The following is a 144179-nucleotide window of genomic DNA, read 5'->3' as shown; positions in this document are numbered from 1 at the left end:
AAATATATTTTCAAAATAGGTAACCCTAGAATGGTGATGCCGCAGCTCATTTTTCGTAGGTTCGTCCTCTGTTAAAAAATTGTGACATTTGATCCTTTCGCACATCCTGTAGATTTTCTGGTTTCATCTTTTGCTCAGCAAGTCACTTTTTGAAAGATCGAACATTAATTTTCATCAAGAATTGTGTAACCTAAAAAATTCTATTTAAACATTCTCGTACGTAACTTATTGTTTTCCTGTTTAGATGAAACCTCGTCCATTACAATTTAAAATATAAAACAGGAGAGCATACCGTTGGCAATCGATGATGCGTAATACCATTTATGTAGCTTCTTTATCATGGAAGTATTAATGTTATTTATATTGTTGCGTGCGTACGGGTTCGTTTGAATTCAATGCACAAGTCCGATGCACTGTAAAAAAAAAAAAAAAAAAAAAAAAAAAAAAACTGTAAGGTTACTAAGAAATGTCGTGAAACTTGGGATGCCATGGACTATTTGAGTAATCAAAACAGGAATATTCTTAGTAGCTTTACAGAGATTATACCTGTAATGGTTACAGATGTTTGACGTGTAATGTTACAGGAAGATATTCTGTAGGCATAACAAAGCTTTTGTATGTTGATTACCGAAGCACGTGTCTGTAAAGGTTACAGGAAATTATCGTGTAAGTATAGCATGGTTTTCATATGTGATTTACCGATGTATAAATCTGTAAAGATTACAGGAAATAATAGTGTAAGTAGATCGTAATTCTTGTTTACTAAAGGGTGTGTGAGTGATTATGGCAAATCCTCGAGGGCTATCTGCATAAGGTAGTTCGGTCCGAGTTCAAATCCCGCGAATGGGCTGGTTGCACGGGCATTTTCGTAGTTTTTCCCCAAGTGTAACGTGTATACAAGTCAGTTTCCCTTCGAAAGTCCTCCACAAAGGCATTTCTCCAATTAGGCAGATAGCCCTAGTGTGCTTTGCCATACGTAAATAAATTAAACCAAACCATTCTCCTTTTCCCTCAACTGTGTGATCTAATAAATGCTTTTTAATCTCTTCTGACTGACCATTAATTGAAATAAAAGATGAATTAATCAAAGTAATAGATGACAGTTGTACATGCATTTTGCCAGATTTAAAACTTAATTATTAATAAATTACATCCTTCTCATTGAATACAAAATTGCAGAATTAGTCCAAAATTTAATTTTAAAATGATTCAAGTATTCCTTCTACTAAAACATTTATTGTTTACAGGCAGTCAGAGAGTAAGCTGAACAATAGCATTCGGCTCTAGATTCAAATCCTAGTGAATGGGCTGCCTGTGTAAATGTTTGTGTAACATGAAGTTTTCCTTAAAATATTTCTTTCCTTGGACAGATGGCCCTCTCTTGCTTTGTCATATTTCAAGTAATCAATTCAAGCATTTAATGTAGGTGTGACTTCACAACTTCGTTCCAAATTCTAACTGAAAAATTGAACAGAATCCCTTGATACTGTGTCTATAATACAAGCTGAGAAAATATAACTTATTTGGAAATGCCTTGATACTTTAATTATATTTTTCTCTGCTGCTATGCCTAGAAAATTAAGAAAAGTAGACTTAAGAATGTAAAATCTGAAGATAAAGAATTCAAGCATTATTAATTGATATGACAGTAGTAATAAACTAACAATTTCTTAATGAAAAATTGCTAATGCATAATGGTTCCTTAAAATTTTAATTTTCTATCCTACTGTTAATTTACAAACATAATGGAACTAATTTATCACTATACTCAAAATGACTCGGATTTTCTTCCTTGAACTGATGTCAAAAATACAATGATTATTTCAAAATTCCTGTGGATGATTTAATTGTTCTCAAAATTTTCCGTTCATTTATTAAATGCTTCAGTTTAATGTTTTTGTTAGCATTTCAAACCACTTTTTAAATCTTCGAGAAAAATGTTTAAATCTTCATTCAATAAAATTACATTTTTAGATAGATTTTTATGGAATATAAAATTCTGTAAGATAATATTCATTCACACAAGATGCAAGTATTTGCTCATGACTTTACAAGTATTCGATGAAGCCTTTTAGTGTAACATACAGGTTACATAAGGAAGCATTTCATTTTCATGTAATATTCCATCATCATATATTTTATTTAAAAAAATATCGTATTTTGAAAATAGATGAAAATATTGGATATTGCAAGGTATTTCATTCCTAACATAATACAGCTAGCGTGAAGATCTATAATTAACACTCAATATAATTCATAATAATGAATTTCGTTATACATAACTACATATTGCAAGATTAGATTTAGTTGACAAAAACGATTAAAGATAATATAAAAGATGTATTTGGTTCCAGCAATTTAATGCAGAAATGAAAATACTTTTAATACCATATATTAATGGTTCTCAACCGTTTTACCTTTGATAGATCATGCCTGTCCTCCTTATCCAACTTGAAAAATAGATATACACTTATTTTGATTTTATTGTATTTTAACGTTTTTATAAATTAAATAAGAAAAAGGTATCGAAAATGCTGATGTATACAAAAACAGATCTTGTATTTAAAATAAACAGAAAAAAAAAAAAAAAAAGAAAAAAAAGAAAGAAAAGAAAAGAAGAAGAAGAAGACTTATCCAAATGCTACAATGAATTTTCTATTGTAGATCTTGAAAATTGTACACACTGTGAAAAATGAATGCGACAAGCAAAAATTGTTTAATTTTGCACACAATTCTTTTGCATACATATCAGTGAACACTGAGGGGGGGGGGTAATATTTATTCCAATACCCAGAATATAGAAACAAAAATAGGTTTATTTTTATTTGAAATCTATCCAAAAGGAAAATAAAATTAAAAAAAAAATAAGTAAAATTTATAGATTATGCTTGTTATTTTTAATTAATCATAATTGTGAAGGAGCAGTCCTCTTCTTAGGATTCAAAGCATGGCTCCTAAATAAAGAAAAGATCACATTATTTAGAAGTACATAACATATTCTAAATTTGTTATGTGACCTTTTAATTCAGAATCTCTTCATAATAATTACATTTGCAAATGCACTTGCACATATCCAAATGATTTAAATCTTTTTTAAAATTAAATAATCAAATTGCAAAAAAAATCATACTGGTCCTTTCATGAAATCATAAATTGCATGTATCATCTATTTTTGAAGCAAAAGCAGTACAAATTTAAATAATTCATTTTGCAGAAAATAATTTGAGGTTTATTAGATATTTACTATATTTATTTGTAATATAAAATAAATCTGTAAAGTAGTTTTAATAATGATCAGATTTTTTTAAGATTAATTTCTCTAGAAATTGTATTGTATGTAGCATTTCTCAATCTATGGATCATACAGCTTGCCCTCGTGGAAATACCTTATAATGTTACTGCTATAAATATAAAATGAATTACTTTAACAAATGATTTGAGTAGAATAAATTAGAATATTGAGTAGAAAATAGTGCATCCTTACTTGAGTGCCCAACAACACTTCCAACTTCGCTGCTAATGCATTCCACATGGAAACTTCTTATAAGACAGTGGCAAACCCGCTGGAATGATGCTACAACGGGTCGACGTACACATGCAATGCTCCCAAGTGTAAGCATGGATCTGCAGAGAAAAACTGGCAGCATGTCACATTTCCTAACAGGTCATGGACCGTACAAAGCCTATCTGCAAAGGTTTGGTCTATCCAACACAGACATCTGCGGCTGTGGGAAAGTGGGCAGTCCAGACCACTATTACTTTGAATGCCGCTTGACGGCGAAATTCCATCTAAAAAAACCAGCACCCATGTTTCGCGCAGCGTGATGGAATAATATTCAAAATAATATAACAATGTTGCTCTATCGAAACCACATGCAATCTCTACCTACTGCGCTGCAAAAAGACAGTAACCTGGAACAGCTCTCATCACAGTCATTCCCCAAATATCTAAATTACGGTTTCAGCTCCTGTAATATAAGTATTTAATTTTATACATATGCTATATATATTATTTATCTTTTATTTTACATATATGTAATTATTTAACTCTTTTGTTATAAAACTCGTTGTTCCATCGAATCAACTTCTTGACATATACAAATATTTGTACTCATCTGGTGTAATATATTGTTCATAGAGTTATCTAACTTTCGTAATATAAGTGTTCATTCCAGTATATTAAATATGCCAACCTAACACATGAAATACCAATAACTATATATTTCTATAGTGTAAAAATATTTCTTCCACATTGATGGTCATCACTTAAATGTATCACATTTGACTTATTTATACACGAAATGTAGTATTCATTTAATGCACTGCCAAATGCATATATGTGTATACATACAATATAATTTCATTTATATATAGTATTGATTTATGTTATAAGAGTGTTCATATATAATACTGTGCTATTCAAAATATCTTGTAACAAAAGAAAAAAATAATATGTACTGAAGAACAGGCCTTGTATGCCAATGTAACTGATTTCCGCAGAAATGACGTTCAATTCCGAACGGCAAGAACTAGGACGGATGTCATCTTCGAGGTGTCTAGTAGAATAAATTATTTAGATTACGGCACAATAGTTTGGTAATAAATAATGGCAATTAAAAATTGCCTAATTAAAATATGAAAATCCTTGCAAACGTCTCTCACTCTTCAAAAATTATCAGTCCAAAGAGCTTTGTCCCTGAAGGACTAATGTTTTCGTTTTGTGATTTTGCGTTGAATCACTATAAATGTCTGCTTCACTTTTCAAACTGTTGCCACCAAATGTTAGAGTCTTGCATTACATTTGAAGAAATTAAATAATGAAAAATCTGCATAAATGTATGTCTATTTCTCGCACTGTGATGAAACAACGGAACATAGAGCCATCGAATTTTGAATGACGTAATCCTCCTACGAATATGGGCATGTGGAAGACCAAATTTAAAATTTGGAATTTGTTTTATGATCGATTTCATATTTTGTAAAACTTTAACGAATTTTTGAAACTCAACGATTTAAAAGCGAGCAATGGCAACACTCTACGGCGGGGGGAAAAACATTTTTATCTCCAGCGGGCACGGAACTGTGTATCGGAAATTCTAAAGATATGCTCATTTTAAAATTATTTTGCGACATTGCTGTTGAATTTAATTTTGTGGTTAAGTGCAAATAACATAGTATTTAATAAATAAAGGTAACACAAAACGTTAAAAAAAAACGCTCCTTTGGACGTAATTTAAAATCTGAAACCTTTCAGATTTTTTTTGGGGGGGGGGGGGCTTGTTTTGCTACTACTTTTAAAGAAGTACAAAAGTACAGTTGTAGCTGCTAGAAAATGTAGTTAAATGTTCCTGAATTTTATCATGTGGATCCAGCTGGAGCAAAATTTGGCCACCCTGCTATATAATCTTGTAACAGACAGATAGTTCGTATTTTTTTTTTTTTTTTTTTTTTTGCCATTAATCAATCTTATAAAATGTTGATATTTTATATGAAACAATTTCTTCAGCTAGAAGAATATAAGTCAGTATATAAATTAAAAGATAATTTCCAAGTACTTCTGTAGGACTGCGTATTTACTAAACTCTGAGTAAATAGCTACCGAGGAAATGAGCTTTACAAAGCTGAAATTAAGAAAAAAATATTTGCAATCAACAGTGTCAGAAGAACGTCTGAGTTATATTTATGCGAAATAATATTAAACATACTTCAGATATAAAATATCTGATTAAAACTTTTAGCTGCTAAATCTAAAAGAATAAAAGTGTAATGAATAAAAACTAGTCCAAAATGTTTTGCACATTTTTTTAAAAGATAAAAGACAAAATTTCTTAATTTAAAGGATTTACTCTTACATATGCATTGGTATAACCTGTATTTAATGTAATAAATAAAGAAACATTTTAAAAATTAATTACATTTTAATTGTTAAAATACTTTACTTTATTGGGGCGCTAAAACACAACCTTGCACAAGAATGCTTCCTACACACGGGGCGGCCGTGACCGCTAACTTCCCAACATAAACAGAGAAGCCTAGATTGCTCCTGCTTTGGTCTTCTTGATCAGTTGACAAATCATGCTTATTTAAACGCTAATGTCCACTGCAAATGATGTGTTTGGAGGAGGAATGGATATCGTTCTTGTCTTCCACTCTTTCTTGAGAAGCACTTGGCTATGACACAAGTTGTGGCAATCTGAGTAACAATCTCTTGGGCAGCCGATCTTCTGAAGTTGTGCTTCGAGGCAGTCTGACGACTCGCGTGTATACCGACGATATTCTTCAGTCGAATGTACTCCCTTAGCTATTAAATTAGCCATTAGATGGCCGCAGGATCATTTATCAGTTAGATACAACTTGCTAAACCACATATTTTGTGACATTCTGAAATCATAGTACACATTGTCTTCTTAAAACAAACAAATTTAATAATTTAACAAATAAATTTTAAAACAAATAAATTTAAAAAATAATTTAATTATATTTTCTTAAAAAATAACATCAAACAATTTTTTTAAAATTTATTTTCGTTACTTCCGAATCGATTATTTTTTAACATCCTTAAAAAGATAATTTCTAAAATTTTTAGGCGAAGGCATAATATTTGCTCATTTTAAACTTTTTTCCCTTCATTCTGACGAATTTCGGAGAAATCATGCGTGCGAGTAAGAAAATGATAAGAAATCTTAACTTATAGAAAATATAACTACATTCAAATCCTGTAAATGCGTATTATTTTCTCAACAAAGAAATATAAAAATGCACTCATAAATTAAAGCACGCATAATTGTACATTTAAACGATATTGCATACATACCGACAGTAATTTGCGCATGGTTTGCCTCTAGATGTTTCAATAGGAATGAAGTTCATTTTATGTTAATGTTCCAAAAAGTACTCGAGAAAAATAATGTTGGTAAATCATAGGACTAATTTATTGTTTCTGACAGGCTGTGCGAAAGTGTCACTTGTTGTCCATAACTAGTTACATCTGTAGAAAATTTCATGTTCTCAGAGGGAGGGAAGTGCGCAAATGTTATTTGTAGGGAACTGCTACGTGCGGAAGTTTCGCATCACCAGATAATTCTATCTCTGTGAAAGGAAGTTTTCTCTCTCTCTGACATTGAAGACATCCGAAGAAACACGATGACACATTTCAACTTTTCTTACCGCAGGTTTTCTGGAAGGCGGCAACAAAATCATGCCGCTTTAGGCTTTTCCCTTTCAGTTCGTAGGAACTTAACGGTGAAAACATCAGAATTCGTGTCATATCAGCGTTTCTTTCCATTTTACCCCGTTCACCATAGTTGTAAGGTTTATCCAAAGTTCTTAACACTTATTTTTAAGTTAAATCTCCTTTCCTATCCAACCTAATTTCAGCTTACAATTTCTTACCAGAACGTGTTTTTAGGATCGCGTCCAATGCAAATGAGTAGTATTTAAGTCGAAGTTCCATTGATTTCGAGTGAGATCATCAGAGTTTCTGACTAGCCTGCTTGCCTTTTGGCTACGTCTCTCTACGCTGTTACTACGCTCGGCCGTATTAGGGCCTTTGATAGCTTCGCTAGCTAATTCGATATTTAGGGGCCAACTAGTTAGATTTATGATAGTTTCGGCTGCATCTCTTTAGTTAAGCATTAGTTAAGTTCTTATTTTCACACTTTTGAGTTTAAGCCCAAGTGAAGGCTTTGCTGTACGCCCTGAGAAAGGGCCCGACTGTTATTCTTTATTTTGAGCAATAAAGGGTAATTAAACCCTTCTTGAGCTTTACGTTTCTGTTACTGAACTTAAGCGATTATTCGCTTAGCTGTTCACGAGGTTTCTACGCACTTAAGCTGTTAGATAAAAGGGCAGAACCCCATATAGCTAACAGAAAGACATTAGAGAGGGAGCAAGTGGTCAAAGAAAGAGTTGAAAGAAATGACAACCTGTGTTTTACCACAAGTTATTATTTCATAGATTTTTTTTCATGTTTACTGAATTAAGATCGACGTCAGTGACATTAATGTTGTATCTGAACGTGAAGTGTTTAGAGTGGGGCATCCATCGTTTTAAATACTGTATAACTTGCATCTTTTTATTTGTGCTTCATAGTTATGTCCCATCTTTTATCTTCTTCAGTGTGGGCTCCGAAAGGAAAGGCTGAAATAGGAACTCTCTCGCCTATCTCATAATGAGAGAACAACCTCTCTTAGGAAAGCCTAAAGTGGGACGTAATCCAAAGAACTGTCACATCGGGTATTAGAATAATACGCAAAACAAACTTTTATAAGTTTTTCTTTTCGTTATCAGATCTTACTACTGCTTACATTAAAGCAGAAAGATCATATTTCAAACAATACACATCAATGCAAGTTACACAATATTTTTGTTTAAAAAATAGAATCTTGTTACTTAATTACCATGCGATTCACTTAAGCCAATATTTTAATACTGGAAAATGATATTTAAAAATATTAATCAAAATTAATATTGATTAATTTTCTCATCAATTTCAATTAAAAAATTCATTTTTTAATTTTCAAAATCTTTAAGTAATTTTATTGCGTAGCTTTAAGTGGCAAATTTTATTAAAGAACAAGGCGACTACTAATTTTCCTAGCTGTAATTCTGATTCTATAACTAAAAGTACCATTTTATTCCACAGAGAAACCACCTTTTAGATTAATCTCAAATCCACATTTCACACCAACCCAACCAAGAACGACATAAAAAAATTTTCACCGGATCCTACTTAAGATTCTTTAATTGCTCTTTTGCTTAAATGAAAGAAAATGAGACGTGCGCACCACCCGGCGGTCGCTGTGACGCAAACCTCGAGCAGAAGCGGCAGGAGGTGCTCCAGAGGAAATCGAAGAACCCGCGGAGTTAATGGAATAACAGTAAATGCTGCTGTCCGAGTGATGCCAGCTGTAGCACGTGCGGGTGTCTCGACCCCGGGGCAAAAGATTCTCATCCATGCGGGCATACGCACGCGTACGCTGTCATTAAAGTGGAGGGACAGGTGAATAAGGATGTGACGACGACACCTTTGCAACGACGATTTAGAACAAAAGAAATCAAATCATTTTCGCGAAGTGTGGCTATTGCGGTTGCTTACTGATTTGTATTGCAGACCACAGTAGGAGCTTTCTAAATTTGACCGATGTTTAGATAATAAATCATTTATAATAATGTGGTTTTCGAACGAGTTACCGCAAGATTTTGATATTAGAAATATATTTAGCGGGTCCTCAAATTTTTTTCAGTTTGATATTACGTAATGTACGTAATATCAAACTGAAAACCGCTAGTACATTTATCGCCCAAAACAACGCCAATCAAAAATAGTTTCTTTCAGAATGCTGCCATTTGGCAATCCAAAAGTATTTATTAGCTTTGATTTATCTCTGAAATTTAATTATCTGTAATTGCTTAACGAATTAAACAATTTAAAAGATACACTCATATTTTATAGCAATTTATTTTTATTTTATTTTTTTAATTATCTAATTGTGTAAGGAATTATCGCATTTTCCCGAGCAGGCTCTCTGGCGTAAATTATTAGTACGTCCAACCAGCAGCTGGAAGTTCCGTGGCTCGAATGCCAGAGAAAGCAAAATGGATTTATTTCGGTCTCTACCTTGAAAAATTCAAATAAATATCTCTACAGTGGCATCCGAACTAAAATATTGCGGGCGATAATTCGTGACCATCTGGATTTGTTCGGCAGGGTATTGTGCCTTTCCCCAGTCGTCTTTTAAGTGTGAATAATATAAGCAATTACTGCTTTACCTCTTAATATAAGTGGTTAGCACCTCGAGCTAGCAGTTGGAAGATCTGTGGTTCTAATTACGGTGAAGATACGAACCATATCACAAATCTGGGCTGGCAGTTCGAAGATCTGTGGTTCTAATTGCGGTGAGGATTAGAACCATAGATTTCCCAATTGCTAGCTCGTATTTCAGATCTTTCGTGTTGCCTCTCCAAAAAAAACTTAATTTTTCTATAACTAATGTAATTTAAAATATACTTCATTTACAATGTAGCCACTTGTTAACTATAAAGGTTTTAAGAGTTATACTGATAGTAATAAAAAATGCTTCTGATCCCCTACATTACGTATTTCGAACAGAATCTTTTTACAAATGTATGTCTTTTTACAAATGTATTTATAAATGACTGCGGTGAATTGTTTTGTCTGAAAGAAACTAATTATGTACATTTATTTTTTAACTAGCAGCCTTCGTCTGGCTTTTAAATGTACCAGAAATATGGCCAAACGTTACATTAAAAACTGCGTAGAATTTTACTCTGCAGAACAACTTCATAAAAATAGTTATTACATATAACAAAATTACAATGAAATAAGCAATATCCCTTAATGCAAATATTAATTATCTTAATAAATACATTAACCAACTTCCCTTTGCAAAATCTTAAGAACTCAAATGGTATAAAGGAGGTTAAGAACTTTGTTTCCTAAAAAAATCACTCAAAGCGTTTCAATATCTTAAAAACAGTGAAATGAGCAATAAATAACGTAAAAGAATGCAAAAAACAAAAAATTCTGAAAAGCAAAGTATAAATAATGATATTTTATCTTATATTTTCAAGAGAAAAAAATTACAATGAATAAGCTATATCCCTTAATACAAATATTAATTATCCTAATAAAAAATTAACCAACTTTCCGTTGAAGAAAAAAAATCATGCAAAACTTTTCAATATCTTACAGACAGTGAAATAAGCAAAAAATAACATAAAAGCAACTCAAAAAACATAAAATTCCGCGCAGAATTTTAGTCTACAGAACAACTTTATCAAAAAGTCAATAAAAATGTATTATATATACATAAATGACAATGAAATATGTCAATCTCTTAAAAACAGCGACATAAGAAATACGATGAAAAATTGTTGCCAAACCCATATTTCTAAAAGAATGAAACTATTCAAAATGATGCGATTTCATCAAAAATCTACCAACAACAATAAGACAGGAAAATTGTTGCCAAAATCACATTTTTAAAGATGTGAGATGTGAGAAGTGTACTCGGAAGCTTCATTTAAAAAAAATTTTTTTTAAATACAAAATATTATCATTTTTCCAAAATTCTTTTTGTAAAAGCAGTCGCGAGGATGAAATTTAACCTGTCCAAAAATCAAAGAAAAATAAACTGTACATTTTTAAAAATAAACTTTTTTAGAAAAAATCCCGTTGAAAAGGTGTTAAGCTCCCTTTGTTAAATAAATTCGTATTTAATCGGTTTATTGAAACACGAAATTTATTTTAAGTTCGTAAAATAGCTAAGTGCCTACGTTTCCTGACGATGTGAAAATGAAGTGTGTAGAGTAAAATCTCACTTTTCTATAGCCCATTATATCTCAAAATGGCGCGATTTCGTCACAAAACATAAAATAAAAAAAATTCTAACTCGAATTTCGAAAAAATCGCTTCGAGGTGCACTGGCTATTCTCTAGATGCACCTATGTACTAAATTTCGTAGCCGTGGGTCTATTAGCTTACACGCAGCGCGAACGAAAGACACACACACACAGACTCGTTCTTTTATTATATGTAGAGATATCGTTCATTTTACTTTTAACGCCATAAGGTCTTTAGTAGTCATTCCAGATTTTTTGAGACCGTTAAGTTACGCTACGTTAAGATACCGTTCATAATCCACAAGCCTGATAAGTGTTGCCACATCACAGACTGTTAATTTATCTTGCAGTCGCCATGTGAAATATTCATTTTCCAGAATACTGCCTTTCAGAGCGATATAAGATCTTTAGTTCATCTTTCAAAACATAATTCTTTAACAAATTAAAAAGATATCGGAAAAATATGCGTATGGCTTGCTAACTGAAGTCGTTATTTTATTTATGCATTTATTTTTTGATGCCTACTTGATAAAACATAGTTAAGATATAATTAATTAATAATTTTTATGAAATGTAAAGCATTACTGTAATTATTCAAACATGTATCTCACACATTGTATGTTACTTACCTCCGTACAAGATTATTTGGTTGGAATTTTTTTATACAGAAGTGTCAAATTTACGTTTCAGCACATATGTTTCAGGTTAAGAATTCATAATTTTTTTTAACTCTTTACACTATGGTAAAAAGAACAAGGAACCAGTTCAATCCGTCACCGAAACGGAGCAGTGGATTATACCACAGAACACTGATAATCCCACCCGGGTTTTAACCTCGAAGGAAGTATGAATGCATGGGCGACTCGTGGTTTTATAACGCACAACATGACAATAGTTTCCCTTAACTTTGGGACTGTCGATTGCAATAGAAAAAAATCTGATGTGTACACCACATGACTTCCTTGTACGGAGTATTAAATTATACGCATTTCTTCTTGCATTTCATTTAAACTTATTGGATTGAATTAAATCTACTTCGCCGACAGCGCATAAACCACAATAGAATAAATGCATTCTTTAAAATTCACTCTAGTATTTTACCATAGCGACACTCTGGCGCTAGATTCACTTAACAGTATTATATTTCATTCATATTATAACACATAATGCACAATATTAATATCATTTAAAGAATAGAATTATCTAACCGTTGCCACATGTTCTATTCAAATACTATAATAAAGCTAGAACGATGTATAAAAGAAATTAAGCAAGCAAAACAAAACAGAAACAGTTTTTCACAGACGATTGAGTATTTCTAATTCAATTAATTCAGTTCTCACTTCGCGAGAAGGCAAAAATACAAAAAAACTCAAAATATCTATATTAAAAATTACGAAGTAAATCTTAAACACTTATTTCCTCGAAAAAATTCCAGAAAGTATTAAGCATGATTTAATTCGCAATAATAAATGAAGGCGTTATCTTTGTTGTTGCGAAGCTAAGTTTCTCTAGACTGGCAACAAATCCACTAGTCTGCTATTTCAAATGTAAACAATCAATGGCCGACATAAAAAAAAAAAGGCTTAGCGGCGCTTAAACAACTTTAAAATTGGTGATAATTCTAAAAATATTCCATACAGATTTACTAAAGGCATAAAAACTTTAACCGGAAGATAAAAACAACATAATTCAATCATTTTTAAAGCAAAAAATGTACAATTTACAAACATATAAGAGTAAAGAAACTGAGATCACTGAGCCGGGTAACAGAGAGGATATATATATAAATATATTTATATACGTTTGGTGCGGCCGATTGCAACCAAAATACGAGGTGCACATCTACATGTTATAGCAGACCTATATACAAAATTTCAACGTTCTGAGGCTACTCGTTTTTGAGTTATGCGAGATACGTACGTACGCACGTAAGTACATACGTTCGTACAGACGCCACGAAAAATTCTCTTCAGAATTAATTTTAAAGCAGTTTTATAATTTTTTTGGAGGAAACGAATCTTTTATTCTGTCCTTACGTACAGATATCACGCAAAAACATCGTTAAATTGCATTCGATAGCGGTCAAAATGGATATTTTCGTTGAAATATGCTGCCTGAAACTTCTCGCGATTACAATACTTCCTTTTTACTTCGTATAAGGAAGTAAAAAGGAGGTATACAAATGGATGTTATAGCATATAGCAGAGTTTTTTAAACTGTTGGTTGCGACTCCAATTGGGGTCGCGGGACCTACAGCAGGGGGTCGCCAAAAGTTCAGTAATTTTGATATTTCTTTAACTTATTATAATAATTTTATAATTGCCAAATATTTTTACATAATGCATTTGAAAATAGATAAAGATAAGATAATACAGACAAAAGAAAAACAAAAACGTTTCAACACATTTTTTAACAACAGAAATGTTCATTTTACTTCAAAAATTAAAGTGACTGACCTAAAACTGCAGTAGTATATGTGAAGTGAAGTAACTGTACCAGTGAAGAAACTGATAGCTTCAGTCACGCGCGTTTGTCGGATTTGCGCAATGCTTATGGGGTCGCACAAAATTTTCATAAAAATTAGGGGGTCCCCACACCAAAATGTTTAAGAAACTCTGGCATATAGCAAACCCATATACAAAGTTCCTATGTTCTACAGTTAGTTGTTTTTGATTATGCGAGATACATACGTGCATACAGACATAACGAAAACGTCCAGCTTGAATCAATTTTACAATCTGTTTTTTAGAATAAAGAATCCTTTATTCTATACGCATGTCCCACACACACACATACACACACCATAAGAGGGAGGTCGGTCAAAATTCAGGAATGGTCAAAATCGATATTTCTGTTAAAATCTGATCACCGAAATTTTTCGCGATTACAATACTTTCTTTACTTTGCACCAGAAAGTAAAAATTACCGGGCATCGAATCTCAAAAAGAAAATGAAATGATGATTTATAGATTTTTTTTCGGATGGGGGAGGCTACCGTGTCACCTTACTTTCAATTAATGTCCACCAGATTATCGGGTATATGTATAGCTCACAAAACTGCACAGTAAATTTCCAGTTACGCATGTTTCTACTATTTCATAGAGCATATTTGAAAATTGTCTTCTAGATTATAACAAGTTGAAGACCAACAGGAGAGCTGAATACTGGTAGTTTGTCTCGGCTTCAGATCCCGACGAATAGGCTAGAAACTTTTGGGTTTTTTTTTTTTTTTTTTTTTTCCATTGAACATGAGCAGGATTTCCTCAAAAATTCCTCTTCTCAAGCAGATAGCGCTTCGTCATCATCGAAATTACCATAGAACTTTACATAAAAGCAATGGAAATTTTAAGTATTTAGCATTTAATTTTATGATTAGCATGATTAACTAAATAAGATGGGCCGGTTAATTAATCAAAGCAGTTCTCTCTAGGTTAACACGCCTCTGTTTGTTGAGAAGCTTTCCTCGAAGACTTTTAATGGGAATTGAATTCGTATTTACAGTAGATATGTGCAGAACTAGTATACCTATGAAAGCAGCCCGTTTGCGAAACACTGGAACTCGACTCAACACGTGGTCAGTGATTTGACAAGTGATCAGCGATTTTAGTAGACTATTCAAAGAACATGACCAGGAGGAAAGCAGTTTTTACTGCAAAGGTTATCGGGAGGCAAGTAAATTATATATACTTTTCATTGATAACATAGATAAAAAAAAATTACGCTACGCCAGATTGCAGAACATCTGAGAATTGACCATCTTCCAGCTGGTATAGTTGAGAAATACTTTGGTAGAATAACGCGATGCGACTCGAAACGTATGATGATTAGTTTGCAGAGGTGTCTAAAGGGAACAAATATGTAATTTTTCGGTAATTATTTAGTTTTCTGCAATATTCAGATCACGGTTATCATTTTTTGGGACGCATTCATTGTACATTCTTCTTTTTTTTTTACATATTGCACTGTTGCCGTATTTCATGTTATTGTGTTTATTGCACTTACTTTGTTGCAACATAAACGTGGAAATGGCGGGACATTTAACGTATGTGCCTACCCTAAATTCGTCTTTATTTATTCATTTTATAGGCCATACATTTAGGTTTCCAAAAATGCTTTATTTTTGTTTTTACGATAACTAAAAGCAAAGTTATAATATAAAAAATAAGCCGGAAGTGAATTTTTGGATGCCGGAAGTTGGCATTTAAATGGTCCTAAAAATGTAAGCAATAAGTTTAGAAAACTATTTTCTAATTTTAATTAAACAATATAAAAGCAACACATCTTTCCCTGTGTGACGTGACATGTTTCTGATAAAATGCCTACGTGGGAAGACTCAAAACAATAATGAGTGTTTTAATAACCTTTTGAGGACTATTTTACCTAAAGAAACTTTTGTCCAACTGAAAACATTGCTTTTAGGTGCACATATTGCTGTATTATTATTTAATTCAAGATATTTAGAACTTTTACCTATTTTCAGGTATACAGAAATAGAAATTAATCCCATTGTGCTTGAAAGCTTCATGGGAATAGAAAAACAGCGAATTCAGAAATCGAAACGCCAATCTCTACAAGCAACAAAGTTATCCAGAAAATTACTAAAAGAAAGTCAAAATTAGTTAAGAATGAAGTAAAAGAGTGCCTGACATACAAATAAAAGTAAAAGACTGCTAGTTTTAAAGGTCTAAAGTGGCTACAAAATTTTTTGTGCTGTATTAAAATCTTTAAATACATTTTCTGAGAAATTGTCTGTTTCGTTATTTTTGATTGCGATTACGTTAATTTCTCAAAATGCATTTAGAATAATGAAATGAAATTTTGCCAATATGTTTTATTCATCTTTAGCTGTGTTTTGTAGCAAAATCTGACCTCTTTGTATTTATTTATTGATTTTATTAACAGTATTTTGAAGAAAAGAGGATTTTTTTTTTTTTGTTTTAATTTTGAGTTTTTGTACCAAGTTTTGAATATTTCAAAAAATTTTACAAGCTCAGCAAATCGTTTGCTACAGAACACAGGTAAGTATGATATTTATATACTGTGTAAAGATTATTGAAGTATATTCATTGGATCTATTACAGGAGATCTGACGCAAATGAAAATGTTCACTAAAATTTTACTAAATATTGACTATATTTAAAAAATTAATGAAACGTTCTATAAAATCCTATTTAAATTCATAGTTTTATATCCCATCTTACTCAAAAACAAGTGTGTTTAATTAAAATGTTATGTATTTAAAAAAAAGTGCTTCGTATGTAGGCACATACCTTAACACTGCTAAATAGCAAGATAACAGTACATAGTTTCTCACTCTTTATTTTATGGCATTTTTTCAAAATTGATTTTGAATAAAAATTGGATTTTCTCACGCGTGCTGTCGAGACGTAAGTGGTTCGAGTGCCAGCCGTGAGCAGAGTTGATTTCCAAGCTTCCGGCTCTGATAAATTTAATAATCTCTAAAGTGGAATCTGAACTGATATGCGGTGGGTGATGCCTCAGCACCACTTGAACTTGGTACACTGAGTCTCGCACTTCTCCCCAGTCGCCTTTTATGTGAGGGAGATTAAAAGAAATTATGGCATTCTTCTACGGCCTGTTGTGTTGTAAGCGATTAACACGACCAGTCAAGCAGGGGCAAGATCCACGAGTAGAATCTCGGTAAATGCTTAGTTAATTTTTCAAACTTTCTGCTCCGAGAAACATAGTAGTCTTTACAAGCTATAGTCGTAGAATCGTTCAAATGGATTTGAATCAGGTTAAAAGCATCATTTGAGTTACGTTCCTGAATCAGAAAGTTTCGTTATTGCTATAATTCTATTATAGATAGAAAGTAGAAAATCGTGTGGGGGGGAAAGACCTGGAAAAGTAGATATACAAGAAATTTTTTCGTTCTTTAAAGACGCTGGGGGGGGGAGGAAGTGACAAGTTCTTCGATTCTAATCGAACATTTTTTTATCCATTCTCATTGTTTGTGAGAACAGATTGCGAGAACGACTTTTCGCTTCTGCGATCGAAATCACCCAATTTCGCAGACGATTCCAAAATCCGACAACTTTTATCCAAATCGCTCCGTTCCCTCTTCTACTCTCCAGCCGAAAAAGAGGAAAAAAACGGCAAACGATCCGGCAAAACGTACCCTTCCGCCGCTTAAAAGGTAACTGCGAAAAAAAAGAGGCAGTAAATTTGTTTTTACGAGGATCCTCTCACCGTCTAAATGGCGTCCCGGATAAGTCCGGGGACTTCTGTCCGGCTGGATCAGGAGAAGTCGTTAAGCGCCGATGAACGACCCAAACGTCTCGCCCGTTATGCCAGTTCGATAAGGAAGCCTTTTTATGGCGCAGTGTTCGCTACGAGAGCTTCGAGATAAAAATGTCCGTTCGAGCAGGATATTCTTTGAATGGAACATCAATTCGAAATCTGGTCACGGTAATCTTCGTCCCCTTCCTCACGGCATCGTACTTTCAACTGCCCACCAAAGAAGAAAGAAAACGATATTGATGAGGATTACCATTTATATCGATAAAAATAAATTTTAAGCACACAAATCTGTCATGATGAAAAGAATATTTAGTATCAGACATGCTTTTTTTTTTTTAATTACAGTGATATTGAAAATGTTCATAAAATTAACAGTTAGACCAATCATAAATTAGACCCATTTTAATTTAGACCACTTTGTTGGCTAATGATGAGCCACACCTCCGTTCATGCTAACATTTAGATTGATATAATTGTTGTTCATAATTTTATTGTGAACGGTTGTGTTCATAATTCGAGTAAGCGGTATGAAAAGGAGTCGAGCTTGTTTCCTGCTACACAACGAAGGCAGCCGGAAAGGAGGGAGAAATCACCTTATAACTTCTTTTTTCATTTCGGTAATCTGTATGCCTTCATACGTCTTTCTGGTTCGTATATTGATGTATACAAAATTTGAGGATTGCTTCCTTTTTCTTATACCACAGTGTCTTTGGAGGAGCATGAAAAAACGAAGGTAGTACAACAAAAATACCCGAGTCGAGCTTGTTTCCTGCTACACAACGAAGGCAGCCGGAAAGGAGGGAGAAATCACCTTATAACTTCTTTTTTCATTTCGGTAATCTGTATGCCTTCATACGTCTTTCTGGTTCGTATATTGATGTATACAAAATTTGAGGATTGCTTCCTTTTTCTTATACCACAGTGTCTTTGGAGGAGCATGAAAAAACGAAGGTAGTACAACAAAAATACCCGAGTCGAGCTTGTTTCCTGCTACACAACGAAGGCAGCCGGAAAGGAGGGAGAAATCACCTTATAACTTCTTTTTTCATTTCGGTAATCTGTATGCCTTCATACGTCTTTCTGGTTCGTATATTGATGTATACAAAATTTGAGGATTGCTTCCTTTTTCTTATACCACAGTGTCTTTGGAGGAGCATGAAAAAACGAAGGTAGTACAACAAAAATACCCGAATGCACCACGTGGATGAATTTAAAAAAAAGTTCGCAGAAAGAAATACAGCTATTATAACAGAAAGTTTAACAAAACAAAGATAAGAAAGTATGAGTGTACATTGTACAAGTATGACCATTGATCCATTGGATATGTTCAATAAACGGATTAGGTTCGATTTCGTTGATTATGGCAAAACACACTAGGGCTATCTGCCAGAAGGTGGAAGGCCTAAACACCAATGCAACCAGCCTCTTCATCTGGAATCGAACCCAAGTCGGAACTACCAGTATCCAACGATTTTTCGCTGGTGGGCCTTTCAAGTGGAATAAAGACAGTGGAGTAGCCAGATCTTTCGCCATTCCCCTCGGTGCATACTAAAAGATTTATAAAATATCAGAACGATATATATGGAGAAATAAATAAAAGCTCTTTTTATTTTGGAAATGAAACCTTAATTCCCACATTGAAGGATCTTTTGCTTTTTAGTCCAAGGGGGCTTTGTCCCTGAGAAACTATTGTTTTCGTTTTGCAGTTTTACTTCGAATCATTTTGAATGTCCGTTTCACTTTTCAAACTGTTGCTACCAAATCTTATCACCTTGTATTATATTTGAAGCAATTAAATAATGTCGAATCTGCATAAATGTATGTATATTTCTCCCATTGTGATAAAATAACGGTACATAGAGCCATCGAATTTTGAATGACGTAATCCTACGGCGAATATGGGCATGTGGAAGCCCAAATTTGAAATTTGGAATTTGTTTTATTCGATTTCATATTTTGTAAAACTTTAACGAATTTTTGGTCAACAAACTCAAGGATCTCAAAGCGAGTCATGGCAACGTTGTGCAGAAAAATCTTTTTTTTTTTTTTTTTTCAATCTCCAGCGCGTGAGACTGTGTATCGGAAATTTTAAAGATGTGCTCAGTTAAAAATTATTTTGCGATATTGCTCTTGAACTGAATTTTATGGTTTAAGTGCGACGAACATTATATTTAATAAATATTTAATAAATATCATGTTCGTCATATTTAATAAATATCATGTCACAAAATGTTGAAAAAAACGCCCCTTTGGATGTAATTTAAAATCTGAAGCCTTTCAGATTTTTTTTTTCTGTAAGCAAAATCAAACGAAAACACACTAGAATTTTTTTTTTTTATTACTACTGCTGCTGTTCTAGGTTCTGGGCACAGAATCTAGAGCTGCTCTGGGACACTATAGTAAAATTTCTTAGACGCGAGATACTTTGTTATTTTAAAATCTTAACGGCTTGTTCATAGCATGTGGTTGAGGACTGCATATGACTTCACAAAAATCGCGTTGAAAAACTTAACAACATTAATTCTCTTGAACTCATAATAATGTCTCTTAAACTGGCAAAGGAGTGAGTAAAACGTAAGATGCATTTTAAAAATACAATTGCAAGCTCCAATAGTAAAGATAAAATATTGATTATTTGAAAGGTCAACGAGAGAGCACTTTTCAGAGCTTTTGTGAAAACTCTGCAACATTAAAAATTAGTAAATTTCGTGACATCACGTTTCACGTAAAATTTGCGTCTGAAGATTTTTGTAGATCTGGTATAAAAAAAAGAAGACCTGAAAAATAATTTGAGAATGCTCATATATGGTTTTGCAAATAAATAGGCAAATAGACTTGAAAAAAAAAGTTCTAAAATTAGAAAATTAGAAAATATGAAAAAACGTTAGTTAAAAAAATTAGTTCTACTTGTATTTTGGTTACAGTATTAAGAAATAAGGAAAAAAAAAATAACCGTGAGCATTTGTGACATACGAAATGCATTTAGAAACTTGCAAACTAGTAGCAATTTTACTATTTAACTCTGAATCAGATTTCATAGATTAGAAAATAGATTGATAATTCATCAAATATATAGCAAAATACATGCATACTTTACTTTGGTAATAAGTTACGAATGTTTCATTTTGAATAGAATGTAGCTAGAACCTGAAACTAATAATGACCTTAAAGATATGATTAAAAGAACGGTATAGAGTTCTCTGAGTTTGTAATATGCTACTTAAATTGCGCAGACATAAGGTAAACATGAGGTTTTTTTCAAATACTCGCATATGTAATTTAAAAAAAATTGCATCATCATGACATGTAATTTAAAAAACACACTTGTTTATCAAAGCAATACAATAGTTACATGTTTCTTCCGTTAAAGAAGTAATGTTTGAATCAAAGAAAAATATTTTACAAGCCAATCATTCTTAACATTATAATAAAAACATTAAAATTAAAATATATATAAAGAAAAGTATATTCTAAGTTGAGAAACATAAGGGAAAAAATGTTTCATTTCTTACAGTTTTTTTCTAAGACGCAAGATTTTTTCTAAGACGGAAACTGTCGCTTATATTTCTTCTAAGACAAAAATTTTTAACTTGAATTTTTTTAGTGAGAAAACTCATCTTTTATATTATCTGCCAGAAAATCCCTGTTAATTTCGAAATGGGAAGAGGAAAAATTACACTTTACAAATTTGCAAAAAATGTACTTTAACTAATTTTAAACTGAAAACGTTTCACATAACACTTTTTGTAAATAGAAAATATTTCCTTTACATTTTTTCTGATACGAAAGAGTTTCACTTGTACTTTTTTCTGGGTTGTTGAAGGTCCAACTTGTATATTTTTTAAGATAAAAAGTTTTAATAACACTCTTTTCTTAAAAAAGCTTTATTTCAGATTTTTTTTTAATGACTGAAATGTTTCACTTTATAAATTTTTAAGACGGAAAACTTTGCTTTTATTTCATTTACTTGTTTGGTAAGAGATAAATTACGGATAAGTGTATTTCAAATATTTTACTATTTAAAAATTACCCTTGGAATATAAATCTGGTTCATAAATAAATACGAAGTAGCCATTTATATAAACGGTGGCATAAGAGGTTTGTTCTTGTCACCGTTTAGGTAGGTAACTAGTGCAGAGGGAAAAGAATGAAAAAAGATAAAAGGCCCTCAGACCGAAGGCTTCAAAAAGTATTCTTTACATTTATCAATTTTAAATACTCTTTGCATTGATTAAAAATCCCTAAAATCGTTCGAAAAATGGGAAAATATCCTCTGTAGATACAATAAGCTTTATTATATATTAAAATTTCATAAAGGAACAATTTTCCTTTGAGCGATTTAAAAGTGAAATCGTTTGAATTTTACCTGTATGAATCAAATCTTTATCTTGGTAAATAGTTACACAGAATGAATTAGATTTTATGGTCTTTCTGTTTTAACAAAGCAATTTGATTGTTAATAAAAGTAGTTGCAGCATTTTAAGGTATAAATTTCATTGGAAATCGTAGTAAATCGTTTCATCGGAAAAAAGTAGTCATATGCTCATGAGCTATTTTCTGTATTAGTTGGCTGGTACCGCGAATTTGATATATCTTTTTCAAAAGTATCAGTTCGAATATAATAATTATTATTTCTATGGCAGAAAGGGCGCAAATCTTGAACTTCTGAATGCGTTATTTTCATGAAAGGAAACGGTTTGTAAGGTATGGCAAATATATTTTAATTAAATTTAGGAGATATAAAAGCCAAATCTAGGATATCGTGTAATGTTTGAGGCAATGCATTTCAAAGAATTCCTGTTAGCATTATAAATTAACCTTATATTAAATAAAATATTCCTGATCGCATTAAGTTAAATGTTAGTAGTATAAAAATATATTGTAATATTTTTTGTGATCGTTCCAAATAATCATAGGTATTAGTTTGTTAAACTGTATTAGTTTAAGATGGATAAAAATATAATGTATTTTATTATTAGTAGATTGCCCGTTTAATCCGAGGTCAACTTTATAACGATCTGACATTCATATTTATATATATGCCGATAAGAACATTTCAAGAAAATGAGCAACAAAAGGAAAAATAATGTCATAAAATATGTTTTGAAATTATTTCCAAAATTTCGGTGTTTCTATACGCTTTTTATTTTGTAGAAGTTCGAGTCGTCATACAATGAAAAAGATGATATGTAAATTTTTACGGTTTACGATGATATGTAAATTTTTACGGTTAAATTTTTAGCGGCCTGAAACCGGTACAATTTTCATATCTAAATACCCCATTCGAGTATTTTAATTTTTTTTTCAGAACAAATGCAATGAAAATATTTAAGTAACGGTCTAACATTGTGGGTTTTGTGATACTCTGCTTGTCACTGATGTAAGTGGAAAATTATATTTTTCCTGTTATTCGGGTGTAATACGATATTAGTAAGGTAAAATATAATTAGAATACAGAATTTAGAAATTGGGAAAAAAGAAGCAACGTATGTGTTAACAATGTATGAATAAAATAAATATTAGTATACTAAAAATGGAGAATTTTGAGACGAAATAATGAAATACAGCGAAACTTTGTTTCACGAATTTAATCCTTTCCTGAAATTAGTTCGACAACTGAAATGTTCGTAAACTGAAGCAATTTTTCCATAAATCCAATTAAAATCAATATATATATATATATATATATATATATATATATACCAATCTTATATTATAAAAATCGTTGAATATAAAACAAAAAAAAAAAAAAAAAAGGATAAACACAATATCAAACAGATAAAAAAATGAAAGGGATAAATACAATTTTCGCATTTAATTTTACTGAAGCTGTAATAATGTAATTATTAAAGTTTACCATTTTACTGAAGCTGTAGTAATGAAGCAGAAAATGATGAAGATGTATTTGGATGTGGAAATTCTCTTTTTTAAAAAAAACGTCCAAGATGTTAGCATTTTGGATGGCGAAATTCTCTTCCTTTAAAACATCCAATAACTGTCTTCAGAACGCCTTTTCTTTTATCTTCGTCTTTAAACGCCACTCTACTCTACTTGGGCTTCACTGAACTTTTTTTTTTTTTTTTCTTTCCTTTTTTTTTTTTTTTTTTTTTTTGATTTAAAATTTGTCCAACTGGCTTTGTTGCTGCCTACGCTTTAAAATGTTTTTTAAATTTAGCTTTGGCATTGGCAATGAAAATGCTTATGCTGTAACTTGTTACTTCTTCATCAGGATGATATCGGTACGTGAAAACTTTGCATTTCATACAAATTTCGAGGATCAGAGAACTAGGATCATTTATGTTTCCTTTCTTTTTTTCTGAAAGCATTTTTTTCTCAGTCGTCTTTTGTTACTGCTTCTGAAGTTGTTGTAGTTCTTTTTTGTCAAGCTCACTTTTATTAATCTTACAGTAACTTATCTAGGTTTTCTTTGTTTACTTCCTAGCCTATGGTTTCTCCTAGAAACATAGTATCACAGGTAACAAAAATGGTCTAAGATGTCAAAATATTTACCTGCAACCCGTATTTTTTCCAGACCGAATGCATGGTCTTGTAAGTCATTTTCTGAAAAGTTTTATTAAGCAACGGAAAATATTAACATGATGTTTCCAGAAGTCTCGAGTGTTAATTATTTGGTATAGGCTACTTCAAAGTACCTTAGAATATCATGTTGCTAACTTGAATGTTCGTAATTCCGGCTACGGGTATCCTTTCGTTATCCGACGCGTTTCTTGCTTAGATAATTTGTTCGAGAACGGATTTGTTCGTAATGTGAGTTTCTGTTGTAATTCAGAATAAGAAGGGCATTATTAATTATTAGGAATAGCGGGTCAGCTCCGAAAAGAAAGATATTCGCCTTTTTTAAAAAATACTGCCCAAATATTAGTATGAAAAACCACAGAAATTTGGAAAACTAATTTAATTTGAAAAAATACATTATTTTTCTACATAAGAATTTAGAAAGAAGAGGGTAGCACTGGTCCACTTGTAGTGAGCCCTCAGCGGCCCAAGGTTCTCACTTTCCACTTATTAGTATAGAAACAACGCCCGGATAAGCGAGACGCATTTGTTCCATTTCAGAGCAAAACACGTTATATTATACTTACAACACACTAGAACTTAAAGTTATTAAGTATTACAGATTTTAATACTTAAAGCAGTATTTTAAATATTAAAATTCTGATCTATTCCTAATACTAAATAAAAATGAGATCGTTGTTCAAACAGCAGATATATTAGTTCAGGCGTGTTTCCAGTCAAGTATGAAAGTATTTTTGATCAATATAATTTAAAGATAAATAAAGATGTTACATGTTTAGCAATAATTCATTAATATCTGTGAACGCCAAACTATTATTTTCTTCAGTTGCATAGAAATTTATCGTAGCGAATTTCGACTTTTATATATGAACTCCCAAGTTTACCAACTTGGTACCTAACTTTATATGACTTTTTAGAGACATTAGGTATTTTTTGAAAGCAGGAGATGTGAAAAATGAGTCATGCCCTCGCCGGGACTCGAACCACGGACCTCTCGAATACGCGCCGAGCTTTCTGACCAGTACACTACGAAGGCATGCTATGAAGGCGGGAGAAATACCTTATATACTCCCCCTTTTAAAGGGCGGGGACCCAGTCGCCAAATCCTGGAGGTGGAGAATCATCCTCCACCACTTTTTAGTTCGGGAGCCACTGTAGAGACATTAGGTTATTCTTGGAAACAGGAGGTGTGAAAAATGACCAATGCCGTCGCCGGGACTCGAACCACGGACCTCTCGAATACGCGTCGAGGGTGCTGGCCACTACACTACAAAGGCATGCTAAGAAGGCGGGAGAAATATCTTATAAATTCATGTGTGATTATCTATTTTTATATTTTCGTTTTAAGCGGTCATAAAACTTGGAGATCAGGTGAATCATTTTCAGCCCCCTTTCGCGCAGTCGGAGTATACAGCTCAAGACACTCTTCTTCCCCTCTGGTTTTTTTTTTTTTTTTTTTTTGCGTTCATATTAACATCATTCCAAGTACGGTACCAGTAGATAAAAATGAGCAAAAGTCGGTGGTAGCAACAAGATTTAAATCTAAAAAATAAATAAAAAAATATTTCAGTGAATTATCAAAACAAATTTCTTTTCTTGGAAAGAAATTTTCACGAAACGAGTTCGGCAGAAAATGTAACTTCGTAAACAGCAATTACCGAAGGCGAGTAAGGATCAGTGTATTTGCACTCCATTCCATAGTCCATCAAAAAGAGGTACTTTAAAAAACTACGCATTTAAATACAAATATGCATGAAAGGCCAAGAAGGCCAATCAAAGGAAAAAATAAGAGATACGTATCCAAAAAAGCCACAAAGTTCACAAAGAAACGAGTTCAAAAACAAAATCTGTTCATAGCAGCAATGTTTAGCAGTTTGGGAAAAGAATGTTACTCTTTACGAAGAGTGTGCTTTCTTGAACTTTCCGAAAACGAGCTAAATAAAAGAGCTTAACAACCACGTGTTGAGACTCTTCATATGCGTGGAAAGAGCAGAGCTGAATTGTCCACATTTTATCGAGTTTCTGGGATAAAAACCTCTTGTTGGTGGGGGTGGGAAGTAGTAACTATGGCAGTAACGACTGGCTGCAGGAAAGGGGGGGGGGAGTAGAGGTCATCCTCGCAGTTATCGCAGGGCAGCATCTCGGGCACGATCTGGGAAGAGACAATTAGATAGTAGGCAATCCAATTGGGCTCATGCTCAATTAGAAAGCGTGTCCCTGTTTTTTGCGTTCCCACAAAAGCGAGAGCCGGGGAATTGAGAGGTTTGGGTTTCGTCTAGGGTTTTGACGGAGTCGAGAATCAGAACTGAAGTCGCAGGAGAACATTTAAAGAACATTTTTGTTCCTAAATTAAAGTACCGTTGCACTAGGAAATTCTTCTCCGAAAAGAGTACCATCGGATAAGTAAATATGTAATGCATTCAAAATTGATAAAAAAATTTTTCTATAACTCAATTTTATTATCCCGACTTAATTCTTTATGACAGAAGTTGTAGAGATTATTACGCTTTTCGAACCAGGAAACATGGAAAATATAAGGACCCCTCCGGCATTCGAACCGCGGATCTCTCCCGCTGTTAACTGGACGTGCTAATCATTTAAACCATATGAGTATGCACGGGGAAGGGGAATGAGATAATTTCTTACATTCTCTCCTACTTAGACGAATAGCGGGAAGAAACAAGCACAAGATTCAGTCACCTATCCATGTAATAACAACTTATCATTGACCACATTTTAATTCAGATGTCACTGCAGGGATTATTAGGCTTTTCAGTCTAAGAATTATAAAATATTAGTAGTGCCCTCCCCGGAATTGGAACCACGGATTCGAACCCGGATCTCCCAAATGATAGTTGAATGTGCTAACGACTAGCACAGGCTAATGCGATAATGAACATGCACAGGCTAATGCGATAATTCCTTCCAAGGTCTTCACTGGCTTTGTGTCAATGGGCTTCCTTGACCAATCAAACATGTCATAGCTATCATATCCAACAGACGACACCTCTACAAATAATATTGTATTTCATAAAATAAAACGGTATTGCAAATCAATTCTCTAAAGCGACCCCATTCATGGAAGACTAAAATCGCCCAGAACTGGATTATCTTAAAGAGGCTCACTGAGGATTCTGCTCTTCCCGAGGACTTCCTCCGAGGACAAATAGTAAAATTTTGCATTGTTTCTGTCAGTTAGAGATTTTATTAATCATCGCATTTAGAGATTAGCTTATTTTAAAAAATTATAACTATTATCTGCTATGCTCGTAAATAATTAGCTCATACCTTAATGCTTGTTTTCGTGGTGTTAGTGGTTAGCCGTCCATCCACTGGAAGATTCAGCTAGCAAACTGAAGGTGTGTAATTTAAACCTCGGCTATTACATAATTTTTTTTTTACCTGAAAAAACTTAAAAACTTGTTTAGAACTAATAAAAATGAGATAGACGGTAGCTCGTCACCACATATATTTGATCGACTGAGTCTCGTATCTTTTCCAGTCGCTATTTAAATCAAGAAGAATATAAGAAATTATCAAATTTCTTCGTGCACGCTGTCGTGATGTAAATGGTTAGAACATTCAGCTAGCATATGCCAAGGTGTAAAAGGCTAAAAGATTTAGTTACAGAAGTCGTAGTATAAAAAACATAGTATAAAAATTGATAATAATAATTTCATCCCACTGAAGATGTAATCAACATCGCACACTGCATGAGTTTAAGGTTAGGTTTATTGATTAAAGCAAAGCCCAGGAAGTCCATCCCTCTATGCGAATGAATGTCTTCGTGGAGAACTTTTTAAGGGAAACACGTTCGTATTCTTGCGCATCCTTTGAAAACTAGGTAGAAAAGAGGGGGAAAAATTTCAGATTTTTAGCTCTGCATACAAGCACAAAATCTGAGCAAAATCATTCCGAAAAAGTTTCCAAACTAGCAAAAATGACTTCAGAAAACTTAACCATATATTCTATTCTGCTTCACCCAATAGCTGCGATTAACGGATTGTTATAAAACAATCCGTTAATAAAATTTGTAATGTAATTCATAATAAAATAATTAAAATAATTAACAATTTGTGAAATAAGTAATAAAATTATATTCTGTAAATGCATTTTTGACTAGAGATTCTAATAATTCCCCTCCTACTGAGGAATAACTTTTCTCAAATTCTTGACATATTTAGAAATACCAAGGATGATTTCCATACGTTTCTAGAAACGAAATAGCAAGGCAGACGTAATAATTGAACAACTGACTTCATTTAATCAGGAATGTAGTAACATTTAACGCGTCTGATTCAAATATTATTAATTTTGCCGTTTTTAATATTTAAAATGCAAATGCCGTTTTCAATATTTAAAAAAATACTTCTTTGTTTTCAACATTTTGAAGCAACAGTCTTGCAAGCATACTTTATCGTGCAAATTTTTCTAAATAAAGACAGGGGTTTGAAGAATTTTGTGAAAGCTATAAAGAAACTGTTAATTTCCTAGTTTTCTAAATAATCATAATAAATCGAAGCGAGTTGACACAGAAGAAAATGCTTGAAAAAGTGTTGTACACTGATGTAGATAATTAAAAGGGAAGTTTCTTGAATGCAATTACTTTATCAATCCCTCTATCCATTTAATATAAGCATAAATATTATTTTAAAGTATTAAAGTAATGAAACCAAGATCGTTTTATAAACGAGACTTTCAGGATTCGTCTTAAGAGGTTTAACTGAAGACTGATCCATTCCCACACTTTACGCTTTGTGTCCGGGATAAGACTTAATGTTTCTGATGCGGCTAGTTACATCCTGCGCGGGGGAAAAAAAATCTGAAGGCTTTCAGATTTTATATTACGCCCAAAGAGACCTTTTTTCAAAGCTTTTGAGTTACCTTTATTTATTAAATATCACGTTCTTTGCACTTGAATGACATAAAATTCAATTAAACAGCAATATCACAAACTATCGAAACACAGCATATCATTAGAATTTCCGGAAGACAGTCTCTCGCGCTGGAGATAATTCCCTCCCCCCCGTATAGTATTGCCATTGCTTGCTTCGAAATCGTTGAGTTTGTTAATTAAAAATTCGTTAAAATGTTACAAATATGAAATCGATGATAAAACAAATTCCAAATTAGGGCTTCCAGATGCCCACATATGGTGGAGGACTACATTATTCAAAATTGGATAGCTCTAGGTACAGTTGCTTTATCACAATGCGAGAAATATTTATGCAGGTTCTTCATTATTTAATTTCTTTAAATATAACATAGGGCTATAATAATTGGTGGCAAGAATTTGAAAAGTGAAACGGACATTTAAAGTTTTCAAAGTCAAAAATGCCAAAACGAAATTAATAGCCCTTCCGGTCTAAAAATATCTAAAAACACTAGAACTTCCAACAAAATAAATATTTGCTCAATTGCATATCGTTACTCATTTCGAAATTATACAACAGTTTAATTTAAAACGACGAGTATAATATTTAATTTTTGTACAAATTCAGATATTTTGGATATTACACTACCTCCCCACCAAAGGAAACGTTATTAGTCTCGAAACGGCATTTTGCATCGAACCAATAAAAACGTTGTATAACTTTTCTTATTTTTGCCACCAAATATTATCGCCCTATACTATATTTCAAAAAATTAAATAATGAGGAATTTGCGTGAATGTATGTATGTTTCTCGCATTGTGAAAAAACAACGGCACCTAGAGCCATCCAATTTTTAGCAACGTTGTCCTCCACTCGAATATGAATTTTGGAAGCTCGAATTATTAATTTGGAATTTGTTTTATTGTCTATTTCATATTTTGTAAAACTTTAACGAATTTTTGATTAAGACACTCAACGATTTAAAAGAGAGCACAGGCAACACTGCACGAAAAAAAAAAAAAAAAAAAAAATCATCTCCAGCGCGCGAGATTGTCTGTCGGGAATTCTAAAGATATGTTATTTTTAAATAATTTTAGTCCAAAGGGACATGAGCTCAAATGCTCCAGAAACGCGCAAGTGTGTGTAAGCGTAATATAAAATTTGAGCGTAATATGAAATGTGAAAGCTTTCATACTTTTGTTTTTAGTTTCTGGAAATATAATGTCCTAAAGATTAACAGACCTTTTACAGTGCGGCATAATACGTCATCCGCAATGAATATTGCATTAGATTTATTCGGGAAAATTGTGAACCGTATAAATAATGTAAGTTAAATAGGGATAATTCAAATGCTCACATGCTCTACTGCTGCTGTTGTTGTTGTTGTTGCTTATGCCCACTTGTCTGACGTAGGCAGCCCAAGACCACGAAATCGCTCGTGGCAAGGAGCGTTAGAATACGCCTGCCGTTGGCAACAATCTTCGGCACCATTCAGGTGACAGTGCGATTTAGCTCTGTTCAGCCCCCAATTTTGATGGTGAGCACCCCGGCGGGGGGAGACAGGCCCGAGGGTCTCCCACCCATCTCCCTTCCACCAAACCACTCGAGAGGACTTTCGGTTTGCCGCATATTTAGGGTGCCACCATGCCGCATCGACACTATACATTTACAAATACCCATGTTTTCTCCGATATTCAAACTCGGGCCCTTCGGCACTGTAATCGACGACGCTAACCATCATACCGGTGGGACGATATCACCATCCAAATTTCTGTACTCTTAGGAAATTCCTCTAGATTGTCTCTCAACAAAAAGAGAAGGATATATCTATGCATTTTAAAACCAAGAAAATTTTATATACCCCAATCTATGTTATTTCTTGCCTGATTTTTTATCTCATTTCTTTTTCTTTCACATCGTGCTGTTATGCTTCCACAGTATGCCGTATCTACGAGTATTATATTTATAAAACGTATGAGCTGGGCGTATTATTCTTATGGAAGGCAAGTAGAGACTATAAAAATTGAAATACAAGGGTAACTAAATCAACATAATGTCTCAGGCTGATGTCAGATAACCAAAGCGTCCGCCATTAGTAATAGTATTATAAATTTCTTTTACACTAAAATAAACTCTTCACAGTAAAACTCAAAAATTGACAAATTCAAAATGTGCCTAAAAAACGAGTTTTTCTTATTGTAAGTATTCCTTAAAGTAAAAAATAGGAAAAGTCCCTCAGAATTTGTCCGTTGCAGAAAAAATATATTCCCTTTACCTTGAAACAAAGTAACACGTGTTCCTGTGCTCCACTCTTAGTGTTTATTTAACGAAAACACAAAAACTTGAGGCCGACGATATTTCTTTAAAATTTAAAAGCCACGCATTTTTAATTATTCAGGAAGGGGGCATGGAGCATTCATAGTATCCCTGTATCTGTTTTAGACACCTCCTCGAGTGTCCTTAATGCTTACTAAGAACACTTCATGCCTATTTTTGAAGTATCAAACTTGTCTAACCTAAGCTTGTCTACAGCATGAAAGATGAAGATGAAAAGTGGATTGAATCCAAATACGCATAATTTCGATGTAGGTTGTTCATTACATTCTCTTTAAGTTAGATGTATAACGCGCATTTAAAGAATAAGGATTGAGTTTTTTAACAGATTCCAAATAAGCAGCCAAACTAAAATAAGTGATTGAATAATTACAAGTACACGTAATAGCCATGTAGTATGAACTTTTACTGTTTTAGCGAAATCCTTCCAAATTGGGCCTATACATTATGCTACCATGCCATTTATCATTTATTCATGTGGTAAGTGTTCTCATCTCACAAGCGGTAAGATTATAAGGTATTTTCTCCCTCCTTTCAGCTTGCCTTCGTTGTATAACGGTAGCACACTCGGCGCGCATTCGAGAGATCCAGGTTCGAGTCCCGAGAGTCCATTCATGTTTCCTGCTTTACTAAAAAAGCTAATGAGTCTACAGTGGCGCCCGAGCTAAAAGGTAGTGGATGATGATTCTTCACCACCAGGATTTGGTGATTGGGCCGTCTAATCCCCAGTCACCCTTTAAAAGGGGGAGTATATAAGATATTTCCTCCTTCATTTCTGCAAGCTTTCGTGGTGTAACGGTAACGGTAAGAACCACCACCACTTGTAGCCATGTAACTAAAAGTAACAGTCAGTTTCAAATTTAAAACTTGATCTAGCAGTCAAAGACTCCATAATTTAATTTAAATCTAAGTTCGCTCAGAAATTCAGCTGGAGTAACAATTTAAATGATAATAGCTATAACACAAAGCTGAATAATTACAATCTTATCAGAGGCGGCGAAACTAAGTAAAGTGGCCTTGATAAGTAGAAACAAGATCTATCTTACAATCCAAAAATCGTAGCTTAAATATTCTCTAATTCACTTGCATTTATATTGAGGAAGGGTAAAGGAGAATTTATAGTAAAGGCTGAAATTATAAATAACCGATTAATTCAAAATAATAGTAACCGTATATTATATACCTAATTGATTATATTACGAATTTCTTATATATGTAAATAATTTTAGTGAAATTATTGTATTTGGTATTATATGGCTGTATTTGGCATTAAGATTGGCGATATCTTACGAATTTAACGAGATAATCATTTATCTGAATGTTAAATAGACTTGCCCCATAATCTCATTTTTCCGGCAGAGCTTCACTCTCTTCAGACTTTTCATGTTACATTAGACAAAAGATACTACAATTTACCTTATAATTTCACTCAAATTATTTACATATGTACAAAATCCGTAGCAGTATGCATGTGTCAGGCCCCGCAGTCTTCGGCATATTGTTTTTGAGTCAGCCGCTTGGAATTTCTGAAAGGTTAGATACTTACCTACCACCAGCTGAGTTCCTGTATCGCCTGTTATATGACTATCAGCATTTGTACTCAATTGGTGGAGCATTCTATTATCGCTAAGCCTAGCCAAAAATCTCTACAGAATATTAAAATTTAATTAAAAATTAAATAAATGTGTAGCTGAATTTATAATGTTACTTTTGAAGAAAGGTATTTGTGATTTATGGTTATTAAGAGACTCTGTCAAGACTTTGACTGTGCTGAACGATTTTTTTTTTTTTTTTTTTAGATTGCTTTTAAATTTTCGTTGTTCATTGCCAGGTAGTTTATGACAGTTTTAAGTTTGTTTCGTAGTAACTTATTCTTTTGGAGTTGTTTCAGCCATACTTGGGCATTTTCAGCTATATACGGCTGGAAAAGTAGTTCTTTGGTGATTTCAAACTCGAACATATAGTGATCGATGGTACCTGTTGAGCCGCATATATGCATGGAGAATAGCCGGTAGTCTGGTGTTCCTCTTCCACCCTAGTATAATTTCGGCAGCTTTATGAGCAGGGTCTTCTAGACAAGGAGTTGGCGTTTCCAGGCGAGGATCCCTTCTGATGATGGATGGTAATATCCTCTGATGCTGAAGCAGTTTGTTGTTTTTGAGGTCTAAGGAAAAATCGTATTTTCTTAAAAAGTCCGATCAGAGTATGCAGAGATCTGTGATATCTGCCACGGATACCGTGTGATAGTAGACGGCACTTCTAAACGTGATAAACGCTTAACTTTCCATCTATGGCGATTTTATCACCAGACGCAGTCTGGAGGGTAACAAAGAATGGCGTCCACATGACTTTTATTTAAACTATTGAGCTAAATATCTCCGAATGATAGTACCGTTAGCTCCTGTGTCAATGATTATATTACAAGGAACTCCATCGATATGCCTATGGATGGATAGTCCATTACTGTTGCCACTCACTTCAGAAATCTTAAGAGCTTTAAAAGAGTGTTTTTCATTCTCTGGCAACCTCCGTTCCTCGATATGGTCATTCATTTGTTTCCTTCGTCGTTGCTGGGAAATAATCTTAATTTCTGTGCTCTGGGGTGTTCTGCAGTTCCTTCGCACGTGACCTTCAGCTCCGCAGTTCCAGTATTTTGGTTTCTTATCACTCCTTTTTCGTCCCATGGCATTTAATTGTCTGTTTAAATCGTTTGCCTTATTTTCCGTGCTCTGGGGTGTTCTGCAGCTCCTTCGTATGTGGCCTCCAACACCGCAGTTCCAGCACTTCAGAATTGGTTTCTTTTCACCCCTGTTCCGTCTCAAGGCACTGACTGGTCTTTTCAAATCGTCTGTTTTATTTTCCGTGCCCTGGGGTGTGCTGCAATTCCGTCGTAGGTGGCCTTCAGTACTCCGTTCCCAACACTTTAGAGCCAGTTTGTTCCCACTCCTGCTCCGTATCAAAGCATCGACTTGTCTAGTTAAATCATCTAATCGAGCCATCAATTGATCCACTGGCTCGTGGACTTACACAGCTCGGACTGGATGGCGATCATTACGAGTTGCTTGCTGGGCTGCCTCGAATTCACGGCGTACAACAGAGCGCTTTTTATGTCCTTGACATCCGCTAATTTTTCCGGGGTAGCCTTCTCTTCAAATAAGTCTCGTGCTGCATTCAAATAAGTCTCTTGCTGCGTGGAATATAAAACAATTTTAATCACAAATTCTTCTAAAAATATCTAAATAAATACAAAAACCGTAACAATAATTTAAGATATAAAAATTATGATTGTATTCTAATGTAAAATAAATTATTATTAAGTTGCATAGATAAAAGTTTAGAAATTCTTCGGTTTACAACGCTTTGGTATAAAACACTTCATCAAAATGTAAATCGTAAAGTTAATGTGATATTTCGCATTGCCTTTATAGATCATTCCCTCATAATTAGGAGTGTACGGTGATATTCCGGCTCACGAACAGTCATCAAGATATTCATCCGTAAGTCGAGTTCTGTAACGTTGATTTTGTGATATTCATTGTTGAAAACAATGATGTTTGACATTTTAAAAATTTTAACAAATAAGCGGAGCAAAATGACAAATTGGCCGGGACACAGGGACCATACATTTTAACTAGGACAATCCCGATCAAACTGGGACTCCTGGTAAGCGCATTTAAAATTATAAACAAATAATTTTTTAACAAGTAGGCTTATATTTCTCTAATTAGTGACTAATTATAAAAAATTAGGTAACATTTTATTGAAAACTTAAATACTTATCGTGATCGCACAGCATCGGGTACACATAAAACCGTTGGCTGGTGCAATGGTGCCCTTGGGTATAAGGTCGAAGACCCTTGCAGTAATATATCGTTACATATCTGTATTATAAAATGTTACCAACTCTTTGTGTAAGTATTCTTTGTTTTTCTAATTGCTCTCCAGCAGCACTTGAATACAGAAAACGCTTTCTGAAAATAGCAAAAAGCAATGACAGGCCTTGACACACACACAGAGAACGCCAGCCAACCCTTTCTTGATGCTGCACCCTACAACACGTTTCTTCCGTCTTCGGATCGACACGGTACGCAACATTCCGAGAGTGCATCAACACGACTCCGCTTCTGCTTTCTCACGTAAACGTCACCCGTGACGGAACTTTCGCGCGGCTAAGTACACCCTTTCCCCGTGACACCCTTTGTTGCGCGAGAGGGTCGTATGCTGCTCCGTGAGCTCAGACGGACGGACTAATTGAGGAGAAATCATTCGTGACGTCATAAGTACACCCCGCGGAAATTAATAAGGGGATCGCTGGCAACTTATCGTGACGAGACTTATCGCATACCTGGATCATGTCTGTCCATCTTCTTACATCGGACTCTTTCATCCCGTGTTAACAGGATGAACGAACGAAGGCAACAAAGTTGTAAAGCGCTTGCGTGCACTGGGAAGGAATTGGAATAGAAGTTGTACGCGTTTTTGTAATCGAGATGTCTTCAATAATGGGCAGTATGGTGTTGGCTTTCTCGGTTTCTTAATGATGCAAGTTTCTTTTTTTAGCCCCGAAGGGCTAGTAGTCTCGAAACGCGATTTTGTGTTGTTTCACTTTTCGTTCACTGTTGCCTTTCAGCGAAATGTAAAATTTTTATCTTTCAAATTTAATTTACTAAAATGTTACTGATGAACAGACTAAGCTATCTAAAAGCAAGAGAGGCAAATATTAATGATATTTATTTATTTATTTATTTTTACTTTTCAGTTTGGTCAATTTAGGTGAAAATTCATTTAATTCATTATTTTAATTATCTAATTAAAAACATGAATATTTTTAGCCCAAAGGGAGTTAGCCCAGAAGGGCTATTAATTTCGTTTTCGCATTTTGCGTTGAAAACTTTAAATGCCCGTTTCATTTTTCAAGCTGTTGCCACCAAATATTATCGCTGTGTGTTAAATTTAAATAAATTAAATAATGAAGAATCTGCATAAATGTATGTATGTTTCTCGCATTGTGATAAAACAACGGTACCTAGAGCCATCCAGTTTTGAAAAACGTAATCCTCCACCGAATAGGGGCATCTGGAAGCTCTAATTTGGAATTTGTTTTATTATTGATTCCAGATTTTGTAGCACTTCGAAACGAGTTTTTGATTAAATAACTAAGCGATTTCCAAGTGAGCAATGGGAACACTGTACAAAAAAAAAAAAAAAAAAAAAAAAAAAATTCTCCAGCACGCGAAACTGGTTATCGGAGATAGATTCTAAAGATATGCTTATTTAAAAAATATTTTGTGATATTGCTGTTGAATTGAATTTTATGGTTTAAATGCGAAGAATGTGATATTTAATAAGTACAGGTAACACATAACACGTTAAAAAACGCCCCTTTGATGCGTAATATAAAATCTGAAAGATGTCAGATTTTTTTTTTTATTTTTCTACTTCTTTTTATAGAATAACGTTATATATTTATTCACTTTAATGTGTTGTTTCACTTTTCGTTCAAGTCTTTTGTCATTCGGAAAAATGAAAGACGTTATTTTTACATATTTAATCTATCTGTTATTAATTCATAAAGTAACCTATTTCAAATCAATAGAAGCAGTTCTTAAAAATATTTTTTTTCCTTTTTGGTCTGATTCATTTAAATAAAAATGCGTTTGATTTCATGATATATCTAACTAAAAAAATTAAATATTTTATAGAGTTACACTGCATATTTTTCATTTTTCAAATATGCAGAAGATATATAACATATTAATTTAATATCCTATTAAATGTTTCGCTATTTCACCTCCTATGTCCATTGATAATCTCTATTGATAAACGATAAGAAACTTTAAAAGACCTCTTCTGGGCGATCGTTGAAATCTGAAATTCGACTCAGAATTTTTTTATTTATTTTCTTTTTCTCTTTCTTTTAATAATCTTTTTGGAATTTACCTGTTTCTTTGGAATTTACCTGGTCTATTTATCTTAATGTTGCTTGCACACGCTCAAAGAATCGACTTATATAAAACTTGATTTATTGTTATTATTTTTTCGAACTTTCAAATGCTTTAGGAATAATTTTATTATTATTAATATTGTATATATTGCACTACATATTAGTTTTTTATTAGTCGGACTGACATGGCTCCAAATAAATAAAAAGAATGATACATTTTTTGCGTTTATAAAGAGATTTTAAATTTGCTTACAGAAGATGAAAGGAAATATTTAATAAAGAGGATCTCTTTCTTCCAGAGTCACGTGATAATTCATAACTATGTGCAAATATAATAACAGTAGTAGTAGTAATGCATAAAAAAGCGAATGTTGGAACAAATTGTTATGACGCTGCAGAAGTGTTAATGTTGGAGAGGGGAAGAGAGTGAAAGAGGGAGGGAATGAAAAATCACATATTTCCTCTCCTTTTAAATACACTCGTCAATTCACTCCCCGTTATGGATTAAGCTTAACCATTTGTCTTATCAAAAATTTCAAAATTTCTGAAAAGGATAGTGGATTGATGACATCAAAAATGCAGCTAGTGAAATTATATATATGCCTCTCCTTGATGAAACTTTATATATGTTCAGTGATTATGTTTATCTTCATTTTCACGTTGCGTCGATCATCAGATTTTAAACTGAGGGGAAATTTTTAGATTTTCATTTTTAGTTTATTGGTATTCACTTCAACATTTACATATTTGAAGTTTCCCTTCATTTTATGCTAATATTACCTATTAATTTTTATTCTTACATAAACCCATTACTACTACTATATTATTCTTATGTTTACACACTTTTACAGCCAGTCAGTTGGCCCTGCGGGAGGGAAACTCACATTATTAAATACTTGCTTTAATTCACAAATCAGCTTTAGTGGTTAACATCTACGTCATCGTTAAATATTTAAATGTGCACATATAAATGCGCATATATTTAATGTACATATATTTAAACGTACATGTATAATTATACACACACACACACACACACACATATATATATTTCCAGAAAGGAGATTTTATTCAGAGATTCTTAGAGAATCTCCGTGATAGAAAACAGTAAAAGGCATCATTACTGACACACAGCCAGTTCATAATTTATTTGCATAAATTAAAAATTTAAAATATTGCTAGTTTTTTACATGGTCAGTAGATTACGATTCTAAAGTAATAAAACTGCACGACATTTTAGTAACTTAATTTTAACATTTAAAATCTTATCAATTACCTTTGTGAAAATTCTTTCAGGATACTATATGTAATTAAAGGAGAACGTAAAGTGTGGTACACTCTAAATCAAGGGTAGTCAACCTTTTTATACATACCGCCTACTTTGTAGGCAGTAAAATTTCTATACCGCCCACTCGTTCACAGTAACTTAATATAGCGTAACTTCAAGTGGAGACTTTGTAAAAATATATAGTTAAATTTATGCATTTATTTATACTATAATTTACAATATTAAACTTTCGACAGATAGAAAATTCATTTACAAACAACAAAACCGTATAAATATACTGAAATATCTGAATACTGCGCGAAGGGGAATAGTGAAGTACAGGACTCAACTTTAAGGAGTGTAAATATATCAACCCATCCATGCATGTTTCGATCTTCCTTGATCATTATCAGAGAGAAACCTCCACCGTGAAAGCTTAAATCGCCAACTACGGGGCGGTGAGGACCAAACTGACAACCTCTGCTCGAAATAAATCACAGAAGAATATCATGAAATGTCCCCAAAGGGGAGAAAAAACTCTCAAAACGGCCAAAAATAATGCCCGAATTCCAAACTTTGGAAATAAATTCAGTCAGTATTTTGTTGTACAGGAATCAAACTTCATTTTTATAATGAGCGTAAACTCATAATAATATAATTGTAGAGTCCAGGGAACTGTGTAAAAAGTTAGAATTATTACAACATTTATTTTTTAATTTTAAAATATTAATATTTGCCTCAACTAAAACATTTCTGTGAGTGGAAGCATATGTTTACTATCAGCGGCTGAAAGCCGCTTTATAGATACGGTATAACTGATAATTAATAAATTTCAAATAATATGCAGTAAAGAAATTTAAAAATGTTAAAACCAAAACTTTTCAAACAAGCAAAAAAAATTTAATTACTTCTTGGGAGTTTTAGTTAAATCTTTTCACTAAAGTTTCATAATTTCACTTACGTTTTAAATTCTTTGGATTATATGCTATTTGTTTAAAGGTAAAATTTTGGTTTGAATTTTTCATCGAAGTATTTTTTTATTACACTTCGTTCTCAATTCTTTAACTAGAATTCTCTTTACTTAAACTACAAGATTCTAATTATAATTTACACTGTTTTTTTTTCTTGCTTTGGGAAGGGGCTAGAATTTTCGGGTGAACTATTATGATTAAAATGCATTGAAATGGTTCGTCGGCTAATTCTGGATACAGAATAGCAAGGATTTTTGTGGAAGAGAGATTTAAGTTGATCACAGAGCTAATCACAGAACCAAGTTTCATCATTTAAATTTTAAGGTTCTTGATCTTGCTTTTTGAGAATATTTTTTTAAATTTTAGTTAATAAATCAAGAAATTTACTTCTGCTTAGTGACCTTTTACTAGTATGAATTCATATTAAAAGCTGTCCAGACGTCTTTTCAGGAAGCTTCCTCGAATGTAATTAATAGCTTTGAACGCTATGTCTTACGTCTATGATTTCCTTCGTATTTAATCTTTCGCTGGTTAATACTTACTGTTGAATTATGCAGTGGTAGTTCAAAAAATTGGGAATTTATGATCATTTTGGCACAGAGTTATAAATACGTTTATGCGGCTTATCGTTACTCCTTCTTCTTCTATTGCTACTGAAACTAATTTAAGTGATAGTTTCAAATTATTAAGCAAGTATTTAAAATAACCGAATATATCTGCAGCCCCAAAACTTTCTTTCAAAGAAATCACACCTAGCAAATTTTCTTTAGATATATAATAACCATATGAAAAAAAAAACCTTATGAACAACCAAGCAACTGTGCTGAGTCACGTATGTGTGTCAATTCATCATATTCAAGGGGAAAATAATGATATATGTTAATATCGGTATATAACTGGTCTATTATAGTATTTTCACTCGTTTTCTTAATTCATAATATGTCTAGATAAACGTAAATCTTTAACTGCAGTAGTAATTTCAATCATTTTCGTAAAATCACTAAAAAATAAACTGACATTTCTAAGAACGTTTCTTCATAAATTCCTGTCAAAAATGGTTTACATTTTTTTGCCAAAATATGGTTTATTTTGAATGATGTAATAGTCACCTCCACGTGATTTCAAAATGGGCTTTTCAAAAACGTTTTGTTGCGCTCTTAAACGAGAATTAAGATCCATAATTTGTTTTTTTTCTCAAGACCCTATTTTATCGATAATCTAAATTGCTTTTGAGTGTTCATTTCCTGTCGGCTGTGATCAACCAAAATGCTCTTCACGATCGACTTGTTGGCCACTCCTTCTTTATAGTATACTTGAACCCTAGAAAAGTATCGTATTTACATTTCACATCACTGCATTTGGATTAAAATTAGCCTAGGGCATTAGTCCATTGATCAAGACACAGGATGTGAGGCTACCTGTTATGCGGAGAGATGCCTAAGATTTCCAAAGCTAATCTAAAATAGGAAAAGTGGAAATTGTTTATTTCTTCAATTTTTTAAATATTTAAAGAAAACATTTTATCAGCCTGTCAAGCAACTAAAAACATACGCATGAAAACAACGAAGTAGCTGATCATTAAAATTTTTATTCATGTTTGTACAATTTTTTTATTGGCTCCTATCATGATCACAGAAAAATGCAATGCATTTATTCTACTTTCATTGATTCATTGATATTTTTTACCTTGAATGGACAGCACTTCTTACCTTACCTTCTTTATCGTGGCTAAGAAATCTCTGTTAGTAATAACGTTACCTATTTGGGACGCAACCTTGATTCACGTCTGAATTGGAATGAGTATATTTCTTATACGTATAAAGGAAAAAACTGAAAGGAGACTTCTAATTTTGAAACGGCTGGCAGGCTGCCGATGGGGATGTAACAGAGAAACTTTAATAAATGCATATAAAATGTACATTCAGCCATTATTTTATTACTGTAATAAAGTTTTGGTAATTGCTTCTATCATTCGAGTCGACGTTTTGGAAAGATTGCAAAACCAATCTCTTCGTCTATTAACATGTGCAGTTAAATCTCCTCCCCCCCATAGTGGCAACGTAAGCTTAACCAATATTTTTTCTGTCATGCATGTCATTCGTAAAAGTGCTGTAGTTTTGTTTCAAAAGCTTTTTAGGCTCCCACATAATAAATATTGGAGAATTACAATTTTAACAATGAAAAAAATTTAAAACCTCAAGTGGGTTTCAATCAAATTGGTTATCAATTAGCAAAAGACCTAGAACTTGTTCGAGAAATGAATATAATGACTTTGCCCATGTGCTGTCTTGAATACGGTGACTTGAATATGACTTAATTGAATGTAACTTGAATATGACTCAGTAACTTGAAAATACTTGGTTGACTTGGGTATATCTTGAACTTGACGAGAAAATTGATAAGAATGAGATGCTCACTGCCCAGATCAGAGCCACTGCTTATGAAACTATTGAGCGAGGATATCTCAGTGATCTCTGGACCCATGTTTACACCAATGGATCCATGATTGAGCGAGGTACTGAAGCTGATGCAGGAATCTGTTGCAACCATTTCGCATTCTATAAGGCAGTGGGAAGAGATACTACCAATTTTGATGATGAAGTTGAGGCTATATTTATTGCTTTGAATCAATTAAGTGATCCGAAGAGTAATTTTTCTTAGGCTGTTATTTTGTCCGATAGCAAAGCCACTTTGCAGACTATCTCCAATAATAAATTTTGCACTTCCGAACGAATTTACGAATGTAGGGAGATTCTCAACACTTTGGCTGACTCAGCTGTCTTGCAGTGGATTCCTGCTCATTGTGGCATCGAGGGAAATGAAAGAGCCGATTTCCTGGCAAAGAAAGGAACGACTATTCTACAAACCACTAATAACCATATGACTTTTAATTCTGCAAAACTCCTAAATTAGACTTTAAGAAGAGGTTTGCTTCCTACGTATTAAATGAAGCTAAGGGAAAGGCCTGGGAGTGTCTCACCAGTTCAAAGCCAGTTATTCTAGATTTTCCTCGTCCTGTAGCGGTGCTGTTATTTCGTCTTTTGACTTGGCATGATTATCTGAATGCCCATCTTTTTAAAATTCGAATTAAGGACTCTTCAGTCTTTGTAACTCTGGACTCTTTGTAACTCTGGACAGCCACATATAAGGAGCATATTGACGAATGCACAGCACTGTTATCTTTTAATTCTATTGTTCTTAAGTATTGGGAAGTAAGATCAAGACTAATGGCTTAGTGGCCAAATGTCTGGCATTTGTATAAATAAATAAATAAATAAACTTTCATTCATGAATATGACAATTGCTTCCTAGCAACTTAATAAATGGAGAACTTTGCATTTTGTAAAATTAATGATATGAAACTTAATCTAATACATCAGAGGGCAATTTACTTTTCAATAAATAATAGTAAGGCTTCAAAGTGTAAAGTGATAAAGCTACATCTTTACAGCTAAATAAAATTCAAGCTTAATTTAAAGGAACTACGATTTTTGAATTTTTTATTTCTGAGTTACTTTCTGAACGTGATTAGTCAGAAATAGGTAAATACCAAAGTAATTAAAAAAGCTATGATCTTTTAAAGAAAATTATCGTTGTTTAAAATGGCGTATATAGCAGAAAATTCGCATTTCCTACTTCCTATGGCGCTGGAAAAGAATGAGATAAACCTTCGCTATTTAAACGAGAGCAAATGTGTAACCATTGCTTCTGCGCCTTTACACATTCATGGCTTTAGTTCTTTACTCAACTGTTCGGCGTTCTCTGTGTCTTTCTTATATACACTCTTTTGCAAAAAAGTCGAAGCACCAAAAAGGGCATTTGCGATCGTGACGAAATTTGGTATGTAAAAACATTTTGATCGAACATGCAAATGATCAAAGTTTCAAGGCAAATGAACAGGAATTGCGATCATAGCGGGCATTTCTAGTGCGCAATTCGCAAAATATAAAATCAGCAACAGAGAAAATTTTTCTTTTTTTGTTGCTGCCATTGTAATTCCGCAGCGAAGCAACTAAAGATGCCATTACGACGATATCGAACACCTTACAGACAACTAAACGACTTCGAACGTGGTCGCACTGTAGGGTTGCGTGAAGTTGGGTGGTCATACCGAGCAATAGGCCGCCATTTGCAGCGTACAGACATTGCTGTGCAAAGATGTTGGCAGCAATGGTTGCTACAAGGAAATTACCGACGAAATGAAGGCTCTGGAAGACCAAGGAGCACCAATGCGAAGCAAGATAGGATGATTGTTCGCCAGGCCCGAACCGCCCCAATGGTATCATTGTAGACTATTCAATGCACTACAGTCACGTCTATACCTCCCGTGGTACGTCCACCATCTCACGGCGCTTGTCTGAGGCGGAGTTACGCTTACAGAGGCCTTTAAGACGTTTGCCTTTGACCCCACAACATCGGCGGAGTCGTCTGGAGTAGTGCTGCAGCCGATCATCATGGCTGCCATCAGACTGGCATCGTGTAGTGTTCAGCGATGAATCCCGCTTCACTCTTGAAGCAGATGACCGCCGTGTTCCTGTCTGGAGAGGACAGGGCTAGCGGTCCCCATCAGCCTTTGTTTCACAAAGGTATAGAGCCATAAACCCTGGTGGGATGGTGTGAGGCACTATTTCTTATGACAGCAAGTCATCCTCCGTATATCTTTAACAGCTCAACGATATGTTGATACCATCTTGCGGCCGGTTGCATTACTCTTCTTGGCACGTCATACTGGGGCCATTTTCCAACAAGTTAATGCGAGGTCACATACCGCTTGCATATCTCTGGACTGTCTCCGTGCGGTTGATACTCTTCCTTGGCCAGCAAGGTCACCAGACCTTTTCCCAATCGAGCAGCGATAACTGATGAATGCCTGGCAAAATGTGTCACAGGACGACATTAGTACCTCGACGAATTCAAGCATGCATTGCCGCCAGATTTGGTTCGACCAACTACTAATTTAAACACTCAATGGGTGATTGTGAGCCGTAAACAGGTACTATGACCTTGATTTTTTAATCATTTTATTATCTGTGTATTAGCTATACAGATATTCAATTTCATCAAAAACAACCACATCCTTCATGGTGCTTCCATTTTTTTGCAAAAGAGTGCATTTAGTGCTCATCAGCGGCCGAAAAGTAAAGTCGCTGAACACTGGTAGTACGACCCTGCTTCGATTCCAGGAGAACGAGCTGGCTGCATGGGCGTTTTTGTGGTTTTCCCTGTGCGTATCGTGAATACAAACCGATTTCCCTTAGAAATGCATACACGAAGACATCATTTCCCTTAGACGCTTTGTCGACTCTCAGAACCCTTAGAACTAAAAGGTTTCTTCGAGCACTTCAACTCACCTTTAGAAAACTATATCTTGAAATAATATTTAAAGTAGATAAATATGTTATCGACGATTTATCTACTTTAAAGACAATTAAAGAAAAGTATTTTATCTTTTATGAAACAATTTTAAAATACAATTACTGTAATTAACTAATAGCATTAACTTGTGTTCCAGAAGTCACCTGCCTTTGCATTATGTTTAGTGACTGGGTGTGCATGCATCATTTTACACAATCTGTCGAAGTCTAGAGGTGTTGATGTTATCTACAGTCGCATTTTATATTCTACATTTAATTTCCTTCTATATTTGGTTTTATTGCTACATACGTTGAGAAAGATTTTTTACATAATTTCTTTCTCTCGAATGAGAGGTATTAAATGTTTAAAATGTTTATAGCTGAGCGAGAAACATTTCTGTATACACATCAAACACAATCGAAAACCGGACTACTCTCGCACGTACGTCACTGCTGACTTCACGTTATACGAATGTTAGAGACCCACACAGGAAGCATTGGATTAATTTTCAAAGATAACTAAATATATCTCTAAATTGTTCCACCAAGGTGGTATAGTGATTAGGCAAGTCTACTGCGTTACCAGAGGACCCGGGTTCGAATTCCGTAGAAATGTTTAATTTATAAACACTAGTCCACTAGAGTGACTGCTTCAGATTTTTATTTTTAATTGTGGAACCCCGGGATTTGACTGACAGAACCCCTGAGTTCTGCGTATATAAAAAATGTGGTTCGATTAAGCAATTTAAACACAACTTCAAATCTTCAGAGTTTAGAACAGCCATTTTTATTTTTATTTTCAATAATAACAACGGTAAAGGAAAAACTGATAACTATGGTAACGCTTTGCGACTGCGCAGATAGTCTGGCAGACGAATCCCACAGACGATGTGCTAGCTCATCGCAGAACAAATACAAAAATTTTAAACACTGCAGAATACATAAATAAATCAAACCATACCATACTATTGTGTGTTTCTGCTAAATTTCATCACAAACCATCCGATTTTATTTTAGATGCAGACGATACTGTATAAAGAGCTACAGATAGATATTATTCAATTAGCATATGTTAAGATATTAGAAATATGTGTTATTTATTACACTGACAGCATAAACTAATACCTGTTACGAAATCTTATTAAAAAGACAAATAAAATGAGCTTTTAAATGATTCTTCTTACTGCGCTAATGATAAATGCACTTTTAATCATCTGCAATATAAATTAAAGATCTTAGGCTCTTTAACTGGTAACAACACCTTCTGATCTTTATTTGTGTCAGACAAAAACATACTTTAGACGTGATCATTTTTAGTGTTTCGCAGCTTCAGTGTTCGCGGCTAGTGTTGCGCAACACTTTTCTAAATGCTATTCTACAGAAAAGTTATTCTATACTACAGCATTTCTCGCCAGAACTTAACTAAAACCACAAATACAAATAGAACATTTTTCAAAGGACATTTATTTTATGACCATGGTGTTAATTCTATTTGGAATCGAAAATTTTCACAGTTTCTTCTAGTTAGAAGTAGTGCATAGTAGAAGTAAGTGTAAACATTACTATTACCAAAATAAAATTTCGACGATTCTTTGGTTACGTGTCAGTGCCCTAGACGTCAAAAAACGCCTGAAGAATACAACGCCCTCCCTCCCCCCCAAAAAACGCTCATTGCAATTAATTCCCCCCCCAGAACTATTTTGTCTTAATTATGAATATAATAACAGTTATATAAATCTCAAGATCAAAAAGTAAGAAATACTACAGCAGAACGTCATTACTTAGAAAACTGGACATTCCAAGATTCTTCACACCAGCGACCATTAAAAAGCAACAGATGCAGAAAAGAAGAAAAAAACAAAGATAAGAAAACAAGCATAAAGGATTACCACAGCAGAGAACAACTGCATAAATTTCGGGTTGTTTTCCTTTTAACTTTAGTCTTGTACTTACTTGTAAAAGAGGGTGTCATAACACATTTTTAAGGTAGCAAAAAAATAGACAGAAAATTACCTACTCAAGCTCCATTGAGCAAGAGGGAGGGAGAGGCGAATGCTCACGAATTCAACAAGAAGGGGAGAAAAAAAGGGGGACTGCAATTCAACTCTCTGAAAAGCGGTAAAAAAATAATAATAAACCAACTCGTCGTCCGAGACCACTCGTCGTCCGAGAACTGGCTAAAGAGAGGTAGTTTTGCCATGTCTCGCAGGTTTAGACCATTGGCGGTCGCCAAATTAAGCGATAAGCTTAAAATTATTGCAACCCTGCTGTCTCGATCGAAAGAGGCGGGGATTTAAAGGAGGCCAAAAGAGATTCTTCGGTATCATATCCGAGCTCGCTCCCACTAATACAGGTGTCGAAAGCACTCCCTAAGGACTTCGTTCTCGGACAAGTCAAGGAAGTAAAATTTAAAAAGGAAAGTGAATAAATAAATAAAATTCAAAAACTGGACAACTGGAAGGGCTCGCCGCCACAGGTAAAAAATTCATTTTTAGATTTTCTCGTTAGTTTTTAAATATTTTAATGAATGTGTAATTGTTTCTTGACGTAAGAAAATTTAAAGCTTTCAAATGTAGCATAGTTTTTAGTAAACATAGTGTTTCTCAAAGGACAGTACTTAATATGAGTTAAAATTAGTATTTCAATTATTTAATGAAAATATTTTTAATTTAAACAAATTTTGAACGATGGGATAAATTATAAAATTTTAGACTTACTGTTTCAGACGAAAGATGTATAATACCTTAGAATTTTCGAACCTATGCCGTATGCTTACACTAGTTGAAATAGATGTTTTAATATTTCGTTACAAAATATTTTTCAACATTTAAATTATTACTCTATGTCTTTCATATTTTCGTAGCATTCTGCATATTCTTGATATCATTCTGCATGTCAAGAATCTTAACAAAAAACTTTCTGACTTTTCGAAAGTTTTTGCATCAGAAAACTCTTTTGCGAATGTTTCCCCAAAATTTTCAACCGTTACGTTACGCTATCGAGCATTTAGCATCAACGCAATTTTGCCATTATTGTGATTTTACGAAAAGACTTTATTTTTTTCGTAGCCTGTTTAATAGATAATTTTCAAAATATTTCCGTTCGATGTGATATTTAATTTACCTTTCAAATTAAAATAGTTTAACAACTCAGCGATTTAAAAGTAATGAACGCACATCTTAAAAATTTAAACTTTCATTTTATCTTTAAATAGTTTATTTAATGAATATAGTTCAATATATGTTTAATTTACAACTATATGTTGATAACATAAATATCTGCAGCGCTGTTCTAATGAATAAAAAATTTTCATATGTTGAGTACTCTGGAACTAAATTTTCATTCTAAATAAAATATTTGATATAATTTAAAACATACTTAATTTTATGAATATTTTCAGCATTACTCTAATTAGTGATATATATTTTTAACACGCCGCATCTTGTAAAGGATATGATTTTTCTTTTTCTCTCCTTTTTTTTTTCCCCCACTTTTCTTTAGTTTTTCCTTTTTCCTCCTTCCCTAAAAATCGAAATACAAAAATACGAAAGTTCGAGCATGCGCGAACAATAAGAAATTAGCATTATAAACTATTATTTCCTTTTTTATTTCTAATTATTATTCTCTCTAATTTTTCTAGTATTAATTATGCCATTTACATAAATTTACTAAGTTAGTGTCTATAGTCTACTTCCAATTAAACGGAGCCCTTTAAGAAGGAACCCGTTAAGATGTTAAGTTTATTTATTACGGAACGATGGAAAATTTTTGTTAAAAAACTTTTTTTTGTTAAATGTTGGAAAAAAAAACGCTACAAAAGAGTGAAAAAGAAAAAACGTGCGTGGGACAATAGAGTGATAACTGATGATATAGTACTTATTATCCAAAATAGTATATCCAAAATAGTGTATCCGTATTATGCAAAATAGTCCTATGTAATCTGAAATATATATTATTATGACTATTGGAAGATGGAAAAGCTCACGATGGCTGTTTGCGCGTGAGGAGGAGAGATGCCTACGCGGAGAAAATTCTAAAGGAACTAGCTCGTATTTACGTTACACGTGGAGAAAACCAACTACGCATTCAGCCCGTTCACCTATCAACATTCAACTGTCGTAACCATTTTGCCACTTGTTGAACACCCAAATGTATAAACATTGTCTATTTAAAAAAAAGAAAAGAAAAGAAAAGAAAAGTATCCTGACTTTTTAACGAGTTTTGACTCAAAGATTTTGTTGAAGATCTGTCGTAAATACTGCTCTTTTTTTAATAGCATTTATATTACTTATTAAATCTTCATTTCTAATAATGCTTATTTTTCTGATATTTGTAGTTTTTTTTTTTTTTTTTTTTTTTTTCATTGAGTATTAATATAATTTGTGCAATCAAATGAAATTATTCCTTGTTTTAAACTGTAGGTAATTTGCTAATAATAGTTTTCAGTTAAAATATAAGGTTTATTCTTCTAACGGAATATTAAAAAGGTACCGTTAGGTCAAAATTAAAAGAAAAAAATTTTAATCTCTAAATTACATTTTAATTTTATTTTAGATTCTATGAGTAGTACATATCTACAAATTTTATAATAGATATAAGATATTATCATTGGTTATAAAATGTTATTGAGAAGTGCAAGATAAAACAGTTTTTTAAATTATTTATTTTCTTAACCGGATGAGAAATGCGTGTTTACTAATCTAACAAAAATAAGGACCTTACTGGTTGTCAATTCTTTTCAAAATACTTTCGTGTTTCCGGTTTTTAACTGTAGCAGTGTATTATCACTAAGAATTGTAAATAATTATTATAATTATTAATAACTATGATTAAAATGTGGGTTATGAAGAGAGTTGACCTTAAACTTACGATATCAGTATTTATTGAAAATAAAAAGTTTTAATTATTTGTAAAGTCTTTAGCTTATAACCATGTAGGAATGTGAAAAATGTGCAATGCCATCCGCGGGTTTTCGAACTCCGGACTTCCCGAATACGCGTCGAGCGTGCTTCCCATTCCTTACATGGAAGAGAAAAAGTACCTTTTATATTAATGGTTCATTAGGGGAAAAAAAAAAAAAAAAAAAAAAAAAAAATCTGAAAGGTTTCAGATTTTAAATTAGGTCCAAAGGGCGTTTTTTTAACGTTTTGTGTGTTACATTTATTTATTAAATATCATGTTCTACGTACTCAAACTATAAAATTCAGTTCGAAAGCAATATCGCAAATTAATTTTAAAATGAGCATATCTTTAGAATTTCCGAAAAAGTCTCGTGCGCTGGCGATCTTTTTTTTTTTTTTTTTTTTTTTTTTTCCTCGTACAGTGTTTCCATTGCTCTCTTCGAAATCTCGTTGAGTTTTTTAATCAAAAATTCCTTAAAGTGTTAGAAAATATGAAATCGATAATGAAACAAATTTCAAATTCAAATTAGGGCTTTCAGCCCATATTCTATGAAAGATTACGTTATTCAAATTTGCATGGCTCTAGGTGCCGTTGTTTTATCACAATTCGAGAAACATACATACATTTATGCAAATTGTTCATTATTTAATTTCTTTAAATATAAGACGGGGAGATAAAATATGGCAACGCTTTGAAAAGTGATACAGTCTTTTAAAGTTTTTGAAGCAAAATGCCGAAACGAAATTAATAGTCCTACAGGGCAAATTGAGCCTTTGGACTAAAAAGACGAAAATAAGTTAAGAAAAAAATATAGTTTACTTATTTGTTTATTAAGAAGTACTGTGAATTTCATTTAATCAACAAACATATTCTTTTATGAATTAGCATAAAACATTAACATATGCTTTTTATAGAAGAAAAATCAGCCTGACCCTTTTCCGATGTTCACTGTCGATTATTTATTTAAAAAAGCACGTAATGAAACAAGAATATATTTCTGGTAAAGAAAGCGTTTTGAAACTTGCCATTTTAAGCACATTTTTTGCCGGAATATTCAGTGCGGGAAAAATGTTCAAAAGCTTATTATGTATTAAGACTCTATTTTATTACTGGGATAAACATATTGCTTCATACTGAATACTTCTTAAAAAAGAGTGAGCCTTCTCATCAAGACTATCTCTAAAATCAATGAAAGAACATAAAGAAACATCGCTATTGAGGATCACATTGCTAAGATGGCCGATCAAGAAATCTTTCGCCTCTATTCTGATTGAAAAAGCAAACAAGTTTTCCATGAAAAATTCATTTTTGGTCCATTCATAAAACTAAACTAAACTAAAATTTTTAAATTAAAATTATGCTATCGGTTATTAATAGTTCATTTGTTGCGCTCAGACCTTTGTCGCCATTAAGTTTTTTACTGATATTGAAATGAAATGTATCCCTTCATCTTTTTCAATTCGCAAATCGTTTATGAAATTAGTAATGCATGTACATTTTACTTCAAATTTTTTATGCTGTTATGAGAAATAAAAGACTGGTTGTCGTATTTTGAATGCCTCGTATTTGCTTATTGCGAGATACTTAATTTATGTTAAATTTATTATGAGTTATTTATTTTATTTTCGATTTAATTGACTATTTCAATTCTAATTTAAAATAATTAAAAATTTGCATTTAATTATACTAAATTTAACAATATTTACCTTTTAATAATTGGTTCTGCTGCGCGTGGAAGATAAATGAAAGGTCTTATGTTTTGTGCAACAGAAACTTATTTTTGAAGGTGCATAGAAAATGCAAGTTTTTTCCGTTCTTCTTCTATCAGTTTCCCACACATGATTGTGTTTACAAACTTTACTTTGATACTTTACTGTGTTTTTACATGTTAACTGAAATCAATACATATTTTTTGATGTTTTTTTTAAGTGATAATCCATAAATTTTTGTTGAAAGAAAAATTCTGTACTACAAAGTACGTGATATTCGAAATTAGAAACTACTATTAATTATATTAACGTTTATAAATTTATAGGAGTCCATCACTGACCGAGTGATAAGACCAAATCTGTAGTTACACTCAGGTTTAAATTTCGTAAATACACTCACTGGCGCATGATATTTTTCGTAAGTAACATAAATACAAGAAAGTTTACCGTAGGAAATTTTCCTCAAAAGCATTCCCCTCCTTGAATTGAATTATTGCTATTACAATGAAGCAGTTATGTCTGCCTACTTGAGGGAAGGAATGCTTTCGTGAAAACTGAATCGTACTCATTTTTCATACGAGTAAAAATACGAAAACTCCCATCGCTCATTCTTTAGGATTTGAACTCTGGTGGAACTACCAGTGTTCAGCAGACTTCCCATTTGGGCACTGGTTAGCAATTAGACTTGGAATTTTAGGAATAAATACTAAAACCCGGAGTTCTAAATGCTCTCAAACTTACAGCAGAATATTACTTATCACACAGAATATAGTTAATTCAGGGTTATTAAAGTAATAATAGGAAAAATTCTCTGATTTGTTGGATATAATGGATAAAAAATTCTTCAAGAAGAAAAACTACATTCGTGAAACGATAGAATACGTCTTGTTTTTCTTTCTTAAAAATCAATGAGAAATCAGAATTTTCAATACTTGAGTAAAAGATTAATTATTGGCAAAGGCTAATTTAATATCTTTGATGAATTTCTTCAATACACAGAATGTGAAGACGTTTCAAGCCTTCCCCTGGCTGATAGAATGGTTAACGGTGCTGGTTGCTTGGTCCTGAGTTCGTATCTGATGGAGACATGGATGTATGTAAATGCATAGGGTCTTTGCGGCATGGGGGCACTTAAAATAACATACAGTCGAAAGTCCCCTAAAAAGGCTGTTGGTAGAAGGAGCCTTGTTTGTTTGTTTCCTATGAAAATTGTTGATAGGAAACAAACAAACAAGTTTGAAATTCCTATCAAATTTGTTTCCTTGTCTTGCCTTGTCTTGGGTTGTTTCCTATCAAAATTAGGAAGAAGCTTACACTAAAAGATACCCAAACCTTTGGTAACGACAGGCTTCTGCCTTTTGACCACGATAAATTCATAGACTTAGTCTGGCTTAGGTTCCAGTCAGAGAGATTAGGAACAACAGAAGGTACAAGGAAGAATAACAAAACAGAACTTTGTTATAACATTAGAACATGGTAGACGAGGTGCTGAAAAGTTAGGTCGCACGTCACTCTTTGAAATAGTAGTCTTGTGTTTATTGATGGTGTAAAGCGGGCAAAATTAGGGGCAAAACTGATACTATTTGCATGTAAAATGCGACTTGCCAATGCCAATGATTTCGATTTTGCGGAGTGCCTATGATTCAAAAGTTAAATGCGACTTTCGTTGTAATGGTCAGTAATTTTAGTTCTGAAATATTCTAAAAATTTGAAGTGGAAATTGCTAGAATGCATCACAGTTTTTAGCAATCAGTAATTCATTTTTTAAGATTATGTTATTGTAAAATAGTCTAAAAATATTTGATGTGAGCTTATTCGGCAAATTATTCAGCAAAAAAATAATGAATCCGTTTCTGCGACTTATGCCAGTGTATGTTTGTATGTAATATGCAATTTGGCAAAAAGAAATATTTATGGTGATCCAGATTGCACTTAATGAAATAATTAAATTTTTTAAGGATATGTGTATTCTTAATATAATGATCCTCAACGTTAGTTGCGTGTGGAAAACTAAACTTTTTTTTTTTTTTTTTAATTAAGAATCCCAGTAAGCTGACACTTTAAATAATATTCATACTTCAATTGCAATTTCTATACAGCGGAAGCAGTCCTATCATACTTTTTATTCTTCAGAATAGAGAATACAAGTTAACATTAATGAAAAACTGCTGATTCTAGATTTGAAATTATTGGGTTGTTACAGATAAAAGGCCTTTTTTTAAAATCAGCTTCAGAAATTGAGCACAGTACAAACAAACTTAAAGCGAAGAACTAAAGAGAATTTTAACAACAAAGTATTCATATTATTCACAAATACACATCATTCTTATACAAAATTCTGCAAACTGCACTAAACTTAATCTTTCACTGTTAAATTTTATTTTAAGTTTCTTTTTCTTTATGCTGTTAGATTCATTCGCGTAATCTTTGTAGGCCAGGTTTGTTATCAGTTCTATTAAGTAACAATACGTATCTTATTTCGATTATAGTTTACTTTTATTGAAACTCATTGCGGTTGCATACATTGGCTTAGAATTTTACCATGAGCGTAGAGGCCCGGGACACAACAATTCGAACCCGTTTCCTATGGCCAGAAAGGGCAACCTATGCTGTCCCGGACGGTAGTGGCTTAGGCCAACCGATTGGGGAGCGCGACGGCCTGAAGACAGGTTCCTCAGTAGGATTTTGTGGTCTAAAGTGCACCAGGGAGTGGTGAATCTGGTTTGCCGGTTCAGCGAGGGGTGCTAAGAGAGAGAGTTCAAAAATTTTAAAACTCCGTCGCAGTATAGTGCCATTCCTTTGCTGCCGGTTTTTGAGTACACGACGAGGATTCCCTTTGGGGAGGGGCTTTTTGGCGATTTCCGTGCCTCCCTCCTAATAGGGAGGTGTAGGGTGCGTCCGTGTAACGCCAGAATTGGAGATGGCGGAAGACGTAACTTAAAAGATTTACTGAAAAACGGTGTCAATTACAAATTTAGAAATCAAAAGAAAATTTCTCAATTCTTTGCATTTAAAATATATATATTAATCCATTGTAAAAAAAAAAAATAAGACTTATATATGCTATAAATATATTTTTTATGGTTATAACATATTTACATATAATACATTTGTAAACAGATTCCGATAATGGTGCTGATGATTTTTGCTTGAATAATAGAGAAATCGTGAGCTAGTATAGATCATCTTTATTTAGGTACATTTCTTAGTATAATAAATCACTGTAAAACAATACAGGTGCTGAAATGGATTCTCCATTTTCTTATGCCAATTCAGTTATCTATGTCAAATTCAATATTACTATGGCGGATCGAAGGCCGCGCGTTTGAATCCCGAAGCGGGCATGGATGTCATTTGTCTGTATTTTCCACCTATTAGGTGGACCACCTATTAGGTGCCTTTATAATAAAGAAACCATTGCTTCTGCCTTATTAGTGGGCCAACGCCTATGACGGCTAGCGCCTGCTACTGAGGGAGAGAAAAAATGCATCTCAAGTTATAAAGTACATTCGTATTACATACGTCAGACTCAAAATTTTCATCACATACACACTTACTATAAATATATGCCATTTTAGTCCAAAGGAGATTTGTCCCTGAAGGACTGTTCTTTTCGTTTTGCGATTTTGCGTTCAATCACTCTGAATGTCCGTTTCACTTTTCAAACTGTTGCCACCAAATGTAAAAGTCCGGCATTATATTTGAAGAAATTAAATAGTAAAAAATCTCCATAAATGTATGTCTATTTCTCGCATTGTGATAAAACAGCGGTACATAGAGCCATCGAATTTTGAATGACGTAATCCTCCTACGAATATGGGCATGTGGAAGACTAAATTTAAAATTTGGAATTATTTTTATGATCGATTTCATATTTTGTAAAACTTTAATGAATTTTTCATTAACAAACTCAAGGATTTCAAAGCGAGCAATGGCAACACTCTACGGGAAAAAAAAACCTTTTTATCTCCAGCGAGCGGAACCGTGTATCGGAAATTCTAAATACAGGCTCATTTTAAAATTATTTTGCGACATTGCTATTGAACTGAATTTTATGGTTTAAGTGCAAAGAACACGATATTTAATAAATAAAGGGAACACACAAAACGTTAAAAAAAGGCTCCTTTAGACGTAATTTAAAATCTGAAACATTTCAGTTTTTATTATTGTCATTATTTCTAATGGCGGGATCTAGTCGTTTGTAGGCGTTAACCAACTTTGAGGACGGAAGCGGTGATACTTATTTTAGAGGTACTTAATAGGGATGACATCTTTGCCTCCTATGAAGGGATGTACAAAACGGATTCGAAACCGGCCTTTCGTTAAGTGTTCGGTGGCAATGTTCGATTATTGAGAAGTGACATCCCTGCTTAATTTTATGAGATGATATTAACCTTTGAATTTAATATTTTATTTGAGGGAAAATTATTTAATACGAAAGAAAATTAGGTAAACGTATAACTGAAAGAAAGCGCATTTCATAGCTTTAATTAAAAGCACTTAAATGTTTTGACATTTTTTACGAAAACTACAAAATCATTGCGCAGACGGTAAAGTGATTAGTGACTCTGACTAGTGCACCAATGGGCCCGAGTTCAAGTCCCGAAGAAAGCATGCATGTAATTGACTTTAATTCAGTGTCTGCGTGGCATGGGAGCACTTAAATATGCATTATAAACCGAAAGTCTTCTCGGATGCTTTGGGGGTAAAAGAAGTGAGGTGGGAAACTTTTGGACCCGTCTACCCCGGGCGCGTAATGGCGAACTGCACATTCAGTTGATCAATGTTAAACGAATTTCCCACTCTGTGCATGCCCAGAGGGGAATTTGGCGCAATTTTAAAAGAGGATAAATACGGTATATTGTTGATTTTCTGTTATCTGGGCGTAAATAGTTCGGGTTTTTAAAACATGTTAGTTTGTAAGTTGTTTCATTACTTAGAGTGTAAATATCAATTGTAAATTAGCAAATTTTCGTTTAAGAAGGATTACAAAACAGGAAACATTGCAAAATATGTTAGCTGAATATTTATTGATTATACTTCCGAGGAATAAAAGCAATCGCCATACGTTTCATTCGTATATATATTAACAAATTAAGGAATAACTCCAGTTTAAATCACTGAATTAAAGTCAAAGATATTATTATAAATAACTGATATTAAATGTAATGGTTATGCACAAAATAAACCAAACAGAAATTTAACAGAAGCAAATGCAATAAACAGAAACAAATTTCCATAGTATTGTAAACAGTCGATTAGATCTACATGACAAACAGACTTGTGCAGGGTTGCTTATGCTTAGTCGCCAGTATTTATTTCTTCCCACGCCAATGGTACTCGACTGAGCATGCGCACTAAGCGAAATTCGTTAACAGTGATCAACTCAATGTGCGGTTTGCCATTACGCACCCCGGGCGCTGTCCTTCAGAATTGGAGAGGAGCTATACAAAATCGTACTGTCACCTATATGACTCTAATATATATATTCGTTAAACATTTTTAACAATTTACATTCAAGTTACTAAAACAATTTTCGGAATTGAACTTACTAACTATGGATTCACTCTTTTAAGATAATTCTACTAAAATTAATCTTAGAAGATAATATAATCAATATTTCTTTAGTAAATGTACAAAATCGTACTCTCACCTATATGGCGCTAATATAGTATATATTCTAGATATATATAGATCCAGAAACTATTAAACTAACGTAGATGAAATTATGTCATATGTTACTGGTTTATAATAAAAATAATTTATGTTAATTCAATACTATGATGCTGAACTATAATTCTTAAACGATGAGTAATTTATCCATTAAAGGTTACTTGCCAATATTCAGAGGCTGTTCGCCCATTTTTCAGACGATTTTGCTTTGCTGTAAAAAAGAAAATCATCTATTTGGAAATTTTAGTAACTGTAACTATATTTTTGAAAGTATAAATTATCTTCCGCTACTTGACAGTTTTGTTTTAATGCAAAATGTCGCTTTTAAAGAAGCAGTGGATAGAAGACTATGTAACTGTTCTTTCCGAAGAAAATTATTCGTATTAAAAACGTTATGAAAGCCATGGTTTTCGATATCTAAAGCTACAATAAGTAATATTGTCAACAACAAAGGAGAAAACTTCAAAATTTAGCGTCAACTGAAAAAGTTGTTCCAAATACGTATCCAAGGAAAAAACGGAATTTCGCAAAATCTTTAACATTAAAAGAAAATTCACCAAGTCAAAGGACAGTTGCAAAATCATTAAAAGGCTCAGTATCCACCGTAAATAAAATGATTAATGCTGATTTGAATCTTCAAAAGGCGAAAAAACATCATGTGTATCGTCTTTCTCCACGACATTTCGCCGAACGCTGAACGCGCTGCAGAATTCTATATGAGAAACATTTATCCGGACAAAAATGGGAAAATGTTCTCACAATAGAGGAATTTTGTGTGCACGTAAATCACTGCAATAAAACAGATCCATTTATTATCATCAAAGAGGAAAAAAATCTTAAAACGTGGGTCAAAGAACCTAAAGAATGTTTTTCTAAAGGATTTATCATTGTTGCTGGTTTTTCATATAACGGTAAAAAACGGAACAAGAAATGGGTATCAAGGCCCATATCCTTCAGTTATATCCCTACTAAATCTCCTGATCTATCAAAAATGTACTACTTTTAAACACGGGTTGTCCAAATGTCGACCTACAAACTTCTTAGACTTGTTTTAAAGCAGTTCAAGAGCAATGGGATAAAGTACCTCTTCCCATACCACAAAAGGCATTATTGTCACGGTGTATAAAGATAATGAAGAATAATGGTTATCAAATAGAATATTTAAAACATAAAAAAATTTGGTAAAATATTTCTGGAATTACAATGAAAAAAAAAAATGTCCCCCAATAAATTTAAATAATAAATATTAAAAAAAATCTGAAAGGTTTCAGATTTTGAATTACGTCCAAAGGGGCATTTTTTAAGGTTTTGTGTGTTACCTTTATTTATTAAATATCATGTTCTTTGCACTTAACCCATAAAATTCAGTTCAATAGCAGTATCGCAAAATAATTTTAAAATGAGCTTATCTTTAGAATTTCCGAGACACAGTTTCGCGCGCTGGAAATAAAAAGGTTCCCCCCCCCCGTAGAGTGTTGCTATTTGCTCGCTTTGAAATCCTTGAGTTTGTTAATAAAAATTTCGTTAAAGTTTTACAAAATATGCAAGCTATAATAAAACAAATTCCAAATTTCAAATTTGGTCTTCCACATGCTCATATTCGTAGGAGGATTACGTCATTCAAAATTCGATGCCTCTATGTACCGTTGTTTAAGCACAAAGCGAGAAATATACATACATTCATGGAGATTTTTTATTATTTAATTTCTTCAAATATAATGCAGGACTTTACCATTTGGTGGCAACAGTGTGAAAAGTGAAACGGATATTTATAGTGATTCAACGCAAAATCGCAAAACGAAAACAGTTCCTTCGGGGACAAAGCCCCTTTGGACTAAAACTGTGCGAACAGGCTTTGTATAATATTGCGTTATACATAACGCTCGCAATCATCTGAAAGAGAAATTTAAAGGCAAGTGCTCTCAGGTACTTCATTCGTCTCGAGACCGAAAAGTTTAGCACCCAGAAAGCGAACTGATGAACCGGCGCAGCTGACGATAAGCGGCCGCGGACTTCTCCTGTCAGCTCGCCGGCGGAGGAGTACCTACCGGTCGCCCAGCTTGGAGCTAGTAACCCTGTAGCCTCAGCGTTAGTGTTGACAAACGAGTTCTTTTATTGCTCACGCCGCATTCTTTTTAATAACCGTTCGCTTTTATTGCCCATTTTATGACTCGGAAGAGCTACTGCCGAGTATTCGTGTATCCAAATACATGATTATTATTTTTAACACGTCTATCAGATAATTTTATTTCTATTTCCCTTATGATATCCCTCGGGTTAGAGAGGGTGGTGTTGCCAGTCCATGCAATGCAAGATCTTTCATTTAATTTACATATTATAAGATGACGTTCCTTATCGATACAGCAAAATGAGGCATTTCGAAAACAATATCTGCTTCTTTATAATATTTTGATGATGTCTGGTAGCAACCAACCGCACTGAAAAGTAAAAACGTATTTACTACATAGGCTTTAAATAATGAACTTGTAGAGACATTAGGTTATTTGGAAGCAGGAGACTTGAAAAATGAGCAATGACCTCGCCGGGACTCGAACCACAGACTTCTCGAATACGCGTCGAGTATGCTGATAACTACACCACGAAGGCATGCTAAGAAGGCGGGAGAAATACCTTGTAAGCGCAATAATATTTTTACGCTGTTAGACCTTAAATACTGAACTGAATAGTATTGTTACGCTGATTTCCAAATCAGTAATCAAATTTGCTTATTAAACACAGATTATTTTTTATTTAGCGATAATTACTTTATAAAAAAATTCTAGTAAATTTAAAAAAAAATTTTATATCTTAAACACAGACACACACACACACATATATATATTTAACTCAGCAGAAGTTAACTGGCATTTTGAGGTTTAATTTTATTTTATAACTGTTTCTCATTGTGTATGTATGTTTTAAGTTTGGTTATTTCATTTTTCTATCCTGGATATAGTAATGTGCTTATAGTAAATCTTTCTGAAAAGCGTTATTTCGAAGTTAATCCAATCATGCGGTTCTTATAAAACAGTTAGGACAAATGTGCTTACATAATGACAAATGAGAAGTTTAATGATAAAATTTGCTAATCCAAAGTTTAATTAACCAACAGGGATGAAGCAGGCGGCAGAAGATATTATATACCACGTTTGAGAAACTAAACCATATTGAGCTGTGACGTGCGGCGCTGAAAATTTTGTTACATAAAAGTAAAGCCTGATGGAAATAGTGTGATTTCATAATCAAAATTGTATTTAAGGATTATTATGCACGATGTAATTAAGAAGTACAAATTATATTTAAATCTGTTTTTAATCGGAAAGTCTATTTTTAAAGTACAAAAGATCTCATTTCCCGTGGATTGTTAACAGCTTCTTGCCTCGTGTGTTTTGACTTATCTCATTCTGATAGTAGCATCAGAACAAGTCCACGAACTTCATAGTGGAAAGGAGAGAAAGATTGCGACTGTCGTTGGTAAGAGCTTCATGAGCACCATACAGGTGACGGAACCACTTCGCTCAGTTCCGCACCCGATTTTGATGGAGAGCACCCCGGGAGGACGGATCCGAGGATCTATTTCCTCACTTTCCCTACCATCAACCTCTCAAGAAAACTTTCTGCTCGTCTCATATTTAGAGTGCCTTCATGCCGTACAGACACTATACATTTACAAATATCCATGCCTTCTCCGGTATTCGAACCCGAGACCTTCGGTACAGCAGTAGGCACCCTTAACCAATACACCGTTTGGTCAGCCTGCATTGTACTTAGTTTTAGGGCTCTGACATGAATTCCGGTTTTGGGCATTTAGGTTGGTTTTATTAGAATCAGGCAGAATTCCCCAGGGCTAAAGGAAAACATACTTTCGTAGAGAACATTTTTAGGGAAAGTAACTTGTTTTTACATATTCAGGAGCGCAGGCTTTCCCATTCCGCGGGATCTGAACCTGGGCCGAACTACCAGTAGCATTCAGTGCTCTTACTCCCTCGGCTACTTGTGAGCACTGAATTCGAACATACGTTTTTGATTTATACAAATACAGCAAAGCATTTTAGGGCTATCTGTCTTAGGCCAAGGATGCCTTGGGGAAGACTTTCGAAGGTAAAATTTACTTACGTATTTAAGTTGGACCTTAGGTTAACTACAAAATACCTATGCAGCTAGCCCATTTACCGACTTTTGAACTCCGAATCGACATATTAGGGTTCTGCCGCGTTAATTATTTGGCCAAGTTTGACACTAGTAGGCCAAGTTCGGATATAAAGAATGACCGGGAAAAGGCTTTACACACGTTTTGCTAAAAAATAATTGAAATGTTTATTTTTTCTTTCCTTTCAAAGAGTGTTAGCTAAAAATTTATTTCTAAATATTTGCAGAAAATAGAAAACGAACTACTATTGCATATACCCAACGAATACCTTATCAGAATCCCCATGATAATTCTCGGATTATCTTGGATTTGGATAACAACTGTAATTAATATGAAACAAAGAACGCAATATTAATAAAAATGATAATCATAATTGTGATGAAGAATGAAAAAATTCTGGACGAAAGTACCTAATATATACCCCTACATAACATATTTTTTCTATCTCAGTAATATTTCAAATATTCATAAGAATTATCAGTTAGATAAATTCCAAATTAAATGCATTTTCATTTTTACCAATTAAATGCGTTACTCAAGCAAGTAAAGATTCAAATAAATAAGAAGTGCGTTTACTAGGTTTAAAACACTCAGTTTGTTAACCATTAATAGATGGACTAAATCTAAAAGATAAATCAAATGTTTTGTGTTCTTCTTTAATATGGTAAGATTCTGAGAGTACGTGAAAGTGCATGGAAGTTATCCAAAACTTGTACTTCGTGCAGAAGCAATACATTGCTTTTAATTTGTTCAGTTTGTTAACAGATAACAGAATGCTTAAATTTGAAAGATAAATTAAAGATCTTACGCTTAGTCGAATAGCAATATTATGGAAAATATATATTCCCTTAAGCGTGAAAGATAAAATAAAGACGTAATATTTCACGTAGAGACAAAACTTTTCAAGGGCTTTCCGCTTTTTTTGTTCGCTTCCTAGACATGATTAGATATACGAATTTGATTTTACCAAGATGTGATTTTATATGTTATCTCAAATAACACACCTTCTTCAAAGTGTTAAGAAAAGTAATTCAAAAATCCATCCAATCCGAGAATTCGATTATCGAGCCGAGGTGTAGTTCCGTTTAAGTCTGGATAAATTTCGTAAACGAGAGTGGCATTATTTTCTTTGCTGAACCTATGTATTCTACCTTATTTTTCTTCAATTAAATTATAACCTGATGATTCAGTCTCTGATTAACTATATAAATTCTATTTTTTTTTTTTTTTTTTCTTTGCTTTTAGGAACAGCGAGCAAGGGGTGATCGTAAAAGGTCATGAGCATGTGCAAGGGTTCGGGAACAACCTCTGCCGAATGGGACATCAACGACAATAACATTCCGAAGGTACGTAAAATTTTTTATTAATGTGTAACTACTCTCAGCACATCTCAGACGAGGTTAGTAGGTAGCAGTATGATTATAAAACTATTATTGTAACTTAGCTTTAGAATAAAGATCTTAATACGTTAAGGCCAATTTGAAATGTGTGTTGATGCCACGGAAGACAATAAAGGACAACTATGCATGATTCATCGAATATTTTTGTTTTTAATATTATGGCCGAAACTCTAGTAAGATGTTTTTCGAAAGCCAGAAGGTTACGATCGTCTTAAGCAAGAAGTCGTATTTAGAAGCAAAGTTTATTGTAGGCAACAAGGGGATCTGTAAACTTATTATGAGTCAATATAAAATTTATTAGGGAAATCTATGTTTTTGGTTTCGGTATAACTCACTCGTTGTAGAAGGAGTAATTTCCCACAATTACAGCTATTTTCTGGACATATGAGGGTATATGCAGTTTGTAATAAACATTAACGTGCGTGTTTTGATTGATTTTGCCGAGCAGATAAAACCATTGAATGTTGTTGTTCGTTCTGAATTCTGGTTTTGGCCAACGGGATGACAGCATGGGCGTTTTTCGTAGTCCTCTATGAATATGAGCTGATTTTCTTAGTAAAGCCTTCTTTAACGGTATCCTTTCCTTTAGACAGGCCATTATATTATGCCTTGCTATAATCAAACAATCAAATTTTTATAGGATTTTTATAGACTAACAGACGTCAGCAGCCCACTATTGTATACAGGCTGTATCAGTCTTATCCAATTCTATCAATACTAGCTCGCAGCCAAATAAAAGTACTTTTACGAATGCTTACTTTTAAATGTTAACAAGTCTGATCTTTATAAATCAGTATTTAAGAAAATAAAGCCTATGATCATCTTTTTCCAAAATGTAGTTAATTGAGTCAATATAACCCTTCAAAAATGTATATTAAATTATCTCTACATATAATAAAACAAAAAGTCTGTCTGTGTGTTTTTCGTTCGTTCTGCGTGTGAGCTAATCGACCCAGGGCTACGAAATTCGTTACATAGGATGCATCTTGAAAAGAGCCACTGCACCTCAAAGCGATTTTTTCAAAATTCGAATCATATTTTTTTTATTTTATCTTTTTTGATAAAAATCGCATCATTTTGAATAGTTTCATTCTTTTATGTGGTTTCGGCAACAGGTTTTCATTCATTGCCTTGGCTACTGGACTGCTGAATGTTTTCTCTTGAAAATATGAGATTTATTGCATATTTCGTTGTAATTTTTTTATATTATGTTTTAATTACATCTAATTTTAATTGTATAAAACGTTCTGCATGTTTTTTAGTAAAGAAAGTGTTCTTCCTTTATACCATTTGAATTCTTAAGATTTTGCAACGGGAACAAAAATTTAAACATTCAATTTTAATTTTTTTTTTGGGGGGGGGGGTCAGAGTCACCACAAATGTTTAAAGGAAATTTGGAAATACTTGAGCCAAAAAGCACATTTAAAATTTTATAATGGTTGTTGAATGACAGCTGCAAAATTATGAAGAATTCTAAGGATCTCCTAATCTTCTTTTTTGGGCTATGATAGTTCCCCTTGCGAAGCCGTTATTACAATTAATAGAAACATATTGCGTCAGTTAGTTGAAAAATAAATAGCATATTGTTTTTAGCTTATCCCTGGCATTTCATGTACTAAATCCCTTCCACGCAACTTTTCTTCCTAAACTTCGTAAAATAAGTTGTTATTTTTTAAAATCTTTACACAATAAATTATTTTCAGTTACATGCTAGAACATCGTATTTTAATATTATTTCAATTAACATTAATATTTATAAAATTTAATATTGTTACGAAATGTTCAGCCACGATAAGAAGATAGCTTCACCGCAAAGTAGGTTTGGGTTTGGCAGAAAATGTCCAATGAAGGTAGGGTTGCCATATTTGGTGCGAAATCGCCCATTTGGCGGTAAAATTGACAATATGCCATAGACGGATGGAGAACCTTCTGGAACGAATTCCTACCGGTTTGGACCAGAATGTTCTCGAACGCAAGCCAAAAGCTATATAGACCCTTGCTGGAACGCAGAGAGTCAGTTGATAGTCAGTCAGTCAGTTAGTACATAGTCCATCCAGTTGATCGTCAAGCTAATCTCAAGCTGGTCGTTGTCTGTATCGCGAGTTGGTGCATCGTTGAGACTATCGAGTGTATCGTCTAGTGCTTCGCGAGCTGTAGCGTGGAGAGTCTCGAGAGTACGTAGAGTTCCGAGAACGACCGAACCGAGTCGGGAGCTGTACGCTGGTGCTTTGCCGTGAAGCTGTCTTCACCGTTATAGCCTGAAAGTTGTGCTGTTGTTGTTTCAAGCGCGTTTGCCGTTTCGACGACCGTAAACATGCTTTTGGAACAGTCCTGTGTAATACTAGCTAATAAATTGTGTTTTGGTATTTCATCAAGTGCTGTTCTCATTATTCACTCCAAATCCACGAACCCGTACGTAAAAAAAAAAACGTAACAATATATTTAAATCTGGTGTTTAACACCTCAATGGTCATCAACGAGCTCGCATTCCATTTACGCATCGCAATAGGCACAAAGGAACCAGCTGGCATTACAAATTTATGCCTGAAAGATATCGCGCCTATTTGGCAGAAAAGAATGTCTTAATCTCTCAACCGCAGAAGGGGTAACATTACATGTACTATTTTTTTCATCTGATAGCCACGTTCTGTCCCTGTATCCGTATATTTAAATGTGATGAGAAGTTCTGTAAGGAAGAGACTGTTTTAAACAGACGTTAGCTCTTGGATTCTAATGACAGGTAAAAGATATAACGCCAACAGGATGGCTGACTTACCCAAAGACTGAGCCTTACGTAATTATAATACCCCTCTGGCGGATGGCCACAAGAGGAAGACTTTCAGTCTTTCAGTCTAATTACAACGAAATGTCGTACTTCAAAGAAGTAATCTGATATATATAATATATATAATATATATGATTGATGATATATATAATATATTAATAATGATATATATAATATATAATATCTATAATATCGATATAACTTCAAAGAAGTAAACAATATATTTAAAACTCAAGCTTCAAAGAAGTGATGACATCCTGAAGTTCGAAGCAGGGGGTGGGGAATAGCTCTACAAAAAAATCTTTGGAACCACAAACTTCTTGAAACGTAACTATCTAAATCAAAATAGTGGGTCTGCATACATAATACGATACGAGAATCATTATGATATCCTTCAAGATATTCTGAAAGAGATGGGTAAGCTGGCTGACGATTGAGTATTTTTACCGAAATGACGCATCAGTAGTTGCGAAGTTTGTGTTATAGAATAACCAATAACCAAATTTCAGAAGGCGAGAAATTAACTACATACCTAATTATTTAAATGGGTTTGTAGACTTAAATAATAAGACTTTCACAGCCAGATCAACTTTCAATTTCTTATGTTGTACTGCTGTAAGGTATACAAAAGAATTCGGCACCTCATACAAAAGGTTTCACGTAAAAAACGTTTTCCGATGCGCAAATGGGCTGTTATCTGTGATAAGCTGTGGACATATTTCTCGCAACTGGGTTGCTTATCGCAAAATACTTGAATAATCATTCTGAACAATTTTAAGGCTCATCCTAATTTTATTAGAATGCGCCTTTTCATCCTTTCTCCCGCCTCTCGGAAGCAAAGAACGAACAGCTATTTCTCATCAACTTTCCACAGACTTTGAGCGCATTAACTATTTTTCTCACTTGCATTTTTTGTAGGCGGAGGCATTTTGAGATCTTTTATATATAAGTACTTCTTCTCCAAGAGACAGAAAAGTTCTGAACCCGAGATAACCCTTCGCCGACGCTGAGCTAGCTCACAATGACCAGGGAAAAAACGCCGAAGAGGGAGCCTAAATTTCGAAAAAACAGCTAAATGCGCATCGTTATATAAATGCTCTTTTAAAAAATAATAATAAAAAAGTGGATTTTAAAAAAATACCTTTTCAAACATGGTCTCCCATCCTGTCGTCGCAGATAGCTGTCACATCCGCTTGTCCCCTTTTGTGGTCGGTTTGCACAAAAGACTCGTGTTTTCCCGCAGGGGCTGGCAATGCATTCACCCCCTTGTGATTAGGGGGCAGATTGTGGGTGGCCGCCGACACGCCGGCACCAGCCTTTCAATGATGTCGCCGTTACCTAATCATTTTCTTCTCATCTTTTTAAACTAGTTAAATTTATAATTATAGAAATTTTGTTGATGTTTGGAGGTGTTTCTTTTAAAAAAATAATTCAAAGCGTAATTAAAAATTCCTTTAAGAAGTTAACATGTTTGTTACCATTCATGATCTCATTCGCTTGATTTTTAGCCCTAAGAGGCAATTTGTCTAGAAGGGCTATTAACTTCGTTTTCGCATTTTGCGTTGTCCACTATGAAACGGCGTTTCACTTTTCATATTGTTGTCACCAAATATTCGAGCAATTAAATAATGACGAATCTGCATGAATGCATGTATGTTTCTCGCACTATGAAAAGACAACGGTACTTAGAGACATTAAATTCTGAATAACGTAGTCCTACACTCAAATATGGGCATCTGGAAGCCCGAATTTGGAATATGTTATTTATTTTATTATCTATTTCATATTTTGTAAAACTTTAACGAATTTTTGATTAATAAACTCGACGATTTCAAAGCGAGCAGTGGCAACACTGTACGGATTTAAAAAAATTGGCTGCAGCGCTCGAGACTGTGTATTGGAAATTCTAAAGATATGCTCTCTTTAAATATTTTGTGATATTGCTATTGAATTGAATTTTATGGTTTAAATGCGAAAAACATGCTATTTAATAAATAAAGGTAATGCAGAAATCGTTAAAGATGCGCCCCTTTGAATGTAGTATAAAAAATAAAAGCTTTCAGATTTGAATTTTTTTTTTTTTTTTTTTTTTTTTTGAGGGTGGGGGTCCTATGCACTACGGAATGCTAACTGACCTTTCACTGCAAGGCCCATTATTTGCTCAATATTTCCTATCATGTTTTATCATGTATCACCATATTTTTAAATAACAGTCTCTAATTTTTTTCGCATTTACATCTTGAAGTATAAATGATGTTAAAATTTTTATGGGTTATCATCCAAAATGTTTTAGAAAAAATTATGAAAAATATTTAAAACTATAAACTTTTAAAACAAATAAAAAAAAATCTTAATTTTGTTTAAATTGAGCCTAAATTTCGCATTATGAAAAAAAAATCATGTAGATATAATTAAAAAAGAGATATTTATAATTAAAGAAATCCCATTAACACTGCAGAGTTAACATTTTTATTTCAGTGATTTTTTTTCAAGACTTTAGTGTAATTTAAGGCGTGGAATTGAAACATGGAAAGAAATCGATATGCCGTTCCAGAAGAAGTTCAGTATGTCAGAATAGCTATGTTGGTGCAACCCATATATAGATCTAATATATATCCCAAGTAGCGCTCTTGAGACATAAAAACGCAATTTGAATTTCTTGCACCGGCCAACTACAATAGGAAATATAAAACTATCCCCCTCCCTTTTCTTTGATGGCGATGAACATGGAACATACTACATTGTGACATGGTACTATGACTACTACTATTCCACTCTCCACCCACACACAGACACACACAGAATATTAACAATAATAATAAAGATTAAAAAAGTCAAAAATATCTGAAAGGTTTCAGATTTTAATGACGTCCAAAGGGGCGTTTTTTAACGTTTTGTGATAAAATTTAGTTCAATTGAAATATCGCAAATTAATTTTAAAATGAGTGTATCTTTAGAATTTTCGATGCACAGTCTGGCGCGCTGGAGATAAAAATGTGTTTCTTTTTCCGTACAGTGTTGCCATTTCTGGCTTTGAAATCGTTGAATTTGTTAATTAAAAATTCTTTAATGTCTGACAAAATATGAAATAGATAATAAAACAAATTCCAAATTCAGGGTTCCAGATGCCTATATTCGCTGGAGGATTACGTTATTAAAAATTAGATAGCTCTAGGTACCTTTTTTTATCACAATGCTAGAAACATATATACATTAATGTAGATTCTTCGTTATTTAATTTCTTTAAATATAAAACAGGGCGATAATATTTCGTGGCAACAGTTTGAATAGTGAATCAGCACAAAATGCCAAAAAGAAGTGCTTCTGAGCTAACGCTCCTTGGGGGCTAATAAAATTTTAAAAAGCATCGTAAAAAGCAAATAATATTTGGTGGCAACAGTTTGAAAAATGAATCAACGCAGAAAGTTAATCGACGCGCAAATAGCCAAAACGAAATTAATAGCAATTCTAGGCTAACGCCCCTTAAAAAAAAAAAAAAAAAAAAAAAAAAAAAAAAGTAGTTCTTTTAATATTATCAACACAAATAAAAATTAGCGTGTTTTTCATTTTCGGTTTGCGTCTACTTTTATTTGAGACTTCTTTTCTATTATATTTCTTTATGGTAATCTTCCGGTATTTCTTCCGTCGGTCATGACGTGTAATTGCGCTGCGACATCATTTGTCATTCACTCAAATTCGCAAAAGCTGCCATTGTACAAGATATAATGTCTATAATTTATCTTTCAGATTATCAAGCTAATTCTTATCAAGTTGAGACATTTAAAATCAATAAAAGCCCTTTTTAGTAATTAAATTCTTTACGTTTAAAAATATCCAACTGATTAATTTAAAGTATTTACAGTTTAATTTACAACGTATCCATCTGATAATTATGACCACTAGCAGCATTATTGTAATTAACAAAACATGTTTCTTTTTCCGTATGTTACGTAGTTTTCTATAAGAATCATGAGTTTTTGTACTATTTTCCTTCCCTTTTCGCTTTTATTCATTTTACTTAAGCCGAGAGCTGCCCAGCCGGTGTGATGGTTAATGACACTGACAGCCTTAGCGATGGGCCCGGATTCGAATCCCGGAGAAGGCATGGTTGTAACTGTCCGTCCCCTTCATAGGAGGCAACGGTGGCCACCTATTAGGTGCTTCCATGATGAAATGACCACCACTTCCGGCCCTTGTAGAGGCGCAGGGCTAATGGCTATTAAATAAAGCGCCCAGGCATTAAAAAAATACATAAGCCGAGCACTAAAGTCTCTGAACACTGATAGTTCGGGCCGAGATTAAAATCCCGCGAACGGCTTTTTCGTGTCTTTTCCCATATATAAAGTGGGTACGAGCTAGTTTTCCTTAGAAAGTCCTCCACGAAGACATCCTTCCCCTTCGGCAGATAGCCCTCGAACTTTGCCGTAACCGCATAAACCAAACCATTTTTCTTAAAACACCAGATTTTAAAATTTTGCTTTCCATTGTTATTGTTACATCCCTTGTTTCCCGATTTTCCTTTTGTTAAAATTCTGATTTTTTTTCTTTTGGTAAGACATTAAGCTTTGGGTATTGCATCATTTCATAGCAATCACTATCATTTCATTGGCGATATATCAAAAGCAACTTTTATATTACTCAGTTTCTGCGAATGATGTCCCTTGGCCAGTAAATTCCAAAAATGCTTCTTGAGATGAATTAGATATTAAGGAAAACTGGGAGGGGGAACAGGAAGCTATTAGGCGCAATTTCACCGCAGAGAAAGGCAAGCGCAATTATATCCGAAGAGTTTTTTATTTCTACCTAGATGAATTATTTGCGGTTCTCAGACATTCTCTTTGCTTGACGATCCCGCCAGAGGCTAACATCTTTTTAGCGAAATCCCAGCTTCTGAATCTCGCAACTTGCTTGTAACGAATTCATTTCCATGGCATGTTTTCAAGGATCAGTGTCTCATGATCAGTAGTGCTCTGTTCCTCCTCCCCACCCCGTTCTTTTACGCCCTTTCGCTTTGGTTAAACATATTCACTCCGCTGGCAAATTGCAACTTACTTCTGTATAATAGCACCTATTTCTCAAGTATTCTAAATGCTTTGTTTGCGGTGGAATGTAATTTTGACGCGTAGTACAGAAAATAACAACGCATGTCGAATAATAATGCATTTATTTCAATAAGCAATTTAATGTAACTAGTTTTAAAAGGTCTTTTTCTCTGAAACAAATTATTTTAGAACTGAGTTATAGAGAGCGAAATCTCGCTAAAACGATCAAACACTATTCCAGGTGATTTGGGTTTCTGACAGTGGTGGTCGCCTTGGAGAGGATATTCAATGCTTGTTCCTGTTCCCAGGCATGTTTTGATTAGTGACTGTTTAAAGGCGCTTATCATCGGGAAAGGATCGACGTGTTTATATTAATTTTAAATGTAAATAGACATTTCTGTTTTCTTCTTAATTTCTTGACATGTGAATCAGCGTTTGGAGAACTAAACTAAAAACCTGCTGGCATTTAGAGTGATAAATGCACAGAATAGAGGAATTCATTAGTAAAACATTACGTGCGAGAAACCTGCGAAAGTTTCCAAATGCGGATGTATGGCAAGAAAATTATAAAACAAATATTTTTCCCTCAGAATAGCATACTTCCCAACGTATTTTTCGCACTTAATTTTCGTGACAAATTTCTAAAAAGTAATATCTGAGTATTTTTCATGTCAAAAATACTAAACAGATATATTACCTTGGGACAAATGCAGGACATGGCAATTGTTCCTGAATGCCTAATTTCAATCTTACAGTCTTTTGAAACCTCTGTTTCCTGTATTAAAAAAACCTTTCTAGGATGAAATTAGCATGTTTTACATAACATATGCGCACATTGCTGTAATCACAGCTTGATTTCTAAAAGGAAAATACAGCGGTTATATGAAACCAAAAATTTATGGATGGATCATAGAAATGTGGAAATTAATTTCACCATTAAAAACTGAATACTATTTTTAGACCACCAAAATTTCTAACGCTTAGGATGATTCTTATTCTGATTTAATTTGCTAAAGCGTTGTGAATAACAGCATCTATGAATCTACAGAGTTCGGATAGAGACAGCGTTTCATCAGATAAACAAAATTAGGAAGCCAGCAATATTTCAAATAATTATTTGGATCAATGGAGATAGGTACCTTATTTTTTGCGTTTCTATTCAATTCGTAAAGGTTTAAGTAGTCAAACATTAGTTCAACTTTTATTTTCAGAGCATTACCACTTATCAAAGCTCTCCAGTTGCCAACGGTTGGCAAAAACCCCGAACTTTGGCAGTAAGACCGGGTACATATCAAAGCAAACTGGCTGGGAGTTTACTCGCTTTTCTGTACACGTAACGTGCATATAAACGATTTTCCTTCGAAAATTCTTCACAGGCATCACTTTCACTAATCAAATAATTGTAGTGTGCTTCACCGTGGTAAATTTATGTGTAAAAGCCATTCCTGTTTTTCGATTGACAGTCGTGGCGTGCTTTGACAACCTAACCTGTCGGAAAACGGTACAAACTTTATGCAAGATTTTATATTATTAAACGTGTTTTAAAAAATTATGATGTTAATTACGTCATTATCATTTCCTTAATTTATAAGGAAAAATTTCGGTATAGAAGAAGAAACTCGACCTTTGAAGAAACTCGTGTGTTTTTCGCACCTCGACTTACTATTAATTAAAACTCTACAAAATGTTAAAATTAGGTTAGGAAATACGGTAGGTATAATTTTTCAGTAGCATTCTTAAAATAAATGTATGTAATGTATGTATGCAAATGTAACCTTCTTATGAAACAAATTCAAGAGGGAAACGGTTCCTGCGAAATGACCATAGCAACCCATTTTACTCGAGTTTCCAGTTATTCTAGGTAACATCACTCCGTATTCTCCCGCAATCGTGGTTGCAAATCCAGTTGAGAATTTAATAAATACCAGATGATCTAAGCTCCGTGATTTTAACAGGTTACAAGACGTACGACAGCGATTCAAAAACTGATCCCTGGGAAGGAAGGGAGTTCAGAGTCAAACATTCCCATATGATAAATCCAACTTTTCTTATATATATATTTTAAAACTTTTCTTATATATTTTTTTCTTATATATATTTTAATATATATATTTTTAAAATTTAATTAAATTTTTTTTTATGGCGGACACCAGCCATTTTAGGCTTTAGCCACTATTAAGGCCAGAAGCGGTAGTCATTTTATTAAGCAGGCACCTAATAGGCGACTACCGTTACTTCCTATGAAGGCAATTTACAATTTACACCCACTCTGGGATTCGGACGCGGGCCGCATATAAGCATTCTATACCGCGCCATGCGCATAAGGAAAAATCCGTACTTGTGATTGGACATACTTTCAGATGACATCATTTTCTGTTGGCATAATGGCGTTTAGGCGGGGTTCCTATGGTTTTGTTTTCGTTGAATAACGCGCCGCAGTGACACGAAAGCGGGAAAATTATCGTTTGTTTCCTTTGAAACTAAAAAATTTAGCTGCAGCTTTCTGCAGATGGCTTCTGATGCAACTTCTCTACAAATATTATTTTTATACAAAGGTGCAAAAGATGCTACACATTATAACTGGGCGATATCATTCAATTTAAAATACGTATCTCTATTGTTCTGTTCCAAATCTTTATTAGTCTAACTTAAAAAATAGATTTTGCTTTTTGAGAGTGATTATAAATATTGTGAATTTATTGTGAGCTTGCGTAATGTTAGCTCCCAACGTCGTTTTTGCTATTTCCGAAAACTGACTCGGCTCATGCTTTCGCAGATTGCATCAGTAGACAATGGATATATAATGAACATGAAGTAATTAATTTATAATCACAAAACTTTTAATATGAATGGTTTTAATTTAAGAATTCATTTATTAAAAATCTCTGCTCTTAATATTAATACACATTTACGGAGTTAGCACAAGAAGAAATAATACTTTTCCTCTCTAGGGAAAAAAATCGCTTCCTTTTTGTATATTAAATTCACCACACTACAGTGTTGTAAGAAGTATAATCTCATAGCAACAAAAATATAACGCCCGTAATAATCCTGTAGGTACTGCTACCAAAATGTAAACAAACGGTATGGAGGTGGAGGTGGAGGCTTGGGCTGGAGGTGTACCCTCCAGCCCAAGCAAAGTCAGGGCGTTCTTAAGCGTAGAAGAAATGATGACATCAGAAGCCATATCCAGTCACGAGGACAGATCTTTCCTAATGTGTGTGGCGTGGTATAAAATGCTTATATGCATCGGGTCCTTCGGTACAGCTGTCAGTGTCACTAACTTTTTCCTGTCTGATTAATTCAAACTAAAATTTGATTTGTTATTTACTTTCACAATCAACAGTTTCTTCAAGGTTTCACAAAGTCCAAATCTTGACCTTTCTCCAAGCTAGACCAGTCTTAAGAACCACAGCTCGACTGCTTGCGAAATTTGCTTTCAAACAAAGTAACCTTTCTCAATTTGGGTTATACTAGAGCAATATAGATGCAAACCGGACAAAAAGCTATGAAATAACAGCATTTCCTCTGCATAACAAGTATATTTGTTCAAAATGTCTTTTTCTAGACTTGTATACAAGAAATAAATATCGAAATCAATTAAGCATCGAATCAGATTCAAGCATTCATTTTTAAAACATTGAATCTGATTCTGTATTACGAATGGCAAGAAGCATCACAGCAATTTTTTTAACAAGGTTCATATCAATAAAGTTTATGAACTAAAAAACAGATTTTCATAAGTTTTACAGTGAATTATGAACAGTACGAAAATATTTTTTAGCTAACCCTGAACTCAATGATTTGCTTGTTAGCTTGTAGAGACATTAGGTTAATTGGAAGCAGGAAAGATGAAAAATTAACAACGCCTTCGCCGAGAATCGAACCGTGGACCTCCGGAATACCGTCCAGTGTGCAGATCACCACACCACGAAGGCACGCCAAGAAGGTGGGAGAAATACCTTATAAGTATGATTAGGATAAAACCTGTGAGGGCTATTTGTCCAAGGATCCTTCGATGAAAAATTTTTTAAGAAAATGGGTTCATATTTATATTACACATGGGTCAAAACAAACTATGAAAGGCCCATTGCAGGTATTCCATTCACTGCGACTGGAAACTAAGCCTACTAGCGTTCAATGGTCTTATCAATTCGACTACTAACGAGGCTTTCAAATTACATGGTTAAAATTCCGGCAAAGTTATCATGATGATGATGAAAGGGTTTAATTAAATAGCCATTGCTTTACAGCACATTATCAGAATTATTGGATATACGAATATTCTACATTGTTGCTTAACTCAAAAGAGTGCTGGAGCAAGATTCAAACAAGAAAGTCCACAGACACACAAAATTTTCCAAATCACGATGGAGTCAAAAAAACTCACAACTTTGTATTCCAGAGGAAAACAAATTTTAAAAAAAATAATAATCGCACCAAGTTGAACCAATGCAGAGCAAGCGCCTTTCTGTCTGTAGACAATACGAGAAACAATTTATTTACTATCCCTCGCCTTAGGCAGGTAAGGTACCAAGATGAAACCTCTGTGGCACCCATCCGTCATAATGAGAATGATAAACAGAAACAGAAGACTACTTATCCTTCTTTATTACGCCCGCCGCAGAAAGAGACAGAAGTACAAGTTTCGTGGGCAAGGTTGCCACGGCGAAACTTTAAGGCGCAGCCAAAAGTATTACCTCCAGGCTATCATTCTGGTTAGACCATTAGATAATGATCGGTTTTTTGTTCCAGCCTTACTTGGCATTATTCTTTCTTTTTTAAAGGGTAAAATATAGGAATTAGACTTAAAACTGGCCACTTAGGTGCTGCATGATAGTTTCGCACATGCTTTTATAATCCCTGCAGATCCTCAAAACAATTGTTCTGTTTATCGTACAAGAAAGAGAAGTAAATGTTATTGTAACTCGCGAAAGCGATGCTTTTTTTAATTTTATTAGCCCCAAGGAGCGTTAGCTCAGAAGCGCTATTAATTTCGTTTAGGCATTTGGCGCCGATTCACTATTCAAACTGTTGCCACCAAATATTATCGCCCTGTTTTATATTTAAAGAAATTAAATAATGAAGAATCTGCATAAATGTATGTATGTTTCCCCTTATTGTGATAAAACAACAGTACCCAGAGCCATCCAATTTTGAATGACGTAATCCCTTTCCGAATATGGACATCAGGAAGCCCAAATTTGGAATTTGTTTTATTAGCTATCGCATATTTTGTAAAGCATTTATGAGTTTTTGATTAAGAAACTTCGCGATTTCAAAGCTAGCAAAGGCAACACTGTACTGGGGGGGGGGAATATCACCAGCGCGCGAGACTGCGTATCGGAAATTTTAAAGGTATGCTGATTTTAAAATTATTTTACGATATTGCTGTTAAATTGAATTTTATGGTTCAAGTGCGAAGAACGTGATATTTAGCAAATAAAGGTAACACAGAAAACGTTAAAAAAACGCCCCCTTTGGGCATAATCTAAAATCTGAAATTCGAAATTCTTCAGATTTTTTTTTTTTTTTTTTTTTCCTTATTTATTTATTACGGGCTCCACTACTAGGCACTACAAGGAAAGGGAATGATACCCTGCGGAGGACTTTTTAAGGGAAACTTGGCTCGTATACACGTGAAAGCTTGTTGAACATCTTATACTCTTTTCTATAAATTTGGCGTAGCTTAATAATGAAAGAAAATCAATACTGAGAAAATGAGATAATCCGGCCCCCCCAAAAAAAATCAAGTGATTTCGTACTGAGGTCATATGTATAGGCTATATATATGCCTTCAGAGAAATCTTTTAATATTTATGATAATGCTGCAAATATTCATGACTATCATGGTATATATGGTTATATTGTAAATTAAATGAGTCTTAAATTATATTGATTAAATAGGTCCCTAAAAACAAAATAAATAAATAGTTAATTCATCAAAATGAACTTTTATTTATTTATTTATTTTAATCTTTAATCGTGTATAAGCTTTACACTTAAGATTTAATTTGATTGACTAAATTTGAAAAGTAAATAGAAAATTTTATGCTTTCCCGGATGATCCCACTCTGCGAAGGGACTGCTTGTGAGACCTTATGAAGGATTCATTAGAGACCTTATGTTTCAGTATATTAAAATAACCAGAGGGAGCTTAATTTCTAAAATCAAATGTACCGGAACTCTATGGAAGGCTGTGAAGAGAATAAATAAGTAACTGAACAATTAAATTGAAATTGAAATTCAATTAAATACAAAGCCATACAAACCAAAAAGGGAGACAGCGTAATTTTTCAGGTAAAAATGAATTTAAAAGAATTCTTGTCAAAGAATGGAAAAATCTTTAATCCTTTGTAACAGGAGTCTTGTTGAGTGTATGACAAGAAGATTACAAGTCGTAATCAGCAAGGGCCTTATTAATATTTATAGACCCTCTGAATATCTTCTTTGTATTATCAAAATATTATTATTAGAATACACTTTCGTTCTCTAAATAATTTATTAGATTGCACCGCATGAAATACTTTCAAAACGGTACTTAAGATGAGATTTCACATAAACGACTAGAAAGTAGTCTTTTATCTCGACAGAAATTAAGTTTACTAATTAAATACTACATTCTTTTTTTCGGAGAGGGGCATAAATTATTGTACTATTAATCAGTTAATCAGCCCATTGATGGGCTCCCGAGTTTCTAAGAAAAGTTGCGCGTTTCTTTTACAATCTAAATAACAGCTGTTAGTTGCCATTACAACTAGCTATCATTTTGTAGGATATAAGTTTAAAAATAAGATATAAGTTTTAAAAAAATTAATACAAAAACTTTGTAGACGCATTATGTATGTTTTCTTGAAAGAATGACTGGTAGAGAGATGTTTTTAACATAGTTGCAGCATTCTCCAAATCTTACATTCTCCAGATCTTTTTCCTTATCATACTTTTCAGAATATCGGGCGTAAGAGTTACATATGAGAAAAAGTTGATAAATTGTGTTAGAGAATTGTTGTCTCCGTTGGTGAGCCTACAATCAGATGTGCTCCGCGGGTATGCTATTATCAGAGGCAAGCATACTTAGCTTAATTAACAATTAAGTACCTGTTGAAACTTCAGTGTATAGTTAATTGCTTGATCTTCTAGGTAGCAAAAAATTTTTCAATTGTTGTAACAATGCAAAAGTTTTTATACTATTGAAACGGCAATCTAGTATTTGATCAAATAATTTTGAATTCAGTTTAATGCAAACGCCTTTTCGTAGAAACTTAAGGTAATACTGAAGTCTTTTTAAGTAAGTCTTTTTAAACTTCTCGCTTCCGATGCCATGTTAACTACCTGTTTGACTAACTTTCTCTTTCCTGTTCTCTACAGGTGACTAGCTACGACGCATTCCAGGAATGGTCGGATGGGCATTGTCGCTTCGTATACAGACCAGACTGCGAAGAAGCGAGGAGGCACGGCTCTGGATGGGCAATGCGCAATACCAATAACCACAACGTACACATTCTCAAGAAATCATGTCTTGGAGTGCTGGTATGCAGCGCCCGTTGCACTTTGGACTCGGGAGATAAAGTCCATCTCAGGCCAGCTATATGCGACAAGGCCAGAAAGAAACAGCAAGGTAGATAATGCTTTTGTCTAATAATAAACATAGAAGTTGTTCTATAAGTTAAACATCATACGGATTATTTGGCACTTTTCAGGACGTTGTATAGCTAGGCGAGGGACTATTCAGACTTGACAGCACTGGATTTGTAACTTTGGGATCAGTTAAAAGTTTTGCTTTATGCCAAGAAGGATTTTGATCTACGAAAAACATGTATAAGACTAAAATCTGCCTGAGATTAATACAACCTTCATCGAACGTGTGTTATGGAGAGGCAATTTGGACTTTTAGATTTACAAGCAAAGGTTATTTTGAACATATTCGGGAAATTCTCCGTGATACTGGATTTAAGGAATACCTTGTTTAAAGTTAGATCGCTGATAAATTAGATCTGTATTCATTTTGGTACAAATCTCCAGTACCAAATCTTGACAACTATAACTACATCCCTGAATGTAACTATTCTGGATAACCGATTCCGAATAAGCCTTTTTCGTTATATTTAAAGCATTAAAATCACATAAAATACATTATTATCATTTTCATATTATTTGCTGTTGATAAAATTTGAAAATAAAGGTTGTATTCAGAGCCCTAATAATCTAAATTTATATTTACTATTTCTGGTAGGAGATATGTTAAAAAAAAGAATTAAGAGATTCTGTAGAGCAGTTAAAATTTAACTGACAATTTTAAATTTAACTTCTATAGTACTCAAGTTGAGATATAATCTCATGTTCTAATTCTTATATTATTTTTTTTGATGTTACTTAGAGCGGAAGAAGTAGTAGATCTCATGTTAAACGTACTTTAACACTAAAAATTATTAAAAAGGTGTTAATCCTGTTTGCCGCATATCGAATATAGACAAAAGGTGGTTCATCATGAATAAAATTTTTCCTTAATATTAAGATAAAAATAAAATACGATTAAAAAGTTTTATACTGAAAGATTTTACTTAAAATGGATATGATAATTAACAAAACTAATTAAAAGAATAAAAATCATTTAGCATATAATTTAATGGGGAATAAGAAACTAAGTAATTCTATTTAGGAATTCATCTACAGTTTTATATCGCCAAAAACAAAAGCTTTATTCGCCTAATTAATGGAATCCTTTAATTTAATTACATTGCAAAATGCGTATAATATTCATTTTTAAATTTATCATGAGCATCCTATATTCATGATCTTCTGATCATGTACCCTTGCCCACAACCTAACATCGGTAGTTTGACCTGGCTTCGAATATCGTGCTGGCTGCATAAGCATTCTCATGGTTTTTCCCGTACGTAGCATGAATACGAGACAATTTCCCTTAGAAAGTCTCTATGAAAGCATCTCTTCCCTTAGACAAATAACCCTTGCGTGCTTTGCCGTAATCAAACTAAACAAATTATTGCTATCCCGTGTTTGAGAAGATTCCAGTTGCCAAACTGGCAACCTACTTCTCAGTCAGATAACTGGATTTCATTCCAAATTCCAGAAACCTAATTTTTTTCGTAGAACGCAGCTTCATAAAAGGTCTCTTGTCTTTTATATTTGCTAAAATTACTTATCTGAAATTCTAATACACTTTTTTAATATCTATATAGTCAGTCTTTTTCCAAAAAAATTATTTCTGGTCACTTACATCCTGGAAATAATTAATTTCGTTTCCAGGATAAAGCCCTTTCGAACACATATTTCTTCAATTTTTTAACATTTTTATCTTTATGGTAAGATAAAATCTTTTCCTATTTCTATTTTTATCTTTATGTAACCAAACTCAGATGGTGTTCCTTATAACCACTAGAATGGAGCTGGATTGCTCTATAATCATTTATATCGACCGAGAAGTATTTTTCGTCAAATTTGTCTCTTTTTAATAAGTTTCTAACATTTTGGCATTATTAATACAGGGTGGCCCAAGAAGAATTGAATCTAAAGCAAATGAAAAACATATGAATTGTGAGGCAATATTATATCGGGGGGCTTAATATAAACTGAACCGGATATGAGAGAATTCGCTTGCTTTGGGTTCAGTGAAACTCGATATTACCTGTATCCGTTAACAGAAAAGGTAGAACGGAAATAATGTTCCTCTAAGTCTTTTCCAAGTCATCTTCAGAATCTGGACAGAACCATTGCTTTCAGACAAATGCTGTCAACACTTCATTCTCTCTTCAGAACTATAAAAAACCTTTCACTATTCAGTTTCCTTCAGCGAAGCTGTTGATTATTTTGTTCTGGAGCTTGCGATGGAATCACAAAATGAAAATTATCCGAAATCACTTGATATTGTTGCGAGTATTTGACTTTTACTGTGATAATTCGTGGGGGAAGGATAGTATTTATAAAAATCCTCAATTTAGCTAAAGTCTTCGACCGTGTCTGGAATGAAGCACGTGCTATTTATAAGCTAATTTATTTTGACTTGGGAAGGGGGTTAATTCTCCTCATCTGTTCTTTTCTACTTAACAAATCATTCACAGTCATTAACAAGTCCAAAATTTAAACTCACTAGCGAAGACAGTTCACACTGGTGTTCTACAGAAATCAATTTCTGCTCTATTTTATACCTTTTTTACGCCTACGATTTTAAAGGAATTGAGGATAATACAAAATTATCTGTCCGCTTGGCTATGGGTACATCACACAATATTAACTAAATCCAAAGAATACAGGATAAAATGGATGGTGTAGAAGCATAAGGGATGAAAGACTAATTCATAATAATTAAAAGTGGGAGAGATGAAAGATTAATATCAACCCAGAAAAATGAAAACTGCTCGTAAAATATAGGCAGGATCATAGTATTATACCGAATATCACACATTTTGACAACAAAGTATCTTTGGTAAGACAGGGAAAGTATCTTTGTATAACACTTACACAATTTCTCTTGGTAAAAGCACTTTAAGGAGATGCTGAATCATATATTGTAATTTTCAAGCTCAAGCCCATTCTTTTCGATTGTTCGAAAAATTAGATCTTAACCACGAAAGGCATCTTTACATTTCAACAGTTAGGCAGATAATTACGTATGTCTTTCTTCCTTCGGCAAATGTTCTTGACAGGCGCATCCTCATCCTTCAGACGCTTCAAAATAAATTCCATAGGATTATTATTGGTGCATCTTACTTCATCAAAAATGTTGCCCTACACAACGCATAAGAGAATTGAGATTGCATGTTACTCGTAAATTTCTTAACGATGAAAATGAAAACTCACACACACACAAAAAAAAAAAAAAAAAAAAAAAAAAAACTGGATAATTTTCTTGAGCTTTCATGATTTTACCCCATGCGAAGGAAGATCCAACAGGTTCGTGGTTTATCCCAATCATCTACTTGGTTTCAAAGAAACATCTTCCATCTCTACAAGTAAATGTTATCGAATATTTTTATATTGAATGAGGGTACAGGTTTTATGTTATGATACTATGATGTTCATACTATGAGGTTGGAAAAGCAGTAAATAAATGTTAAAATTCTATATGCTTCTTTCGAACATTAGAATCAAATAAAATGAGTTCCCAGCTATGTGACAGCAGAGTTCCGTATATTAAGAATTCATGTGATACAGATTCATACAGAACGGGATTGTTAAATTATAGCAAAACCCTCGAGTGTTATCTGCCTAAGGGAAAAGAATGAAATCTTTTGACAAGAACTAGCTCATATTTCATGCTATACACAGGGAAAGCCATGAAAACTAACCATTAACCACTAGTGGATCAATTCGTATAAGATAGTGTATAAGTTAATGCTTTATCAGTGTAGGTATGCTACATTACTATATTTTTTCGGTAACATTTCTCTAACGACTGTAAAATGCAATCCTTATTATCTACTATCATCGAAAATGGGGAAAATAGTTAGGAAATCAAACAAATAATGTAAAATGTTAAAATACATATAAAACCATTTTATTGATAATAATTTTGTTTCTAATTTGTTTTAAAGTAATAACAATAGTGACACAGATCCTAATCGTGTTACCATAACGACCATTTTGAATCTTAATTAAAATATTTTCTTGCTAATAATTATACATACGGTTATCATATCTACCACTTACAACTTTTAATTGTTTATAAATTATGTCAAATATTAGTAGTATTTTCCATAAAACAACGCATTCAGTAATTTTATAAGATTGTGTTGGTGAAGAATCTTATGAAGCAGAATATAACAACAAAGCAAGCTTGATAAAATATCCATCCAGAAAAAAAAAAAAAAAAAAATCAAAATCAACACATCATTTTAGAAATTGAATATTTTTAACTTTATTTCTAACTTCCTTATTCTAGGAAAGCCTTGTCCCAACCGTAAGTGCACAGGTCGCCTCGAAGTTTTGGCTTGTCGTGGTCACTGTGGTTATCCCGTCACTCACTTCTGGAGGCATACGGAACACGCCATATTTTTCCAAGCCAAAGGTAGCCACGATCATCCGAGGCCAGAACCCAAAGCTACTGCAGAGGCCCGAAGGACGCTACACTCTCCACTACAAGTACACAGGCGAACCAAAACGCTTCAAGACGCACTAGGGCTGGAATTACAGGTATGTTTCCAAATTTTTTAGGTTTCGTACAGAGTGCGATATTTAAATACCTACTTTCAAAGTAGAACAGCATGTTCCTTATTCATAGCAATAAATATAACTGAATACGCTTAGGCAAGTCTTCATGTTGAATTTACCCCCACCCCGGGGTTCGACGTAGAGCGCTCTATGAAGTACTGGCAAGGATCTGTACCTAGGCAATCTCAGCCACGAGGGTATAATATTTTTGAGCCTAGCGGTTCACGATGATCCGTGGGGTGGGGCCTACCTCCACTTTTCACGGGTCGGGTGCCGTAAATCCCCGTAACTAGGGCATCGGTAGCCAAATAGAGCCTGGGCCATTGAGTGTCCAGTCAACGCTGTCCTTGGTATTCCGTGTAAGGCCTGGAGGGAGGGGTAGCCCGTGTAGTAATGGCGGGTAGCATCATTGACGACCAGTTATAGCTCCAGGCATTCAGCCCACCCCATTGTGGTCTCTGATCGCTTGGACGGAGGTCTTGGTTGACCAGTGTAGCGATGAGCTTCTTTGCACGTGGAGATCTTTTCGAAGCTGTCGTTCCCTGTGATGTGGGCACCAGGACCTCAGTTGGAGGGTACGACCATCTCCAAGGTGGCGCTTTTTGCTGGGACGCCCGCCCCTTGCCTAATATCGGGGGATTGAGTTGGGTATTATCAGCCGCGTAGTGTCATTAAGTTGACGAGGCGTGTAATAAATTCAGTTAGTTAGTTCATGTTGGATTTAGAAAACACACTTCTATTTTTCAATGCTTTGGAGGTATCCTACATGACACTCAGAGCACTGTTGCCACCCTCCATGTACATTTGCCAGAATGTTGTCCAGAATGTGACACAGAATGTTGTGCGAATATTTGCACTCTTCTAATGAATTACGAGGCGTATTCGGAAACTAAGTACCGTTTTTAAAAAAAAATAGTAAAACAATTTTTTCGAATCCAATTTTATTTTTACATGAAAATACATGTCTTAAACTATTTTTCAACATAGTTTCCGCCAATGATCAAACACTTGTCATAGCGGGTGACCAGTTTTTGTATACCATCGTCACAGAAACTTCGCGCCAGTTTCGATAACCACGACTTCACAACATTTTTCGTGTCATCGTCAGATCCAAAGCGCTTGCCACCAAGCTCGCGCTTCATGTGCAGGAACAAGTGGATAGTCGGACGGCGCCAAGTCCGGGCTGTACGGCGGGTGATCGAACTGCTCCCAATGAAACTGTCGAATTAATGATTGAGTGACACCAGCAGTATGGGGCCGAGCATTGTCATGGAGCAACACAATTCCTTTACTGAGCATTCCTCTTCGTTTGTTTTGAATGGCACGCCTTAGTTTTGTTAAAGTCTCACAATATCATGCCGCATTAATGGTTTCACCTCTGGGAAGAAATTCAGTAAGCAAAACGCCTTTCCTATCCCAGAAGACAGTGCACAGGATTTTTTGTGATGACATTGTCACTTTGAACTTTTGTTTTTTCGGAGAGTGAGTGTGTCTCCACTCCATCGATTGTTGTTTCGATTCTGGTGTGAAATGACACCCCCAAGTTTCATCACCTGTCACAATTTGGTTTAAAAAGAGTTCTCCCTCATCACTGTACCGCGTGAGAAATGTTAGGGCAGTACCAAGTATCTTTGTTTTGTGAACATCAGTGAGCATTTTTGGAACACAGTTTGCGATAATTCAAGCGGTCAGACACAATTTCGAACAAAACAGTACGTGAAAGAGTTGTCATTGTGAAGCGTCTGATCTCATGAATTGCTTCATCAACTTTCCTTACCAAATCATGGGTGACAACAGAAGGCCGACCACCCTGAGCCTCGGCGTGGACATTTGTTCGACCTGCATTAAACATTCTTACCCACTTTCTCACCATTCCATCACTTATCGCGTATTCACCGTAAACTTCTGTCACTTGACGATAAATTTCGGCCGGTTTAACATTCCTCGCGTTCAAAAATTTAATCACGGCACGAATCTCACAGTCAGCGGGAGAACTAATTGTCTTAAACATTTTGAATGTGCACAGCAAACTGGAAACACAACATAGAGCAACCAAAATGGCGACAATTCAAAGTCAGTGAACAAGAAAGACTAGTGCGCGTGCGCGGGACGCCTACCACAGCGCTGCGACGGCGCTAGAATGAAACGGTACTTAGTTTCCGAATACGCTGCGTACATTTAAGGCTGTTAATGTCAAGTAGGTTATGTATCAAAATTTCAGCTTTCAAACACCCTCATATAATGCGTCTGCTGCATTTTCTGGGTTACTTCTCTAACTTTGGTGATATTTGGTTACTTTGGTGATATTAAGTGGCTCTCATTCAATTCTCAGGACGCCACTGCAATATATATTTTTACTGGTGTATTTCGAAGCCAATTTTTTGCTTACATTCAATCTGCCATAAATACTTTTAAAAGAGTTCGTTAGGAGGTTGTAGAGTTTTATGCAGACGTTCTGCATTGCTCCATGGCCAGTGTATTTGAGAGATGCAAACAATGGCTTGACAATGGAAACAATGGTAAAAGGTATCTCCAAGACTTTGCATTGAAAAAGTGAAGCTGTCTTATGAATTCAACACAATGACTTACCCAGTCATGCTCAGGCATATTTATTACTGCGTACAATAGATGTGTTATCTTGCTCTGGGCAAAGCTAAATGCTTAATCTTGTATATATCTTTAAAAAAAAACTTTTAATGGTTACATGTTCAAATTATGTGATGATTTTCTGCTCTTGAGTGCATAAATTTTCTTTCCATACTCATAAACAGCATTTTAGTACGCATGCTAATGGTGTAAAAAGTAATAATATTTACTACAAAAATTATCAAATACAGATCAATTTTAAAATCTCAGTTTTCATTTTCAGTGAAAACTCAGACGAAAAGCTCTGCTCTCACAAAATATGCAAATTTATCTCAGATGTTAATTCAATAAAACGAGCGATTAAAAATTTAAGTCTATTAGATGAGATTATGTCAATAATAAACTATTAAAACTCTATAATAAATGTAATATTTGTTCTTTATTTAACTGAAAAAATGAAAAATTAGTAATATCATCTGCCTAAAAGAATATATCCTTCAGAGAGGACTTTTAAAAGAAACTGATTCGTATTTACACATCGTACATGGAAAAAATCACAATAACGCTCATGTACAAAGAAACATTTTTAGAACGATTTTGATAAATAATTAAAAAAAAAAGAGCAAATATTTTGGAATAAAAATTTTCAGCAGCAGCTTATTATTTGAAATGAGAAATATCGTCGGCTACTTTTGAATTTATTCTTCATTCAAAATGTCGCATATAATAATAAACTAACTTTGGATTAAAGGATATGTTTCTTTGCGTTGTGAAAGACGTAGTATTAAAATTTCTAAGTGCAAAATAAGCAAAATCAATCTGAAAGTAAAAACCACCAACTATTATTTCTAGATTAAAAGAAGTGGTCCAAAAGAATATCCGATAAAGGTACGTACTGTTTCTAATGCTTCCAAAGTTGAATCCTTGGTAACAAAAGAAAACCCGCCGACGCAGAATTCAATTGCAGAGTCTTTAAATACATTTTTAGCAGCAGTAAATAAAATAATATAGCAAGATTTACGACTTAAAAATGCTAAAAAAACATAATGTTCACCAGCTTGTCCCGAGACGTACGGCTCGATGCAGAACAATTTATAGAACCCTCAGTAGAAACTATTTAGGAGGAGATCAATGGAAATACATTGTAGCCCTTGATGAAGCACGAGTTTACCTAAATGACTGCAACAAGAAAGGTCTATTTATTACCAAAATTCCCGGTGACTTTCAAAGAGTGAAACTTCATCAGACAAAGCAAGAAGTCATACTTCGAAAAGTACCATTGTATTCCTTGAAAAAACAGACTGAGTTTGTAGACCCGATAGCCTGATACAGACTATCGGGTCTTTGGTTTCTTAAACAGAGCTCTTTCTAACCACAAACCCACCACAATTAATAGATTCTTGGGAGTAGTGGAAGAGGAGGGAAAATCAGTACTCCTGGAAATTTTAGTAAAAGCCCTTCTATCATGGAAAATCATGATGCAGACTTATAGTATAGAGAAAGCCTATCAGATCAAGCATTTAAAAAAATTATTCTTTACATTTTAAACATTAATTAAAAGGATTCGAAATAGTTCTAAAAATGTGTAAACAATCTCTGTAGCTAATTTTACTGTTGGCATTCGAATTCAGTCGAAATACTCAGTGGTGTTATCCATTGGGCTACTAGAGAAAAAGAGCTTTGCTAGACTACGCGACGGATCCAGATTTGAATTGTATCATACACTCACTTCCAAAAATTAAGCACGGAGAGGAAAATGCTGACTTCTGGAAGCCAATCAGAATTGAAGAGGATACAATTCGCTGCAGAGGTACATGGAAACATGCAAATATGTTAGGTAACAGCCAATCGCGCTTTCATGTCAAGACATATGCAAAAAAGGCAGTCTTATAAGAAGCCAGCTTTATGAAGGGTTACAGAAGTTGATTGTAACTGCTGATAGAAGGTGTTTAAAACTTTCGTACAATTTGTTTTCAAGAAATACGTGTTTCTATGATTTCCAGAAGACGAATGGAAGATTCTGAGCGCTGGCGTGCTGTGGGGCGCATTGAAGCAGTACAGTCGATCATAGATGTTGCTCTTTTCTTCGGCGTTCATCATTCTGTAATTCCACGTTTATGGAAACAATTCCAAACCACACAGACAGTTGTCCGAAGGCCGTAGCTGGTCGCCTAAGGGTTACAACCGCTCGCAGAAGATCGGTATATTGCTATTGTAGCCAAGCGGAATCGTAGAGCGACCTCCACACGTGTGACATCTATGGTTACAGCGTCCAATGGTAAGGCGATATCCGCAGCTACTGTACGCCAAAGATTACATATGAGTGGACTGTACGCCCGGGTACCTCGAGTTTGTGTTCCTTTATCCGTCCAATCAAGAGGGGCACGATTGCAGTGGTGCCGGGAACAATTGCAGTGGTGCCGGGTCAATTGGAATGTGTCTGACTGGGGCAATGTCATGTTTACTAATGAATAAAGATTTGCTCTGGAGCCAGATGGCAAGCGTATAAGGATATGGCGTGAACGACGAACACGCAATCAGTCCCAAAACATCACCGAAAATCACGCATTCCGAGGCGGCAGCATTATGGTGTGGGCAGGGATTTCATTAGGATACCGCACCGACCTGCACATCTTTAAATGGGGTTCTTTGACGGCTGTCCGGTATCGAGATGAAGTCCTAGAACCCACTGTGAAATTGAACGCTGCAGTAGTTGTCCCTACTTTTGTTTTAATGGACGATAACGCACGTTCCCATAGAGCTGACATCGTCGATGTCTACCTGGAGAGTGAAGGAATTGCGCGTATGGCGTGGCCAGCATATTCGCCCGACCTTAACCCCATTGAAAATCTTTGGGATGCTCTCGGCTGTGCTGTATCTTCACGTTTCCCACCTCCAGCCACTCTTATTGAGCTGGAAACAAGAAGAAGGGCGATTGCTTAATTCTGCGGTGGTTGACCACCTAATTGAAAGCATGGTCACAAGGTGTAAACTTTGTATACAGATGAGGGGAGATTACATACCCTATTAATGTCCTTTTTTTTCATTTTATGCTGTTTATTTTCACTTTATACATAATTCTGTTTAAGTCTCCAGTATGTATGTCATTATCTGATAACTTACAAAAATTTAATATTGTTTTCATTTCTGTATGTAATTATTGATTTTGTGTTATGCATAAATATATATGCTACTATCCTGCCGAATATTGTGTCAATCAAAGCAGTATTTGTTGATTTTTTGCATTTTACATCTTCGTGCTTAACTTTTGGAAGTGAGTGTACTTTAAAAAGAAAAGTTTAGAATCTAGTGAACGACGGACATTTTAAATTACCACATACTGAAAGATTTCACCAATTCAAGACGAGCATTGTTAAAAAAAGTTAGTGCCTCAAAAATTATAAATATTCAAATGTTTAAAATTTAGCAATGGAATTACTATAAAATTTAGACTTGCTTTTATAAATCAAAAGCACTACAAAGCCGTAATTATGTAACGAATTATCATAAAAAACGTTGTTGTGGAAGTTTTGCTACATAGAACATCAAAATTCTGTCATTCTTTAGGATAAAAGTCATCCCGGTAACATAGGCGCCTCTATTAAGAAAGATTGTCCCCCATTTATAGTGCTTCCCCAAATGTTCCCGCTTAAATTTGATATCAGATTTTTCTTTTAGAAATCATTCCATAAAAAAAAAATAAAATAGCAAAGTAAATAAATTCAAATAATTTCAATAATGTTTCTTAAAATGAAGTAATGGTATTTCCTCTTTGAGAAAAGCAGCTGACAGCTCATAAAAATTTGTCAAAATAGTATACTCTTCGTTATTTGCTCTTTCCTTTGCACGATGTAATCTGTAAGGGATGTATGGTAATACGTTAAAATCAATTTTCCCTCCATATATAATTTGAATACCGTAAAAATTACAACCTGGTCTGTACGGTGGTTAGCAGAGTCGATTGCATATCCAGGGGTGCATATTGTTGAACTATGTTCGAATCCTGTAGAAAGCATGGATGTTTGTCGTCAGCGCAATATCGATTGCTTTCTTTGATTCACCCTTGTAAACATTCTTGATGATAAGCTGACTAAACAGCAGCCATCTCATGCCATTCCTGACGAATGCTTAACTAACAGGTGTTCGGCTTTTTGATTAAAAAAGAACTATACTTTTATGTTTCTTATTATTTGGTTTTTGGTAGGTTATGTACCAAAACCCTTAAAACTGCTTAAGAAACGAAGCTGCAAATTTTGAAAGAAATTAAGAAAAAGAATCTACATTTATTAACATGTTCTCTTTTTGCAATCATACGGAACTCCGTTCTTTAGCTCTAATAGCTTTTTCTTTCATCTTTCTTTATCGACAGCTCTCTCTCTTATTTATTTCAGTTTTTATTATCGATGATGTGGAGGTAATTGCATTTAATTGCAACTTTGTAAACGAAAGGCCTGGTCCTTGGTCCTAAGTCGCCGAATTTTCAGAATGCAACGGACTCTATAATCATGCGCATAACTATTCTTTAAATAAATAACTTCTTATTCTTCTATTGTGTAACCATGCGGATAACCATTCCTGAGTTTTTACAAGCAAATGCAGCATTCTGAAATGCGCCCTTTTTATTATATTCCAAGCCCCTACAGTTTTTATCGATAAAATAGCTGACAAGCTCGCCAGATGAGCGGGCTACGAGCAAAGCAAAATTTTAAAGTTCTATTCCACAAAACGTTTTGCTCTACGTCTGTTTAGAAAAGACGGATGGAAATTTTAAAATTCCACCTCATAGCGCACGACACAGCACGCCGAACAGCAATGAAGTTCAGCGAAAAAAGCAATTTGCAGGGTGCGAAAATTAGTTTTTTCAAAGTTTTTAGTTAATATCTCGGCTGCTTAAAGTTGTACGAAAGAGTGGTCGAAATGGCTTCTTACAAATTTTTGGAATCTAAGGGTACCTCTTTCAAAACTCAACTCGTTGCCGTTCCGGAGGAGATGATGTTACAAACGAACAAACAAATGCGCACAGATTTTAATAGTACTAATAATGATAGATAATAATTAATAATGTATTGATAATGATAATTAATGATAATAATATTTAATAATGTATTAATAATGATAATTAATGATAATAATAATTAATAACGCTCAATAATATTGTATTAATAGTGATAATAATAATTAATAATGTATTAATAATGATAATCATAATTAATAATGTATTAATAATGATAATCATAATTAATAATGTATTAATAATGATAATAGTTTTTAGCCATTTCAAATTTAAATTATCTGATTATGGGGTTTGCCTGCAATGAAAGAAATTATAATAAAATTTATGCGGGAGTACAATATTTGCAGCATAATAATATAAAAAAATGAAGTTGATTTCAATTTATTTTTAAAGCGATCACCACGAAATTTTCAGCCAGCAAAAGAAACAAAAACGCTTTTATATAGTTTTATTGATTACTTTTGACTTAATTGAAATATAATCTGTAAGTAACAAATAAATATTATATAATTATAAGTCCTCATTCCTTTATTCAATAAAAAATTGCCAGGAAGCGCCAAAGTAGCTGCTCTAATATGTAAGTACCTCGAAAATCATCTAGACGCTTTCAAAGCAACAGCGGCAACACCAATTTAAAAGCGGCGGAAACACGTTTCAGCCCTCTCAAAAGAGATAAAAAAAAAAAAAGCTTGGCTATTTTAAATGAATCTTTTCGTATTTCACTACTTTATTCTTCAAATAGAAGTCCTACAGGAATGCGTTCCCCAAATGTGCTCTATTGTAACTAAAACTCTTCAAGTTCATCGAGTTATAAGCAACAACGATGAGTAATGTTTGCTATTCCTTATACATAGTCAACGGCCATTGCACCTATTCAGTTACCTCTAAACATGTACTAAAATAAGAAAGAAAAAAAAAAAAAAATAGTCGATTTAGGAAACACAATCAATCAGGCACGTTTCTCGTTTCCCGTAACGATATCTGTCCTCTCCTTCTCGGGAATACCTTATATTGCACGCGTCCTGTTACTCCGTATCTAAAAATTCTCTTCGGTTCTGGTCTAAACCATCTCTTACTCAATGGCACGTTCACGCATTCCAAATTGGCAGCTTCGAACGTGGGTTAATATTGTGTTGGTTGACCATCCGATTCCTTTTCCTCCGAACAACAAAAACAGCAAAGAAGAAAAACCATTTGTTGAGAAATGTTTTTGTTTTTTGATCAGTGCTTGTTTGAGCCATGTCATTATGTTACGGTTGGTGATAAACATTAAGTATTACTGCTCAAACAAGATCCATTATTGGAGAGAAGGAACTAAACTTGAACCTCGTTTTATACAACATTTTTGTTGTCTTCCTGCAAGCTCAAAAATGCCAATTTTGATAGGTAGAACTTTCGGAATCCACAGCAGCCACAAGTTTCACGTGACGCAAGCAAGTTTGGATAGTCCTCACTTCAAAACCTCAGAGCTTCTTGTACAATAAAGATATTCAGCACATGTTCCTTACAGCATGTTGATTCGGAGTCATATAAGCACAGAAAAATGAATGAAAGGATGGCATGGTGGCTCCAGTTTGAAAATGAGAACTGTCTGGATGGTTTAAAACGAGGCAAAAATGCAACATTAGCTTGAAGATTATGAAGGCAATTTAAGATTATTTCTTTTGTTAATCCAAAGGGGCTTTGTTCCTGAGGGACTATTGTTTTCGTTTTGTGATTTTGCATCGAATTACTCTAAATGTCCGTTTCACTTTTCAAATTGCTGCCACCAAATTATTATATTAAATTATACTTAAAGAAATTAACTAATGAAAAATCTGCATAAATGTATGTATGTTTCTCGCATTCTGTTCAAACAATACCTAGAGCCATGCAATTTTGAATGACGTAATCCTACTGCGAATATGGGCATCTGGAAGCCCAGATTTGAAATTTGGAATTTGTTTTATAACCTATTTCATATTTTGTAAAACTTTAACGAAATTTTGATTAACTCAAGGATTTCAAAGTGATCAATGGCAATGCTGTACAGAGAAAAACATTTTTATATCCAGCGCGTGAGACTGTGTATCGGAAATTCTAAAGATACCTTCAATTTAAAATTATTTTGAGTATTGCTGTTGAACCGAATTTTATGGTTTAAATGCGAAAAACTTTATATTTTATAAATAAAGGTAACACACAAAATTAAAAAAAAAGTCCCTTTGGACGTAATTCAAAATCTGAAACCTTTCAGATTTTCTTTTTTTAAATTGTGTTTATTGATTTTTAAATTTATACTGGTGTTTAAAATTAGGGAAGAAGAGCTTAGATTTAGCTAGGTTTAGCTTAGATTTTTAAGAAAACTTCATCGATTTCGAGAGCGATTAGACACTAATCTTTAGGAACAAAACATCGATAGAGTTTCATTGAAAATTTGTGCCAAAAGAAGGTTCCTTCTTTGCCTAATTTTAAACCTTACATTGCCGCATTTATTTTACAAATTACTTTATTCTGACAATTTTCTCTTCCACTTAAAATAAATGGATAGTATTTAGAGTGCATGACTTAATTGTTTTATTTAAATCAACCCTTGATTTAGTTGATCATGACAAAATATGCAAGGACTAAGGGACAGGAGGTCTTCGTGGAGGACTTTGCAAAAGAAAACTGACTCGCATTCATAAAAAATAGTAAAGAAAACAAGTAGCATATTGTTCGTGTGGATTTGCAGCCGGATAGAATTACCCCTGTTCAGCTGTCATATCCATTTCTAAATGAAATGAACATGGATCTTTAAACCCAAAAGAGTAATAAATGAGGCAATGATATGCAATGATATTTTGAAGAATGAAAGCATTTGAAAATTGAAGCAACCGTATTTGAAAATTCAAATTGCCGCAATATCTTATTTTAAGGTAACTTAATTAATTCTGGAATGCTGGACAAAATTCTGTATTGTTAATAAATAAAGGAACAAATTACACAGCATTAAGTGTCATTTTAACAAAAAACTTTGAGCGTAGATTTCAAAACTGCATACAAAACAGCCGCTTCATTTCAGTGCATTGCGAAACAGTGCTTTTTCTTCCGTAGATTGACTCCGGGCGCTTCGCCGTGATCTAAACAATCTAATCCAATTTATTTCACTACATTTGCAATTCAAAATATTCATTTACAATTTTCAATTCATTAGCTGATATGAAATTTACCGGAGGGTTTACGAATGGAATTACATATACAACAATAACAAACAAATTTATGTTGAAAGTATTTAAGCGAAAGTTTGCAGCTCTTCACGACTAATCCTTGCCTTTTTGAAAGCATTTTCAAGCAAATGTTTTATCACATAAAAATTATTAAAAGTAAATAATAAAACTGAATATCTTGATACACCCACTATTTCTGTTAAAAAAAAGATGTAGATGCACTAGTATTAAAAACGAAGCTAATTAAAAAAGATAATATGTCCATATGACTTTCTAATTGAATATCTTTTGGATTAAAATGCAAATATTATTTTATCAGACCAAACAGTAATATAGTATATATTGTAGTCATCAATAACAATTAAATTTTGTATGCAACTTTTGTCACATTTTTATCAAGGAATGTGGCATGTTAAAACTTTGGGGTGGGGGTATTATAATTAATTGAACATAAGTCTATTTTCTTCTCTTTAAACTCTTTCTATATTTAAAAATGAATTTCTGTAATTTATCTTTCATTTACATATTATGCTAAAAGAAAACATATGTACACAGTTTTAACAGAAAGCATGCAGCTTAAATCATTTCAATATCATTGTGATAGAATATCTTCATCATGCAAAGTTTATTTACAACCAACTCCCGATTAACTGGGAGAATCGATTAATTGGGGGTTGCGAATTTACCGGGTCCTGTCAAAAATGTTTTGTCTGCTGCGGAACAATGGAAAAGAATTAGTATCAAGAAACGGGTTCATTGTCATGAAACAAAATTTTCTACGGGATTTGTAAAAATGAACAGAAAAATTTGGGATAAAACTGCAATGATAACAGATGATGTTACAGTACTTATGAGTTGCTTTTGTCCAAAATAGAAGATATGTAATTTAAGTGTACGTACTGTAGACCAGCGGTCGTCAACCCTTAGAACTTCACGGACCACTACATATATAACTTTATATTTGGCAGACCACTAATATGAATTAAACAAAAAGATAAATACATTTATACAATGATAATCAACAAACACATATTTCGTTCCCTTTGAAAAACTACATAGTACAAAAGTACAAAAATCTTACCTGCTTGTACAGAAAGCTTCACATTTCCATGTCATCAAAAAGGAACTTCACGAAAAGCAAGAACAAACCGGCAAACGCAAAGGAATATCAATAAACTGAAAGTGTTATGCCGCCAATTTTTAATTATTTTAAACATAATAATCATCGCTTACTCAGCAATGGCGCCATCGGTCCACAGTTAGACAAAACAAAAACGGAAACTTCCAGTGATGCAGTTATAAACAAGAATGCAGATGGTTCCCATAAAAATCTATCAAGTTGCCTATTGACACGAAGAAAAACTGTGTTAGTAACGACTACGATACCATTTTTAATTGAAAAGGAAAGAGAATTCCAGTTCGCGCTATTATTTATAGCAGCAGCATATCCATGGATGTCAATTCTCACTTTAAAATGGCGCTCGATACACCTGCAAAACTAGCTAAAAAAATGCTAAATTCAAATGGAATTTCCCTAAAAGCAGTAGATAAAATTTTTAAAAAAAGTAGTATCCATATTCTATAATAGGTTTACCCCTATAAATGGGAAGCTGACTCTATAACATTCTTATAATATTCGCCAGTAAACCCTTCCCTTCCAGAGTAAAACAGTTTCAAAAATGTATATTAGCGCTTATGTGTGAAATTTTTGTTATAATCTGAAGAATATGGTATGCTTAGAATTCAAAAATAAAAACTCTTGGCAGTTTGGACAGCTTTAAGAATCACCCTACAAATTTTGCTTCCCATTTTTTTTCCCATCTACAATGTTTCCCATTTGTACAAGAGACTACTGTCCATCGTTCTATGGCGTCCGCGAACTACGACTGCTACTATCCTCCGTACACATCCGGAGCGATACATCTCATTCGAATTTAACTACTATATACTTAGCAGCTAAAAACCGATATTAGTCAACAACAACATTAAAAAGTTACCTCCAAAACGATCGGATAATTTTCACGCTGAGACTAAGGTGTTTCATGTTCTTTTTTTAACAATCAGTTCCCTCCCTGAAAATTCCTGCACTATCCTTGCTGAAACTTGGGAGACTATACCTTGGAGCACATTCGTTAAGTACAGATTCTTCGAAAACTTCCGTCCCCTTGCAATGATCCTCAAAACTCATGAATAATAACCGATAGACTATTTCTGCTTTTCAAAGAATGGAAGGATGTACAGACCGCCAGAGGGTTTTCGAATGCGTTTCTGTTTCTAACAAGACAATTACAGTAAAGTGCCCCAATTTGGAGGCTGTTTGCCGTCAAATAACCGACCTATAGCATGGCTAATGAGATCGTAACCGTAACCTGTGTGCTTTTGCACCACATGCCGTCGGTAAAGGTCGCTTATTACGAGTGTCAAAGGGCAACCTCTCCTCGATTCGTCTGCCTTTTCCCCATCAATTCGTATTATACATAATGTTCAGCAATCATTCAGTGGTATGAGCGAAAGGATGCTGTGAAATAGGCAACGTATGAATGGTGTAACACCAAATACTTTCATTTATAATGTTGTCTAGGACTTTAACACCCCCCCCCCAAAAAAAAAATTATTGCTTCTGTAAAAATGCATAGAAAGAGGAGCAATAAATAGTTCTCAAGAAATTTTCAAAGCTGATGTGTTACTAAGGGATGGAATACTGCTTGGTAGGTGAAACTTGCAGCCTTGCAAACTTTTTGCCCGCAGCAAGTGAAAGATTTCCTTCTGATACAGAATAAAAATATCCATTCAAAGTTTATTATTTACTTTATGCAAATGTCGCCCAGACGGTATAGTGGTTAACGGAGCCTTCTGTGATAGCAAAGTACATGGGTTCGAATCCCGAAGAAGGCATGGATGTAAATTGTCTGTTTCTTCACAGTACGTAACGGTGGCCTCCTATTAAGTGCCTCTATACTAGAAAATGACCATCGCTTCCGGCCTTTATAGTGGCGAAAGCTTAAAAATGACTAGTGCACGTCATAAAAAAATTAATTAGATTTAAAAAAAATGGCATATCTTTAGAATTTCCGATATACAGTCTCACGCGCTGAAAAATAAAAATGTTTTTTCTGTACAACGTTGCCATTGCTCGCATTGAAATCCTTGGGTTTATTAATCAAAAATTCGTTTACAAAATATGAAATCGATAATAAAACAAATTCCAAATTTCAAATTCAAATTTGGGCTTCCAGATGCCCATATTCGCAGGAAGATTACGTTATTCAAAATTGGATGGCTCTAGGTACCGTTATTTTTTCGAAATGCGAGAAACATGTATACATCTACGCAGATTCTTCATTATTAATTTCTTTAAATATAATACAGGGCGATAGTATTTGGTGGCAACAATTTGAAAAGTGAAACAACGCTTATAGTGAATCAACGCAAAATGCCAAAACGAAATTGTCTTTTCGAGTAAATTGCCCCTTTGGACGTAAAAAAAAAGCAAATAATCCCCCCCCCCCCCAAAAAAAAAAGAAGAAGAAGAAGAAGCTGTTGTTAGTTCGAAGTAGTAAATAGGTGTTCCATTCAGCTTCCATATTTCAGCAATACTTTGCTTATCAATGCTACAAAATGAAGTGCTAAAAAACATTTGTAGCCGGAGGTAGGTAGTAGATGGCATTAATACATATTTAAAATTATGTTGTAAATATTTATAAAAAATTAACAGTTATATGCACTTCAAATTAAATGTCAGTTACGTGTGTGATCAATAGCTAAATGGAATTTAGTTATTAAAAAGTGCCTTTGTTGCTTTCAAATTATTCACTCGGACGAATTTCTGATGAATTTTAAAGAGGCAGAAAATAATAATAATAATAATAATAATAATAATAATAATAATAATAATAATAATAATAATAATAAATAACTGAAAGGTTTCAGATTTTAAATTATGTCCAAAGAGGCGTTTTTTTAACATTTTGTCTGTTACTTTTATTTATTAAATATCACGTTCTTCACACTTAAACCATAAAATTCAGTTCAAGAGCAATATCGCAAAATAGTTTTAAACCGAGCATATGTTTAGAATTTCCTATACGCAGTCTCACGCGCTGGAGATAAATTCGTTAAAGTTTTACAAAATATGAAATCGGTAATAAAACAAATTCCAAATTTCAAATTTGGGCTTCCCCATGCCCATATTCGCAGTAGGATTACGTCATTCAAAATTCGATGGCTCTATGTACCGTTGTTTTATCACAATGCGAGAAATATACGTACATTTATGCCAGATGCCTTATACCAGATGTCTTTTATACTACATTTATTACCTTGATGAGCTCTTATTGCATAATAAATTTTTGTTTATGGTCACTTCTGAAAATTAGCCATCGATCGTGCTGCTGAAAATGTGAAGTACGACAAAGTAATAAAATAATTATAATCACCGATAGCAGAAGAATCACTACAGTATTTGTGTGCAGAAGTTTCGACTTATCACAGTGACACAATTCTGAAATATTATTTCTTCAGCTATATATACAGATATCGCCGCTGTTCGCATACCTTTCTAAACTACATTCAAGACTTGCCAACGCAATTCTCTTTCCCACGCAGAAAATCCTAGAGTACAGTAAAACAAAGCGATAGATATCAAGCCGCAACGCCCTTCAACACGCACCTTCTCCCGAATTTAATACAGAACGTTATTCTGATCGGCTCGAAGCGGACCCATTATTCCAATTCGTGATAATCCATTTTTCGAATCCTAGTAAGCGCTAAATGTGATTTTGATGGCAGCCAAATTGCTCTTTTTTTTCCCCCTTCACAGTTTGATTCGTTCGTCAGGCAGGTAAAATGACGATGGACGGTGGCGAAAAGGGGCGGGCAGAAACATAGCTTCGTAGAACATCTATTAGAACGTGGTGTTGATTTTGCATTGTTCTAGAGATGATAACTGTTCCGTCTTTTTGGTAGATTGGTGACGCTCTTGATGCGCGCCGATGAAAAATATTCCACTTGACGCTTGAACATGAAGAATGACGCATGTCATATTTATTTGATGCTTGATTATGTTTCATGGCAGCTATAGGCGGAAGTAATATAAGTTTATCGTTAATAAATGTTATTTCTATGTTCTGTGAAATCTTGAAGTTTTGATTTGAAATTCTAATGCTCTCCCAACCTTGACTCCTGAAACGAAACGATCTTTGAAATTAAGACTCATGAAGATAGACACCATACAATAACGGACGCTTTTTTTCCTCAAACCGGGAGGGTTAGAGTTACCGTGAAACTTCGTAACGGCTGATAATACTAATGAGTTTTATTCTACGTTTAAAGAATTTAAAAAAATATTTTTGGTTTCGTTTGTTTATGGAAATTTGATCTCTCTCTCTTTTTTTTCTTTTTCCCCCTCGTGTTTAAAAAAAATACTGAAAGCTTTCAGATTTTAACGGTCGGTTAAAAGGGTTTGTTAAGGATTTTTATGTTATCGCTGAGCTCGCAGGCGACCGGTCTGCTGTTAAACTTACTCCTACTAACCCAGCCCCCCATTTTTTTTTTTTTTTTTTTTTTTTTTTTTGTCTTCTTAGCTTTATTACTAGCCATTATTTTCTTCGCCCTTACGCCATATACAGCTCAATAGCAAAATTACAAAAAATTTAAAAGCAGCGTAGTAGTGTGTGTTTTAATTCCCGATGGAGCATTAAGTATATAAGGTATTTCTCCCACTTCCCTAGCTAGCCTTCGTGGTGTAGTGGTTCTGCACACTGATCCGGTATTTCAGAAGTCCGTGGTTCGATTCCCGGCGAAGGCGGTTGTATATTTTTCATCTTTTTTGCTTCCAATTAACCTAATGTCTCTACAAGTGTTGGTATACATTTTTCTGTATTCATCATTTCAGTGTTCAGTTTTCTTATTGAGATAACTTTGCAAAACTAGTTTTCTCTTTTTATTATTAACGTTTTATGTGTTTATTATATTTATTAAATATCTCTTTCTTGACTTTTAGGCCAAATAAATTTCGATTCAACAGCATAATTACAAAGTATTTAAAAACAGCATATCTTTAGAATTTCCGATAGACAGCCTCACACGCTGGAGATAAATGTTTTGTTGCGTACAGTGCTGCCACTGCTCGCTTCGAAATCGTTGAGTTTTTTAATGAAAAATTCGTTAAAGTTTTACAAATCTGAAATATAGATAACTTAACAAATTCGAAATTCAAAATGTGGGCTTTAAGGTTTCCATATTCGGATGGAGGACGACGTTATTCAAAATTTGATGGCTCTGAGTACTGCTGTCTTTTCACAATGAGAGAAACATACATACATTCATGCAGATGCTTCATTATTTAATTTCTTTAAATATAAAACAGGCGATAATATTTGGTGGCAACAATCTGAAATGTGATACAACGTAGTTAACTGTTTCGATGCAGAGGTCGTAGAGTGACAGCATCTGACTAGGCTGCATGGTTGATTAATGCTGCAGATAAATGACAAAATATCACACGAGAATCTCGGTAAAGCGGCTTTTCAGGAGATACAAAAAATAGAATAAATTTATAAGTTTTTTTAGCCATGTGTTAAATACTTACTCACGCCCATACACATTCAACGCTGCTTTCGTGCCAAAAACAACGTTTCGCAAGAAGCGATGCTTTCCTGAAGGACTTCCTAAAAGAATCTCGCATATATTCACCTCACACACACAGAAGACAGCCAAACACGATGCAGCCAATCCAATGAAGCAACGGAAATCAATGGAGACGAACAGAGCTGGTTTGAGTAATTTTGGAGTTCCCCGGCGGAGTTTTTTTCAAAGTTGTTTTTTCTAGAGAATTTTTTGATAGATTAATTATTACATAATTTAATGCTACTAATATTCTATTTTGAAAATAAAAATTCTAAGCACTTCGTATGTAATATACTTAATATACGATTAAATCTGAAGTTGCTTCTTTTCAATCATATGTTTTCTCTATGTTTAAATTTTGACTTAAAGAATGTTTTCCCCAACGACTCATGTTGTATTTACGAGCTCTTTTGCGCTATCTTCTGTTCTATCTTTCTTGTTTATTGAAAATTTTTTGCTGAATTCAGTGTTTTCGTAATTTTGTTCGTTTTATTTCTAGTTTTATTACATTATTTACTCCCAGTTATACTGTTATAAGGTATTTCTTCCGCCTTCTTAGCCTGCATTCGTGGTGTGGTGGTCCGCAAGCTGGGCGCGTATTCCAGAGGTCCGTGGTTTGATTCCCGGCGAAGGCGTTGCTAATCTTTCATCTTGCTTCCAAAAAAATCCTAATGTCTCTACAGTGGAGCCCGAACTAAAAGGGTGTTGGATGATGATTCTCCACACACAGGATTTGGCAATTGGTTCCCCTAAAAACCCCAGTCGCCCTTTAAAAAAGGGGATCATATAAGGTATTTTTCCCGCCTTCTTGTATGCCTTCGTGGTGTGGTGGTCTGCATGCTGGGGGCGTATTCCAGAGATCCGCAGTTCGATTCCCGGCAAAGGCGTTGCTCATTTTTCATCTTGCCTGCTTCCAAAAATACCTTATGTCTCTACACTGTCATCTTGTGTTTCCTTTAAATATTTACTCGACTTGCTTTCTTATCATGACATTTTTCCCAACCAATCTATCTTATACTTCCTTTTCACGCTTTGACTGATAGCATTGACGCAGTCTACATTTTATCAAAGATATACATTTTATGGAGAAATTCACGATGAAGAAATATATTTACATAGTAACGTAAATAATGATATATGGCTGCATCTGTACGGAATCCAGTTTTTATAAAACTAATGTGTTTGTAGGTACAGCTTACACACTAATACACTTATAAAATCTGTCTATGGAAAAGATTTCTAAATTCTATATTTGCCGTCAGTCTAACCTTAGAATGCTACAAAGCACATTACCTGCTAAAGAATATGATTCCATCATCTTTACTAGTGGTATTTTAGAAATTACGCAATGAAATATGAATATTTAAAACAACGGAACAACTGAAACTAATATGCAGTGAAATGGAGAATATAAATATTTGAAACAACTGTAAAAAAAAAAAAAAAAAAAAAAAAAAAAAAAACTGAACAGAAAAGGAAGCTTAAGGACATAATTTGATTCTTAAATTTCTATTTAAAACTGTAAGAGTATATGCATACTAATCTTTTGCTAACTATTGGTTACTAATGAAAGAAGAAAATTCTAGAAAAAAAAGGTATACAACGCTCATTCTAAGAGAGGAAGTAAAAAGTGAGAATGAATTTCCGAATAATGGTGATTTTTGTCAGGTCTCGAGTAATTAATTATTAAGCAATAGAAATACGTAATTATGGGGGTCCAAGTCGAAAGACAACAGGAAGTTTTTGGCTAGAAAATTTAAAGTCACAATTTATCTAACACCTCCTTTATTTTGTCTAGTTTTTAACTCAATAAAGTCGAGTTTTGAATCAACAAACGGAAATTAGTGCTCCGGTTTTGGTCTGAAATTTAGCATCAGTTGAACTTAAACATAAAGCATCAGCTTTGGGATCAGTTTGTAGAAACAATATACTTCTTCGGTGCAGGAAAAAGAAATATCAATTATATGGAATTCTAACCACGAATCTTTTATTGCTGGTGTGACGCGCTACCAGTTACATCACAAGAACAAGTATAGAGTAATGCAATAATTCGATACCTCACCGTTCTTTGTATTGTCGACAAATAAATAAATCTGCATAGGAAATAAATGTGTCATGTAAAATTAAAAAAAAAAAAAAATGTGTGAAGTACAGGACCAACGAAAGAAGCTCAGAATTGGTGGAGAAAATATATAAAACTGTATTTTGCGTTTTGTTACAGACTAATAATCAGACGTAAGAAAAGAAATTACTTTAACAATGAGCTAGTTATTATCAAAAATATAAGTCAATTAAAAATTGTAAAATTGTTTTTACGAATCCTTTTTATAATATTCAGTTATAATCTTAAAACATGTATTTATGTGGGCACCTTAAGTCATACCCTCAAAAACACACACTGATATCGGAAACTTCATTAGCAAAATACTTTAAATGTACAATTTTTATAAATAATTATTACATGCTATATCAAAATACTTTAAATGTACAATTTTTATAAATAATTATTACATGCTAAAGTTCTTCATCCACTCCTTTTAATTTCTATCAGTTTCCACTTCTTTCTTGGCCCAAAGGGGCTTTGTCCCTGAAGGACTATTGTTTTCGTTTTGCGATTTTGCATTGAATTACTATAAATGTCCGTTTCACTTTTCAAACTGTTGCCACAAAATGTTAGAGTCCTGCATTATATTTCAAGAAATTAAAAAATGAAAAATCTGCATAAATGTATGTCTATTTCTCGCATTGTGATAAAACAACGGTACATAGAGCCATCGAATTTTGAATGACGTAATCCTCCTACGAATATGGGCATGTGGAAGACCAAATTTGAAATTTGGAATTTGTTTTATTACCGATTTCATATTTTGTAAAACTTTAACGTATTTTTGATTTACAAACTTAAGGATTTCAAAGCGAGCAATAGCAACACTCTACGGGGAAAGAAAAAACTTTTTATCTCCAGGCGCGCGGAACTGTGTATCGGAAATTCTAAAGATATGCTCATTTTAAAATTATTTTGCGACATTGCTATTGAACTGAATTTTACGGTTTAAGTGCAAAGAACATGATATTTAATAAATAAAGGTAACACACAAAACGTTAAAAAAGACCCCTTTGGACGTAATTTAAAATCTTAAACCTTTTAGATTTTTTTTATGTTCTTTAATTTTCTGATAATTAAGACAGCACTGTAGATGACTAAAGTGGTTGTTAAAATTAATGGCAAAATTCAAAATTTGGCCCAAAATTAAAAAAATTCTCATTAATTAAAATTTGCGTGTTCTTCCATTCGTTTCCGCGGAATTATTTCTTAATTTCTGGACATCCATTTTTTCGACCATCTGAATTTCAGTGCCCAGAAATACGATAATATAGAAATCAAATTAAAAAAAAAAAAAAAAAAAAAATAAGAAAAAGTTTAAAAAAGTGTTGCAACAATATTTTTGGTTGAATGATCTTGGTTTATGCAGATGTTTAAATTATTGCTGTGAGCTACAATCGAAACTACAATATTTAAAATAATTATATTCCTAGCTGTAAATTTTCTTTGCAATATTTAAAAAAAATAATTCCTAGCTGTGATTCCTAGCTCAAAGTTTACTTGAACCAATTTTAGAATTAAGCCTTTTAATCGATAAATACTTTAAAAAGATTTAAATGTTATACCTAAAGAAATATTGGTAAATAATACGTATATTTTACGTTAAAAGTTTATATTTTAAAAACAGATTTCTGCCTTTTACCTGACTCGAAGTTTAGGGAGGAGAGGTGAGAGAGCAGCCTGTTTTGAATTCGAAAGAAAGAATGATCCCAAGCTCATCTTCCAAAGATAACCCCAAAAGTTTTCGTCGAAAATGCTTCTGGGCCAATAGATTCCCGAGTTTCAATTCAATCACCAGAGGACGCAACCGAGAGTGAAAACGTTTGTTTGAGAATGCTGCAGCTGTGGGTATTCCCACTCGCTCGAATCTGGCAACAGCGGCGGATCGGTGCGTTCGAGCGCGCCGCTTGTCGATTCGATTGCAAAGTGAAACCGTCCGTTCGTTTCTCATTTCGCTGAGTTCCATCTATCTATATGCGCGTTCGAAGGCGGGGATGATTCGAAATATTTACCGAGTGTCGCCGCTTCCCAAAGAGACGCTTTTATTTATACGTACGAAATGTGTCGCGGTGTTTACTCGAGTAGTCACTATTGGTTCCCTTTGATTTTCTCTGCACTCTTTTTGAGCAATTCGCCTTCAAAGGGATCTTTTTAGGAGTTATGGAGTTTCTTTTGTTTTATTTCTTTTCTTCAGATGAAGACGGAGAAAGTATATTCTTAATCGAATGATTTAAACGAGTTACCTGATAGAGAATGAAAAGGGAGAAAAATTGGAATTTTCTAGAATGTTTTCAAAAGCCGGTTAATTACTTCCTATGCGCTTTGAACTGAGATTCGTACAGCTGCATAAAGCATTTAAAATAGGAAAATTTTTAATTTAATGTTTATTTATAATAAAAAATTCTGGATTTTGAGGGATTTTCACATGAGTTCATCCCTTTCAAACACCAAAAATATTTCTTCCATTTTGCACGAAATCTAGCGTTTAATGTCTGTAAACCTATTTATTAAAAATTTCTTAATATATATACAGTAGCTATATATATGTTATATAACATATATATATGTAATATTATTGCATATCTCTATCTATATATCTATCTATCTATATATATATATTATTACATATTAAAACATAATATATATTATATTATAAATAAAGTATGGGATAGGGATTACAATCGAATCCTTGAAATGAAATTCTAGATTAACAATTGAAACAGTTTCTCGCTAAATAATTAAGATAGTTTACTTTTTAAAGAATGAACCCTCAGAAATTCAACATACAAAATATGAAAGTCATGTATTCAAAAATGAGCTATTCAAAACAACAGTGTCAAACGATAGGAAAAAGATATTATTGTATCATAAATTAATGTCACTCAGAGAATTTTGCGATAACTCAATAAAGAAAGGATATAAATATTTAAAACGCAACTGTACATCGTTTACTCTGGATTGCCTACGCACAAGTTTTGCAGTATAGGTTTTCCGCAACTGAATTGGCTGTAATTCCATTTTACTAGATCCCGAAGTTCACGTAGTGGAACCCGTAACTTCTGGGTTCAGATGTTATAAATGGCCAAAAGGGCCCTTTTTCATAACCTTTAGCTTGTTAAACTAATTTGTAGTTTTAAAAAATAATATAAAGGCACAAACTATTAAAAATACGTATATTATTCCTAAATCCATTTGTTTGTTACACGGATATATAGCGCATTTTTATAACCCGAAAAATATAACCATTTATAGAAAAAAAATTTTACTTGTTTTATCGAATCAATTTAATTAGAAAAAAATCCTGTTACCCATTTTACAGAACCTGTTTAATAGAGAGCCCATTTTCTATAAAAAGATCTTTATCTTTTTATATAAAATAGGTAACAGCTTCCATCACAAACAGTTTGATAAACCGCATCCCATGTTTTACTGAAAACTGAAACAATAGCTATTCACGAGACTTGACAAACTCTGGATTCTGAGAATTGTTGTCATTCCACGCACAGTAATATCTAAAAATTCTATATCAGCTACAAAATCTATATAATAAAAATAGTTTGTGTCTTTCATAATTATCGGCTAAAAAAATTTAACAGTTTCAAAAAAAAATCTGATGGTCTTTCTTGTACAAAAAATTAAATTATACGCATTTTTTCTTGCACCTCCTTTAAATTTATTAGATTGAATTAAATCTACTTCGTCGATAGCGCATAAACCTCAATAGAATAAATGCACTCTTTAAAATTCACTATATTTGTTTACTATAGTGACACTCTGGCGCTACGCTAAGTTCCCTAAAGAGCGTTAAATTCCATTCATTTTATAACTCAGAATGCACAAAATTTATATCATCCGAAGAATTATTTAACCGTTGCCACATGTTCTATTCAAATATTATAATAAATCTAAAACGATGTATAAAAGAAATTAAACAAACCAAAAAAGAAAAAAGAAACAGTTTTTCACATACGTTTCAGGATTTCTCATTCAATTAATTCAGTCTTTACTTCACTACAAGGCTAAAATACATAAAAACTCAAAATATCTATATTAAAAATTACTAATTAAATCTTAAAAACTTATTTCCTCGAATAAATTTCAGAATGGATTAAGCAGAATTTAATTCGCAATTATAAAAGAAGGCGTTATCTTTATTGTTGTTAAGCTTAGTTTCCGCAGATTGGCAACAAATCACTATTCTGCCAAGTTTCAAATGTAAACAAACATGGTCGCCATGGCAAAAATAATTAGGCTTAGCCACACTTAAATAACTTTTAAATTGTTGATAATTCCACAAATACTGCGTACCGATTTACTAAATTCATAAAAACCTTAACCGGAAGAAAAGAACAACATAACTCAATCACTTTAAGCAAAAAATGCACAATTTACGAACATATAAGAATAAAGAAACTGATATCACTGAGCCGAATAACAGAGTGGATATATATATATACATATATTTATATACTTTTGGTGCGGCCGATTGCAACCAAAATACGAGGCGCACATCTACATGTTATAGCAGTCCTATATACAGAATTTCAACGTTCTGAGGCTACTCGTTTTTGAGTTATGCGAGATACGTACATACGAGTGCTGATTTCTGGGCCCTCACCTTTAATGACGTCTTAAAATATGAATCTCCCGATCATACGAAGATCTTCGCGTTTGCGGATGACACTACGTTGGTTGTTAGTGGTAGGACTAGAGGCATCCTCGAAAAGAATGTGAACGGTTCTCTCAAACAGCTTAACATAGAATGTCATAGGTTGAAACTCTGCATTTCGCAAGTGAAGTCCAATTAAATACTTTTTAACAAGCTAGGCCAAAAGCTCTTAAGAAAGCCCACCTTCAACCTGGACGGAAAGAAAATTAATATTACTCAAGTCCTGAAGTTTCTGGGTATCCACATAGATAACCAACTTAATTTTATGTACCATCTCACGGAGACTCAGAAAAAGGCAAATCAAATCGCTTATAATTTCAGAAAAATGCAAGGTAGTAACTGGGACTTCGTCCTCATATTCAAAAAATTTTATTTTTAACAGTAATCTCAAGTATAGTGAATTATGGGGCTGCAATCTGGGCGGAGACTATGACAGAAAGGAAGAATTCGCCATTCAGAGACCTTTTCTCCTGAGCATTTCCAAAGCCTATAGAACGACAGCTAATTCCTCTCTATGCGTTCTTACTGGGATTCCTCCCCTTCATTTAATTGCGACGAAGGATTCAATAAAAGCCAGAGTACTCCAGTTGAAAGAAGATGCTTACCTGAACGGCACCACCTTTTCTGCCTCAAAGTATGAGTCTCCAGCCATACCATTGACCTACCATCCTGCAAAGTATCGTAATTTAATTATCAATACGGACCCTTCAGCAATCAGTAGTAAAGAATGTCCAAGAGCATTTAGAGACGGCTCTAAAATTCATGGAGAAGTGGGCGCAGCATCAATAATCTATTCTTCTTCCTCTATTCCAACAATATGGCAAGGAAAATTATCTCAAGAAAATTCCGTTTATCAAGCTGAGCTGTCAGCAATTCAATCTGCAGTAAATAAAGCTATATCAAATAATTTCAGGACAATAGCTATCTATTCAGACAGTCAATCTGCATTATATGCCCTGAAGTACATAAACAATAAGAACCAACTGGTTCAGGATATTCAAAATACTATAAGTGCCCACCCAGAAATCCAGTTTATCCTCAATTGGGTGGAAGCCCACAACGGAAACGACGGCAACGAGGCAGCTGACCTCCTTGCAAAGGATGCAACGACTAACATCAACAGTGAGGTAATTCATGTCCCGTGGCCCAAGTCCCATTTAAAATTTACACTGAATGCAATTGTCGACTCAAAGTGGCAAGAAGAATGGGATTCTGCATTGCAAGGCAGAAGAGTCCACAATTTTTTCTCAAAAACTGACAAAGAGGCCCTACACTATGACCATGTTCTGAATCAGTATATCACAGGGCACGGTCCTTTCCCCACCTACTTCCATGACAGGAGGCATGTGTCCCACAGATCTCTGCATATGTGGCGAAAGGGGTGACCCTGATCATTACATTTTTGACTGTAATCTAACAGACGGCAAACATCTGATCAAGCCTAACAATAATCTAATGCCATTTAAGAAATATGCAATAAAGAACAGACACCTTAGGGTCAAAATCAGAGACGTTCTTATACATATTCAAAGACTTGGACTGGATATTTGTCATATCTAATGCTTATCCATCTCCATATGTTACTATACCATATTTGTCTTTTTATTTTATTTTATTTTATTTATATATTTTTATTTTTTTAATTTTTCATTATTTATTTTATTTTTTTATTTATTATTTTTTTTTTATTTCATTTTAATGTTCCAACTGTTTCATTTATCTACGCAATGCTGATGGACGGGAGCTCCAAAGACTTGCTTATTACACCTTCCGCCTTAGAAAAGACACTCTTACATTTATGCTTTTGGAAACATCAGTTGTTGAACTTTTCAAGGACAGTCTTTTCTCAATATGATTTGTGTACACTATTTATACCAGAACTTATCATTTATCTCAGAAAGTCCTCTCAAGTGGTTGATGGTAAAGAAAGAGGGGCGGGAGAACCTCGGACCACCCCCGGGGTGTTCTCCCTCAAAATTGGGGCGGGAAGTTTAACAGTTAGCTAGGTTCAGCAATACCTCAATTACCTGTGGTACTACGGAGGTGCTGGCCTAGCTTCTACCTGTACCTGTCAGGCAGAAACATCGTTTAATTGCATTCGATAGCAGTAAAAATGGATATTTGGTTTGAAATATGATGCTTGAAAGTTTTCGCGATTACAATACTTCCTTTTTACTTCGTACAAGAAAGTAAAAAGGAAAGAAAGAAAAAACCATAACATCCAAAGTAAAAAAAAAACTGAAAGCTTTTAGATTTCACATTACGTCCGAAGGGGCGTTTTTTAACGTTTTCTGTGTCACCTTTATTTATTAAATATCATGTTCTTCGCACTTAAACCATAAAAATCTATTCAACAGCAATATCGCAAGATAATTTTAAAACAAGCATATCTTTAGAGTTTTCGATGCACAGTCTCACTCACTGGAAATGAAAATGATTTTTTCTTTCGTACTTTGAAATCGTATTGCTGCTATTGCTCTCTTATTCAAAAATTCCTTAAAAGTGTTACAAAATATGAAATGGATAAAAAAACAAATTCTAAATTCCAAATTTGGGCTTCCAGATACCAATATTCGGAGGAGGATTACGTTATTGAAAATTTGATGGCTCTAGATATCGTTGTTTTATCACAGTGCAAGAAATACACATACATTTATGCAGATTCTTCATTATTTAATTTCTTTAAATATAGCAGAGGGTTTGTTGGCAACAGTTTGAAAAGTGAAACGGATATTTACAGTGAATCGATGCAAAATGCCAAAACGAAATTACTAGCTCTTCTGAGCTAACGCTCCTTTGGGACAACAACAACAAAAAAAAAAAAAAAAAATCTGAAATGTTTCAGATTTTAAATTACGTCCAAAGGGGCGTTTTTTTAACATTTTGTGTGTTACCTTTCTTTATTAAATATCATGTTCCTCGCACTTAAACCATAAGATCCAGTGCAACAGCAATATCGCAAAATAGTTTTAAAACGAGCATATCTTTAGAATTTCGGATACAGAGACTCACGCGCTGGAGATAAAAATGTTTTTTCTGCACAACGTTGCCATTGCTCGCTTTGAAATCCTTGAGTTTGTTAATCAAAAATTCGTCAAAGTTTTAAAAAATAGGAAATCGATCATAAAACAAATTTCAAATTTCAAATTTGGTCTTCCACATGCTCATATTCATTGGAGGATTACGTTATTCAAAATTCGATGACTCTATGTACCGTTGTTTTATCACAATACGAGAAATATACATACATTTATGCAGATTTTTCATTATTTAATTTCTTCAAATATAATGCAGGACTCTAACATTTTGTGGCAACAGTTTGAAAAGTGAACCGACATTTATGAGTCCGACGCAAAATGCCAAAACGAAACTAATAGTCCTTCGAGATTCAAATCCCTTTGGACTAAAAAAAAAAAAAAAAAAAAAAAAAAAAAAAAAAAAAAAAAACTGAAAGGTTCAAATTTGAACGGTCGCCCAAAAGGATTTGTTGAAGTTTTTTTTATGCTCTCGCTCAGCTCGCTGCGTACCAGTCTGCTGTTGCATTCACTCCTGCTAACTAATATATTTATCTTCTTAGCTTTATTATTAGTCTCGCGCTAGAGATAAAAATGTTTTATTTCCATACAGTACTGCTATTGCTCTCTTTCAAATCGTTGAATCTGTTATTCGAAATTTCATTAAAGTTTACAAAATATGAAATATAAAATTTGGAAATCGAAATTCGTGCTTCCAGGTGCACATGTTCAGAGCAAATATGCACACAGCATTTTCACAGCATGTTAAAAATATTTTCAATCCACTAGGCATAAAACATTTATTTCATGTATCTTCCAAATTATGACTTACTTATAAATGCAACAAATGACTATGCCTATTTTTACTATTTTTTATACTTTTAATAATATAATTAAAGAAAATAATACATCGTTATTAATAAATTTTATAAATACTTACGCCAGATGTATAATTATAATGTGTATACGTACTACATATGTATACTTTTCTATAAGGCATTTCTGAAGCATAAGGGGATACCACGTTATATTTTTATATGACTTTTGTACGATGTGTAATGTTATAATAATAACCACTCTACACCTCAAATACAGAAAAATCTCCAAACTATATGTTTGCTTTATTTTTTAAAATTAATGTCACAGTTAGTTCTTGCGATTATCGGTATTATTAAGTTTATGTATCTGAATTACGAAAATCTTTTACACTGGCTTTTATATTTAAAAGTCTGATGCGGATACTACATGACTTCTTTGTACGGAATATTAAATTATACGCTCATTTTCATTAAAAATTGGAAGATATAGAAAAAATAAAACACTAAATACAGTTCAAACATTTTAAAAAAAATTATAACTAAAATTAGAGTTTCTACACAAAAACAAGTAACTCGGCTAGTGGACAACAAGGCGAAGTTTACGTTTGGTCCCCCTCAGCAAAAAAATTTGAAAGTGCGGAAACTGACTTAATTTACTATTCTGCTAAGTTTTAAATGTAAACAAACATAGCTGCTATGGTAAACAAAAATTAGGCTTAGCCGCACTTAAACAACTTCCAATTTCTTTATAATTTTACAACTATTGCATGCAGATTAACTACAGGTATAAAAACCTTAACTGGGAAATAAGTATAACATAATTCAATCATTTTTAAAACAAAAAATGCACAATTTAAAAAAAAATATTAGAATAATAAAAAAAAGAACTGAACTCACCGAGCTGAGTAACAGAGGGGTTATATATATATATATGTGTGTGTGTGTGTGTGTAAGATAAAAAGTATGAAAGCAAACTTCTAAATTTAATTCAATATAACCTCTTTTATTTTGTATTTCATTTGGAAACTTCATCGCTCTATCCTAAAAATAGCGCTCTAAGTCTAAACTGCGTCATTGAAATTAATCATGCGATCTTACGTAACCCTTAATGAGGATGCCTCTTGACCAATCACCAGATTGTAAACCGAAACTAAGAAATGAAACTTTTGACTCCCTCCTTTCTATGAAGTGATGCTTCACTTTTGCTTGTGCTTTCCTCTTGGCCAGACGTCTTTCTGCAATCATGTGTGTCCTGCTATATTCGCTTCTATGGCAATAATATCAAAAATTGTTAATGTTCTTTGATAGGCACGAGTAGAGTGCCAAGTGAATTGTGGCCACAAAATGGGAATTTAAATAAATAAAAGGAATTTAATCCGGTTCGACTGCTTCTTATTCAAAAATGGATGGACGCTCTAAGCATCAAGTATATATGCAATTAGTATTTCTACGCATCTGCGTCTCAGTGTTCTTATTTCAGTGCCTCCAAAAGTGTTCTGTCATTACATATATACATATACTTTTGGTGCGGCAGATTGCAACCAAAAAGGGAGGTGCACAAATACATGTTATAGCAGTCCTATATACAACATTTCAACGTTGTGAGGTTACTTGTTTTTGAATCATACAAAATGAATACGTACGTACATACAGACGTCACGAAAAAAATCTCTTTTGAATCCATTTTAAATCAATTTTATAATCCGTTTGGGAAAAAAGAGTCCTTTTTTCTGTCCTTACGTACAGATGTTACGCAAAACTTCGTTAAATTGCATTCGATAGCGGCCAAAATGGATATTTTAGTTGGAATATGGCATACGCAATTTTTCGTGATTATAATACTTCCTTTACTTTGTGCAAGGAAGTCAAAATTACTTATGAAAATACTTATTAAATAAGTTATTAAAATATTTAATCGTAATTTGCACGAATTTCATGAACGTCTTTTTATTCCAGCTTCCATTAAAGGAAAACAAAAGACCAGACATACATCCAGCGTGGAGAAGAAATAGTTCTTATGAAAGCAGCAAAATTGCGAGGCTGGAGAACCAGCTACAAATATCTAGGAAAAATGGTAAGTTGTCTTTAAAATAACTGTTTGTTTCTTTCACGTAGATTCAATTATCGATAAAATATTATGGATTCATAAAAATTAAACTTCATATTTTATTTTGCAATTAAAACTATACAGGATGTATTAACTTTTATGATTCATATACAATAATGGCAAAGGGTATATTGAAGAAAGCATGATATTAATAAGAAATGTTTATTACGCAGCAATGATTAAAAAATTGTTAGCGTCGGAAATTTTAAAATTCAATTACTATGAAAATGAAATAATGTGATTCTCCGATCAGTTCTTCCAAATTACGTCTGTTCTTGGGTATAAAATATGCATACAATCAACTTATTTATCAGTAACCAAGCGCTTTAAACGGTGATTCAACGCTGTATCGTTGTCTAGCAATAAAACTATCCTTATGCCATTCATTATGTACAGGAGAAAACAGAATTAAAAAGCATGGTTAATGAAAAATAGCATATCTTCTGAAGCTTCGCAGCTAAGATCATGAATTTTTAAATCTTGTACAATTTTATAATGTAGGGGAAATCGTGAATCCTCTCTAAGATCAAATAATTTCGGTTTTCTGCGAAGGTAATTGTCTTGAACGAGGTGCTCATTCAGTAGGAGTGCTTGTGTATATTTTCAGAAATGGCGTTCATTTTTAACTATATTCTCTTACAGAAGGTCGTCGCCACAACAGAATTGATTGTATTAGAGAGTTTTCAAACAAACTCAGTTTTTGAACATCAGAGTAAAAAGAGAAAGAAAGAGACAAATTTAGTATTTAGATAAAAATTCACAAAGTCGAATCGTGAATAATACGCATAATTCCTCCTGGCACAAAAACTCAAAACTGGCAATGATTGTCAATGCTGTTTATACAAATATGAAAAGATTTTCAAAAAGAAAATTCCAGCACATTTTAAGCGCATTTGTTAGCTACTGGAGCATCCTAGGAGGATGCTGGAATTCTTAACTCTTGGGACCTAAAGCGTTCCATGTGTGATCAGTTGGGTTTAAATCCCGAAAAGGGAGCCAGTTCATTCCTTAGACATACTTTGGAATATAAGTAGGATTAACTGATTCTCGAAGGTGAATATATATCGATGATACTGCGCATTATAAAAATTTTAGATCCAATAGCTTTTCGAAAAAGTCCCATTTATTTATATTTTTCAGCAGTTAAAAACCATTCTGAAAGCAAGCTAGTATTTGAAGTAATTTAAATATATTCCTTCTCTCTCAAACCCCGTTTTCTTTACTTTTTAATCTTTATCTTTCTAGGTTGCTTCTAGAAATGTATATCTCTCGTTCTCCCAATCATTCATTGTTTCTCACGGTCTTCTGCTAAACATATTCAAGCATTAGATAATAAAATTCGAGTCCCATTAAATGAGAACTAATAATATAGTGCTTTAACTACTAATAATGTAGTCCACATTTTTGCTGCAAACTCGACTGATGGGTCATTTACGTACCCTATATTGTTATGTACAATGAACTTATCAGTTCTATAATTATAGTTAAATGTCTTGTAAAATGATCCTGTAAAGAGACAGTTTTTATCTTGTATAATTATTCTTTAATTTATCACTCCAGTGCTCTGAAATCAATAGTGGAAATATCCCCATAAATACCACAAGTTCTGACATGTACTGGCTTATGTTTCTACAGGAGATACTCAGTGTTCTTGTCCTCCCTTTGAATGCCTATGTTCCAAGAACTACACATCAGGTTGCCGCTCCTTCTCCGGTTTGAGTAAAGACGAAGCGGTGTCGTACGGAGATCTAACAGCCAGCGGTTTGGATCACGTACAGGCGGATTGTTCTGTCTTCCAAGCTATCGACAAGATGCTAGAGGACGTAGCCTGTTCCTACGGCCATTCCACGTCTTACCGACTGGCCGCAAAAGTCGCTTCGGATTTCGACCAGGCGTACTACAGCTCTTTTGCTGATGGTAAGATAAATGCTTTTTAGTTAGTATATCATTATATTGCTTTACACTCAACTCCCGTTTAACTGGAAAACTAGACAGGCCGATGTCCCGGTTTAAAATACTTATCTTTCAAATCTAATCTACCTATTGATTAACAGACTAAGCCATTATCAGGGTTGATCGGAGGGTAGTTAAAATCGCAAGAATGAAGAATTATTACAACTACTACCAAAACCTCTATTAACAATTTACCTGTATTTTTGAGCACTTTATCCGGAGAACAATTTTATTCGGTTACGTAAATTAAACTAATCTTCAAAAGAGGGTCTATAAATTAACAGAAGAATAAACATGATTAGAAACGAAGAAACTCAATTATAACTGGCAGTAAAGAACAATATTACAAGGCGTATTGAGCAATATCTTTCAATTCAATCTTTCGTAATCCACCAAAGGCCAAACTAGTAGTGCCACACAGGGTCTATGTAATCAGTATCTTCAATTCATTGTAAACACCTAATACTTTGGCCACTTGACTAAACGGAATTCTGATTTGATTTATGTCTCAGATCCATAAAGGTAATAGCCTCTCTATGCTTCTATTCGCGAGCTTCTGGTTTTAGTAACTTCTTTCGGTAAAACAGACACCCGTACCATTTGTTTACTAATTTTTTTGGGGGGAGGGTGATCAGTTTTATTCCTGTTTTTCACGGTGATGCACTTTCTTCATGAAGGTTGATTACATCGAGCTTTGAATGACTCATTTACGTTTCTTGGTGGCAGGAACACTTTCACATTTTCTTCTTGCACTCTTTGCTGTTATTACCATGATTTTGACTTAGTTGATACCCTTCGATCGACTGGCTACCTGAATGATGAGTCTCATGTTGCTGTACTACTCGACATAGCGAAGACTATCTAACATTTTCATTGATCCAGTGACTGTTTTTGAAGGAGGAAGTGGGAGGTGTATTTACTTTATGTGTGAATTCTTTTATTTTGGAAACTGTTATTCTTTTTTCAAGCATACAAGCGTAATGTTTTATTTTTAATTTGTTTAATATGCCTCCTAAAAGGAAACGTGTTATTACAACGCTGAAGGACAGCAGTAGAAAGGTATTTGAGCAAAGATTTAAAAAAAAAAAAAGTCCAATTAACCAGATCTTCAAGTTATCGGAATAAATTATGGTCAAACGGTAATAAAATTTATAATATAGTATTAATAATAATAAAAAAGCTAGCAGCAGTAATAATTTCAAATGTGTGTTAAGTATTTATGGACTGGCTGATGATCGGGATTCCACAGTAGCTGCAATTACAAATTTATATTTTCAGAAAAATACAAATCCTGCAGAAAAATTTCAGATTGCTTTGAAAAGATATTTTTGTAAAGTATTCAAGTATATGCTATTTGCAACAAAGTAAACATGTTTATATATTGTGGTAATTGTATTTGAAATTTCTGCAAAAGATCAAACTAATTTACTTTTGTGCGCAATGTATTGCATTTTTGTGCTTTTCGAACTTATTTATTGATACGCATTTTCTTGAATGAATGAAATACATAAAATGAAGCAACAATTCTGTGACATTATATAATATACTATATGCTGTTAGAAAATTTTTTTATTAATTAAGACTTGCTGCAGTTATCAGTAAAATTTCTTAATTGAAAATATTATAAATTAAATATATTTTTAAATTAATGACTTTGAAGTATTACTAAAAAATAAATTAATTCATAACAAAGTGCGTTTATTTTATTTTTTATTTTTTATTTATTTATTTATTTATTTTTTTAATTTTAGCCAAAAGGGAACTATTAGTTTCGAATCACGATTTTGCGCTGTTTCGCTTTTTTTCGAGCCAGTTGCCCTTCGGCAAAATATAAAATATTTGTCTCTCAAATTTAATCTGTCTGTTATTAATTAACAAAATAAACTATTTAAAAGTAATGTATGAATTCTTGAGATTATTATTTTTTTATTTTCTAATCTGATATAGTTAAATATAAATGCATTTAATACATCTAATTAAAAATCTGAATATTTTTACGGAATTACATTACATATTTTTCCCTTTTCCAAACATATAGAAGCTATATGACGTTCCTATGTTAACCTGACTGTACACTCATTGCCATAAAAATTTGCGCACCAAGAAATAATTGTAATAATTTACATGCCGTTACACCGCCATCGGAAGCTAATATCAGCAGCTGTCAGAATTCGAGAGGGGAAGAATTATCGGGAAGTGTGTGTGTGTGTGTGTAATTATGGCGAAGCCTCGAGGGCTATCTGCCTAAGAGGAGGGATGCCTTCGTGGAGGACTTTCTAAGGGAAACTGGCTCGTATACACGTTACACATGGGGAAAACCACGAAAACGCCCATGCAGCCAGCCCGTTCGCGGGATTCGAACCTCGGACCGAACTACCAGTGTTCAGCGACTTTACCGCTCGGCCGCTGGTGGGCGAATTATCGGGATGATGAAAGCTGGGTGGTCAGCTCGGCGAGTAGCTCGTCAGGTAGGCTGTTCTGATTTTACTGTGAGGAAGTGTTGGAACCAGTGGACAGAAGAGATGTCATTTACACGGTTTAACCAGGCTCAAGACGCCCTCGGCAGACCAGTCATTGAGAAGACCGTCACATAATACGACACACAGGCGTAGAGCCAACTGCCTCATTGGCCGCCATCCAGACACAAACAGCAGCTTCATTACAGGCCCCTGTGTCTTCTCGAACCATCGCAAGGCGCCTGGTTGAAGGACATCTGGTATCGCGGTGCCCATTACGTGTGCTGCTAATGACACCCTCCATCGACGCCTCCGTTTGAAGCGGTGTCGCGCACGACAGGATTGGACTTTAACGGACTGGAACCAGGTCGTCTTCAGCGACGAATCTAGATTCAATTTGATCAGTGATGACAATCGTGTTCGTGTGTGGAGGCCCCCATGGTGAACGTCTCAATCCTGCCTTCGCTTTGCAGAGACACGTCGTTTCCACAGTTGGTGTGATGGTATGGGATGTCATTGCTTACGATACAAGGGAACCCTTAATATTGATCCATGGCACAATAACAGGCCAGCGGTACGTCCATGACATACTTCAGCCACATGTGTTGCAATTCATGGCAGGGCTCTAAGGAGCCTGTTTTCAACAAGACAATGCTCGGCTACACACAGTATGGATCTCACAAGACTGCCTCCGCAACATTAACACTCTTACCTGGTGGTCCAACAGAGTACTAAAACTTCCATTCATGTGTACTTTTTCTGCAATAAATGATCCCTTTTTCTTTCATTGTCTAATCACTTACTTATATCAAAGTAGTACATACATAAGTAAAATTTCGTTTCATTCTGACAACTCTTTCTTGGTGCGCAAATTTTTATGGCAATGAGTGCATATTCATCTAGCACTTATAAAATGTTTCGCTACTTCCACTTTGGCTATATCTATTGATAATTTGTGTTAATAAACCTGTCAGGACTTCTATTCCTTCTAATCGTCTTTGGAAACATCACTGGAGTCCTGAGTAGGAACAGGGAGTTTACTTAAAACTTATGTTCATGTGAGTATAAAAGATACGACAAAAATGAGAAGCATTTAATTACCCTTTGTTTCTCACAGTCGCACTTCGGGCGCAGATCGCAGTTCCCACAGTCGCACTCCATCCCGCACTTCGGGATACAAAGACCAGCAGTTCTGGACTGAAACAGAAAATAAGGGATAAAACTAACTTAACTAAATAAGAACTAAACTTAGAGAATTTGCAAAGACTAATAACGCGAAGATAACTTTTTAACTCTACGTACGTAGCGAGCAGAATGCGGGAAACTACAATACGTCTTCAAGTATCAAAGAGAACCAAGTTCTTGCTTTAAAGGCAGACAGGAACTGACTGAAAAGAGCGCTCGTAGTAAGGCAGCGAGAAGTCTCTCTCTAACTCTCTGGACAACCATTTAAATCTGAACCTTTTCAATTTTTTTGAGTAATGCAATTAAATGAAAGATCTTATGGCTTGTGTAAAGGCAGCAATCTGGAAAGTGGCTATTTTCCAGGCCGCGTGGAAACTTATGGAAGATTGGATGACATTTTGCTGCATGCTATGGGAACATTCACCAGCTCATGGGGATAATAAGTAACATAATAGCATAATGTGAAGTAAGGCACAAAACATTTTGCAAAGGATCCTCTAACATCGTTTCTAAAGACATTTAAAAAAACTTAAATTGCTTTACTAACGTTGCCATTTATATTCTAGGTTATGAAGCGGAAATAGAGAGAATGAATCAAAGCTTCTACCCGTCCTGCGAACTCTACCACAGTCACCCTACAGTCAAACCTAGCCACCACTTGACGGATTCACACCTACTTCATCCGCCTCCTCCACTTTTACATCATAACGGCAACGAAGATGTCTCAACTTCTTTTTCTGACGAATGTCCCCTCACTCCTATCCCTCATACTTCTAGCAGCAAAACTGATATATTCTCAACGTTTCCAGAAATCGAAGATGTTACACATCCGTCGGATATCTTGGTGCTAGACCAGCCTCTGAGAAAAACTGGTGCGTGGTCTGAGAGAAGTGATATTCAAGAACACAACAACCAAGTGGCCCTCACAGAAACTTATGGACATCAGAATCACCAAGATGATGTCATGAAGGACGATTATGGGGTAACTATGGACGATTTCGATGCATCTCAGAGGTTCTTTGCCGCTATTGAAAACATATTACAAGATTGCGGGAATGCGGAATCCTTTGTTACGCAAATGGACACTACGAGAGAATTAGAAAAAGGTAGACAATTAATTCACTCAGTATTTCAATTTTGTTTAGCTCATTGATTTCTACGAAAAACTCGGATGTCGTTTAAATTTCAATCTCCCTTTTTTTTTTTCGTTCTAAAGGATATTACATACATATACATTTATATTCCTAGATTTAATATAAAACAATTGGAATATAAATAAACGAAGAAACATTACTGTCTGATGTATGTAAGGTGAGTTATCTAATCTCAAAAGTTGGAAGTCGTTGTATATGAGACTCAGAAATTTCTCATTATAACGCGATGGAAAGGCATAATTAAACCACCGTCATAAGGCCATTACTATACATAAGGCCATCATAAGTCTCCTATTCCGAAAAAGCATATGCGATATAAGAATTTAGAAATGATTTTTTATGTATTTCGGCCAGTGAGTGTTACTAAAAGTAACGAATAAACAAACCAAAAAGTGCAATCCGGAAGTTTTCCAAAGTTGCCATCTGTCGTTTTTACGATTAATTAATAAGGAGAATGCCTACTGCTTTTAGTTCCTAAAACTAAATCACTTTTGTTTTCCTTGAATGAGAGTGATTAAGTTTTGAACTAATATACAGACCCTGGATGATAGATCGCTTTTTTTCTCAACTATGGATCACTTAAAAAAAAAGGATTCAAACGGTTATATGTTACACGTCCTCACTATGCATTTTTTAAAGTTCAAACGGTTATACGTTTTTTAATATACTTTGATATTTTCCTGTTTATACTATTCTACTTTAAGAAACGAAACGGGGAAACGACTGCTGAAGCTTGCAAAACTGAAACTCGTTTTGAGCTGAATTTTAATGCCATTCAACAGAAAAAGATGCTTTTATGAGTTACCAACAGTATATGTCATTTTCGTTTAAGAAGAGCAAATTTTGAAAGTTTACTAAAAATGAGTTTTGTTCAATCAAGTTTTAGGCGACTCGAAATTTGTCTCCCCCCCCCCGAAATTAAACAGCGATGCACTTGCATGTGTGAAACAGACTTGGTTTTGATATAAAACATTTAATGCTTAATGAAAAGATTTCAATTAAATTTCAAGAATGCAAAATAAAATGAAGTAATATACAGAAATAATTTTTGTTTACAATTAATATCGCTATTATTTATAAACAGAATACATTACATTAGAATACTATAGTTACTGCATATAACCAAAATGTGAGAAAATAGACGACGTTTTAGGTGACGCAAAATGTATGACAACCCGGCAAATATAGCTGAAAGAGGAACATCTCATTGTTGAATATAAAATTAAGATAAAAGCATAACCTTACTCTGGCAAAGATTTTGAATTAATATCTATCACTTTCGAGTACGATCAAAGAAAAAATTTGCAGAGGAGCAGCTGCAATAACCATATTTATAGGGAAATCAATGTTAATGCGAAGAGAAAAGGAATACAACGCTATCTGTAAAGGAAAACAATAATTAAACTCGAAAAACTAATATGTTACAATTCTGGAATCAGTTGAGAAAAGCTAGATGAGCATTAATATCATTAAATAGACAAATTAAACTTTTATTAATATGAAAATCTTCAAAAGAACCCAACTCACCAATATAAGAAGCTTTCTGGATAATTTCCTCGGAATCGAAATAAGGAAATAAATAAATTTTCGGTAGCTAATCCTAGTTGGCGTCTCAACCGCAATTTTGACTTTAATTGCATTTGAATAGAAAACGGATGCTTATCTGTTAACTAACAGCAGTTCCTGCTATCTATTGATTCGGAGAAACGAATATGATAACTATCATCGTATCTTTCCTACAAATTGAAATGTAACATAGTGTTACAACAAGTAATTTAAAAAAAATCTGAAAGATGCATATTTTAATCCAAAAGGAATTTAAAGGTCTCTAAAAAGGACTCTTTAAAAGTTTAATATGGTTTATCAGTAGAGATTATTAATACAGATGGCCCAGGTGGAATAGTGAAAATTTTTTATGACACTAGATGAACGTACATTTTAGGACTAAAATGGGAATATAGCCTCTGAACATTTGAAAATTAAAAATTATGTAATGTAATTCTATAGTCTGACATAGTCTGTGATTAATGATTAGATACTGACACTGATGCGCTATAATAAGATACTGACGCTCATGCTCCCATGCCCAGCAGACACAATACATTTACAAACATCCATTCTTTATCCAGGATTCGAAACCAAACCCAGTGATACAACAATTAGAAGCAATAAACATTATGGTGATCTCTATTTATTTCAGCTTAATCTAAAACTGTTCTTCATTAAACCGCATGTTAAAGATAGTGGTAATAAGGTTGCGAATTCTAAGAGCATTCTTGCCATAAAAAAATTTTAACTCAATGGTTCTCTTAAAATTGTGGGGTGGTAGTATTAAAAAAAGCATTTGATTTCGATCCAAGTAGTCGAATTTATACGAATCACCTTGGTTTAAGCAGTACACTATAAAAAATACCTGAAAAGTCCCAGAAAAAGGAATAAGCTTTTAAATGCCAAATTCTGTAATTTGCATCATTTATTTACAATAGGACTAATTAGTATTTCATGACACGGATTGGATTTAATTGGATTTATGAGATTATATCAAAATACTGAAGGGTGGTATGAGCAAAATATTGAAGGGTTATATGATATATCCTAAGCGAAGTATGCTTTTATGGAGGACTTCCATGGAAAACCATGAAAAACTAATATATCCTTGACCGTTCGCCGGAATTTGAACCCAGATAGAACTAAAGAGTGATCAGCGGCCATACCCTGGACGCTGAAGGGTTTACGTAAGATCAGAAATAATTTTCTGGAATGTGTGGAACGGTATGGTTTAGTTGATGAGGGACAGCTTGTTGTACTAGCAACTTGTCGCTTGACAAGCTGATTTGAATGCGAATTGCAGGTAATAGCGGTTCGGATTTTCTTGTCAAATGACAATCTGTTTTCCTCATTTCAAAGCTTTGAAACTTTTAAGTAAAAGTGAGAAATAATCTTTAATTGGGGTAGTAAATGTTGTTTTAAAGTTTTGCTGATAGAACTCTGAATGAAGTCACATTCTTAAATGTATTTCTCTATTTTTTATGCAACAGAATCTAAACTGTTAATTATTTTAAGAGTATGATGCTTGTGCTTATCCATTTTAAACACATTGCTGGAGCATAGTACTATTTGAATAATTGTCTTTATGCAATAGAATGTTGCGAAATGATAAAAGGAAACATTTTCGACTTTTTTGTTTTCTTCATTTCTTTTTTATTTTTGATGTAGCAAAATCCATCTGTTTCTCCTTTAGTGTTCTGTGATACATACATTATGTTTAGTTGTTATATCTATTAGTTTCTCTAATTGTGTGCTCTAAAAGGTCTTCTCCAATAAATAAACGTATTGTATAAGTTAAGCATTTTGAAATTACGGCATAATTTTTTTAGATAAGCTCCCTTTTAAATCATACGGCCATCCCATATTTCATTAAGCAACTGTTATCACATATTTTATTAATGCAACCCTATCACTTATAATTATTAATGCAACCTTATCACTTATAATGTCACTACAGTACAGCAAATGTTGCATTATCGAGTACGTAATAAACTATGTCTCTACTAAATACAGTATCACCGTTCAGATCTTCTAGAAGATTGTAATTTATAATATAACTGGCTGATATAACTTATTACATACTCACTGATAGCATGAATATTTGCAACGTTTTTGTAATTCATAAACTATTCTTTAAACGCAGTAAATTGTATATCTTGCTATAATAATAAAGAATTAATCGTTTGGTTGAGCTTTGTTTTTCCTCTTGATTTCACAGGTCCTGACCAAATACAAGTTTCTTGGGAAAACAATCCTACCCTTTCCTCTTTCTTCAGCCATCCCCAGCAACCTTCCATCACAGAGATGGGCTACTCAGAGAGCGAATTCTGTGAATTAGTGCCCAAAAATGATCCTTTTACAGACCAAAAGATGGGACCTGGAACTTCCTACAGCTCTGTGTTCTCCATAAGCTTACAACAAGCCCAACCCTCTTGTACGAGAAGTATGGATTTGGAGCTTACGGACTCGGAACTTATTCTACCACATCAAACTTCTGGACATCAAGTGCCTTTTTGAAAGACGTTTTTTTCTGTACCTCATCACATACACTAAATTTCGTGGCTTTTTTTTACCTCTCGAATCAAATAGTTTACAAGGAGTTGAAACAATATCTTCTTTACAGAAATTGTTGCTGTATTCTTAGGTACATAGACAGTCATAAAGCAAAGGACATACAATCTCCTGGGCATGATATGTCAGTTTCATGGACATGAAATCTCATGAGCACAGAAAATATTAACATTCAGAATTATGAAATATTGTGTGGAGGTCAATATACCTGTTAATTTCACAGAAATTATTTAGATAATCAATTATTATTTTTCCTTTTTTTAAACACTTAATTATCCTAAACTTCCTAAAATAATTACTGCTACTGTCTACATTCCATGGTTTCATGGCTCATGACAATCGAGGAAATAGTCTATATCAATCTTTTCAGCTGTTACTAGGACAACTACTAGTAGGCCAAGATAATGAAATCATCGTGGCTTACTAGGAACTTACTAAGCAAATTTACTAGGCGACTACTAGGGCCAAGATGATGAAATCATCATGGCTTTAGTAGCTTTTGCCATGCGCTGTTTTGTAATCAGAGATGCAAATATTACGAACGGTAGCCTTGTCTTTCAAGAAACGCCAGAAATCATCTGATACCAATTCAAGATAACTATATTATATAATTTAAGAGAACTTATTTCTCCTTCTTGAATGAGCTTTTTATACAAATGAAACCAAAAGATACCAAGAAGAATAAAATTAAAACTTATCTGGTTAGGATTGTGTCTTATACAATAAAAGCATCGGACATATCGGATAGCATCATTTTAATAATAAGTGTTATGACCAGTGGAATCATCGTCTGTAGAAACACATCGACAATGGCAGTGATTATGTTACAAAATATTAAATAACTAAGTTTTTGAAGGAAAAATAAACAAAAATCAAATTCTAAATTATTTCTGTGGGATCAGAAACGTCTGTTGGTCATCCATGTAGCTATAAATAATACTTTTCTGGAGTAGTCATAAGTACTACCTTACAGTGCACTAGTCAAAAGTTCCTTATGGTAATGTCATTTTTTAGCGCACAGGATTTTTTTTCTGCTGAGTAGAAAGAAATAATTGTGCATTTCCATTAAAACAGCAACTCTATCTTTTACCGTGTAGAATACTGGTTTCCAAAAGTTTTGTTTGTGAACCCTTAAGTTCAGAGTTATTTCAAGTTATTTTCTAGTATTTCTGTTATGAATTGTCAGCAATCAAAGCGTCATATTCTTTGAAGTCTATTTATTCCACTAGGAAAGAAATTTATGCTATGTAGAACAGAAATAGAAAACTTAGTAATGTATTCTCGAGGACCTATCTATCACCACCAGAGTGCAAGAGCGTGCCCGTTTTGGACCACTGAATGTGTAAAATAGGCTACATGAGTATGGTCCTCGCAGCATGGTATTTGTTTACTGCTTTATTTTTTATAGTTTCCAGGGAATAGAGAAAGACAATAGAAAAATTAAATTTTTAATCTATAAAAACATAATAAAAACTTACATTCTAATTAATTAGTAAAAGCGGATTTTAAAATTTCTCGCAACTGAAGAAAGACTATAAAAATATTTCACGAGGAAATAAACGACTAAACTAACAAGAAAAGAAAGAGGGAAATATATGTATAATCATGAAGCAATGCCATACAGGTGAAAAGGAGGTTTGTAAGAATGCCCAATACTATAAAGTGTTAGAAAAACATTTCGCTTTCGTACTGTTTATTTAAATATAATTTGTGAATTTTAGTTTTTTAAAGAATAAAAATATTTTAATCGCTAGGAAATATTTCAAAGAAAACTTTTGAATCTAAATCATTTTGAATATTCAACGTCCTTCTTTTTTAAAAATTCCTGTATTTCCCCCTTCCCCAGAACTTATGTCAAATGAATTGTAAAAATGTGTGATCTGATGAATGATGTTAAAGTGTAACATTAATTTAAGTTAATAAGGAATCTAAAAATGAATGTAATTGCTTATGTATATAAAAAAGTTCTAAAATATGTTCAGAAAATAAACTTATACTAGTCACGCTTCTAAGACTGCCTGGTTATTTATTTTTTACGTTTATTTTATTACTTATTGCCCTGAAGAAAAATTTCGAAATGGAACAAAATACAGTACACGCATCTAAGAAGTCAAGTCCGAACTGCATTTTTTGCAACGTTATTAACAAATGAATATTAACTGAAAAGAAATTTGTATATCGGATATGGGACAATTTGTGTTATTGACGAATACAGCAGTTCTCCGTTGAATGGGATGGACTTCTCAGTCTCACATGCGTGATCCCGAGTGTGAATTCCGACAGTCTCAGTCCTACTGCTCCCCATTCACTGATACGGACTCTTGGGCTCCGCTGAGACACTCTTAAATTGGCAAAATGTGCAAGGGTTAAAGCTAAAGTTGCCATTTTGGCTCCGGTGAGACACTGTTAAATTGGGCAGCCTCACGCCAAAATGTTCAAGGGTGAAAGCTAAATTTGCCAGAAGTTAGATGGCGTTGCCATTCTAGATGATATTCAGGCCTATCACGTCTGTGGCAATGATTCAGTGAGATTATTGATATTATTAAGAAGACACGCGGAGAGTAGTAAGTATAAAACAACAAGGAATTACTGATCTCTGTCTTTAATGACAAAGCAAGATACAATCTATAGTCACCACAACTTTCTACAACTGAATAAGAAAAATTATGAAAATTATAGATAATATCCCGTCAAATCATATAAAAAAGCAACGGAAATTTTTATGCCCTAACAATATTTTCAGAAAATGAAAATACTTTTACATACTTTAAAATGCGATGGAGACACGATATAGCTTCCTCTTGTGGCCTATTGGATTATACACATTTTTCGCTGCACTTCATTTAACCCTTTGCGGCGAAGTGTGTCCGGTCTAGACACACCTAAAAATTTCCTTCTGTACGCACAGAAAAATTGAATGAAAAAGGATTTATAGATTACTATAGGTTACTCTGAACCTTCTTCATTTATAGTAGATGGCAGCTCAACACAAACCAATCCATATATTTTAGCCATGTTTAGTTTTTTAAGATCCTCATTTTTCAAAGAAATCTTCCAGATTATTTTAGGGTATAAAAGGAATTGTTTTAAAAGAAATTTCTATGTTATTTTTTGGCTGTATGCTAGTCTCCTTATTCTGTATTAGTTTTAAATTTTTACATTTAATCTTGCCTAAAATCAAACGGCGAACCCTAGGGGTGCCCAGACCGGGCTCACCGATAATCTAGGACAACTGAGAGTCTGTATTCTTAGTTTCTCCGCATCTCATCGGTCAGTTCATTGACAACAATGCTCGTTTCAGCACTCTTTTCGAAGCTGTATTCAATCAGTGTGCCACTTTGGGCACCCCCACAGAATTAAAACGATAACTGCTATCTTCACAAAATTCTACATGTGTACTCCTCAAGGCCTCATTAGACTGCCTATCTTTTTTTTTTTTTTTTTTTTTTTTTTTTTATCAAAACTCCGACTGTAAAAAGTAGCGTGCCGGAAACGGTTAAACTAACCGCTCGCCGGCGAAGTGGCTAACGCGTCGCGCAGCTGCACCACAGTTCTGGGGTTCGATCCCCGGGCTGGGCAAGGCTGGCTGAATCAGTCTTTTATCCCTTAAGTGGGTCGATAAAATAAGTACCAGGTTCGCTTGGGGACTAAAGCCGGGGATCCTGTGACAAGCTGACCTCTTGCCCAGGGCATACGCTGATGTACTCCGAGGCCCAACGTCAAGAAAGCAGATTTCGGGCCACTGCAGGCCTTGGCCCACTAGGGCTGTTGCGCCACTGAATTTAGTTCATTTAAATAATTTCTTCGAATTAACTTGAATAACCGATCCCTCAAGGAAAATTGAAAATAACACCCAATATTGCAGTTTTTCATAACGTGTATAAAACGTAACGTTTAAAAATGGGTAACTATTGGAACAGGGAGACCGCATTAAAAGTTAGTTATTTGTCAAAAAAAAATTTTTTTTTAAAGTTTCAGATTGCGGAAACGCGAACCTTTTCTTCATTTAAAACAGTACTGTGATTAAAAGAATATGACTATGACCAACAAATGCGAAAATAAAGGCCGGATAAGGCGATGGGTATATATATATATATAGATAGATATATATATAGATATATATATATAGATAGATAGATAGATACGTTTGGTATTGCTATCAAGAAAGGGAGTTGCACAAGTAGATGTTATAGAAGTTTCATATAACAAATTTCAACGTTTTGGGATTTGCGAGATATATACAGACATAAGTACGTATGTACAGAGGTTACGAAAAAAATCTCTTTTGAATTCATTTCAAAAGAGATTTTTTTCGTGTAATAAATACATTTAAAATCCGTTTTGGAAAAAAGAGTCCTTTATTCTGTGCGTACGAACAGATGTAACGCGAAAACATTGTTCAAATGGATTCCAAAGCAATTAAAAATTAATATTTCCGTTGAAATGTGATATCCGAAATTTTTCGTGACTACAATACTTCCTTTACTTCGCAGTAAGAAGTTAAATAAGCCCATGTTTCGATTTAAGAATGTTGAGTTTGATTTGAGCGGGCAGCACAGGTATCTTATTTGCTGTCACTTCATTTCGGAGCTTCATTACAACTCTGTAAACATAGAGCATTACACAAAGAAACAGCAAGTTTCGATTATGAAAACACATTATAAGAAAGGACAGGGTCATGCACAGATTGTTAGGAAGTCCCATGCAATCTTTGAACGTGAAAGTGCACCTAATATAACAACAGTTCACAGATTAATAAAAAAGAATTGAGGACACAGTTTCGACAGAAGACAATCACAACGCTCTCGATTTAGCAGGTCTACTGAACGTGACAGTGTTAATACAAATCCTGAAAAATCCGAAGTTAGAATCCTAGAAAGACTAACAACGAAAGAACTTAAAGAGGAAGTTCAATATGTCGTTAGTCATCCTTAATAGTCAGACATATGAAAAACAGTTACGAATTTCACATTTAAAAGCCGTAAACATTTAAAAGATATTGGTGCCCACACCTCCAGATATTTACGCCAGATTTTCACCTGTTTCTTCTCCCTCGATTTTGGTTTAGCTGCAACATACATTCCATGATAAAACTGGCAGTGAGAAATTTTTATAGTGGCCCCTTCACTGAGTTAGTAAGCAACTTTTTGTGGTGCCCTTTTTGCTTGATGACCTAAGCACGTGCTTATTTTGCTTAATGGTTATTCCAACTCCGGAATTTCGTCGGAAGAAAGCGGTGCTGGCGAACATTATTTTACATTCTTAAATCGGAATATTTACCTCTTGTAAGTATGTAAAAATATTTTCCTTTTTTAAAAAATAAAATATTTTATTGCGATATTAAATCCGGCGCTTTTGTTGGAAAACGCATATATTGTCAGAGGTTCTGCTTTTGCATTTCATCTAAATTCGTTGAAAACCTATGGCATGTTTTTCTAAGAAGTTGTTTGTTCTGACTTTCTGTTGACTTCCTTCTGCAGTCCTTACAAGGCTGCACTTATCTACTGCTTCCTAAATACTATTAGATATTCTTAAGAAGACTGGCAAATCAAATATACAGATTTGAACCAAGGACGTCGCCTTAAGGCATGTGATGCATGTGGCACATGCCTACAAATTTGAAACTGAGAAAAAAGGAGGCTTGTTTAATTCTATCCTATAGAAAATTACTAACTACTATGCACTGAATCATTGATAAAATGAAATAAGCTGACTATTGACATTTCCTGCGTCTTTCTGTCTATCTTTCTGACTATCGTTGGAGCTCTTCAGCACCCGTAGTCATTATCGTAAAAGAACTATGCATGCTTTGAAGGGCGAGAACATTCAGTTGACGAAATGCTTTACAAGGGAAAAGCGCCATTTTGCAACTGGATGAAATTTGGACTATACCTTGCCGTCGCTTTATGGTTACAAACAGTGTATGTACGCACTTTAGGGCAATTTATTTTACTACTTTTTAATACGTTAGAAACGATTTTCTTGTTTTGAAGTTTCCGTTGTACTACGTATTTAATTTAAGGTTGAATTATTACTTCTTTTTCAGTTTCATATGAGAGTGTATCCATATGACCTGTAAGACCGAGAAGGATATCCTTTCCACAAATTCGAAGAAAAATATATAATTTAAGAAAATTAGCCTGTTAGTAGTTATTAGGCTAAATATTTTTTCCCTTGGAATATTTTCGATTCCTTGGTAATGACAGAATAAGTGCTTGAACTAAAGATAAAATAATAAAATTCACAGCATCAAGGCAAAATAATGTAACTGATGTAAATGTTGGCCCATCTTCTTCTTCTTCTTCTGTCGCCTTTCAAGATTTTGTACGCTGTTGAAGGAGCAGCATCAAAGTTAAAAAATTTCACCACGAGCTGCATTGCGGGTGCGTTTCATTATTTTTTTTCAAAAAATATTTCAAGCAAAAAAAGTGGGATACAAGATCTAATTCAAAAAATATCTTTCACCTTTCTTTGCGTAAAAAAAAAAAAAAAAAAAAAAAAAAAAAAAAAAGAAGAAGAAGTAATAAAAAAAAGAAGTCCTTGTCTTTCTCTAACCAATTTATTTTGTAAACATAAGGACAAAATCGAGGAATTTGTGAGACATTTACAAGCTGGTCAACACAGGAAAATTAACTGATTAGCAGATTGTGATGTTGATGAGACAGGTTGTTCAGCCAGCTTTGCATGCTGTTTGGTACATACAAAACAAGTGGTGAAGTTAATTTAGTAATTTGAGTGCATTGCCAATATCTCAAGAGAAGAAAAATCTCTTTTTCATACAAAAGCAAATTTACGCCTTTCCACATTTAAGTAATCACGAATAGACATCAGGTTAAATTAGCGAAAGCAAATACCTATAAAGCATCATAACAAGGCCACAATAAAAAGCAAGGGGATTTTAAAACGATTGATAGATTGTGCATGCTTCTTGTCAAAATAAAAGCTGCCTTTAGAGGTCATGATTAGTCTATGGATACAATAATTATGGAAAACTATATAGAAATGCTAAATCGTCTCAACATGTACGATGCTATGCTTGATACAGCTTGAAAGAAAGCGCAGTTTTCCGAAGGACATCGCCTAATATTCAGAATAATCTTATAAATTACTTTTAAAAAGTTTTCATGAATATTTTTAAAAATAAATAGCCAATTCTCGTTTCAATCCTTCGAGACGAAATAGCAGATTCATTCAATAATTCATAGTAATCTATACGTCTCAGATAACCAAAGGGTAAAGGAGAGCACCGAGAAACATTTATAGGTTTTTCTGAGTGCCAGTTGCTCTCGAAAAGTATTTTGTGAGGTTGTTTTCAAAATATCAAGAGAAATTGATTTTAAATCAAAATTTATTAAACGGTTCGACGACGAAGGTGTAGATATAACAAGGCAAGTAACTGGACTACAGAAACGAGTACTAGAATAATACCCGCAAAACCACTTTCACACATTGCTATAGCCATGTTTTGAATTTGGTTTTGCAACAATCTGCATATGCCATTAGAAAGTGCCACCTGCTTTTTGAAATATGATCTATTATGGGAGCGTTTTTTCAACGTCTACAAAAAGAACTCATTCACTAAAACAGTTAATGGACAAAAGGTACCCATCAAATCGTGCTAAAGCGAAACCTATAAGATACAACTTTCGTTTATGAATTGTTAATGCAGTGGCAAGGAATTAAAAAGAAATAAAAAATTGGCTATGTGCTTTGAAGACATTACAGAGAATGAGGATGATCGGGACTCTTTATGTGTATCATAAGGCACGAGTTCTTTTAATCTTTGGGTGAAAGTGAGAGCCATTTTCTCCTCGAGGTGTTTTCAATGATATTTTGTCACTCAGATATGCTTTTAGAGATTTTACAAAAGAAAGCTGTTAGTATTGCTTACGTGATTAAGAAATCACAACATTTTAACATGGGCTTTCCTCACAGAGAAATGACTTTAAAGCAGTAAGGGAAAATACCAGCTTACAAGACAATATCTGTCTGCGTATGAAATTTTTTGCAAAAGAAATCTGTTGCCAAACATGAAGTAAGACGATTTCCATTACATATTCCATAAGGTATTTGTCATGCCTTCTTAATGTAATTGGAAGCGTACTCGACGCGTGTTCGAAAGGTCCGGAATTCGACTCCAGGTGAAAGCATCGCACATTTTGCACGTCTCCAGCATAAAAAAAAATCCCTAATGATTCTGTAATCCAATCAGATATCCGAAAGATTTGGTTCCTTTAATAAGCTATTTAGGAACTTATGAATGAATAAACCTTTGTATCTTATAAAACTAATTTTTCTGAAATACTGGTAAACAAATATACAGCCAGTCAAAGCTGCAAACTGTTATTTTTCTAAAGCTTGAGCTTTTTGCTTTATATTCTTTGGCCAAGTTTGAAAAAAAAAAAAAACTGTACATGAGCTGGTACCATATATGAACACAAACAATATTAATAACACTATGAGGAAACACTTACAAATTATCCTCATTCATTCTAACAACACTAGTTTCAACTGTATCAGTAAAACGAATTTTCAGCAATGAAAGCGTATTCAGCAATACTTATATTAGAGTAACGCAGGCAAAAGAAAGATTAAATACAGCATGCTGTTTATCAAGGAACAGCTTCCTTCTTCTGAGAGTTAACGCATTGCCCCCCTCATTTTATGAAGATGTTATAAAGGAATTTACTGACCAGAATACAAGCGCAAAATTTACACTTAATTCATTTTAATTCTAATGAATGTGATCTAGGTGTTATTCCTAGACGTTTGATTGTATCTTAGGCTTCAAGTCTATACTGTTTCTCCCAAAAGAACTAAGTAATGTGTCCATCCTCAACGTAAATTGTTTGATACTATTGTTATTATTTTGATATGCAGCGGGGAATTCCTCTCCCTGCTCTTTCCAGATTCCTGAGTGAATCTCGAATTGAGTCTGACGTCTGAGGAAGTCCGTAAATAGTATTCTCCAGATGAGGTATAAGCTAAGGTAAGAAAAACTTTGAATGCCATTGCTTCCTGCAAGAAAATGCCAAGACTGGACGGAGCTGTAGAAGGGGCTGCGTTCAATAAATATTAATAGATTTTATAATACTCAGAGTAAATAACAACTGGTGAATATTAAATTTTTATTAGTTAATCTTATTTATGTGTAAATCTATAAATACATGCTAACTAATATGCATGACGCTAATTCCCCTTCATTTAATTTCCTTCTCTAAGTTTCGTGTTTAACAGCATGTCCTTTATGAGAAGACTGGATACGTCTCTAATCTAATGCTCAGCTGTTCTACAGTGTCTGTTTTGTAACTTACTTGACAGAAAAGTTATTGCTCACCTATTATTGCTCACAATGTTTAGCGAATTAAGAATAGAACTGAAGGAATAATGAGATCCTTTCCACCAATGTGTTATAAATGCTGCACTAGGTATGAGAATGTTCCTCCAGTGCAAACTATAGTAATGGTACTTTTTGCTACTCTAACAAATTTTAATTTTCCCATTTTTCAATCTATGACTCTGTCTAAAAAAATGACTAAAAACATTTTTTTAATTTATATATAATTTACATGCTCATTTTCATTATGGTCATAGCTTTTCACATGCTGAAAAGTTTGGGGATTTTCTTAAACATTTTCCTTCTTTTGTTGGAATTATTCTTCGGGCTTTCATTTTGGATATGTATACATTCAGAACATTTTACCAGTTTGGAAGTTACCAGATATTCAGAACTTTGTTAATAACTAAATGGAACTTAATAAAATAAATCTAAATATGCATAAATTACATTTACAAATAACTTGATAATATGTGTGCTATACCATAAAAATAAAATCTGATGTGTGCAGCACATGACTTCCTTATACGGAATATTAAATTATACCCATTTTTTCTTGCATTTAATTTAAACTTATTGAATTGGATTAAATCTACTTCGTCGATAGCGCATAAACCACAATAGAATAAATGCATTCTTTAAAATTCATTATATTTGCTTAACATAGCGACACTCTGGCCCTAGTTCACTTAACAACATTCTATTCAAATACTATAATAAATCTAAAACGATGTATAAAAAAAATTAAGCAAAGAACAAAAAAAAAAAAAAAAGAAAAAAAAGAAAAAAAAGAAAAAGAAAAAAGAAACAGTTTTTCACAGGCGATTCAGTATTTCTCATTCAATTAATTCAGTTCTCACTTCGCGACAAGGCAAAAATACATTAAAACTCAAGATGTCTGTATTGAAAATTATGAAGTAGATTTTAAACACTTATTTCCTCGAATAAATTCCAGAATAGATTAAGCATGATTTAATTCGCAATAATAAAAGAAGGCGTTATTGGGAAGCTTACTTTCTCTAGATTGGCAACAAATCTACTATTCTGCTGTTTCAAATGTAAACAAGCAATGGCTGCCATGGGAAAAATTATTAGGCTTAGCGGCACTTAAACAACTTTTAAATTGTTGATAATTCTAAAAATATTGAATACAGATTTATTAAATAAATTTACATAATTCAATCATTTTTAAAGCAAAAAAATGCGCAATTTACAAGCATATAAGAATAAAGAAACTGAGATCACTGAGCCGAGTAACAGAGTGGATATATATATATATATATATATATATATATATATATATATATATATACATATATTTATGTACTTTTGGTGCGGCCGATTGCAACCAAAATACGAGGAGCACATCTACATGTTATAGCAGTCCTATATACAAAATTTCAACGTTCTGAGGCTACTCGTTTTTGAGTTATGCGAGATACATACGTACGTACGTACGTACGCACTCGCCACGAAAAATTCTCTTCAGAATTCATTTTAAATTAGTTTTACAATTTGTTAGGGGAAAAGAGTTCTTTATTCTGTCCTTACGTACAGATATCACGCAAAACATCGTTAAATTGCATTCGATACCGGTGAAAATGGATATTTGCGTTGAAGCATGATGCCTGAAACTTTTCGCTATTACAATACTTCCTTTTTACTTCGTACAAGGAAGTAATAACATTTTCTGGGAGATCAATAAATATAGTACTAAGCGCCTACAAATATTTAACCTACTTTGCATATATGCAATAAAAATTCAAGGAAATGCAGTTTGCATGAAGAAAAACTGCCGCTTCAGAAGGAGAAATCCAAACAAACAAACAAACAAAAAAATCTAAACATCTTTTTATTTCAGAATAAGAAGAAGGGAATCTTCACCCAACAATAAAGAAAGCGGCATTTCAGTAGCCAGTCTTCTCTTCCAAGAGTTTAGGAGATGCCTATCTTGTTTTACCGTCAGCGAACAAAGTTGTCGCCGCTACCAAAAAATACCTGGTAGAAAAAAAGCTGAAAAAAAGTAACTAGGCAAAATAGGTGCCCAGGGTCGTATACGTGATTCTGGTGACTAATGGGAAGGCTGCGTCTAAAATTCGAAGAGGATTCCACCCCTCCAGGCGGAGTGAATGCGTGGCGCTTGAACAGTGGTGCATTAGTTGTCACTTTCGGTATCGGGCAACTGGTGACAGATTTTGGAGATTGTCACTGATTAGGCATGACGCAAAGATTATTTTTCGCGAACAAACAGAACTATTTTCCCCTCCGCGATTTTGATTAATTCGTCACTTTATCTTTCGGAAAAAAGAAATTGCTTCGATTTTGTTTAGGTAGCAATCTTCAATGAATTATCTTTGAAGGAATTTTTTTTTAAAATGATTTGATAATTTGTTGTACTAAACAACCAAAATATCTATAAACATTAGGCAACTATTCTGGTATTGAAAAAATCTATTTCAGTGCAAGTAAGTCAAAAGGTGGGGTGAGTCTCTACCCTGAATTAGATGACATCACATGTAAAATGCATATAACGATTTAGATTCTTAAATCTAGCTTTTTTTTTTTTTTTTCCCCTACTTAATGCTCTAACGGAAGCTATTACAATTGGATCCACTACTCAAGGTAAAATTACTTGACTATCATGAATAAAAAAATTAATCGAAAGTAATTTATAGTTACAAATAGTCTACTTGGTAAGAGGACAAGTCTGTTATGAGAATACCCTAGATTTAAACCCCTGTAAGGTTGTAGGACATTGTAGATGTAAAAAAATGAACTATAATTGACATGGATATTCTTAAACAAGATGAAGTTAATATAAACAAAGATGGTGTTCATATTTCTAAACATGCTGTTAAACAAATTGATCCGGAAAATATATGCATCAATAATATTTCCCTTAAATCAAACATTTGAATTAGAAATAGATCCTACCGGCTACAAAAGAACAAGTTACGATCACTGCAAATCTTATCTCCTAATACAAACCTCTCAAAACCAAAACTACGAACACTGAAATGGCTATTCAAAACCTGTTTTTCACAAACCTACGACAATTACCTTCTGTCGAAAGAGACATTGAGATAAACAAGTACAAACTTGGCTAGCCGACGGCGTAATTCAAAAGTGTTCATCTGAATATTCTAGTCAAGTCCAGCAATTATTCTAGTCAAGTTCAATTAATGGAGTGTCAATGCAACTTCATTTGAACTCATGTTTGGAACTAAAATGAAATTTGCTAATGAAAAAATTACAACGGATTTTGAAAGTGCAGGCTGATAATCGTAAAACCTACAATCTACCATGTAAACCATCTCTTAAGTTACAACTTCAAAAGATGTAATGGCAATCAAGCGCCCACAATGTGGACCTGGTCTTAAACTGAAGCCCGAGTTTTTCGGACCGTACAAGAATGTGAAAATCAAGCCAAATGACACTTAATGATATTGAAAAATATGATTTCTTCGAAGGACTGTGAAAACAAGCACTTGTGCCGAATTTGTGAAACCTTGAACTTTTATGAAACCTTGGACATTTATGAGACCATGGACATTTATGAAACCTTGGACAGAACATATTACCTGAACTTTAGTGTTCTAAGTTTTGATAATGAGTGCAAACTATTATTCCACCCTCCAGGTGTTCTTATTAGAAGATCCTAATTCAACACGATTTTCATTTATTGTTTAATAGTATTAGACTTTTCATATTTTGCTGTTTGCTGTTGTCATTTGAAGGAAGATGACCACGTAGAATGGCCGAATTATGCAGGAAATCTCCATGCAGCTGTAGCTATAGTTCATTAATTCTTTCTGCACCTTCAGTGTCTTTTTGCCGACTAGGACCAAAAGGAAACTTTTAGTTTTGTGCTCCGAAAAATCCGCCTTCTTGCGCGCTAGCCAAATTGTTTTTTGCGTAGAAACTGTAATTTTAATTTAAAAATTGTTTTGTTAATTGTGTTAACTGTACTGTATTGTTTTTTGCGTAGAAACTGTAATTTTAATTTAAAAATTGTTTGTTAATTGTGTTAACTGTACTTGGCGTTTTACGTTTTTCTATATCTTTCAGATTTTAATGAAAATATTTTGAGTTTTCATGTATTTTTGCCTAGCCGCGAACTGAGAACTGAATTAATTGAATGAGAAATGTATCTCTAATAAAATTCGAGGAAATAAGCATTTCGTATTAGCAGCAAATATTGTAGCCAGTTTGTCTCGGACAGAGGAGAATGTTTACGAGTAGCACATGAGCATTAGGTAAGCTGTACTGAATCGTCTGTGAAAAACTGTTTCTTTTATATTTGCTTAATTTTTTATACATCGTTTTAGATTTATTGTAGTATTAGAATAGAAAATGTGGCAACAATTAGATAATTCTTCATATGATATAATTTTTGTGCATTCTGAGATGAGATGTAACGCTGTTAAGTGAATCTAGCGCCAGAATGTCTCTGTAGTAAATAAATCTAGTGAGTTTTAAACAGCACATTTATTCTTCTGTTTCTATTGTAGTTTATGCACCATCGACAAAGTAGATTTAATTCAATTCAAAAAGTTTAAACGAAATGCAAGAAAAAACGTATAATTTAATATTCCGCACAAGGAAGTCATGTGGTGTACACATCAGCTTTTTTATTTTAATTCGTTTTACTTCCTTGTACGAAGTAAAGGAAGTATTGTAATCGCGAAAATTTTCGGGTATAATATTTCGACGAAAATATACATTTTGATAGATATCAAATGCAATTTAATGATATTTTTGCGTGATATTTGTACGTTATGACAGAATAAAGGACTCTTTCTCCCAAAATGGGTTGCAAAAAGGATTTAAAATAGATTCAGAAGAGATTTGTTTCGTGACGTCTCTACGTACGTACGTATATATGTATGTATCTCGCCTAAATTATAAACGAATAGCCACAGAGCGTTGAAATTTTGTACATAGAACTGCTATAACATACAGCTGTGCACCTCCCTTTTTGGTTGCAATCGGCCGTACCAAAAGTATATATATATATATGGGGCAATTTTTCGAGTGCTGTCTGTGAATTATTCCTTTTTACAAAAGAATTGACTTTTATACGTTCACTCAAAAAGGAAGATCATAAATTTTACCAACACATCTTTCGATATATTGATGATGTAATAGCCTTCAACAACTTCAAGAAGATTGAAAATGCTAATATCTACCCTTCATGCCTAAAACTTAATACTACAAATACCGTGCAGCATGATATAGTTTACCTTGATTTGCATATTATAGATTACAATTTTTTGAAAGTCTATGATAAACGAAGAGAATTCAACTTTTCAACACTTAAATTAACCAAGTGGAATTCCAATATTTCTAAAAGAGTCATCCTCAATGCAATTTACTCACAGCTGCTTAGAATTAAAAGAACCTGCAATACAACAAAGCACCTTCAAGAAGAAGTACTATACTTTGTCACAATATTGAAAAATAACCTAATTCCTCAAAAAGTAATTAAAAATACCTTAAAAAAAGCTGGCATTAACCTTACCATTTTTTTAGATTTTTTGAGTTAGATAATGAAATTTTATGCTTAAAGCCCTATTGGAACGGGATAAAGTGGATGGCTGATTCTGAAGATCTAATGTATAAATGTACAAATAATTCCTGTCACAACGTCTATTTCTCCTCTTAAAATTTGGCACAATACTTTTAATTCTATTTTTAAATAGATTTTAAACATTTGCTGGCCAATTCTATTCTGTTATTAACTTATGGGCTATTTCGTTTCTGACAGCTAGAACGCTCTCTAGCTTGAAAGAATTACGACTTTAATTAACAAATTACTATTTTTCATTATTTCTGTTGACTTTAGTGGCCATTTTAGGTAATACTTTGTTGAATTAGCCATTTTCTCTTTCACCCAGTCCAATTTTCTTCAAACTACTAAGAAAAGACGCCATTTGGAACATTTTCGCTTTTTTCAACACATTTTACCCCCTTTGCAATGAGTCAGGTTTTTTGCCAACGGTCAGTCACTTTACATTGGCTCTTTCCCAGTGACGTTATATCCCCTCTTTCTACCTCGTCCTGCGAGTTGGAAAGCAATAAGCACCCTCGGGGTTTGCACACCCTTTTCGAATTTCCTCGTTGACCAAAGAAGACGGCAATGATACAGGTCTGTTTTTAATAATATTTTTTCTCTAAAAAATTTTTTTTAGGTCTTGGCAAGACCCTTGCTTCACTTCGTCTATTTTATTATCTTTTCCGTTTTGACTTAAAAATAATTTTCGGTACTTTTACAAAGTATTAACTCTTTAAGCTTGCAGGTTCACCCATAAGATCTTGTATATTTTGACTAATAGCATATCGCTATTTATTTTTTTCTGTACATCGCCATTTTCCTTTCCATTATTTATTTATTATCTTTATTACACCTCAATGTGTTAATTAAGCGGACGCGTCGGGAAATTGGAACAGAGAATTGAGACTAAAGTTTTTGACATAGTTTATTTAAGTTATTGAAAAATGTGTCGCGTACAGTTTCAATTGTCTGTTTCGGCGAAACGCGGGATGGAGTTAGCTTAGTTCGAAATTCATTAAAAAAATATTTCCTCTGACGTGCCATAATGAGCTTCGAATCGGGCTAATCGACCATTTACTGCTTCTTAATTTTATTTTTAACTCGATTAATTAGTTAGTACTTTTACTATGTTTTAAATATATTTAATTAGTTTAGCATATAGCTTACTATTATTGTTGATTTTTACTTGTAAATAATCAAATGTTGTTTTTTTTTCTCTTTTAACACATTTCATTGCAACTAATTTTGCATATGTTAAAGTTTTCACAGAACCACAGTATTGAAGCAGCTTTTTAGCGTGCGTACAAAAATTATCTTTTAATTTCCTTAATTTTGCAGCACAATGCGCAAAATTTTTTACCACATAGGTCCTTTATCGTTTATTCTTTTTACTTTACTTTAAATTATATATATATATATATATGCGCTGTGTTACTTTTTTATTCTTATATATTGGTAAATTGTGCATTTTTTTCTTAAAAAAGTGTTTGAATTATGCTGTTTTCATATTCCGGTTAAGGTTTTATGTCTTTAGTTAATCTGCATGCAATAGTTGTTGTATTATCAGCAATTTAAAACTTGTGTACGTGCGGCTAAGCCTAACTGTTTTATGAATGCTTTATCTTTACGTGTGTTATCTCTTAATAGCATAATAGCCTTCTGAAGTGTTTATTACTATTACAGTTTAGAAAATAGCTTTCTAGATGGTGTAATTTGAGAAAATATGAACTTTTAATCACTCATAAACTTTATTTTGATGGTAACAACTGTCTTTTTGTTTCGATTCTTGTCTGAATATCATTTTTATGACAGAATGTATAAGTAGTAAAAATCAATAACAGGAAGAAATTATTAACATGACATTTTATTTAGGAAAAAAATAACTTTGCAGGTAATAAAATAAAATTTCAATATAAAACTCAAATTACAGATTTGTTCAGCAACTGATGCTTGAATCAGCGTATTTGGATCTAAGCAGTGTGTTAATGTTATTCTAATCGTTCTCTCCTTTTAAGATGTCTCAGTGACATAAACATTTTGGTACATAGGCGCATTTTCCCTGTAACATTCAATTTTCAGGACTAGTGGCTATCGTTTGCTGGTCATCAGTGATCTTATAACTCTCCACGCCCAGAAATAGATAAGATGTTCACAAATTCCGTTATGGATTGTCTTCCTTCTAGTTCCTCCTAGCACTCTATCCTTGAGAATTTTGCATATGTCTTCCTCTGAGCAAAGATAAAATAGAATTCAAATTCAGTTTTTAATTTAAAAAAAAGTTTAATCAAACATTCAAAGTCTTGGACGTAAACACATTATTTTTTATAATGTCATTTTGAAAATTTTACTAGGAGACCATCGTTGTCACCTAAATGATCTAAAATACGGACAACTCAAACAGCAACAGTAAGTTTCATATAAATGTTTATGGACGCGCTTATTATTTTAGAATTTTAAACTGAAGCTTTAGAGAACAGCAGATTGTAAAGTATTCAACAGGCTTTATCTTAAAAGGGAGGCATTCCTCAGAAATATCACTAAAAACATCTAAATTATAGTGATACTCGTTTAGTGGGAAGCCAAGAAAGCTGCAAGCCAATGAACATATTCTCAACATGGCAACCAAACTCAGCTCAGGGTAAAATAGCAGTGGTCTTATCCACTTGGCCAATGATAGACCTTCAATCCCTAATTAATGATCCCTAATTTATAAATTTTAACAACATATAGAAATTTCAGGAATTTTAAAACAATGTACACTGCGAAAAAAAAAATGGGACAGTTCTATATCTCCCGTTCTACTGGGCCGATTGATGAAATTTAACTTGCGTTTTTTATTTCTCGTAAGCGCGACTTGGGATATATATTATATTTATATATAGCATTGTTTTTATATAGGTATTTTGACACAAAATTGGACTTTTCTGAAATGACATGCGAATGTTTTTCCTTATTTCGATTCTAAGATTCAAATTATGCCAAACTATTAAATTTTGTAAAATTTGGTGTGGAATTTACGAAGAAATTCAAAATATTATCTTGCGCTTTTTTTTTTTTTTTTTTCAGTTTGCGCCAAGAATAATTCACTTGGCGAGCTTCTTAATTCATAGAAACCTATTTTTCAGTTTCTTAATTCATAGCAACCTATTTTTATTTCCCTTTTTATCATCGTACACGAGCGGGAAAAAAAGTCATCGTTCATACTTTTAAATAATTTTAATAATTAATTAAGTGCGTAAACCGCATTCGGCGTTATTATCGCTTATAACATATATGCCAAATTTTAAAAAGCGCCAATATGTAAATTCTTATATATCTTAGAAAATTTTGAATAAAAAACTAATTTTTTGCAGGTGTGCCTAGAAATACATCTACTTTAAGGAGATGTTAAATATTTTATAGGTTATAATATAAAAAATTTTCCGAAAAATTTATAAAATATATTTAAAAATACGAATTTTAAAAATTAATCATAAAACATATGCGAATTATATTTGGATTAAGCCAAAATTTCGAATTCTCGAAGAAGGAATCAATAAAAAAAGAGATATTAATAAATATATTTCAAATTCAATTAACACTGAGGAGTTCAATTTTTTAGAGCTAATTTTTTAAAAACTACTCGTGCGATTTTTACAAAACTTGGTAGTTTGGCATAAGTTGAATCGTAAAATCGGAATATGGAAAAAAATTGGCATGCCATTTCCGAACTATACAGTCCGATTTTGCGTCAAAATACCTATATTAGAATAATGCTATATATAAATCTAATACATATCCTAAGTCGTGCTTTCGAGACATGAAAAACGCAAGTTGAATTTCGTCAATCGGCCCGGTAGAAAGAGGGATATAGAACTGCTTTTTTTTTTTTTTTTTTTTTTTTTTTTCCCGCAGTGTACGTACTTTTAATATGTTGTAAAAACTTGCATCAGCATTACAATTAGTAAAATATATTTCTAAATGCCATTCATTATGCACCAAATCTTAAAATTATTTTATATAAAGTACTGAACTGGGAAAAGTGTTCCCATTAAAACAAACGTCTATTTTATACCAAGATACACAAAATATGACTTTAAGAAACGACTTAGTTACAATAATGGCTCAGATGTTCATAAAGTTAGCAGTTGGCTATACTATAAATTAAACAAGTTAGTTAATTTATAAATCATACCATTTGGTAGATTATCAAAAAATAAAACAAAGATATAAATAACTAAAATGTATATTTATTGCTTTTCAAAGGATCAGATTGTAAGTAATTTATAATTTGAGCAGTACAAAAATCTTATGACGCATCGGATGGCAGCACCATACATATTAACTGGCTCTCTTTCAATCCGCATTGACAGCAGTTGCCAGGTTATGTGGATGAGAAAAGCCATAATAGGTTATTGTAACGTAACGTAATGTAATGACCCCAAAATTTGAAATGCTATTGTTAAAAATAAATTATTTCATTAAATTTTATTTTTAGCTGTGAATTTAATGCCAAAACGCACACATATTATTTCATACATTTTCAGAACATAATTATTTAATGAGCATAGAAATTTATAATGTAAAATTTTTACAGTTATGAGCACAGAAAATTTTCTCAAAAACTATTAAAACAGTTTTTATCGTATCTTCAGTCAAGATGTTTTCAAGGTGGTAGACATTCCAGACAAAGTTCACTTCAAGTAAGAGAGGGCCTCTCTTAGCTCAGACCAGTAACGCTAGCTAAAATAGAATGAAATAAACCATGTTAAAAAAGGAATTACCATCTTGCCATCTGCCGGACCTTGAAATGGACAAACGATTCAATATTTTCATCACCTCGACCCTGAATTTCGAAACTTCACTCTCGCTAAGTGCATTCAAATGCAGCACCTGTTTACCAGTTTTATTTATTCTTTTCAACCATCACAGCAAGTGACAGAAACCACTGTGGAATTTCTAAATCAAGTAAGCCTTCGATGACTCAAAAAACAAAAAATCTTGAAAATTATTTGTACGCAGTTATAGTTCGAATGTCAACTTAAGAATGTTATAAGCAGAAAATATGCCATTCATCTTCACTTGCCGATTTTCCTAAGTAATTAAAATAAAAATTATCCTGAGAAACGTACAGCACGAATTTAGAAGCATCAACAACAAAGCTGCAAATTTTCTTAAAATTGTCAGCTGAACAAATTACATTAACTAAATATCTAATTAAAAATAATTATTTAAGTTATAAAAATATGCATTTATTAATTCAAGTCATTTGGAAATCAGGGATATTAAATTTGAATTATTACGCTCCGAAAAGTGGCAACACCTGCCAATAATCAATATGTGGATGATATTTCCATGGTAAAATCGTAATATCATTAGATTACTTTTTAATAAGCAGAGTGTTTCGCAAGGTACACTATGTTCAAACCGAGAATCGAAAACAAAGTCTTCTAGATGTTAACTGGATCTTCTGACCACTAATGCACCACAATAACACATTTGAAAAAATAGCTTTAATTTCTTATGTTTCCTCCCTCCTCTTAAAGGGTAGCTAGAGGAAGGAGGCGAAATTCAGGG

At 33.7% G+C, this 144179-nt stretch overlaps 1 protein-coding gene across 1 annotated transcript; it reads left to right on the top strand.

Moving 5' to 3' along the window:
- Window positions 1–47249: 47249 nt before the first annotated feature.
- LOC118187791 (uncharacterized) lies at window positions 47250–125738 on the top strand. Its single transcript, XM_035358066.2, has 8 exons — window positions 47250–47385; window positions 62589–62689; window positions 77939–78188; window positions 82470–82720; window positions 112715–112832; window positions 114501–114782; window positions 119026–119565; window positions 123380–125738. The coding sequence occupies exons 2-8, from the start codon at window positions 62621–62623 to the stop codon at window positions 123676–123678; spliced, it is 1809 nt and encodes a 602-aa protein (XP_035213957.1). The 5' UTR covers window positions 47250–47385; window positions 62589–62620; the 3' UTR covers window positions 123679–125738.
- The last annotated feature ends 18441 nt before the right edge of the window (window positions 125739–144179 follow it).

This window comes from Stegodyphus dumicola, chromosome 1 (genome assembly GCF_044657685.1).
Source record: "Stegodyphus dumicola isolate Sdum_Otavi_A_Nest chromosome 1, ASM4465768v1".
Lineage (NCBI taxonomy): Eukaryota > Metazoa > Arthropoda > Arachnida > Araneae > Eresidae > Stegodyphus > Stegodyphus dumicola.
The sequence above is the reverse complement of the archived record's forward strand: the minus strand, read 5'-3'. Positions and strand labels throughout refer to the sequence as shown.

Excerpts from the sequence above, each read along its gene's own strand:
- LOC118187791 (XM_035358066.2), top strand. The coding sequence starts at position 62,621 with ATGAGCATGTGCAAGGGTTCGGGAACAACCTCTGCCGAATGGGACATC. Across the intron at positions 78,189-82,469 it reads GGCCAGAAAGAAACAGCAAG|GAAAGCCTTGTCCCAACCGT; the intron begins GTAGATAATGCT and ends TCCTTATTCTAG. Across the intron at positions 119,566-123,379 it reads TACGAGAGAATTAGAAAAAG|GTCCTGACCAAATACAAGTT; the intron begins GTAGACAATTAA and ends TTGATTTCACAG.